This window comes from Leopardus geoffroyi, chromosome B2, assembly GCF_018350155.1.
Source record: "Leopardus geoffroyi isolate Oge1 chromosome B2, O.geoffroyi_Oge1_pat1.0, whole genome shotgun sequence".
Taxonomy (NCBI): domain Eukaryota; kingdom Metazoa; phylum Chordata; class Mammalia; order Carnivora; family Felidae; genus Leopardus; species Leopardus geoffroyi.
In genome coordinates, this window is record NC_059332.1 from 21,907,160 (window position 1) to 22,051,338 (window position 144,179).

Genomic DNA, 144,179 nt, shown 5'->3' on the forward strand with positions numbered 1-144,179 from the left:
CAATAAAAATGGCTGGATGCTGAGATTCAAGGGCAGAAAACCTCTTTACCTTGAGACCTTCATACTGGCTTCTTTTCATTGCTACTTCTAAATTCAGTTAGCCACCTTACTGCCCTGCTTAAGAACTTTGAAAGGCACCTGGTTTCCCTCGGGGTCAGATCTCAAGCCCTTAAGTGGCTTCCCAAATCCCCTGGAACCCATCATCGTCTGAGCAGGCATACTATGGTCTGTACCTTACAAGGTAGCAATAAGGCCATTTCAATTAAACATCTCTCAGGAAAACTATGAGATCCAGGTTTGCACAAGGAAGACACTTGGATATTGTTGGTGGGAAAACCCTCTGTGTGAGTGACTCAGAACTTGGGAATGGCACTCTTACCTCAACAGAATAGTTATTTAGCTTCTCGTTATTTCCTGCAGAATCTTTCAGCATGCTCAGCCTTCCTGGAGCTGGGATAAGTCTGGCTGCTTGGCTGGGTCCTCCTCTTTATACACCTTCTCACCACCCTGAGGGACCGATCTGGTAAGGGCTGGGGCTTCAGTGCTACCAGCCAGCCTCCCATCCTGCTTCCTAAAATGCACAGCTAACTTTTGCTGCTGGGAAAATATTTATTGAGGATCTGGCTGTAGCTGAGAGAGTTTGACAACTTATAAGGCACAAACATTCTTTATCTGCAGGATGAGGTTAGTTTCTTTTGGGCCTGGTGTTTTGTAAGAAGGAAATCGCTTTCAAAAGCATCAGATTAGATCCAGGAAGCATCCACAGGACAATGAAAAGCTGATAGAGGGCCAGCGTCAAGATTTTCTCATTGGCCACTACTGCCACCTTCTGGTTGATCTTGTAAACGACACAGTAGGCTCTTAGGGAAACAGTATTAGGAAAGCTTACTTAACTATCCCCATTTTTATAATCTCTTTGTGGTGCAAAAAGGAAATAGAAGAATTATTCTTTAAATAGAGTATTTATTGGTATATTTCACATTAGCAACAATGCTAAAGCAGAGAGATTAATTATATAAAAATAAAAATATAGTGGACAGTTTGCATTTGAGGCAATAGGGAAAAGATTCCCTAAGAGCAATTTATTATACCTTGTGATTCAGCATTCATTAGCTTTGCCCAAAATAGGTGTTTGTCCATTATCTGAGTTTCTAAGACCTCCTTCCCACTCTTTAAAGCTGATTTCTTAGCAAATTTAGGTTAATCTATCAATCACTTTGGAAAATCAGTACAAAATTAGAGACTTAAGTGAAAACTGTTACCTAAAAAAAATTATTGGGTGTAAGACACGTCTTTAAATTATGCAATAACAAACATAATTTTTTTTAAAAATTTATTTTTATTTATTATTTTTTTAATATTTATTTATTTTTTGAGAGAGAGACAGAGACAGAGAGAGCAGAGGAGGTGCAGAGAGAGAGGGAGACACAGAATCAGAAGCAGGCTCCAGGCTCTGAGCTGTCAGCACAGAGCCCAACGCGGGGCTTGAACTCACCGACCACGAGATCATGACCTGAGCCCAAGTCAGATGCTTAACTGACTGAGCCACCCCTAAAAATGTTTTATTTTAATTACCCAGTGCTCATCATGACAAGTGCACTCCTTAATCCCCATCACCTATTTAACCTATCCCCTACCCACCTTCTTTCTGTTAACTATCAGTTTGTTCTCTCTAGTTAAGAATCTGTTTCTTGGTTTGTCTCTCCGTGCACCTCCCTCCACCCCGCCCCCCCCCCCCCCCCGCCTTGGTTATTTGTTTTGTTTCTTGAATCCACATCGGAGTGAAATCATATGGCATTTGTCTTTCTCTGACTTACTTCATTTAGCGTTTACTCTCTAGCTCCATCCATGTTATTGCAAATGTCAAGATTTCATTCTTTTTTGTGGCTGAGTAATATTTTATTGAATATATATACCACCTCTTCTCTCTCCATTCATCAGGCGATGGGCACTTGGACTGCTTCCGCAATTTGGCGATTGTAAATAAAGCTTCTATAAACATAGCAGTGCATGTATCCCTTTGAATTAGTGTTTATGTATTCTTTGGGTAAATACTCAGCAATGCAATTGCTGGTTCACAGGGAGGCTCTATTTTTAGCTTTTGAAGCACCTCTGTACTGTTTTCCAGAGTGGCTGCATCAGTTTTCATTCCCACCAACAGTGCAAGAGGGGTCATTTTTCTCCACATCCTCTCCAGCACCTGTTGTTTCTTGTGTTTTTGATCTTAGCTATCCTGACAGGTGTGAGATAATATCTTATTGTAATTTTGAGTTGCATTTCCCTGATGATCAGTGATGTTGAACATCTTTTGCATGTGTCTGTTAGCCATTTGTATGTCTTTAGAGAAATGTTTGTTCATTTCTTCCACCCATTTTAAAATTGGATTATTTGTTTTATGGGTGTTGATTTGTATAGGTTCTTTGTATATTTTGGATACTAACCCTTTAACAGATGTATTATTTGCAAATACCTTTTCCCATTCAGTAGTTGTCTTTTAGTTTTGTTGTTTCCTTCACTGTGAAGAAGCTTTTGATGTAGTCCCAATAGTTTATTTTTGCTTTTGTTTCCCTTGCCTCAGGGGACCTATCTAGAAAGTTGCTATGGCCCATGTCAGAGAAATTACTGCTTGTGCTCTTTTTAAAAATTTTTCTGGTTTCAGGTCTCGTATTTAGGTCTTTAACCCATTTTGAATTTATTTTTGTGTATGGCATTAAAGTGATTCAGTTTCATTATTTTGCATGTTCCTGTCCAGTTTTCCCAACACTGTTTGTTGAAGAGACTGCCTTTTTTTCCCATTGGATATTCTTTCCTACCTTGTAAAAGATTAATTTACCATATAATTATGAGTGTATTTCTGGGTTTTCCATTCTGTTATATTGATATATGTGTCTTTTTTTTTTTTTTTTTTTTTTTGGTGCCAGTTCCATACTGTTTTGATTACTACAGCTTTGTAATATAACTTGAAGTCTGGAATTGTGATACCTTCAGCTTTACTTATCTTTTTCAGGATTTCTTTGGCTATTCGGGGTCTTTTTGGTTCCATACAAATTTTAGGATTGTTTGTTCTAGTTCTATGAAAAGTGCTGTTGGTATTTTGATAGTAATTGCATTAAATGTGTAGATTGCTTTGGGTAGTATAGATATTTTAACAGTATTTGTTCTTCCAATCCATGAGCATGGAACATCTTTCCACTTCTTTGTGTCATCTTCAATATCTTTCATCAGTGTTTTATAGTTTTGAGAACAGAGGTCTTTTACCTCTTTGAGTTCATTCCAAGGTATATTATTATTATTATTATTATTTAGTGCAATTGTAAATGAGATTGTTTTCTTAATTTCTCTTTCTACTGCTTCATTATTGGTGTATAGAAATGCAACATATTTCTGTACATTGATTTTATATCCTGTGACTTCACTGATTTATCAGTTCTAGCAGTTTTTGGTGGAGTCTTTTGGGTTTTCCCTATATAAAATCATGTCATCTTCAAATAATGAAAGTTTTACTTCTTTACCAGTTTGGATGCCTTTTATTTCTTTCTGTTGCCTGATTGCTGTGGCTAGGACTTCCAGTACTATGTTGAATAAAAGTGGTGAGAGTGGACATCCTTGTCTTGTTCTTGACATTGGGGGAAAGACTTTCAGGTTTTTTTTCCAATTGAAGATGATATTAGATATGAGTTTTTCATATATGGGTTTTATTATGTTGAAGTATGTTCCCTCTAAACCTACTTTGTTAAGGTTTTTTTTTTTTTTTAATCATGAATAGATGTTGTACTTTGTGAAATGCTTTTTTTGTGTCTATTGAAATGATCATATGGTTCTTATCCTATTTTTATTGATGTGATATATCACATTGATTGATTTATAAATATTGAACTACCTTTGAAACCCAGGAATAAATCCCACTTGATTGTGGTGAATGATTTTTAAAAAATGTATTGTTGTATTTGGTTTGCTAGTATTTTGTTAAAGATTTTTGCATTTAGTCCCCCCCCCCCCCCCTTTGTGGTGTCTTTATCTGGTTTTGATATCAGGGTAGTGCTGGCTTCATAGAATGAATCTGGAAGTTTTCCTTCCTCTTCTATTTTTTTGGAATAGTTTGAGAAGAATAGATATTAACTCTTCTTCAAATGTTTGGTAGAATTTGCCTATGAAACCATCTTGTCCTGGACTTTTGTTTGTTGGGAATTTTTTGATTGCTGATTCAATTTCTTTGCTGGTAATCAGCTGCCCAAATTTCATATTTCTTTCTATTTTACTTTTGTAGTTTAAATGTTTCTGGGGATTTATCCACTTCTTTCAGGTTGTCCAATTTGTTGTCATATAGTTTTCATAATATTCTCTTACAATTGTTTGTATTTCTATGGTGTTGGTTGTTAGTTTTACTCTCTAATTTTTTTATTTTATTTATTTGGGTCCTTTCTCTTTTCGTTTTGATAAATCTGGCTAGGAGTTTATCAATTTTGTTAATTTTTTCAAATACCCAGCTTCTGGTTTCATTGATGTGTTCTTTTTGTTGTTGTTGCTGTTTGTTTCTATGTCATTTATTTCTGCTCTAATCTTTATTATTCCTTCCTTCTTCTGGTTTTAGGATTTGTTTGTTTTCTTTTTCTAGTGTAAAGTTAAGTTGTTTATTTGAGATTTTTCTTGCTTCTTGAGGCAGGACTGTATTGCTATAAACTTCCCCATTAGAACTGCTTTTGCTGCATCCCAAAGGTTTTGAATCATTGTGTTTTAATTTGCATTTGTTTCCATGTACTTTTTAATTTCTTCTTCTATTTCTTGGTTGACCCATTTATTGTTTAGTAGCATGTTTTTTAACCTCCATTTATTTGTGGTCTTTCCATATTTTGTTCTTGTAGCTGATTTCTAGTTTCATAGCATTGTGATAAAAAAAGAAGCATGGTATGATTTTGATCTTTTTTTGATTTTCTGAGGCTTGTTTTGTGGCCTAAAATGTGATCTATTCTGGAGAATGTTCCATGTGCACTTGAAAAGAATGTGCATTCTGCTGTTTTAGGGTAGAATGTTCTTAATATATCTGTTCAGTCCATCTGGTCCAGTGTGTCATTCACAGCCATTGTTTCCTTGTTGATTTTATGTTTAGAAGATCTGTACATTGCTATAAGTGGGATGTTAAAGTCCCCTACTATTATTGTATTATTATCGATTTGTTCCTTTATGTTTGTTATTAACTGTTTTATGTATTTGGGTGCTTCATGTTGGATGAATAAATATTTACAACTGTTATATCTTCTTGTTGGATTGATGTCTTTATTATTCTATTGTGTCGTTCTTTGTCTTTTGTTATAGTCTTTGTTTTAAAATGTATTCTGTCCAATTTAAGTATTGCTACTCCAGTTTTCTTTTGACATTGATTTGTATGATACTTGTTTCTCCATGCCCTCATTTTCAATCTGTAGGTGATTTTAGGTCTAAAATGAGTCTCTTGTAGGCAGCATCTAGATGGGTCTTGTTTTTTTATCCAGCCTGTCACCCTATGTCTTTTGAATGGAGTATTTAGTCCATTTACATTCAAAGTAATTATCAATAGATATGTATTTACTGCCATTTCATGACCTGTTTTGTGGATGTTTCTGAAGGCTTTCTCTGAGCTTTTCTTGTCATCCTCTCTTTCATGGTTTGCTGTTTTTTTAGTGATCTATTTGGAATTATTTCTCTTTTTTCTTTGCATATTTATTAGTGGTTTTTTGATTTGTGGTTATCATTAGGTTTGTATATAACCTCTTGTGCATATAACAGCTATATTAAGTTGATGGTCATTTAAGTTTGAACCCATTCTTAACTCTTCTCCTCTCCACATTTATGTATATGGTGTCATATTTTATTTACATCCCTTTTTGTGTGTGTGATTTTTTTGACTGGTTTTTTTACAGAAATATTCATTTTTCCTGATTTTGTGTTTCCTACTTCATACTGTCATTTTTAGTCTTCTGTTCCACTTAAAGAGTCCCCTTTAATATTTCTTGTAGGGCTGATGAATGGTCATGAAGTCGTTTAGTTTTTGTTTGTCTGGGAAACTCTTTATCTCTTCTTCTATTCTGAATGATAGCCTTGCTGTGTACAGTATTCTTGGCTACAGATATTTCCCATTTAGCACTTTGAATATAACCTGCCCCTCTTTTCTGGAATGGAAAGTTTCTGCTGAAAAATTCCCTGATAGCCTTATGGTTTTTCCTTTGTATGTTACTGTCTTCTTTTATTGCTTTTAATATTTTTCTTTATTACTATATTTTGCCATTTTAATTACAATATATCTTGGTGTTGATCTCCTTTTGTTGATTTTATTGGGGGTCCTCTGTGCCTCCTGGATCTGGGTATCTGTTTCCTTCCCCTGATAAGGGAAATTTTCAGCTATTATTTCCTCAAAAAATTCTCTGCCCTTGTTTCTCTCTCTTCTCTTCTGGGCTCCTATGATCTAAATATTATTACATTTGATGGAGTCACTGAGTTCCCTAAATCTATTCTTATTTTACATAGTTCTTTTTTCTCTCTTTTGTTCAGCTTGATTACTTTCCATTACTCTGTTTTCTAGGTCATTAATTTGTTCCTCTGCTTCTTCCAGTCTGCTGTTCATTACATCAAGTGTCTTTCTCATTTTGTTTACTGAGTCTTTTATCTCTGCTATGTTATTCCTAATCTCTGTGTTAATGGTCTCATTGATGTCTTCCACTCTTTTTTCAAATCCAGTGAGTATCCTTATGATCATTGCTTTAAATTCTTCATCAGGCATGTTACTTAGATCTTTTTTGCTTAGGTTTCTGGCCATGGTCTTGCCCTGTTCATCCTTTTGGGACAAATCCTCTGTCTTCTTATTTTGTCTAATTATCTGCCTGTTTCTCTGTGTTAGAAAAGTCAGCTACATCTCCTGTTCTCAAGGGTAACGGCTTTATGAAGAAGAGGTCCTGTAGTATCTTACTGTGTAGTGTCCCCTGTTCCCCAGGGCCTGGTGACTCTGGGAGTGTATCCAATATCTGCTGTTGTGTCCTGGATACTTTGTCCTTTAGGCCAGTCTTCTGTAGAGGCTCTCTTTGCCTGTTGTGGGTAGTGTTTGGTCTCTGGCCCGAATGTGGCATGTTTTAACTAGATATGGTCTGATCTGCTTGTGAAATGAGACCTTGTGTCTGATCTGCTTGTGAAATGCTGCACACTGAAACTGAGGCTGGTTTGGGAGACACAGTGTTGGCAGGGGTTTGGGCAGGTCCTCTGGGGGAAGGGGCCCACCACAATGGGACTGAGGCAAACATGACTGAGAAGAGTGGTTCCACTGGAGTGTGGGAGTGCAAGGCTTCATGTTGTCAAGTTAGGTAGTGAGTGTTGGTGTTGTGCTGGTTCCCACAGGTGGCCCAGTACTTATACTGAAGGCTGGGGGAGGGAAATGGCACCTCCCACTTCTTTTTTTTGCCAGAGGGGTCTCTCTGTGAATGCTACCTCTTTGAGCCATGCTTTGAGATGAACAACTACCTTCTCCACTGTGTGCCCCACATGCTCTTCACGTTGCTGTTTCCACATTTTATATCTCAGGGGTGTCTCCCTGCTTTTTCTCCAAGAGCAGCCCCAATGTCCTCCAAGTTCTCCCAGAGCCAAGCATGCTGACCTTTTAAACTCTAGGCTTAAACTCTGCTAGTTGCAAGAACTCATGAAATTTAGGCATTCTCTTTTTCCAAGCCAATTGCCATGGAGATTCATTTTCTCTGTGTGCTCCCAGGTGTTAGTCTGTCTCTGACCCTTCTACACAACTGCAGCTCCCTCACTGCTACTGCAGCCATCATCCATTTCTCTCCAAGCCCTCTCTCTGCACTTCCTACCTTCTTCAGTGCGTCCTCTTCTCTATCTTTAGTTGTGGAGTTTGTTCTGCCAGTCTTCAGATTGATTTCTGGGGTCTTTAGGATAATTTGATAGTTATCTACTTATGTTCATGGGAAAGGCAAGCCTAGGGTTCTCCTACTCTGCTACCATCTTCCCCTCTCGCTATGCAATAACAAATACCAAATCTGATACCAGTCTTTATCATTATTTCATAGTGGTTTTATTATTAGGATCTTACTCTCTAGAAATTTAAGTTATGTGTTAGGTAAAGGCTTATCATAGCACACACAATACATATATACTGTCAAAGGTAGAAATAATTTTTTCCGGTTATTTAAATTTTATTTCGGGGAGGGAGGTTGTATTTTACCTTTAACATAGTATGTGCTGAGGTCCACAGGTCCATAAATACATTAAGTATGCTGGAAGAGACTTCTCATAATCTATTCTCCCCTTCTTCCTCAACAACAGGAACAGCAGAATCCTATCTGGCTCATGGTCACTCTGTTATTCTGGGTGTTTTGAGAAGCAGATGCCAAGAGGGGATTTATTAAGGGGAATATCTGTTAGAGAAGATGGGAAGGGAGCTAGAGGAAGTCTGGAAGGACCACCGGACTGCAATGCAGGTCTGACCCGAAGTGCAGGAGAGATGGAAAGGAGGAAGGGGAAGGAAGGAAGCAGGCTGGATGGAAGCATATTAGACTACAGTGCAATTCTAAGGAAAGTTCGGCAAAGCTGTAGGGGATCCTTGGGATAGGCAGATTCCAGAAATGATTCCAGAACCCCAATGACCTCTGTCTCCTGGTACATATGCCCTTGTGAAATCCTTTCCCTTTGAGGGTGGACTGAACCTAGTGACTAGTTTCTAATGAAGAAAATATGGCAAAGTGATGGGATGTCACTTCCATGATGCTGTTACAAAAGACTTTGATTTCTATCCTACTGGACTCTCTTGCTGATTTTGATGAAGCAAACTGCCATGTTGGAAAGTCTCATGTAACAAGTAACAGCTAGGAAAGAGCTGAGGCCCTCAGTCCAACAACCCATGAGATGCTGAATTCTGACCACAACTGCTAAGTGAGTTTGGGAGCAGATCTTCTTCAGCCAGGCCTTAGATGAGACCACAGCTCTGGCTGACACTTGGACTTAATTCTTGTGAGACTTCTTGAAGCAGAGTGTCTAGCTGAACTACATTTGAATTCCTGGCTCACAGAAGCTGTGAGACAAATATGTGTTGTTTGGATCCACTATGTTTTGGAGTAATTTGTTGTGCAGCAACAGATAATCAATACAGTTCTCAAGCCACTGTTGCCAATAGAGAATCTTAACGACTCCTACACATAAGCCTGCCTTGGTATCTCTGATGCACTCAGTCATTGGCTTGGAGCAACCTGTGGGAAGCACAGCCTCACTGCAGATGTGGTGATGGATTTCAGAGTGCAGGAGCTGGGGCCCTTGGAAAATTATGCTTCCTGCCATTACAGATCCAAGAGGCACATTCTCATTGCTGCTGTGGACACCCAGAGCAAAGATTACACTTCTTGTCCTCTCTTGAAATTTGGATGGTCTTGTGTTGAATTCCGGTTCATATGGTATATGTATAAGATGCATAAACAACTTTCAGAAATGGCTCTTAAATGAAGGGGACTGTGCACTCTTTCTCTGCCCTTTCTCCTCTCTTGCTGGCTGGATTATGATGAGATGACTGGCCCTAAACAGCCATTTTGGACCATGAGTCAGAAGCCCTTTGTGGAGGATATGAAGCCACACAATAAAACAAACCCAAGCACCACTGATTTTAGACAGCCTAGGTTCATGGGAGAGAAAAATAAACTTTCAACTTGTGTAACTCACTGCTTGATTTTCTGTTCCTCAAAACAGAACTTAATCCTGATTGAAAAAGATATACATTTTGTATATAAATCCTGAAGGTTAAAGGAGTAAATAATTCCCATGGAATGAATGATGGCAAAAAGAAAAGCTTAATCACCCAGGACTATTACTGGGAGATGATATTTATTCCATAGGCTGAGAATACTAGTAGATCTCACGTTCCTGTTTCTAGGACAGCGTCCCTCTTAGTTAGCAAGGACAAGAGAAGGAAACCACTGATGTTCATCATGGAGAGGTCTTTGAAAACAGCATGTGAGAAAGCAGCTTAAACCACCCCACTGTGTACCAGGCTAAAAACATTGGCCCCAGAGGCTAACAGTTTGTTGCATGAGGGGACCAAGAAGAAAACCAGCTTGATTTTAATTGTCTGTCAAATCTGTTGAAAATTAACTTTTTCTAAACTAATTCCTTTTGAAGCTTTCAAAGCTTTAGAACATAATAAACACTACCTTTCACTGGACTTGTCATTGATTCAACTATTCTTTGACCAGGCACATGAGCTATTTTCTGGAAGTATATGACTGTTGTCTCTGATGACTTTCAAAACATGAATTTACCCATCTAAACTTTCTGGCTATGCTATCCATAGAATTTTTAACCCTTATGTGTATTTTCAATGAATGGCATCTGAGGGTTAGCAAATTCCATGTTTATTAAGTGCCCCACAGGTTAGAAGGCAGTAGAAGAGGAGTAAGTACATGAGCCTGGAGATACTCCAGTCTGGTTCTAGCTTTGGCTCTGTCACTGAACTACTTGTGTCAAGAGCTTAATTTCTGAGATTGTTCCTCATTTATGACAGTCCCTAGCTTGTGGGATTGCTGTGGGAATTAAATTTGATAATGCATAAAAATATCTTAGAGGCTCAGTATGGAGTGCTGATCATGTTGTAAGTACACATTCTTGTGGGTAAGTAACATTAGCTATTACTAACAATTTAACATCCAGTCTCTAGTCACAGGTTGTTCAATATAGCATCCATTGGTCACATGTAGCCTTTGAGCACTTGAAATGAGGCTAGCCCAAATTGAGAAGTGTGTGAATATAAAATACAAACTGGATTTTGAAGTCTTGGTATGAACACAGGAATGTAAAATATTTCTTGGATAATTTTTAAAATATTGTTTTGTTGAAATGATACATTTTGGATATATTGTGTTAAATAAAATGTATTATTAAAGGTAATTTCACCTGTTTCTTTTTCTTGTTTTGAAAATGTGACTACTAGAAAATTTTAAATTATACTTATGGCTTGCACATCGGATTTCTTTTGTACTCTGCAGGTCTAGGCAGGCAGATGGGGTGGGATGGTAAAGTGAACCCCCAAATCATGTTCCATGTGATTACTATCTGGTGGTTACCAGGGGCTTGGACAACGGTCTGGGGGAGGAAATCTTCTTCCTAGGGCATGGTGAATACTTACTTATATTATTCAATTCTACAGATAGTGACTGAGGTCAAGGGGTGGACATCTGAGGGAGCAGCACTCAGTCACCTGAGTCTAAAGATGGGACCAAAAATCTGGGGGTTCTGACGATGGAAGTTTGGAGAGGTGCAGACCAGGATCTGGGGTGGAGTCTAAGATCCAGGGTAGGGCATATTGTTGACACAGAACCAAATGGCAAGGGAGGCAGCAGCTCAAGGGTGGAAAATCAATTTCTCAGGGGCACTGTTGATATGGATACAATTCAATTCCACAGGTATTGATTAGAACATACTATTCTCCAGAACCTTTATTAGAAACTCATGAAAGCACTGTGCCTGCCTTCAAGGTGCTCACACTCTAGCACAGAGTGATGAAGTGCTATGATAAACTACAATGGGAGCTCATTATAGGGAAAACTAATCCATTTTGTAGGTAAGGAACATTTTTCTAGAGAAAGCAATATCTCAACTAAGATCTCTGAGGAAGTAACCAAGAAAGAAAGGGTAAGCACATTCTAGGTAAGGGAGCAGCATGGGCAAAAGCTTAGGTGGTCAGGAGAGTACTGTGTACTCCAGGAGCTTCAAGTGCTCAGTGTTGCTTCAGTGTAGATTGAAAGGTGGGAGTCGCTGGAAGCTGGAGAGAGGAGGAAAACCCAGATTATAGAGGGGATGGTATCACAGATGGAGGGCTTTGAGGGAACTTTACAGAACATTCAGCACAGGAGTGACCTGGGCATATTTGTGCTTTAGAAAGATTTCTCTGACTACATTGTGATGGTTCCAGTTCTAGATAAGATGAATTAAACACAGCTCATCCAGTCTCTCCCACTTAACTCAGTATAAAACTTGAACAGCTATTTAAGGACTCTGGAGGTAAATAGTAGCAAGTGAATCAGGGAAGAAGACTAGCATTTGAATTGCCACTAAGCCAGTTGTGAGTTTGTTTTTTTCCCTTCCAATGTTTCCTGGACTCAGCAGCACAACCTGAAACCTGGAAAGTGGCATCAGCACAGAGAAAGATCTAGGAGAAGCTCTCTGGGTCTGACTTGAGGAGTGGATAAGGGATCTCCTAATGCTAATAGAAAGTGGGAAATTCCCCGTATTTTCCCCCATTTCTCCATTCTCTTGCATCTCAGCCCCCAAGCAATTCTTTGGTGGCAGCAGGAATAGTGGCAGCAATGGGGGCCCCAAAACTCTGAGGGAAGAAGAACTCCAGTCAGAAGAGCTGTGGTCCAAGAAGGTGCACTGAACACTTGTTAATGTTTTTTAAACTTTTTTTCATTGCTTGGTCCCAAGCATGGACTCAGTTGCACCAAGTGTGTGTCATAGTGAGTAAATAAGCTCCAACATTCTGGCTGGAGACTGAAAAGACCAGAAAGTATTGGGGAGATCACAGAGAAAAAGGAACTCAGAAAAGCAATCTTGTAAAATTGTTTATGAACTGCTGGGCTCACCACTGGGCTGCAAATGCACGGATCTGACCCTAAACAGAACTGACTTTGAGACTTTGAGACACAGACTTTGAGCACTGACCCATTAGATAGACCACAGCGCAGCACCCAGACTGCCCACTGGGTGACACACATGGGAGACACATCTGAATAACTCTGCAAAAGCTTTGAAAATGGTATTGATATTTAAACCACACAGACAGAAGGCTGTTCACAACTTGCAGCTGAACCCAACAGAGTCTGTTAAGCAAAGCAGTTTCCCTGCCTAAACAAAACCATCAGCATTCCCCATAGGTTTGAAATAAGACCTGGAGTATTATAACATAATATCCAAAATATCCTGGAAATAATCCAAAATTACTTAGCATTCTAAGAACCAGGAAAATTTTAATTTGCATGAAGAATAACCAACAGATGCCAAAGTCATGATGTCACAGATGTTGGAATTATCTGACAGACTTTAAAGCAGTAATTATAACAATGCTTCAAGAAGTAATGGCAAACCCTCTTGAAAACAGTGGGAGGATAGAAAGTCTCAGTAAACAAACAAAAGATACTAAATGGTGAAAAGAACCAAACAGGAACTTTAGAAATGAAAAATACAGTAACCAACATTTTAAAACCTGAGTGGGCTTCATGGAAATGATAGAGAAAAGAATCAGTGAACTTGATGATTGATAGAAACAATCTAATATGAATAACTGGATGTTCAGCTTCTGACATTCAAAATTGATTGTTCCAGCCTGACAATATGTTTTGGTAAAGGAAACCATTTTCTAATATTTTTATCTCTTATTTAGTATCTTGGGTGGAGGGGTTCTATTCATTCCATAGCATAGAGAAGATGCTTTAGTTGTGCAACTTGCTGCTCTGGGTAGGAAAAAGAGGGAAAATCTATCTCTTTCCATCCTAGGAGATGATGAGAGAAAAAAATAGTGAAAAAGAGGTAGGAGAGGTTGGTTGTAAGTGTGTTGTAATTTTCTGTTTTTATGCTGAGGAGGATTGAGAGTGTCTGAGTATCAGAAGTGTGTTGGAGCTGGCTTGTACAAACTCTTAAAATTTGACATGGTGGGGATATTTGCACCATGATAATTGGCAAACATTTCAAACTCTTGGAGAGTCTATTGCTAAATTATCAGCACAGTACTGGTGACAGATGGATCAAAGGGAACATGGGGAACAGAGGGTGGGTTATGCTTCCCCTCTTTACCATTTGGCACCCTGAAGGACAATGCTATGCAAGGACCACACTAGCATGGTGTGATCCAGCATGGTGGTATGACATAGTTGGACAGAGAGCAAATTTGGTTAACATTCTCAACCTTACCTATTTCTCACATAGTGTAAATGTTGGGCTGAAAGCTATGGTCTGCTGTGGTAAGGTGGGGAACCCCACGACAGAGCCTGGTCAGGGAACTCAGACTCAGCTGTCAACCAGTAAGAGCTGAAAGAAGGCTAAGTCAGTGGGAGGATCCACCGGAAAGGAACGGGCCTCAGGGTCATGAGGCACAAATGTCATCAGCAGACTGGCAAATCCAACAGACAAAATCAGGCCACCTTAGTGCCAGATTGACCAGGACAAAATGGGGCTGAGGATAGTTGGATCTCCTTATCCCTTTATTCCACCACCATGAGGTCATAGGAGGCCTCTACCCCCATATACCCAGTACATCTTGGAAGGGATGGACATGGAAGTGAGGGCACTGAGATATAATTTTCCCAAGAATGAGTATCAAAGGGATTAAGTTACTGCATCTAACTAAGGTCAGAAATCAGTCTATAATTAATTATCTTTCCTCTGCTACCTGATAGGTGGGAGATCAAGAGGAAAACAGAATCAGGTACAGGTCCAAACAAAACAGACCACATTCTTTCTTCCTATCTGGCTGGTAGTGTAAATTTGTCACCCAGCAACACTTGCAAAGTAAATGAAGAGCATAACTTGTGTTTATTTAAATGTACAATTCATAATTCATGAGTTTTTAATTTTTTTAATTTTTATGTTTAAATATAGGTTATTTTATTTTATTTTATTATTTATTTATTATTATTTTTTAATATCTTGAGACTTTATTTCAGAATACACTGTATTTCCAAAGTAATTTTCTAAGTAGTCTTTTCTTTGGTTACATTTTATTTATTTATTTATTTATTTATTTATTTATTTATTTTACATCCAAATTAGCATATAGTGCAACAATGATTTCAGGAGTAGATTCCTTAATGCCCCTTACACATTTAGCCCATCCTCCCTCCCACGAACCCTCCAGTAACCCTCAGTTGGTTCTCCATATTTAAGAGTCTCTTATGTTTTGTCCCCCTCTCTGTTTTTATATTATTTTTGTTTCCCTTCCCTTATGTTCATCTGTTTTGTCTCCCAAAGTCCTCATATGAGTGAAGTCACATGATATTTGTCTTTCTATGACTGACTAATTTTGCTTAGCATAATACCCTCCAGTTCCAGCCATGTAGTTGCAAATGGCAAAATTTCATTCTTTTTGATTGCTGAGTAATACTCCTTTGAATATATATACCACATCTTCTTTATCCATTCATCTATCGATGGACATTTGAGCTCTTTCCATACTTTGGCTATTGTTGATAGTGCTGCTATAAAAATTGGGGTGAATGTGCCCCTTTGAAACAGCACACCTGTATCCCTTGGATAAATACCTAGTAGTGCAATTGCTAGTACAATTCCTAACTAATCGTAGGGTAGTTATATTTTTAATTTTTTGAGGAACCTCCATACTGTTTTCCAGAGTGGCTGCACCAGCCTGCATTCCCTAGAGTTTTTTTTTTTTTTTTTTTTTTTTAAAGCTCAATCATACTTTGCAAATCAAGGTTTGACCTCAACTTTATTTTGCAGATGGAAAAGAAGCTGGGGCTATTGCAGTGGAAGACAGAAAGACTACATCTTGGGTGCCTCTCCATGATTAAGGCTTTGCTGTCAGACTGGTAATTCCAGAAACTAAATTTTTATCATTTATCCCTGGAATAACCAGGATCAGAGGAAATGGTTCATTTTGAACTCAGAAGAGGTGACTTGATAAAGAATACTGAGTTTATTTAGTTGCTATGAAAAATATAATTGCCAGTGGACTAGAATGCTCAAAGATGTAGGATGTTAAGGCCAAAAAGATAGCTGAGATAATTTAGCCCATTGACTGAGACCTGAGGAGGCAAAAACACGTACTCAAAGTTAGGCAACTCATTGTCCATGGCAGGACTGGAACTCAAACTCTGGCCCCACTCCCATTTTATGTGAGAACGCTAGGATTCTACCCCACTGCTACATTTGCAGAAGAGTCTATGTGAGGAACCATGTCACAGTTGGAAGGCAGCTTAACAATCATGCAGTTAGAAGAAGAACTTCATTCCACTTGCCAAACACATGGGAATCTCCCATGGGCCCATATTTCAGATACACAGTTGCTGATTCTCTGCTTCTTTTTTCTTTTTTTTCTAAATTCCATGAAGAAAGACCACTGGGTCTCTCCTGAGGCCATAAATGCTTAGAGCATATTATGTCTGAGTGACATGATAAGCCCAACACAGTTTTGATTGGATCAAAATGTGTCCCAAGTCATGTAGTAATAGCTAGTAGTGATAGGTCCCCATATTGGGCATTTGCTGTATATATGTCAGGTATCAGTGTTGAACACTTTACATGTATTACTTTTTTATTGACAGACTTACAAAATATCCCTAAGGGTCTACTAGTTTCTACCTCAGAACGTGTTTTTTTTTCTCCACACCTGTGGGCCTCCATGGCCTGTGTGGAACAGCGTGGCTTATGGGTCACATCAGCAGCCATGTTTCGTGTAGCTTTCTCAATATGCCAACTCTTCTCTCTCACCCCACAGGGATCCCACACGCCTGTGTCTTGGTGGGCTCTGAGAGCCCTGGGAATTCTTGGGGCCAACCCAGGCTCTGTCAGGCACACACTTTCTCTCTTACATGGGTTCGAATCTCCGTGTTGGCTTATGTGCAAGGCTGGTGAGCTTCTTGAGACAGACTTGTGTTATGTTTTCAACAAGAAAGGAAGAACAAAGGTACTGAATGAAAATTGGAAACATTTAAGAGAAAGGTAATCTCCCAGAGAAACAAACATAATACAGAGAAGTGCACATAAATAGTTGAGATTTATGGTCTACACCTCAAGATTTGGAGCTCTGTGGGTCCCTTTGCAAGGACAAATGGTAGGCAAATCCCCTCGTGTTCCCCTGGACTCTGAGGCAGGCAGGTGGATGGTGTGGAAAAGCTATTACTTCTCAGGTACTTGTGGAATAGCTGGCTGTCAAAGAGTTCCTGACAAACTGACTGAAATGGGGGATGTGGGGTGGGGGTGTGGCAAAATAAAAAAGAAGGACATCCTAGGTTGGACTCCAAGGCAGAGGACAGCATTCTGGGGACAGCCTGGCCCCTTTGCCGTCTCTACCTGATCTGACCCTTTAGATCAATGTAAACTTTGGGAGTAGAAGGTTTGATAAATACAAAGAATTGAGCAAAAGGCTGTATGTACACTTCATCAAAGCTTCTCTGTCTCATATTTCTTTCTTTATCTCTCTCTTTTCTTAAGTAGGCTTCACACCCAGTGTGGAGTTGAATGCAGGGCTTGAACTCACCACCCTGAGATCAAGACCTGGGCTGAGATAAAAAGTTGGATGCTTAACTGACTGAGCCACCCAGGTTCCCCTCTGTTTGGTATTTCTATTTCATTTTTTAATGATCAAAACTCTATTAAAAATCCACAAAGACCTTTGTTTTATATTGTGGTAAAATATACATAACATAAAATTTATCATCTTAACCACTTGTTCAATGGCCTTAAGTACCTTTATACTGTTGTGCAACCATCACCACAATCTGTCCCCAAAACTTTTTCATCTTCCCAAACTGAAACTGTCCCCATTAGACACTAACTCCCCATTTCACCCACTGCCAGCCCACGGCAACCCCCACTCCACTTTCTTTCTCTATGAATTTGATGACTCTAAGTACTGGATAGAAGTGGAATCATACAGTATTCATCCCTTTTATGACTGGCTTATTTCAATTAGCACAACTTCAAGTTTCATCAGTGTTGTAACTCGTGTCAGAATTTCCTTCTTTTTAAGGCTGAATAATATTCCACTGTATGTACAGACCACATTTTAAATCCATTCATCCATCAATGGACACTTAAGTTTTTTCCACCTTTTGGCTATTGTGAATACTGCTGCTATGAACATGACCATACAAGTATCTGTTCTAGTCCCTTCTTTCAATTTTTTTCCAGTTATTTAGGAAGGAAATTGCTTGATCATGTGGTAGTTCTGTTTTTAATTTTTTGAGAAACTGCTCTACCATGCACAAATAGTTTTACATTGATTCTGGCAGTTCAGACAAACCCATTATCTCTCCATAACTATGAATGATTCAAGATTATCAGGGTTTTGCTGTTACTTGGTAGCACTGGGTTTGAATACTTTAATTTAACAAGGGGTTTATTTAATTTGTTAAAAAAAAAATGGAAAGGGTCTTTCTGAAATCATCCTCTCCTTTGGGAGCCTAGGTATGTCCCTCAGTCTAGTTTGTTGAGGAAGACAGAATATGAGCCCCCAAAGGTGTCTCTGTCTTTTTTTTTTAAAGTTTATTTATTTATTTTTGAGTGAGAGACACAGAGAGAGAGCAGGGGAGGGGCAGAGAGGGAGAGAGAGAGTGAGAGAATCCCAAGCAGGCTTTGCACTGTAAGCACAGAGCCAGATGCAGGGGTCGAACTCACGAACTGTGAGATCATGACCTGAGCCAAAAGCAAGAATCGGATGCTCAACCGACTGAGCCACCCAGGCTCTCCAAGACGTCTCTGTCTCAATCCCTAGAACCTGTTATGTTATATGGAAAAAATAAAAACTTTGCAGGTGTGATTAGGGACCTTGGATTATCCAGGTGGATCCAATGTAATCACAAGGGTCTCTAAGGTGGTCAGGGGAAGACACTCCAGGAAGGTGTGACTCTGGAAGAAAGACACAGAGGCAACATTTTGAAGACAGGGAAAGAGATCATGAGTCAGGAAATGTGGGTGGCTGAAAAGCAAGGGAAAAGATTTTTCCCCAGGACCTGAAGAAGGAACACAGTCCTGTCTTCACCTTGGTATTAGACCTAGAGGCCTATTTCAGGCCTCAGACCTCCAGGCTGAAAGAGAATACACTTGTGCAAACTGCCAAGTTAGTGGTGATTTAACACAGCAATGGCAGGAGATTCACACAGGTGGGGACCATAGGGTCCCGTATTCACAGTTTGTACTTCCCCTGTTGCTATTGCCCATCAAATCAGAAGTGCCCTAAGAGCAAATTCTGTGTCCACCTCGTTCACACGGTGACCTGGCCTCTATCCCAGGGCCTGGTGGGATAGACACGATGAACACTCTGTGAAGAGACATGGGTGACTAGGTTGCAAGTATGTCAGCAAAATGATGAGGAAGGGCAAGCCAGGACCAGGCAGGGCTCCGTGCTGCCCCAAAGCAGGAGGCTCTACCCTCGCATAGCTTCAAGAGTTTGGACAACAGTCCTGGTTGGGGGCTGATACTCTGCACAACTCCATATGCTTGGTTTCCATACTTTATCAAAAATGTAGTTCTGCTAAGAATAGTTCTACTTTAATTACTGACCGTACTAGTTTCAGTCATGATAATTGGATAATTGATTTTAACCTCTTTGAACCTCATTAAAAAATCTTTTAAATGGGGATATTGGTTTACAGGATAGTGGTGACTTTTAAACTACCTTACTTGTGAGAAAGTATCTAGCACAGTGCTCTTCAAAGCAAGCCCATAATAAGGACTGAAAAAAACATTGCAGGTAAATCCAAGGTCAAAGTGCTCAAGGCAACTGATTCTCAATGAAGTTTTCTCCCTTTTTCACTCTTTCTGGGATATTTAAACAGAATTGTTTGCTTTGCATCAGAGACCTTCCTTTCTTTTCTTTCCTTTGGAAAAAGAGGGGGAGCATGGGGGTGGGAGAGAAGCTTCTTGGGAATATGGAACTCAATAGGGCCAAGATCTTCCCTCTCTGCACTTCCCTGATAAGAGATATTTTCCTGTTCCATTAAAAGAGTTTGAATCTGTTCCCAGCTTCAGTTGAAGGGATTACTACCCTTACAAAGAACAAAGCATTTTAAGAAAAATCTAAACAATGCCTTTGAACACGTTTTTATTATAGCGTTAATGTCTGCCAAAATTTCAGGATCAAAGAAATCTGAAAACATTTATACAATAGTCAACACTTTGTGAAAAATGTTAGATTAATGGGGAGGCCATGTCAAGTATTAAATACTTATGGTTCCATTTTCTTTTTCTGGCCCAGTAAGGAATAGACTCAGAATGAACTCATTTTAATTTTTTCCAAATTAAAAAAAAAATTTTTGGTAAACTATACATAATGTGCACTTTTAGCCATTTTTTAAGTTTGCAGTGGCATTAGGTACATTCACTTGGTTGTTTAACCATCACTGCTATCTTCAAATTTTTTCACCAAACTAACCTTTGTATTTTAAGATACAAGTTGCATCAGTAGATTTAGAGTCTATATTATCTTCCAGTCAGTATTTAGAATTGTTCTGATGTTCTATATAAATATCATGCGTTTGCATATGAGCAATTATAGATGGCTCAAAGGAGGAAGGAAAGAGAAGAGAAAATATGTATTGAGTGCCCACTAAGCCCTACATATTACATATTCCACACAAGGATCTGTGAAGCAGAAACTGTTATCCCATTTTACAGAAACCGAGGCATAGAAAAATTAAGTAGCTTGCCCAAGGTCACATAACCCGGAAGTGATGTAGCTCATGCTCACCCCTGATCTGTTTTCAATGGCACCACGCTCTCAAGTTTAGACCACGTTAAGCGCAAAGGAAAGAAGGAAAGGAATTTGGGTAAGATGAAGACTTTAGGACTGTTACGCTGCTGGTTAATGAAAAAACCTTCTAGAAAAGTATAGGTTTTGCTTTGTTGGAGATTTTTAAGGACTCAGGACTCAGGACTCAGGTCTTCTCCCGCCTCCTGTATCCTTTGACTGAAAGATTCTCTGGGGGATCCCCGTGGTTGCATTAAAGTACCCTATTGTTACAAGTCATTGTGAAATGGTGACAATAGGGACAAAGATAAGCAAGGAGCAGATTAGAAGGCTAGTGGCACAGCAAGCTGTGTCAGAGGGGAGGATGTCTGGGCTGGGCTGCTGTTCCTGGACATTCCTGTTTTGCTCAGAATACCATATCTGAGCTGGAGGAGGAGGTGCTGGAAAGGAAACAGATGGCTTCTCCGTGAATACAGGATGGGTGGACTTTGCTAGAAAAGTCTCACCCTTCACAGATGAACCGGAGACTCATGCTTCATTTCTAACTGAAATCTGGTGCTGTCTCTGAGGCTGCTTTTCCGGAAGATGCAGTTAGAGTGACATCATGATACAATATTAGCTAATTTTTTTGTCAATTTCTGTGCTAGACAATAAATGGTGATTGTTTTACTTGCCCCGCATCTCCAAATGACGTGAACACTTTGGTTCTATTAGTGCCTCTATTTAACAAGTGAGGACATGGAGGCCACATGGCCCAGAGGTCCAGGGGCAGAATTTCCGCTAAGGACCATCTGTACCCCAAGTCCATGCTCGTCTTCACCATGACATTCTGTCCAGTGTTAAGGCCACATACACATGGGCACAAAACCTGGCTGCACTAATTACTACCCTGTGCTCTCCCATGGAGTCTCAGTTTGCAATATTATGAATAGTGGGAATTATACTACCTACTACATGGGATTGCTATGAGTATTAAGTAAAATTACCCACGTGTTAAAGTTGGCCAAATAATAGGCCCATGTTACAGATTGAATTGTATCCTCCCAAACGGTATGTTGAAATCCTAACCACAGAAGCTTAGGATAACCTTATTTGGAAATAAGGTGTTTACATGGACAACCAAATTAAAATGAGATCATTAGAGGGGGCCCAAATCCAGTATGACTTGTGTCCTTATAAGAAGGGGAATTTGGACATAGAGACAGACATGTATGGAGGGAAGGTGATGGAAAGATACACAGGGAGAGGGCCATGTGAAGATAGGATTGAAGAGGTGTTAAGCCAAAGAATGCCTGGGGCTACCAGACTACCAGAAGCTAGGAGAAGCACAGAATGGTTCTTCCTTAGCACCTTCAGAGGGAGTATGGCCCTGCTGATACCTTGATTTGACTTCTGGCCTCCAGAACTGTGAGACAATAAATTTCTGTTGCTCTAAGTCACTCAATTTGTGGTACTTTTGTTACAGCAAGCCTGGCAAACTAATACAGTGTGCAATCCAGATTATTTTTCTTCCTTAGACCATACATTGATCAGACATTTTAAGCCAAGTGCAAGAGATTTGTTCAAAGGTGAACTACTTGTTTCTACTCTCAGGTTGCTTATGCCTCAGTATGGCAGACAGAAAGTAAACACGTAATTACAGGAGAATGTGGTTAGTGCAACCCCATGGTCAAGGCAAGGGGAGGGCACTACAGGAGACCCTGTAACCCAGCCTGGGTATCAGAGATGGAAAGCTTCTTGGAGGGAGTGATACTCTAAAAATGGTGAAGTAGCAGTATTTTCGATAAGGACAAGGCTGTCATGGAACAAGGATGTTAACAACATTTTTGTTGTTATAATAGAACAAGCTCAGTTCTGAGTTGGAATGAAAAATGACAGGAACAAGCAAGATTAGAGGGAAGCCTATGTATTTGTTTCATTTAGCAGTTTTACCTCCAGAATAACTTTTTAGCTAGGGTAGCTCATTATTAAGGTTGGTTATTGGTAGTGGTGAGTGGGGACTGGGGTAGGGTGGAGTAATTGATGATATCAGGGACCTTTAATCAATAGGCACAAAATGATGTCTCTTTGTGTCAGAATATTCCCTTTATTTGGCTCTTTTTCTTGAACATGTGCTATGTGGTGGGAGACAATTCCAAAGCTAGATTTGGACAACTGGGTTAGGTTGTATAGGTTGTGGACTGCACAGAGACAGAGGACTGAAATCCAGTGTGTGCCCACTTACAAAGCCATGTATCTGGGCATAGGCCCATGTCTGTCTACAAGACAAGTACTCTTCTTCTTGGCACAAAAGTGTCATCTTCTTGCCAAGTCATATGACACTGATTCTGGCTTCACCAGGGGTACCTTTTTATAATCACATATAATATTTTATAATCACATATAATTGATGTTATCTATCCCAGTGGTAGTCCCAAGCATGGAATTTGATCTTGCTGCATGACAAGGCAGCTGCTCCTTTGAAACAAAGCCTATTTTACATGGTGGAAGTCTGCCCAAGGAGTCCTTGTGACACAGTTAGAGACTGGATCCACGACAACTAACTGTATTCCCTTCTCATTAGCTAAATTAGCTGAAGTCTGAACCTTTATTATGTGGATTCTGGCTCATGTTCCTGACTTTGAGACTATATCTGGTTTTTGTGGAGTCTAGAGGGGAAGGGACATAATAAAGTCCTAAGCCGTTGGCTAATAAACGTTCATTATAAATATTATCTATGCAATTAGGACAATGTTCTCCACAAATTCCATTCTTGTCATGCACATATCTGTCTAGTACTTTGCAAATTTCCCTGACTTCAGAGTTTATTCTCCTGCAGACCCTACCACGTATTTTCTTTAGAAGTAAAGTAAATGAGTGCTGTGGGGGTTGAGGGGTGTGCTCCAGGCCAGAATATAAACAGACTATAGGTTCTGATGCTATTGTCAGGAGGATGCTGAAGAAGGAACTCTACTCACAATAGAAGCAATACACCTGTCTTTCTTCCAGCAGAGGGAAAAAAAATAGTATGGGGATGGTGAAAAGGTTATAAGTAGGTCCACATGCAGTTCCAGATGTAAGTGGGGAAACAGAAGGAGCTGGGGTGGGATCACACGATAAGGTAATGGGATTCCCTATTCCCATGTGGCTCTGGGGAAGGGAAATCCTGCCCACTAGTAAAATTGGAATTTCTGTGTTAGTCTGTGGATTCATATGAAGATGCTCTAACAATCACAACTTAAATAAATATCACTGACTTACCATTCCACATGCATGTTACAGAATCTTTCCAGACTCTCTTCTTATCTGAGGCTGGTTACTTCTGGGCACCTCGTGTCAGCTCAAGAGCAGCTCTTTCCTGTTTCATTCTTCACCACCCTCCCCTGGTGCTGTTGTCCAAGCTCTTAAAGCTACTGTTGTGTGTTTTGGAGAAGCATGGAGCCTATGCCAGGCCTGATTCTCTCCTCCCCCACTTTGTGCTGGGTTCTTCCAAGTTTGTGGAACAAGCCATGCTGTGTTCTACCCACTTGCCCAGGTGCCACATGGTTATTGGACCCTACAAAATGCCACGGGATCCCTGACATTATAAAGTCAGCTTCTGGCTCAGCTTCTCTCTCCTTGAGGCTTTGCCACAAATCCAAGGGGCTGGGTGGGGAGATGGGATGCCTTTTGACTCTACCTTTGCGCTCATGAGCTCAGCTACAACATGATGCCAACCCCATGGTTTCCACCCTGAAGATATCCAGCAGAGATGACATGGTGTCCTTTGCTAAGGTGAGAATTTATTTCTTTCCAAAGTTGTGTTGATTTTTAATTACTTTAAAAAATTTTAAATGTTTATTTTTGAGAGACGGGGGGTGAGGGGCAGAGAGAGAAAGAGAGAGAGAGACCCAGAATCTGAAGTAGGCTCCAGGCTCTGAGCTGTCAGCACAGAGCCCAATGAAGGGCCCAAGCATATGAACTGCGAGATCATGACCTGAGCCGAAGCTGGACCTTTAAACAACTGAGCCACCCAGGGGCCCCGCTATTATTTTATTTTATTTTATTTTATTTTATTTTATTTTATTTTATATTTTATTTTTTTTAGAGCTGCTTCCCCAGCCTTGAAAGTCCTCTGGGAGCAACTCCTCGAGGGCAAAAACAGGTGTGATGCAGCTCTCAGTAGATGACTTTAGTGGCTTGTTTCTGATTCTAAGATTCTGAGTGCACTGAACATGGCTATGAGATTATGATTATGGTGGAAGTTAAGAAGGAAGTCATCGAGAAGTATGAACAAGGTATGTGTGTGGTGGAAATTGCAAGATTTTATAAGAAGTCTACATCTGCATCTCATCTGCAGAGGAGGAGGAAAAAAGCAGAGGAATCCCTCACTTTAAATGAGATTAGGAAGATATGTCAAATACGGGAAACAGTGCAAAATTTTGTAGAAAAGCACCACCCGAATAAGGCTATAGCAGTGCGAGCGATGAATATGTTTAACGAGAATGCAGTGTTGCATTTCCATGAAATCCTCAGGAGGCAAAAGCAAGTGTCAATGGATAGGTTCCTTGGTAAAGTTGCTCAAAAAGAAAAAGATTCCATTAAGTCAATAGATAACAGTGATTCTGTTAGTGATGGTGAAAGTTGTCCTACACAATAACCCTTCCTTTCTTGACTCCTTCACACCAACCATGAAGTTTTTCAAAAGGTAAGTGCAATTTAATTTGTTTTTCTTTATTTTTTGTATTTTCTTTGTGACTTTGTATTATATTACAGTATTATAATTATTTATATATGTATATTTTTGGGTTGTGGAACAAATCATCTAAGTTTCCATTATTTCTTATGGGAAAATTCGCTTTGATAGACAAGTGCTTTGGATTATAAGCATGTTTCCGGAACGATATATGCTCGCAAACCAAGGTTTTACTGTACTTCCATTTTGTTACCAAAAATGAGATGAGGAAAGGAAAGAAGTGCTGTGGTCTGAGTGTCTGTGCCCCACCCCCCAAATTCATATGTTGAAATCTACCCCCCAGGATGATGGTATTTAGAGGTGGGCACTTGGGAGATAATTAGGTCATGAAGGTATAAGTCTCAGGAGTGGGATTAATGCCCTTAAAAAAGAGACCCCAGAGAATGCCCTCACCCGCCCCCACCACCACGTGAGGATACACTGAGAAGACAGCTACCAACGATCCAGGAAGCAGGTTCTCAGCAGACACTGAATATGCTGGCACCTTGATCTTGGAATTCCCAGCCTCCAGAACTATGAGCGATACATTTCTGTTGTTTATACGCTCCTTATTCTATGGTATTTTTGTTACAGCAGTCCAAAGGGATGGAACCCAGCATGATCTTGGCTCCAGTGAATATTGTGGTACATGAGTATGACTACGTGGGCTCTGGAAAACAAATGTGGGAAGAAGGTTGACGGGCACAGGGCCAGGCGCTATGGGTCTGCCCATCCAGGCCTCCTGGCTTCTATGGGTACTATGTCTGCCCTGAATTTCCTCACACCTGCTGCTTATTACCCTCAAAACAGCTGCTCTCTGCTCCCTGCCCCCCCTGCATCTCCAGTCTCTGGTCCCCTTTCACTGCATTTGTTCAGGTTACCATGCTGTTTTCCAGGCGCTTCTCAGGCTGGCATCCCCTCTCTCTCCTTCATCCATCCCATCCTCAGGGAACCTACACAGGACCCTCACTTACTGGGTCAGACCCACACCTCTCAACACTCAGGGATGAAGACAACATGAGTTAAACATGACAGGGGTGAGGGTGACACTTGGTGTCATGACACTTGGTGAAGAGAATACCTTCTCACCAGGGAGGGATGGAAAGGAGTTCCTTGAGAGGGAGGCAAGGGCACCCTTTGATGGGGAGATGGGCTCAGACTGAGATGTGGGTTCACAATAAGCTTCAAGAAACGCTTGCTGATTCTTTCAGTTCTGGGGATTGTAACTAAGCATTAACAGAAAAGCCTGTGCTTGGGTGAGAGTGTTTTATTATATACTTCATTTCATCTAAAATCAAATTCATTGCCTAATGATAGCAGAAATACAGTATGCACCAGTCACTGGGAATGAAACACCAGATTGATAGCCAGGAAGCCAGAGCTGGGACTGCTTCCATCATGGGCACCAGGGTCTCTAATGTCATCCATCCTTCAAGGGCCAGCTCATGGCTCCTTCCACCATGAAACCAACCCTGTACACCCTCCCCATGAAGCCAGAGTGTTCTGTTCCTCTTTCTTGCTACCTACCATGGACTACCCATCCTATAAGATTTTTGATACTTTGCTTCTTTCCTTTGCCTAAAATATAAGACAGGAATTATATATTATTCATTTCTATATTCTATGTACTATCTTTAATACAGTGGTCAGCAAGTAGGTGGTGCTGGATAAAAAAATTTACTGAAGAAAGAAGGGAAGAAAGAAAACAAGAAGGAAGGAAGGGAAGGGAGGCAGGAAGGGAGGGATGGAGGGAGGAAGGGAGAAAGTGAAAAAGCAAGGCTCTCCTGGACTATTCATCCAATTCATCCAGGCAGGTTTGACATGAATGACCAAGAGATTTTTGTTTTGTTTTGTGTTTTGGTTGTTGTTGAAGACTGTAGCTCTTTCAAATCATGAAACTCAGTAGTTCAGTATATTCCTTAAACATTCATGGTCTTTTTTTTTTTTTTCTTTTCTTTTTTTCTTTTCTGCTCTCATCAATGGGTTAATAGAACTCTTTATTAGCCCACCTTTGTTTATAGCCTGGTTGCTTCTTGACTTAAATTCTGCAAGCCCACAGCTAAACCCATAAAGTGCTCCCTACTATATGACCTCCAACCAAGCAACCAGGGGCAGCATCAGCCAGCAAGAGCCTGGGTTTGCAGTCAGACCGATTTAAATCCCAGCCTGCTGGGCTCATGGGAAGGGGGAGGGGGAAGGGGGAAGGGGAGCGGGTGGTTACCTCCCTTCTGTAACACCAGCTTTCTCTTCTACAACTTGAATTACCTTATCACCTGCGCACCGGCTGTTATTGAGATAGGAAAAATATGTGTATATGTATCAATGTCTGGTACATAGCAAATGCTCAAATAATGGTTAGCTTTCAAGCCATGGTATTATTATTTTTATTATTGTTGTTGTTCTGACTTCTCAGATGCTATCTTTCTAAGCCCGCTCATTTAAAATCCTTTTAATTTCTCTTTATGCTGAAGCCTGGTTGTATCCCTTTGATCATTTCTATAATATTCTCTGGCCCCTTCTCAAATTCTCTTCCATTTCTGAGTAGAAGAAGGGAAAGCCACAATAAAATGGTACAGCCTTCTGCCGCATGGATGTTTTCTTTTTTTCTAGACCTTGCTTGGGTTTCAGGGAATCCATAAAAATATCAGCTAAGGGAAGAAATCATTGTTTTCAGCTGAAATAACATCCATGCATAAATTCTTTTCCACAGGAGTGAGGAGACCAAGATACTGGGGGAAAGAATTTGGTTTTGTCACACATTTTAAAGGAAAGCTGGGTGAGAGGAGAGCGGGGCGGGGAGAAAGTTCAGTCTGGTGCATCTGAAGGTAGCTGAAGCCTTCAGTTCCAAATGGAGCCACTGAAGTTATTTACAAACTGGATGTAAACTAGCTCTTTCCTAATTCTCCTGGAGCCCCTGCCTGCCAGAGAAAATGATCAGGAAATTACAGGAACTTGTTTTGCTGACTGACAACAAATGCAGCTGATTCAAATCTGAACTTGAACTGCTGAGACCCGATGAACTGCCTCCCTCACAATTCGGGTTAAAATCAGGATGTGGCCCTTTCCCTTCTCTTGCTAGCTATTTTGGGTTATTTTCGCTGAAGGCAGATGTAATTGTTAAATGTGCAGATGTTACATTTAGTTCCTCCTTTTTGCATGTGTATCTTTTCTTTGCTTTTTTCCTTTTGCAAGAAACAAATTTAATTAAGAGTTATGCACATTTTCTTTCCTGGGCCTGTTTGGCCTGGTTAGAATGTTTCTGTTTAGGGAAGGGGCGCCTGGGTGGCTCAGTCCTTTAAACTTCCGATTTAGATTCAGGTCTCCATTTCACAATTTGTGGGTTCAAGCCCCACGTCAGGCTCTGTGCTGACAGCTTGGAGCCTGGAACCTGCTTCAGATTCTGGATTCTGTGTCTCCCTCTCTCTCTGCCCCTCCCCCACTTATGCTCTGTCTCTCTCTGTCTCTCAAAAGTAAATAAATGTAAAAAAAAAAAAAAAAAAAGAATGTTTTTGTTTGGGGGAAATTTGGACCTGGATATTTCTCTTCAATCCTCTTTGGAGTTCATGGTTCCAGGACGAGGCTCAGTGGACATGCCCCATCCCAGGTCTGATAAAACTAGCTGCACTTAGAAGAAAGAAATCTAGATGCCAAGGAATCATCTGAATACTTAAAAAGGAATGTGGGCTTATGGGCAAGGGCAGGGCTGGAAGACTGCCTCAATCACGTAGGAGGGACAGGGAAAGGGGCTTTAGCTCCTTCCTACCTCTTATTGACAAATGGTTTGTGTCCTTCCTAAGTCACATGTTGAAATCCTAACTCCCAAGGAGATGATATCTGGAGGTGGGGCCTTTGGGAGGAGATTAGGTGATGAGGGTCTAGCCCTCATGAATAGGCTTAGTGCCCTTAAGAAAAAAGTCCCAGAGAGCTGCCTTGCACTTCCTCCATGTTCAAGAACACAGCTCCTATAAACCGGGAAACAGCATCTCATCACACACTGAATCTGCCAGCACCTTGATCTTGGGCTTCCCAATCTCCAAAATTCTGTAAGAAATAAATGTCTATTGTTTACAAAACATTCGGGTTAAGGGACTCTTGTCACAGCAGCCCAAAGGGACTAGGCACCACCTCGGCATAATAACTCCCTTTTATTGAGTCACCTGCCAAGCTCTAAGTGTCTGCCATGCATTAAGTCTCAGTACTTCTATAAGGCAGATGTCACTGCTGACACTTGCAGGTGAGCAAGCCAAGGTTAGAGAATTAAGTCACTTACTCGGTTAGCAGCTAGGGGAGGGTTAGGACTGCAGTGCTGATCTAATTCCAGACATGCTAGGGCCTCCTGGCATCTTTCCCCCCTTTCTCCTTTTACCCCTCTCCAACTCCCCCAGTTTACACTTAGGGACAAGTGTGGTTCCAGCCGGGTTAAGGCTGATCCCGCGCAGTACCGGGTCACATGACCTAGGTTAAGCCAATCAGTGCAGGGCCAAAGCAAAGGGCCCGGAGAGGTCATGTGACCCAAGCCTTTGCACGTAGAAGGAATGCAGGGCTTTGGGAGAAGGGTGTCTCTCTCCTTTTGTACACTGGACAGGGTGTGAAACTATTTGCTGTTATAGGAAAGACTGAGAGTGAAAGCAGTATTCAGAGGGCCAGAGGTGCAAGAACCATGGAGAAATAGAGGTGAAGCACCATGAGAAGAGTTAGTGTCTGCGGCAAACCAAAGCTGGTGACAGAAACACGTGGGGGCTCAGCAATCAAGGGGCCAAGGAGGCCCCTGTATGTCTAAGACTGAGTTGAGTCTCTGTTCCTTATGCTCAAACATTCTAAGTGACCTGGTCACACTGCCCAAATGGATCTTCAGCTTTGTGCTTGAGTGCTGGCCTTGGGCCCTTCCCACCAAATATATAGATACACACCCTGGAACAATTACACCCTGCATATGTGTAATTGAAAATGGAACATGGGTTTGAACTGCCAGTGCCCATGTCTTTGCTGATTTTTTTTCAATAGAGTGCAGTATTGTAAGTGTATTTTCTTTTCCTTATGTTTTCTTAACATTTTCTTTTCTCTAGCTTACTCTGTTGTATGAATACAACATTTAATACATATAACATACAAAATATGTATTAACTTATTGTGTGATTGGTAAGGCTTCTGATCAACAGTAGGCTTTTCGTAGTTGAGTTTTTGGAGAGTCAAAAGTTATATGTGGGTTTTTACTTGCATGAGGGGTTGGTGCCTCTAATCCCCGTGTTGTTCAAGGGTTAACTGTATATGTAAACACAGAGATTTAAAATATAAGGAGAGGCCTGTGGGCACCAAAATGCCTGGAACTGTCTTGTTTCCACAAGAGTTCTTTGGAAACATAGCATCATCTTGAATCAAACTGATTTTTTTTTTTTTCAGGGAATTTTATTGAGAAGTTTATTTAGGATGTTTTATAGTGATTTTGAAACAGCAGCAAACTCTGTGAGAAGATGAGACACAACTTAAGTTCTTTGTCAGTGTACCCCCCCTCCCCACACGTGGGGGGGTTACCCCAAGAGATCTTGCCTTGGCATTGCCCAGCCCCCTCCCTGAATAACTCTTGCTTCCTGCAGGGGCAGTTCCAAACTTCATCTTAGTTATTAATTTTCTGCCAGAGTGTTTAATAGTGATAATTATTCTGGCATTGCTCTGACCAAGATGGTTTGTGTTTTATTTTACTATTTTTTTAAATGTTCATTTACTTATTTATTTATTTATTTTTTTTTTTTTTTTTCAACGTTTTTATTTATTTTTGGTACAGAGAGAGACAGAGCATGAACGGGGGAGGGGCAGAGAGAGAGGGAGACACAGAATCGGAAACAGGCTCCAGGCTCTGAGCCATCAGCCCAGAGCCCGACGCGGGGCTCGAACTCCCGGACCGCGAGATCGTGACCTGGCTGAAGTCGGCCGCTTAACCGACTGCGCCACCCAGGCGCCCCTACTTATTTATTTTTGAGACAGAGAGGGTGGGGAGGGGCAGAGAGAGAAGGAAAGACAGAGAATCCCAAGCAGGTTCCACTCTGTTAGCACAGAGCCCGACGTGGGGCTCAAATTCACAAACTGCGAGATCATGACCTGAGCCGAAGTTGGATGCTTAACTGATTTGAGCCACCCAGGCAGCCCCAGTTTGTGTTTTAATAGGAGACGAGGAACCAGTGAAACACTTTCTCAGCTTGCAGGAATGAAACTCATGGTGAAATTTAAGGCCCGTGACAGGACACAGAAACATTTTGGTTTCCTCTCAAGTCAATCCTTTAGTGCAGCCTCTGTGTATTCATGTGTACTCAGTCATGGCTAGGGCCAGCCCCGTACACGGAAACCCCTGTTTAACCCAAACCCAGAGATCTGAACCTCTCTCTCTTTCTCTCTCTCTTTGTCTCATGCTCACGTGCAGGTGCGCGCGTGCAAGTACACACGCATTGTCAATGAATTTTAAGAGGACAAAAGAATAGGAAGGGAAATTGCAGAAAAATAAGAAGTGAGATTGTTTCTACTTGTCCCTGCCTCTGGAAGGCTGTGACCACTGTCCTGAGCTGTTGGAACGTGTGAGTGCCCAGAATCTCCACACGACTTTTACTGCATGTTATGGGAAAGGAAACAGGGGCATGTCTCTCTCAAGGGAATGCCATCTGTGTACATAACAGGATCACCCCCGTGTGTGGATTCAGAGGTTTGCTCCCCAGCAGGGTATAACCACAGTATGTCTTTTCTCCTGAGCATTTATGGGTGTAGGTGAGGACACTGCTATAATTTTGTTTCTCCATAGCCAAAAAAACCTCAGATGCTGGTTTTCAAGTTTTAATTCCCTAGGCATTTACAGCCTGCTATTCTGGGTAGTTTAATTATGTGCGGATGGTAATTAATAGCAATGAACATTTTTAAACTCTGTAGTTTTCCTGTCTTAATCTCTAACATAGTGGCATTTGTGTGGATATCAAAGACCTACAAAGTCAACCCAGTCATCCTATGCCAGTTCCCCAGTAGGAGCAAGAGGGCCAGATGCTGAGCTGAGGGACACTGGAAGGATTGGGGTAGTGGAGGAGGGCACAGGATGGTGTCAGGGATGTGGAGCCCACCGTGCGATTCTGCACATCCTGGGACAGAAAAAGACAGGGCTGCCAAAACGGCTCTAACAGCAGACAGCAACCGGCTCCTTTGCAGAGGGCATCGAAGGAGGCGTTTCTGTACGTGAATGGATGTGTCCACACCGATCAACATGACTTTTTAATATTTCAAGGGACCGCACACTTGACAAGGCAGGGACAGTGTCTGTTTTGCTCTCTGGAGAATCCTAAGTGCTGAGCACAGGACCTGGTACTTAAGTGTTCAGTAGTTACACATGGTGAATGAATGAATGCATTACTGAGAGCCATGGTGTGCTGAGGCCAGGGTAGCCAAGGCTTTTGGGGTGAAGATGTAATGAGGTTTGGTAGGTGGGACTTTGATGTCACTCTGTAGGGTTTCATCGGCTCCTCGGCCCTCGCGGCCAAAGGGCCTGGGACTTGCCTGGGAGAAGGAGGGGGAGAAGGGGCATATTTTCCCAATATCCTCAGGACGTCAGCTTCCTGAATCTCAGAACTACTTACGCTGCGCCAGCACCTGGCACCCTGTCTGGAGGAAATTACATTGTAACTCAAGTATGGCACTAAGATCCTTTGAACAGACCATCAGGAGCGACTGTGGGCCAGATTTCTTTATTCTGGGTAACTGAAGAAGTGCTCCCGAGGAGCTGAGAAGCAGGAGAGCCTGGCCGTTTGGAGGAGGGTGGACCCACGGGCTGGCGACCATCAGGAGGCTCCTTTAGAAGCACGTACACCTGTGGAGTCTGGGGACGTCTGGCCCCCGGGGCTAAAATCTGCACCTGCACCTCTGATGAGCCTCTCTGTTGTCGACTGGTGTTTCTTCCAGAGCAGGTTCAGTGTGGGCAGCCTGCAGTTCCCACGAGACAGAGCGTGCTCCGCGTCTTAGCTTCTCAGGAGCAAATGACCGTAGCATTGGCGCAGGCCACGGTGGAGCGCTTCTCGTTATACAGTTCCAGCAAGACCTGGTATTCTCCCTGGAAGGGACACAGGGAAAGCACGACGTGTGTGACTCCCAGAGCAATCAGTCAATCATTTGACAGGTAGTCACTGAGCACCTTCTATGTGCAGGCAGTGTGTTAGACGCTGGGGATGAAGTAGAACCAAGGAAACCGAACTCACGTTGTGGAGCTTATGGGCCTCACCAGGACAGGCAGACAATGCATGAGATACTTTACTGTGCGTGCATTGTGTGTGCTGATGCCACAGAGAGAATGCAGGCGGGGAAGGGGATGGACAGCAGGGCGGGGCCGGGTGGGGCTGGGCTTGTGCCGTTGGCACAACTGCCGTTGGCAGTTTTAAGTAGGGTGGTCAAGGCCGGCCTTGCTGCAAAGGTGACCTTTGGGCAAAGACCTGAAGTAGATGGAGAGCTGCTTTGAGGGCTGGGCCCCACATTAGAGAAACTGCGAGGAAGCCCAAGGGGCTGTAGGGAGACAGAACCACAGGAAGTGGGGGAAGGACATGAATCGGGGATGGCTTCACAGGCCATGGTGGGGAGACACTGGCTTCCACTTGGAAAGGGTCGCAGGTCATGAGAGCCTCCTCCCCAGAGGAGTGGCCTGATCATGTGTACATGTTAAGAAGATCCTTCTGGCCGCCCTCTGAAAAAAGACTGTAGGGACAGAGAGTATAAGCAGTTAAGACCAGGTAGGAGACCACTCGGGCCTGTAGTGGATGGGGGAGGTGAGAAGAGAGATTGGATTCTGCATAGATTTTGAAAGAAGAGCTCATATGATTTACTGAGGAAACCCATGTGGGTGGCAGAGAAAGAGAGGAGCTGTGGGTGATTCTGAAGACTCTGGCCCAAGCAATTGGAAGATCCAGGGAAGACAGAGAAGACCTCCAGGCACAAGATTCACCCGCACGAAACCACAGCGCTCTATCAGAAAAAGTACTACCACCTTTTAGGGTTCCTTTCTGTCAACCACACTCCACAGAGGACTCCCTTCGTCTGTGGTTAGCAGCTGGGCTATATATGGAATCGCAGAAAAACCCATGTGTTTGCTCAGCGGCTAAGCCCCGCCCCAAGCCCCCAGAGGCCACACGGTGGTGGCAGGTCTGCAGACTCACCCGTCTGGAGAAGAGACACTCTGGGTGGCACGACTTAGTGGGAAGCAGGGCAAAGGGCCCAAGAGGGAAGGATCTCAAGAGATTCCTGGCACATCTTTGAAGTGCCTGTCATCCAGAGAAGGAAAGGGGTTTAATCTGTAGAAGTCAGAGGGAAGGAAGAAATCAGAACACTGGATGGAGTTTGCATGAGAGGTAGTTTTTGTTAGAAAAGAACAACTTTTGGGGCGCCTGGGTGGCTCATTCAGTTAAACGTCTGACTTCGGCTCAGTTCATGATATCAGGGTTCGTGAGTTCCAGCTCCAAGTTAGGCTGTCAGAGCACAGCCCGCTTCAGATGCTCTTGTCTCCTTCTCTCTCTGCCCCTCCCCCGCTCGTTCTCTCTCTCTCTCTCTCTCAAAAATAAATAAACATTAAAAAAATAAAAAGAAAAGAAAAGAAAAGAACAACTCTCTAGCAATGAGCAAAGGTCCAGGAGCGAGCGGGTTCCCCAACAATGAAAAGTGCGTTGGGCAGAGCCAGGCTGTGCACTGGATGGTGGCTGAAGGGGGGAAGGCTGCTTACAGCCGTCCCCCAGGGCACCATTCAGCTGGAGGATCCTGCGACAGCGACAGCGGGGCTCCCTGAGGCTGATCACCCAAACAGGAGCAGCTGTGATTTCAGAAGCAGTTTAGGAATTTCACCAAAGCAGTGTAAAAGTTAGAGAATTAATTCTGAGTAAAGAGCAATGGGAACCTGCATCTGTTTGTGCCACCATCATTGCCATCATTCCTGTCCACTTTTCTTTTAGAGTCCCTGTGCCTTCAGGTACACACCCTACATAATTATTGAAAACCAAATGAATTTTTCATTGTTGCTTTATAAGCCTAAGAAGAGATGTAGTATTTGCAGGAAGGTTCTAGATGATGAATTACTGCTTACATTGCATACGTGCATACCTACCTCCAGGATATGCATACTCTGGTTTAGGAGGTAAGGGTATTTAGGCAACTGTGCTCATCCTCAGGCAGGTGGAGGGACATGCTAGGAGGACAGGAGGGGCAGAGTAGGGAGGGACAAGGGACAGAGAGCAGCAGCCTCTGTGCTGTTGAGGAGAGCACTAAATTTGCGAGTCAGGAATTTATAGTTATATCCTTAGCACTTACGCAAATTAGACCATCCCTGTAAGCTGTCCACGTACTTTGGAACCCCAAAATGCCTCTAAATTCTAATTCAGAAAACAGCAGTCCTGGAGATGCAGGGTTCCAGGCAGGACCTCAGTCTGGGCCAAAGGACTGGCTGTGTTGAAAAGCAAATAATACCAAGACACTGCAGATTGCTGAGTGGAAAAGTTTTCAGCCGAACAGGGATAGAATTAGCACAGAGGCCCATCTCTGGGGGATTTGGTGGGAGGAGGGGATCTGGGGCAGGTCTTTTAAAACCAGAAGGCTTCACACTGTCTCTGTCCCATATTAGGAAGCAAAGTCTCTGAGCCTTGCTGGCTGGCTGGCTGCCAAGGAAGCCTAGGCTGGCTGCAGCTGGTCCCCCGCCAGCGTGGGAGCTCATGTTGAGATTAAGGCCTCCAGCTGCCTCTGCTGCATACGTGACAGGTTGCATGTGTCCCACTTGGGTGATGTCCCCTGTTGATTCTGGCCAGGTGTCAGCAGGCTGGGGCACAGTCAGGGCTGGCCAGGCTTCTGCTTCCTAGGCTCCAAAGACGAGGAAGTGGTGGGAGGACCAGCCAAAGGGGACCAGTAGATGCTTAACCAGCCATGCCCATGGCCAGGACACCCGAGCCTGGCTTTGTCCTCACACCGGGTGACATGCCTGAGCACCGCTTATTGGTTGAGGAATGTAGATCCTGAGCTCACCCAAGTGTCCTAGGGGAATGCAGTAAAGCTTTTTTACATCTCTGCCAGATTTTTCTTTCAAAAGGATTCTGTGTCTCTAGGAAGTTCTTTTCCCCTCCTCCAGGTCATAGCAACTCCCGAGGGGAGCTGCTTTTTTTTTTTTTTTAAAGTCAATAATGCAGGGCACCTGGGTGGCTCAGTGGATTACGTGTCCCAGTCTTGATTTCGGCTCACGTTTCGTGAGTTCAAGCCCCGCATCGGGTTTTGTGCTGACAATGCAGAGCCTGCTTGGGATTCTGTCTCTCCCTCTCTCTCTGCCCCTCCCCTGCTCACGCTCTTTCTCTCAAAATAAATAAATAAATTGAAATAATATAAAATTAAAAAGCCAGTAATGCCAGATGAAAACCTATTGTTTGCAAATTTTAAGCCAATTGCCAGGGGAAGGGGGAAGGGAGGGGTTCAGGAGGAAATCGGGGAAGAAAAAAGAATTCAAGTAGCAAAGACTTAAAGAAAAAACTAACTGGGAGAATTTTGGTTCCACATCCTAGAAGTGAAGAGAGTTTGCAAGACTCTAATATTTCAATGAAAGGCCAGCAGAGAAGACTCTGGAGAACCCCAGAGGGGAAGGTGAAGCCGCAAACTTCCCATCTGTGGGAGCAACAGCTAGAGAATGTTCTAGAGACAGTACGGCTTGCATCTTAGGAACCCAGAGCCTGGGACAGAAAGGAAACACACACAAGATAAATGAAAAGTTAAACAGATTCTTTACGCAGAAGGAAACCCTTTCCCAGAGCCATAGATGGGTTTTGGGATCTGGAAAGCAGAGAGGTTAAAGTTGAAACAAACAAAAAAAGAAAGTTATTACAACCTTGTGATTCCTTTTATGATGTCCCGTAAGATTCTCTCAGGAGTAGCATATTGAAAATGTATTGCTCATGTCAGAGCTGCTTGAGTTCAGCCATTTAAGAAGGTCACATTATTTTGCGGAAAGGAATTTGTGGAAAACTGGACCCTTAGCTGTGAGCCCTGCCGGTGAATGCTCAGGGCGGGGGTATTTTATTCACCTGGTGACAGCCCACTAATAATAGTGTAAGGCTGGTACCTGGGGGCCTTTACCCTTCACGCTTGTGTGTGTGTGTGTGTGTGTGTGTGTGTGTGTGTGTGTGTGTCTTCCTCTCTCTGAACAGCCAGCCTCACAGACAGCTCACACCCCAGCAGCTCTAGCCCATGCAGTACCCTCAGATACCAACCATCCTGCAGGACAAGATGAGGGCCTCCCTCTCCGTGGGAGCTGTCTGCCCAGGGGATCCCAGAGTGTCCAACAGACATAAAATGTTATAACGAAAAAGGTAAAACCAGTGTGTTAAGCGTTTGTGAGTACCCATCATGAGGTATCAGCTTTACTGAAGAACGGTTTTCTTGGTAGGGGTCAGTGGAAAATGTTTAAACTATTGAAGTTTAAACTCAAGAAACTGCTCGATACAATAATTAAGTAACAGAACAGAGCAGAAAACCAAAACCTTACCTCGAGAATTTCAAATCCAGGATTATTGATGGGGCCAGCATAATAAATCTGCTCTGAAACATATACAAAACAGACAAATGTTACTCAGTCATATTAAACAAAAATGATTTGCTCCTATTATCTGTGCTCGCTATTCAATAGGGATCTAAGATTGGGAAAGAAGGTTTCTGTTCACACAGTTGCTCATATTCTAGGGAGAACATCGACAACATATAAATAACTAAACAAGGCAGTGTCTGGATTGTTGAAAGTGCTAGAAGGAGACATGTAGGTGGTGTAAGAGAGGCAGATGGTGAGATGTTAGGAGGCCAGGCTGGAGTTGGGCTGCCTGAGGTTAAATCCTGAGACCACCTGTGATAACTGTTTCATCTTGGACAGTCATTATCTCTTTGGGCTCAGTTTCCTTGTTTTCAGAATGGGTATAATATTGATAATAACAGTGTCCACTTCCCTGAGCTCTGAGGAATCAAAGGATTAATCAATGTAAAGCTCTAATACCGGTGTCTGGAAAGCACTCAATAAGTAATTTGCTAAAATAACAAATTAGGAGACGCCAAGTTTGGTTGGATGGCTGGTTATCTCTAAGGAGATGATATTTGAGCTAAGCCCTGGGGGAAGGGAATGAGACAACATTCAGTAGCTCTGATGCAATAATGGAGAGGGTAGATGGTTGGGTAGTTTTACCGAGCCAGAATGGTAAGGAGAGAAAGTCAACACTGTTGGGAATAGACTGGGGAAAGCTTATAATAACAGACCATGGAATCTAAGGAAGGTAAGGAAGAAAATGGAGGTGGGGGTGGGGGTTGATAGTAGAAGCAGTGGTAGAGTTGGTTGAATGGAGTTTCCATCATGGCTGTCAAGGTCCTAGAATGGGTGAGCTGGAAACATGGTGAAGGCAGATGGCAGAAGGCTTCACAATGAGATTTCAGAAGTGGTGCATTTTCTGATGATGACAACACACAGCATTGACGTGGGAGTCAGGGGTTGAGGTGGAATGATGGAAACGGTAGTTGGAAAATGGTAGTGGAGGTGAATCAGCTGAGACATTATGGTGGTGATGGGCTGTGACTGCCTCCTCTGTGACTCCCCAGCCCCATGCACTTAACACATTATAAGCGGTGCCTAAGAGCACAGGCTCTGGGGTCAGATTGTCTGTGCTGGGTTTGAATTTTGTCTTTTCTTATTACTAATTGGCCAAGTCACCTAATCTTTCTGGGCCTCAGTGTCCTCATCAGGAAACATGGGCAGGTTATAATAATATTCACCTCAGAGTTGTTGTGAGAATCAAATGAGTTAATACAAGTAAAACTCTTTTAATAGCATCTGGAGCATGGGGAGCAGTCAGTAAGTATTTGCCATTAATATACTCACTCACCAATCCACTCTACAGGGCATCCGCCCAATACAGGCCAGGCACTGTGCCAGGTGCTAGATACAACAGGAGACAAGAATATTATGTGAAACATCTGAATCATTGGCCACCCAGAATTGTAATCATTTGTTTACAGGCTGTTTCCTGCAGTAGCCCGTGCCTTCTTGTTTGCATAGCTCCCAGTACATTGCAGAATCTAACACACAGCAGGGTGCAATATAGGGTTGTTGTGGAGGTTGTTGAATGAGCAGATACAGAGCCAGGACATGGGTTTGTCAAGCAACTTCATTCTTGCTCCTGCTATTGTAATCCTCTCCCTGCTGGAAGGCTCTGGACCTGGGCTGTTTACACGAGAGACCGGATTAGGGAATGAGCCAGCAGAGCAGCCAATATGGTGGTGAGGGTGTAGGGATGGTAGAGGGGAATGGAGGAGAAAAAAAATGCTTATTAGTTTATTGATGGCATTATGTGTTTTTTAAATATATTCTTTAAAAGTTTACTTATTTATTTTGAGAGAGAGAGAGAATGTGTGGGGGACGGGAGAGAGAAAGGGGGACAGAGGATCTGAAACTGGCTCAGTGCTGACAGCAGAGAGCCCCGTGCAGGGTTTGAACTCATGAACCATGAGATCATGATAGAAGTCAAAGTCAGACGCTTAACTGACTGAGCCACCCAGGTGACCCTTATTGATGGCATTAGGTATTCAGCTCTTTTAATGGCACAGTGACTTCTGTCTCATATATCCCCTGGTGCCTAACCACTGCTCAGTAAATACTTGGAGACAGAACAAAATCTCCATGAAATGAGGTTTTGGGTCAAGGGCAGCATGGTTGGTGTGTGAACAGCTGCCCACACAGAATACTATCAGGGGCATGAGGGTAATCCTTTTTGAAAAAGGCCTCTCCAGGCAATCTGAACCTCAACTTCTACCAGGAGACCCATTCTTTGCATAGACTTTGGCTTCTGTTAAATGCTCGTGCCCCCAACACATCCATCCTTCCTTCCCTTGGTCAATTTCTCGTACCTCACAAGGAGAACGCACAAACATGGTGGATGCCAGATGGACAGCCTTCCTATTTCATTGCATTAAATGAAGTGATCCATTTATTTTTGAAAGGAAACTGATATTTGGTTGTGGATATAAGCAAAACTTTAATTGGAAACTACTTTTCCATACAAGATGGTTTTGGAAATAGAGATATTGAACTTCTGGATCTTATCCTTGAGAATCTTCCGGTGCAACTGAGAAAGATACAATGACTAGCTACACTGAATGTTAACTGTGTGAGGAGTGAGTGGTATATGTGGGTGGTGTATCTCACAAGTGCAGAGAGCCCAGAGGGGGCTGCCTAGGATTGGATTGTAGTGCTGGCATACTGTACAACCTGAGGGCGTACCATTCACATTATAATTTATGTGAGTGGTGCCCCCTGGAGTTGTGCAATGCAGTGGCCCAACTACCAGTACACTGTTCCTTTTTAGGAAATTCTCTCTTCCCCAGGGGATGTTATTTTACCCAAGCCAGAATAATCTGAGCAAGAAGACAATGAGACCCAGGACCAATCTATTCTGTCAAAAGATGGTTGATTTCAACTCACTGGTATCTAGAGCTGTTCACTGTCTGCCTGGGGTTGCAGCCTTCTTACTGCGTCTGTGACTCCTAGATAGCCTTTCAGAAAATCCCTTTGCTTTTGTTGTCTGCTTTTGTTTCTGCTACCCACAATTCAAGGACTGTGAATTCTGTGGGCATGAACCAGTCAAAATCATTCATGCTGGCCATCAAGGTATGGGAATGCAGTGCAGCCCAGGAGCAGAGCCCAAGAATGGAGAGAGGGAGTGTGCCTGTCTGTGTCTGGCCTGGTTGGGTTCCCCTGGAAACATTTTACCCCTGCTTTGTGCTTCTACTGATTGTTCTAAGGTGGCATAGTGCAAACTACTTGACCTTGGAAGCAGACAGACCTGGGTTTAGGACCCAGCTCTCCCATTCCTCAGCTGAACATCCATTCTGGAACTCAATTTCTGCACTTGCAAGATAGAAATGGGACTGACTCTCCTGCAGGGCATTGAGAGGACCAGAGAACTTGTGTATAAACTTAATGAGAAGAGTGGGGTCCCCAGTAAGGGCAGAATCACTAGTTATTATTATTGTTACTGTTATTAGTTGTATTATTATTCACTGGATGTGAAGAAAGGTGACGTAATGAAAACTCACTTGGATGCTGAGGAACACACCAGGCCTAGGTTTTGGAACCTTTTGGCAGAGCTAACAACCAGTAAATTCTGTGGGTGCCTTTGTTTTAAAGAAATGCATGAGGACAACTCTTTGAAGGATAACATTAGAATGACATCTAACATCCTATTATGCTCATTTAATGCTCCAAGATTTGCGAATTTATGTTTCAAATAAAGGGGTTCTTTACTGGGCCAAGGGGGTTTTCATTAAATCTGTCTCTTACACTTTACGGTTTCAGTTGGAGCTTTTTGGGGGGTCCATGAAGTTCCGGAGCATGGCTGCAGGTAGCTCATGAAACTGTCTTCTTTTTTTAACCTAATGAAACAACACCTAAAATTAAATTCTCGCCCCTTCCATTCTCAGATCCTCCCTGATTCTGAGATTCCTTTAATTAACATTCTCACACTCCCGTTCTATAAAAAGAGCCCCAGTATATCTGTACCCACTCCTTCCTTTCCTCCATTTGAAATCTTTATCAGTTTTTAGTGTGCTGTGGATTAAAGAAATCCACCTCCCCGGTTCTGAGCCCATGAAGTCATTTCTGTGAATTGGCTTTGTTTTTGACCCAAATCTTTGTGTGGTTGGCACAGAGTGTCTTTTTCAGAAAGGAAATTGATTTTTAAATTGTGGAAATAAAAGGTCCCAAAGGGTTTTGGATCAGATGGACGAGGGGCTCAGGGCTGCCTCCCACTCTATCGCCTTTTGTCCTCAGCCACCAGTGCGGGTGCTGGCCTGGAAGTGCTCCCTGCAGGCGTGGGTTCTGTGGGAGGAGTCCTCCCCGTTTCCTGGCCCTTGCTAGTGCCTTCTTGCAATTGCCTCCAGTCTTCCAAATTTATTACAAAAATGTCATCAATATTTCAGCATTATTAGGGTGCTCGACAGTGTAAAACTGCTTAGAGTTATAATTTATGATAAGTCAGCCCATTTGTATATTCTGACAAAGACTTAAAAAATGATCATTTATTTATTTGCTCAGCTTTGAGCCTTTTCTCACCTGCCTGGCCCAGTCGGGGGAATCTTTGGGGGGTTGTGAACTAGGAGAGCACAGCCCTCACCGTGTCCTCCAGGAGTGGGAGTACCTCAGGACCTGGGAAGGCTCCATACAAGGGCTCCTGTGGGCAGTGGTCCCACAGTGAAGAGAACATTCCAAACAGACCAAAAGCCTCATCTCAGGAGCGAGAGGGAGCGAATATATTACTTCATTTTGGTGAGCTCTAAAGATATTGTTCTTTCCTCTCTCTGCCTCTGGGCATTTCTTTAAAGAGGCCCAAGTCTGTAGGTGGCACAGGCCCAGGCACCAGTCTTCATCTCTTCCCTGGTTTTAGCTCTGCTTTTTTCAGTCTCTGACCTTGCAGGGTGTGGAACGTGTTTCTTGGTCCCACAGGGCACTAGCTGCTGGTTAGGGCACTCATTTAAATCGATAATGAGCCTGCCTGCGTGGGGACCTGGAACAGGGTCCCCTGCCTCCAGGTTGAGTGTGGCTGCAGATAGACTCCCTGAGGGCCTGAAAGCCTGGAGGTTTCATCCAGGTTTCAAGGGATGGATTCCAGACAGTTTGGGCAGATAGCCCCAGGCTAGGCTCAGGCCCAGGCCCAATTTTTATTTACTATCATCATCATCATTATTATTATTATTAATTTATTTATTTATTGTGTGTGTGTGTGTGTGTGTGTGTGTGTGTGTGTGGTGTGGTACTTTGTCAGCTTCTCCATCTCCTGGGCCATTTCACCTATTAGTCTCTAGAGCCTCTGCAGTTCTTATGTCCTTCCCGAGGGCTTACCACCAGGTAAGCATGCCTGTATCACCTCACAAGTGATCTCAGTCTCTGAGTACAGTTGCACAGGCAGCCCTGGCCGAGGGGGTGGGTGATTGGAAGCAGAAACACAGCTCCTGCCCCACGGGGCCAGACTGTGCAGGCTGGGGCTGGGCTGGGCCCCACCTGCAGATACTTCTGGTGTCCCGGCCACATCCCCTAACCAGTTTTGAAATCATGGCAGCCTTGGTGGCCTCAGCCATGCCTCTGACATTATCCCAGGTCAAGAGCTCACACCTCTCTACACTTTCCCACTGCACAGCAGCCCGTGTAGGACAACCAGGAAGTGCAGGGACGTTATCCTCTGCAGGCCTTCAACCCACAAGGACTGGAATCTGGGGATGTATTCCACAGCCTCCTGACTTTCAGAGGGGGAATTCTGAGACGCACACCGCGGTTCCCGAAGGATCCCAGTGGGACTGAGCCCCAGTTCTCACACTGGAAATCAGCTTCCCGTTTATCCCTTCCTGGCTTTTCCTCCTCTCTGGCATAACTACTCACCCCCAAGTCCTTGTCTCTGACTTTGCGGGGGGACCCCAAACTAGGAACGCTTCCTGGCAGAAGGTGAACCTTTTATTGAGGCCCCATAAAAGCTAGTCCTAGAAAGCTGGCTGCTGATATATTTGGGTCTGAGTCCAATGTTGGAGCCACCCAGCCTAGGAACAATGTGAACACCCTGAAAGCTGCTTTCTGACTGGCTTCTACGCCAAAGAGCAGGAAGAAGAATGAATGCCTTGGTTGTCCCTGAGACGGCTCGGAGCTTCGTGCTTTGGAGAGGACGGGAGTTGGGAGAAAGGGACAAGGAGGTGAAGACCTCCCTGGGTGTGTGGAGGTGAGGGAGCCGACAAGCTCAGGGAAGAGGGAGCAGAGAAGGAGAGGGAGAGGTGCACAGCTAGCCTCTCGGTTTCTGGTTTCTTCATTCAGTCACATGGACACTTCCTGTCGCTGAGCAGTGGAGCATTGTAATAAACAAAGTGTCTTCCATTCACTGATTCGAACTTTTGGGATTCCCTGGCATATCACATGACCCTTTTATTGGGAGAATTTTTTCTGTTGCTACTAGGAGCTCAGTAGTTAGAACATGTTCAATTTTATTTCCAAACATATCTTGAGATGTCCAGCATGTCATTTGGCCCCTTTGGCCCATTATTGTCACTCTGTCTGAGACCCCATAAAGCTCTGGGCATCATAACTGTGTTTTTTTTTTTTTTTTTCAGAATTAACAGCTGTACGTTGGAGCTCATAAGTATCTGATTAGAGTTTGGATTACTACATCTTAGCTTTGCTTATGCTACTTTGATATCTTTACCTGTTCCTTCAAATGGGCTTATGAGAACTTCCTTTTGGCCTTTTCCACTAGAGAAACTTAATATTATTTACAACTTAAAAACATTCACTGTGTACTTGCAATGGATCACTTATAAAACTATGAAGTGAGAAGCCTTCCAAGGTTTACTTGTTCATGGTCCTGTGATTTACACTTCTCTGGTGATTCAGAGATGTGCCTGTTGTTATCCCTATTCTTTTTTTTTTTTTTTTTCCTAATAGCACACTGGCTTCCTCTTAATAATACATTTTTATAAATGTCTCATTGCCATCTTATCTTCTTCCTCTGCCAGAATGATTCCAGCAAATGGGTCATGGAATTGACTTCTAGCCAAATAGCTTCTGTTGTGAGTAGGGTCCAATGACAGGTGGGGGCTTTATGGGGTCTTGGATAGGGTGACAATAATGACCCAACAAGGCAAACCTTTTCTTAGCAATGATACGGTCCCCTAACAGAAAAACTCGTTATCTCTCCTCAGGTAAATCAGTGACTGTATCATCTGTGAAGTCTCCAAACTGTTTGACTTCTGTGAGGGTATTTTCATTGAAAACATATAGAGTTTGAGTTTCTTTGGATTATACACAATTATTTGGCTTTTTTTTAAATAATAAAAAGTAAGGTTTTTTTTTAAATATTTATTTATTTTTGAGAGAGGGAGAGAGAGAGAGAGAGAGAGAGAGAGAGAGAGAGAGAGAGAATGAGCAGGGGAGGGGCAGAGAGAGAGAGGGAGGCAGAGGATCCAGAGTAGGCTCTGTGCTGACAGCAGTGAGCCCAGTGCAGGGCTCCAACTCACAAACCGTGAGATCATAACTGAGCCAAGCCGGACACTCAACCACCTGAGCCTCCCAGGCACCCCAATTATTTGACCTTTTCACATGGTATGCAGAGGTCAGACAGGATGGATTGGTTTTCCACTTGGGAGTTGTGCAGGCCAGGAGTGCCTACTCTCAAGATGTCCCTATCCTAATCCCCAGAATATGTATGTTACCTTCCATGGCAAAAGGGACTTTCTAGATGCAATTACATTAAGGATTTTGAAATGGGGAGATTAACCTGGATTACCTGGATGAGTTTAGTGAGATCACAAGGATGGATAAATGCCAAGGAATGCCAGCATCCTCTAGAAACTGAAAAAGTCAAGGAAATGAATTCTCCCCTAAAGCCTCCAGAAGAAACATGGCCCTACTGACACTTTGAGTTTAGGCTTCTGACATCCAGTAGTGTAAGAGAATAAATTTGTGTTGTAAGTTACTAAATTTGTGGTCATTTGTTACAGTAGTAGGAAACTTACACAGTGGTCTTGGATAAAGAAAAGAGGCTCCAGGTGATCAACTTTAGAAGGGGTCAAGAGTGATGGCTTGTTTGGATTTGGGTCCCCGACAAAGGGCCCTTCAGAACCATGACACCAGCATAACCCCAGATTTCAGCAAAAGAGAAGGTACTTGGTTGGGCTTACGTCTTGGGCTAGAGAGTGAAATTTCCAACACAAATTCACACACTTGAATTCAGGATAGACTGTTAAAAAAAATTAAAGCAATGTAGAAACTACTAGATCAGTGATGTCTAATGATGTTCTGCAAAGATGGGAATGTTCTACATATGCATCATCAAATACGGTGGCCTCTAGCTAAATGTGGCTAGTGTGACTGATGACTTGAATTTTTAATTTAATTTAAATGTAAATGATTTAAATACAGACATGTGACAAGTGGTGATCATATTGGATAGCTTTAGGTCAGCACCGTCTAATAGAAATATAACGTGAGCCACATACATAATTCAAAATTTTTTAGTAGCCACATTTGACAAAAAGGAAAAAGAAGCTAATGAAACTAATTTAGTAATGTATATATATTTTAACCCACATCTTAAACATGTAATTTCAATATGTAACCAATATAAAAAGTATTAATGAGATATTTAGAATTCCTTTCTTCATACTTTTTTTTTTTTTTTTTTTCACAAAGTCTTCAAATTTAGTGTGTATTCCACACATAAAACACATCTCATTCCAGGGGTGCTTTGGTGGCTCAGTTGATTAAGTGTCCGACTTTGGCTCAGGTCATGACCTCATGGTTCGTGGGTTCAAGCCCCACATTGGGCTTTGTGCTGACAGCTCAGAGCCTGAAGCCTCCTTCAGATTCTGTGTCTCCCTCTCTGTCTGCCATTCCCCTGCTCATTCTCTGTCTCTTTGTCTCTCAAAATTAAACAAAAGTTAAAAACAAAGCCCACATCTCACTCTGGACTGGCCACATTTCTGGTGTTCAATAGCCACATGTGGCTAGTGGCTACTGCAGCAAACAATGCCAATACTAAGTCACTGATGAGGAATTGGGGCCCAAAAGGTGAAATGATTTGCTTCCAAGTTTATTTCTCCTGTAAGACCTTTTGGTCTTGGCTGCTCAGCTTCCCTCCAAGAGATACATAACTTCTGACAATCAGAAAGGAAAGAAAGTTTAAGTTTTTGTCCCTACCAACTTATTTCTGAATTCCTGCAGATAAATACTTAATGTAACTCTCAAAATATAGCCTGTGAATTGGCGGGCTGATTGGATTTCCAGAAATGGAAATGAAGAAGACGGTGCTGGGGAGAAAGAGAAGAAATTGAATTGATCTCCAGGAACCTGGGGCAGACTCAGGAAACAGCAGTGTGATGGGAAATAATGAAATAGACATTACAGAGGGTGGCCTCTCTCAGACTGGGGGTCTCCGGGGTCCACACAGATTGGAGCTCTCAGGATGTTTGCTAATATGCAAATACCAGCCACCCGTGGGATCAGAGTTTTGGAGCAGTCCGGGGAGCTGGGAGAAGGCCTTCTTAATTGGGTTCTTAAATGATTATTACATGAAAGTGTGGGAGTCATTGAGCCAGGTTTATGCAAAATCTACAACAGGCTGAGAATTTGTAAAGGAGCTTGTATTGCCTTAGAAAATTAAAAATGCTTTGGTCCTGGGTCATCATTAGTCTAAATATGCTGGGCTCAACTAAAGGGAAAATGTGATGTCATAGGAGAGTTTCAAAACATTCTTGGCTCTTACAAATGGGCTTGAATTTGTGGATAGAGGGAAATCTCCCAGGCCTATGGGATTCCTTAATAGGCCGTAGGTTTCCTTTCTTTTCTTTTTTCTTTTTTCTTTTCTTTTCTTTTTTATTTTCTTTTCTTTCTTTTATTTTCTTTTTTTCTTTTCTTTTCTTTTCTTCTTTTCTCTCTTCTTCTTCTTCTTCTTCTTCTTCTTCTTCTTCTCCTCCTTCATGAAAAAGTCCTCTTTTGCTTAGTTTTTGCTGGTGCCCTCTCCAGGGTGATCATTGTTTCCACTTTGGTTTTTGCGGTGTTAAGAGGGTTTTTTTTGCTATCACAGTAGCACACCCCAGCTTCTGCAGACTCCCCACCAGTCTGCAGCAGTGGTGGCTGCCCAGCAAATCCACAGCTGCTTGAAGGGTGCAGACGAGGAATACAACATGAAGAGAAGAAAGGCCAAAGGCTGAGGAGATGATGCTCCAAATGTCCAGTTCCATGAGAAATGCAAATGGGTCTGTCTCCCCAGGGGCACACAGGGGCCATGCAGACTCGGCTCTGTCAGCCACCAGAGAATACACAGCTCAGTCATGTTCTTGCCACCTCAGAGAGAAAGGGTCTTAAACTTCCAACCCTCGAAAGCTCTACTGCCTCTGCCTGCCTTGCTAAAACGCAGACTTCCATTCTGAGATGGATGACCTCAGGGGCCCAGAGCCCTGGCTTGAGAAACCCCTAATCAGCTGCATGAAGTAACTTCCATTTATTACTCCAAACTCCGTTCTAAGGGCTTTGTGTGGATCACCCCATCTTATCCTTGTAAGAATCCCATGAGGTGTCTCGTATTTTCCTTATTGTACACATGAGCAGAGTGAGGCTCTGAGAGGTTGTGTAATTTGCCTGAAGTTGTATACAGGCAAGTGGCAGTGGTGGTCCAACTCCGTGCAGGTTTAGCTTCAAACTCTGGGCTTATCCCTATCTAGGCTACTGGTTCTCAAAGTGTAGTCCCTGGACCAGCATCAGCAGCCTCCCCTGGGGACTTGTAAGAAATGCAAATGTTAAACCTCCTCTCTAGATGTACTGAATCGAAAATAGGGGTGGGCATGTCCAATAATCTGTGGTTGAAAAGTCTTCCAGGTGATGTGATATATATGTTAGCTTGAGGACCACTGTCCTGGGCTATGCCCCCCTGCCCCCCTCCAAGCTGGCTCTTCAGTGAGATAAGGTAGGCAGCAGTAAATACCTGGAGAATAATATCAGGTTTGGTAGTGTGCTCCTGCAGCGAAAGAATGACAGTAGGGACGGCAATGACAGGCTCCCCACCTGGTACTGTCCCTGGTGGCCAAGAAGTATCACCCCTCCATGGGTCTATTGATTTATCCAAGTGAAGTGGAACCAAGACACATGAGTTCCCATCTAAGCCACTTTGTCATCGAGGGAAAGAGGACAAAAATCTGGGATCGTGAGAGTTTGAGAAGGAGGTACAGGGACAGCAGAGCAGAAAGCCTGAAGCAGGTGGCCTAAAATGACCCACATATCAGGGGTAAGCAAATAGGTGGGACAGATGACCTAGAGAAGACATATCTTAAAAGTGAGGCCTCAGATAAAATTGCTTGTTCCCCTTCTCTTATAGCAGAAATCAATGACCGTGCTCCTGGGGCTCACATTCATTAATCCATGTGCAGTGAACCCCAAATGCTTGAGAAGTGAGGCTCACGGTAGGGGTGCCTGGTTGGGAGCATGCTTTATAGAGATTGTCAGGACCATTGGTGTAGATTAACCATGGAAGCACTTGCCTGGAAGGTGTTTTTGAGTCTTCTGCTACAGCAATGCAAGGCATAAGGCATTTTGCAGAAAGCATTTGTGGGACTTTTTCCAAATCTAGGCAATTTCCGAATTTCCTCCATTTCATAGACCTGTGAAAAGGCACACATAGAGGGCTAGGGCAATAGAAATCTGATGGATGGAATCAGAATTGCTGATCTAGACAGAACTGTTCAGACCGAGTTTTGCATTGTTACAGACAGTGAGATTGAGAAGATTCTGTAATTAATATTAATGATGCTCGGAGGATGGCCAAGTGCACTCATTTGGCATAAACCAGGACAGATGAAAGACACCCCAACTAACCAAAAGGAAGGAGGACAGGTAGCCAACTTAAGTATCCCCTATGCTTCTGGCTTTGTCTTATTCGTACAAGTAAAATCAGGGACTATTATAACAGAATCCCTTAGCTGCTGTCAGAGATAATATCTACCTTGTGGGAAATGTTATGTCAGACTTTATATACAGTACTCAGGGGACCTACTCTGTGTTTATTGAAATTCATCTAATTACAATGCATTCCTCACTTTGGACAAACACTTAAAGCAGGAACCTTCAGATTTACACAAAAGATAAACCAGGGAGCAATTATTTCCTTGACTAAAGGGTTCTTCAGCTTATAAAAGGTGTCCCTGTAATATTTATTTTAATTACAAGCTTTCCAAATGCATTTGAAATTAATCCCACAACTACTTTTTTTTTTATCTGTCTCTCACATATTGCATGAAGTATATCAATATCTGTTGTGTGTATTTCTTTTTTTTAAAATATAACTTATTGTCAAATTGGTTAACATACAGTGTGTTAAGTGTGCTCTTGGTTTTTGGGGTAGATTCCTTGTTGTATGTATTTATTTAATAGATTTGCTCTTCCTGGAAGGTGCTAGCCTCCACATAGAGAGACGAGTGCACTGTGCAGATCTTCTGAAGACTGTTGAGTTCTGCCCCTCTCTGGGATTCTGACATGCATGTGACCTCAAGTCCTCTCAGCTTTTCATTGTGTTTCAGCCATGTCAATCACAGCTGCCAAGGTCTACTTCCCCTTGACCTAAGGTGTCCTACTTTATAATCATATATACCCAGTATACACACATGAGTGTGTGCACACACACATGTTGTTATTTAACTTCTTCAAGCTTTTATTTATTTATTTATTTATTTATTTATCTATCTATCTACCTATCTATCTATCTTGAGAGAGAGGGAGAGAGCGAGCAAGGGAGGGGCAGAGTGAGAGAGGTAGAGAGAGAATCCCAAGCAGGCTCCTCGCTGTCAGAGCAGAGCCTGACATGGGGCCCAATCTCACGAACCGTGAGATCATGACCTGAGCCAAAACTGACTGGGCCACCCAGGTGCCCCAAACCTCTATCTTAATTTCAGTTGGTTTTGGCAAGAGCTTGGGTGCAACTGATATTCACAAGTTAATCCATGAAACAATAAACAAATTAATTTTGAAGGCCAATTAGTACTTAGCGCTGTGAAACCAATACCCTTTACCTGGGTTGACCCACCCTGACCAGAACTCATAGAAGTTTGGCCAGAGTCAAGTCTGACAACTGATGTGTCTTTGTCATCAAGAATGAAAATCCTGTGTTCATTCTATTTACTTTATGGTCTTAATATAAGTTTTTGCCAAAGCTCCAGGTTCATTATCAGTTGAGAATCTTGTTTCTACATAGCCCTGCACACTATATTCTGGACAGCCAAAACACAAGCCACTCTGTTCCTTTGAGTATCCCCACCTCACATTCTGTTCGTGTGGAGTGTGTCCTGCAGTGGATCCTTCCTACTTCCCAGATTGGTATCTCAGTTTCATGTTCAACAGTAAGTCCTACAATAAGTTTTATTCTCTCCTTTTCATTTTATGCTCATCTTCCTGAGACAGGATATTCCAGGAAAGTTGCTGAACAAAGTGAACCCCAGTTTGTTGAGAATGGATATCAAAGTATGTTGACCTCGTGATAAATCAGAAGGGGATGAAAGGGACTGAGATGAGCTCAACTCATTTCCAAGCTAGACAAAGCTGTGGGGTCTCGTTCATGGCGGAGATCAGTGCTGACAAATCCAAATTTTGGAAAAATTTTATATGTGAGACCATTGTGGGATAGTCTTGTTGGGGCCTTGGGGACAAACCATACCTCTGTGGGTAGATGTCATGTTTCCAGGAAGGAAGCAGACATTTCCACCACCACTCATTCTGGAAAGAAGTCAAGTCAGGGGCATAAAATGAGAACTTTAGAGACTGACTTTAGACCAACACAGGAAAAAACAAAACAAAACAAAACAAGACAATACAAAACAAAACAAAACAAAAGACACAAGAAGAGACTTCTTCATTTACTCCACAGGAAGTCCTGGGATCCTGAGCAGGTGACAGAGTGTTAGGTCAATTGCCCCCAGCTTCTGGTGAGCTGATTTGAGTCAGGATCCTTACTAGGTTCATTCCTGTGGGAAACCCTAGCCTGGGTAAACCAGCCATGGGTCCCTCAAGCTGCTCCACCCCTGCCTCGAGGTCCCTCAGGTAGAGGAGGAGGCAGAGAGACATGTCATTGCCATGTTTATTGCTTTCCAATGTGCCAGACATGTTCTTTTTTTTAATATGCACTATTACCTGAAAAAGAATTATGGTTACTCCCATTGCATAGATGAAGTAACTGAGAACCAGAGAGATCAAATGATTCTCCAGAAAGAAGTGGCTTCTATCCCCAGCCTATAAATGGTAGCTGTGGAGAGAGGAGGAGATTATCAGTCCTACTCTATGACTTTTCTTTCCTCCTTTCCTTCCTTCCATTCTTCTTTCCTTCTTTCCTCTCTTTGTTTGTTTTAAAGATTTTATTTTTAAGTAATCTTTATACCCAATGTGGGGCTTGAGGTCACAACCCCAAGATAAAGAGTTACATGCTCCATTGACTGAGCCAGCCAGGTGCTCCTTTGGCTTTTTAAACAGTTCTCTTTCTTCCCTGCCATTGGCCTCTCTCATTTGTCTTCCTGTTATACCCCTCTCTTTGCCCCAAATCTAATTTGTTGGCACTGGAAAAGCATAGTTTAAAGCAAAGTTGTTACATTTTCCAAAGTAACCTAATCTTAATTTATCCTGAACCTTAGGTGAGTGTTCACCACAGTGAAAGCCAGAGAATACCTGTGCTCGGCAATTCTGGCTAAGAGCCTTGAATCCTTATTTTCCTTACAGCTGTCATTCTCAAGACTTAGCATGCAACAGAACCATCTAGAGCAGGACTGGCAAGCTATAGTCTGTGGGCCAAATACCCCTAATGGCCTGTTTTTCAGCAGACATGAGCTAGGATTGTTTTTATATTTTTATTTTATTTTATTTTTTTAATATTTTTTTCAGCGTTTATTTATTTTTGGGACAGAGAGAGACAGAGCATGAATGGGGGAGGGGCAGAGAGAGAGGGAGTCACAGAATCGGAAACAGGCTCCAGGCTCTGAGCCATCAGCCCAGAGCCCGACGCGGGGCTCGAACTCACGGACCGCGAGATCGTGACCTGGCTGAAGTCGGACACTTAACCGACTGCGCCACCCAGGCGCCCCTATATTTTTAAATGATAGAAAAAAAAATCAAAAGAAGAATAATATGTAACAACACAGGAAAGTTACATGAAATTTACATTTCAGTGTCCATAAATAAAGTTTTATTGGCACACAGCCATGTCCATTCATTTCCATATTGTCTATACTTTTATCCTGCAGAGGCCAGACGAACATATAGCCTGCAAAACCTAAAATATTACCCTTTACAGAAAGGGTAATTACTACCTCACCCTTGACAGAAAAACTTTGCTGACCTGTGACCCAAAGGGATTTTTAAAATACAGAGTGCTAAGCCCCGACCCTGGAGTTTCTAATTCAATAAGTCTGGGTGGGGCCAAAAATGTGTGTTTCTGATAATTTCCTACATGATGCTGATGTTTCTGGTCTAGGGACCACACTTTGGGAACCACCACCGTATATAATGACTGGTTATGCCCAAAATGATTATTTGATTCCTATAATTTTGTTGTGCCTTTTAAATCTTGTTTCCAATTCTAGTGGAGGGCTGAAATGAGTCATACTTCTCTAGCAGAGTTTTCTTGATGTTCAAAGAGACTATGTAGCAGACAGGTTTAGAGCGAGTCCCTGGAGCCCAGCTTCTTAGAGAGAAGCCCAACTCTACCACTTTCTGGCTTTGTGACCTTGGGTAAGTTTCTTAACCTCTCTGGGACTCAGTTTCCTTTTCTCTTAACATGAGGATAATAACAATAATAGCTTCTATACCTCACAAGGTTGATACAAACAGTAAATTGGTTAATATACATAACACATCTGCAAAGGTCCCTGTCATGTATTAAATGCTGTGATAATGCCAGATGTTATGGAGTCATCCCTGTCTGGGGCTAAGGTAGTACTCCTCAACCTTGGCAGAGTGTTGAAACCACCTGCTTTGGGTTGTACCTCTAGAGATTCTGATTTAACTAGTCTGTGGTGTGGGGTGTTGGGATCTTCAAAATTGTAAAGGTAAATTAAAATGGAGCACTGCCCAATAAAAATATAATGGCAGTTGCATGTGTAATTTTACATTTTTTGGTAGTCATGTTTAAGAAGGTGAAATTAATTTTAATAATGTCAATAACAATGTTTTATTGTTGATAAATAATAAATAAAATAGTAATTATATATTTTACTTAACATAGTATGTCTCAAATATTATTATTTCAACACATAACCAATATCACAATGATTGAGGTATTTCACTTTCTTTGTTTTCGTATTATGTCTTTGAAATTAAGTGTGTACTTTACATTTATAGCACATCTCAATTAGCCTGGCTACATTTCCGTGGCTGGGTAGCCACGGCTTGTGGCTTGTGGCCACTGCATAGAACAGCGTGGGTGTAGCTAATGTACAACCAAGATTGAGATCCACTGGGGTAAGGGCCCTTGCGGACCAGCCCAAAGCCATGGAGCTTCTTCTGACATTACTGTTCTTAACTTGAGTATAAAGGAAGTTTACTGCAGCTTCTCTCTCTATGGTTAGTAATCAGGTGTGGCCATTAGGACATTCGATTTAATCCAAGTTTAGTCTTAAAAACTGATGTCAATTTGAAAGCAGCAAGATCAAGTAAAGCAAATGAATCTACATGACCTGATGCCACCAGAGGCGAGAAAGACACTATGGGAACATTAACAGAGGACAAAGTAAAACAGTGATCTGTTTTGGTTCCTTCTCAATGAACCCATAGCTGGGTAAAGGGGGAAGGGGTGTTGAGTATCCCAGAAAAAAAATACGAAGCAGATATTAAGCAATCCCTTGACATTCTATGCTACATTTTGACTCAGAACTTTCTGACTCTAAATATCACTGAATATTAAGTAGGTCAAGATGCTTTTCGAAAAGAGGAAGAGGAAGAAGAAGAGAATTCACCCTCTCCGTTCTTTCCTACAGTGCTCAACTAACCTTCAAAAAGAATAACCTTGTAAATTTATTGTAAAAGCAAAAGAGATTTCCAAAAAGATGAGAACAAAGATCTGTAGTTTTACCAGTTAGAGATAACCACTATTAGCACCCAAGTGTGTACTATTTCAGAGCTTTTTGGTGCATCCACTTACACGTATTTTAAAAAAAACAGTGTCCAAGAGTTAGCACTCTTTTATAGCAAGATTCTTTGTCACTTAACAACATTTTTATATTTTCAAGTAATTTAATAATCTCCTGCAACAGCATATTGAACCTGTGTTTGGCTGGACAATGATCTACTTAATCAATCCCTTATAACTGTATATATAGGCTGTTTCCCTCAAACTGCTAATCACACCACAAATGCTAATGCCAAAAGAAGAACATCCCTTGGTATTTATTTATTTATTTATTTATTTATTTATTGTAAATGTTTATTTATTTATATTTGAGAGAAAAAGCATGCACAAGCGGGGGAGGGACAGAGAAAGAGAGAGAGACAGAATCAGAAGCACACTCCAGGCTCCGAGCTATTTCCAGGTGCATAGCCTGTTGTGGGGCTCGAACCCATGAACTGTGAGATCATGACCTGACCTGAAGTCTGATACCACCCAAAGACTGAGCCACCCTGGCACCCATCCCTTGGTCTTTAAATCTGACAACATCTTGCCTTAGAGCTAGCTGGGCAAGATGCAGAAGAAAAGGACACACTGTTTTATCCACAGGGTCTCACTAAGCCTAATAACACATTAAGAAACATTTTTTTTCAGTGTATTTATTTTTTGCAAGAAAGGAAGGGTGTGGGGAGGGCAGAGAGAGAGGGAGAGAGGGAATCCTAAGCAGGCTCTAGCATTGTCAGTGCAGAGCCCGATGTGGGTCTCAAACTCACCAACTGAGCCAACATCAAGAGTTGTACATTTAACCGACTGAGCCACCCAAGTGCCCCAAAATCCCAAGCAGGCTCTGCACTATTAGCATGGAGCCTGATGCCAGGCTCGAACTCAGGAACTGCAAGATCATGACCTGAGCTAAAGTCAGACACTTAACCAACTGAGCCACCCAGGCGCCCCTCCCCCATTTTGTAGTTTTTCTGGCTCAGAGAACAGCCAGCAGGGTGCAGGGTGCAGAGGAATGCATAGTAATGCCGTGGAAATGATGACATCAAACAAATGATACTGAACACCATTGTGCCACCTTCAGCAAACACCAAGTTTTCTCACTGCTCTGCTCAGAAGGACCTGCAAACCCCAGAGGGACTCTGCTGCCTCTTAATATGTCAACAGCAGCTTGTGCTTGGATTTGAATTGGCTTCTCTCTGGTCTTAGAATTAATCACTTCTTTCAATAGAATCATTCCTGCAATAGGTTTGTGGGTGGGTTGCAAAAAAAAGCAATAACCCAAGAAGCCTCAAAATTTAAGGTGTTAGTTTTTCTGGCTTATATAATTTACATAATTATTTGTTCATGCCGCATTTGTATATCACTTCTCTGATTGCTTTATACGATGTGAAATTTCCTGGCAATTCCCCAAATGCCAGCTTCTCAGACTGAGTATGCAGGTTTCAGCCCATGGCAATAAAGCAAATAAATGACTGCAGGACTGCCCGGCATTCAGATAAGGTAAACACCAGCCTTTTGAGCTCTTACACTGAATTGGACACCTCAGTTTGGGAGAACAATATCTTTTCTATTTTATTAATTCTATTAAAACTATTCATAGGAGGAAAAACCAGGTTTTATTAAACTTGGAGGATCAAGATAATTCACCCTTTGCTAGGATATGGTGCACCTGTATCTTTGTGGCACATATAAGCATTATTAGAGAGTCACTTTTAAGGGGAGCTGGTAAACTTACATTCAATCTGTCATATAAAAATTCAATGAAACAAGTATTTATCGCATCTTTATTCTGTGCCAGGCTCTCTTTGCCAAATCTCCAGAGAGAGGAGCAAGAAATATTCCTGCCTTCAAGGAGTTCATGGTTTAAGGAGGGAGATACACACACACATGCTATGGGATACGATTCTAGCTGAGGTAAGTAGAGTGTGATGCTCCAGGAACATCCAGAGGGAGTAATTCATCCGGCTGGGTCTAGCCTGCCTCTCCAGCCCCATCAGACCTTCTATTTGAGAAAAGACTACCCTGGCTGCAGTAGGGACGAAGGAAACCAGGTAGGACACCATTTCCATCATTCAGGAGGGAGTGAGGGAGACTTGGTTCAGGGAATAGAAGGAAGTACGAGTGAAGGTTGGCACAGTATGTGCTCTTTCTTACTAAGCTCATAGTGCTTCCGAGTGTACTTGTTTCCACATGTGGGTTCAAGAACACTTATTTTGGGGAAAAATTGGGGAGATAAGCAAAAGACAGGCAATAAAATTGTAGATGCTGCCTATGGAAAAGGTTAAATAGGTATCAGCTAGTGAAGAAGAAGTACACGAATGCATCCGATCAATCAGAAATATTTCCAGCAAGTTCAGAGAGGAAAGCTGACTGGCCAGTCTATGGTAAGTTAGCCAGGAGGGGGAAAAAAATGTCCCCATTTAAAATAAAGTCAGATCACTGGCCAGAATGAGTTTTTAAATGATGATTTTAAATAAACTCCTGGCCAAAAGGCACAATTCCTTGTTTCTTCCTTTGTTTTTTCACTAAGATTATGGGTCTCAGAGCCAGCTCACCTGGATTTGAGCCATGGCTCTCACACCGGCTCTGTGACTTGGCACAAGTTGCTGAAACTCTCTGTGCATTGGCGTATTAATAGTACTAAAGTTGTGCTCAAAAGGTTGGGGTAGTAAGTACATGTCTTACTGGATGTGAAGCTCCTAGAACAGTGCCCAGCACAGAATGCTTAACTGATGTGGGCTCCTTCTATCTGCACACACGCTGTACTGAGCACTCTCATTGTAGCAGGTGCATTTGAAGTCCTGGCCTTAGAGACTAAGACGCTCCTACTCCAACCTCAAGAAGCCCATAGTCTATTGGGGATGATAAGTGGGAATAAATGATTGTATGGCAATATGGCAAGTGCTACAATAGGAGTAAGCACCCCATACTTTGGAGAACAGAGAGGAGGATGATGAGGGAAGGCTGAGCTGAGGCCTGTCACCTACTCGTCACAGCAAAGCCCACTGGGCTTCAGTGGGCCTACACTCCCTTTAATCCCGTTTCCTTTTCCTGCACAAACTTCCTCTGTCAGCACCCTTTACTATGGGAAGGGGACCCCAGTTTCTCCTAGATCCTTTGTTTAGGAAGCATAATTGGGTGATCTCACCCTGCCCTATCTGAATGAGGAAATAAATAAATAAGCGGATGCTTCTGGCATAAGGGGTTAGGTGTGCGCTCCCCCTTGGGACTGGGAAGGAGGAGGAGAGTGGTTCTGGACAGGACACTCACAGATCAGACCTAAGTTTCAGTTAAATAAACAGAGGCATCTCAAGGCCTTGGTGAAGATGCTGGGTGAGGACAAGGCGCAGAGCGAGGTGAGGACAGGCTGGAGTAGAGTTTTTGTGTTCCTTAGGTACATATGGCACGGGGGTAGGCGGCTAGTGAATTGAAAAAGGAAGGAGGGGATGATGTAATGGTTTTATGCTTTGTACATTAAGCCTAGCTACCGAATAGCCCTATCAGTCAATGACTCGAGTGGGCAAGACCACAATAAAATAGTGACATTTAGAAAGCTTCATTTTTTTTTCTTTTTCTCGGAGTCCATTGACCTATTGAGTAGACCCTGTTTACTGGGAGATCACTGAGCAGAAACCTGGAGATACTTTGAATCTCAGTGGATTTGGCAAAGCTATTGGCTCTTTCTGTTGCCAGCCCTTTTTTGATAAGGTGCCACCACTAACAGCAACGCTTTTCTGTTTGTAAAGTGCCTCAGAAGCATGTTGCATTTGATTTTCACATACACTGTATATGGTAGGTCCTGTGAAATGGGCTTTAGGGCTGTTTTCATATAACACATGCTGTTAAGCAAGGTTAAGCTGGTCCAAAGGTGAGGGGTGGAACCAAGGCCCCAACCTCAACTGGAAGCCATTGTTCATCCCTCTCTAGACCCCAAGCAAGCAGTCGGCAAGTCACACGGCTTACCCCCTTTCCTTCTCCCGCAGAAGGAAAACTTCGGTAGGTCCTCTTCACAGATGGGATAGGAGAAATTCAAAATGGACGATCCTTTAGTGAAGAGAGCTATGTCAAGAAACAGCTCTTTGATGTCCTCTCCTTAAAGGTAAGAGAAGACCAGCTTTATTGTTAGTGTGGGTTTCGCTGTGTATCAAAACATTCAACGTTTACAAAAGCATGAGCAGAAGGGCCTTTATTTCCAGAAGTCTGCTCTGTATGGGGAAAGTTTTCTTCCCTCCTTCCATTTTTCCTTCCTTCCTTCCTTCCTAACTTCCTTTTTCTTGCTTTCCTTGCCTTTCTTTCTTTCTTCTTTCTTTCTTCTTTCTTTCTTTCTTTCTTTCTTTCTTTCTTTCTTTCTTCTCTCCTTCCTTCTTTCCTTCCTTCCTTCCTTCCTTCCTTCCTTCCTTCCTTCCTTCTTTCCTTCCTTCTCTCCTTCCATTTATTTATTTATTTATTTATTTATTCATTTGTTTGTAAAACAACACTTAGGCAAAGCTACAGGGGATAATGGCAGAAGCCCTCGGTATGAACTGTGACCCTTTTATAAACGTTCTCTTTTTGGAGCAAAGTAGTCACTCTGTGCTCCCCAGCCCTGATGCTCTGGCTTCTACAACTTCTCAGCTGCATAGTATTGTGTGCCTCCCCTGAGGGCGGTGGGGTTTGGTCACCCCCCACAGTTGTTAGGTAAATACTATATCACAGTTATACAGGAAGCTTTAGGGTGCTTGTCAGTGCTGGCTTCTAATTCTCTGCGTCTTTTCCTCCATTTCTCCCTACTATGTTGCACCTACTTCTCATTCCATTTCTCTTTTACTCAGCTGCTGCTATAGAATCCAGATATTATGCAAGTTTCCAGAAATGCGAAGATGCATGAGAGTTCTTGGTCCCTAGCAATGTTCCCTCCATTTCTCTGGAATGGTTCCACACACGAAGTTTATTGAATCCTTCTGTTCTGGCTTTGATAAAACCACTTTAGAAAGGAGATACTCTAGTAGCTATAGCAATATAATGATTAACTGTTAAAGGCATAGCTAAATAAAAACAAACAATCAGACAGCTACCTAGCTCATTGATTGGGGTGGAGGGAGAAGGTATTTGCCTTTGTCACAAGTTTCAGGAATCACATTAACTCTTTGGGAAATGAAATAAAGCAAATTATAAGCTATGCTGCTGGAGATTGACTTGTTTGCTGCTGGGATAACAAAGCAAAAGCTCTTTCCTGCATAGACATCAATATTTAGGCTTGACGTTATCTTTTGTTGCTGTTGGATATACTGATTCCAGGTGCTTATATCATCCAAATGAATGCTTAGGGTCTTTTCAGTACAAAAGCACAGCATTCAGTGAGAGTTCTACTGTGTCTGGATATCACTCAGGAAGAGAAGTGAAAATAGAGATGGAAATAGAGTTAATCCCACAGAATGGTGGGCAACAGTGGCTTAGCTGGCCACTAGAGTTAATGCAAGAAATGGGGGTGTGTGGAGCAGGAAGAGATGGTGCAATGTTTCATTTCATGTCAATAATCTTCACTTACTCAGAACGATTCCAAGCCTAATGTTGAGGTTTGACTTCAAGTGTTTAGAACACTGGTCAACAGAAAAGCCAAAATCTTGTAGTGGATCTGCCAAGAAGAACACAACAGATTAGGTGTGAGTACATTGTATACTCTGCAAACTCACATTAAGAATTCACACGAATGATATTTTTTTTTCTCCTACATGAATCACTAAAATGGATTCAACACCATGTTGTCCAGCACTTTTTTTTTTTTGCATAAATTCACAGTGTCTTCAATAATCCCTCCAAGTCTCTCCAAAGCCAATATTGGTCAATGCGATGTTCACCAATGGAAGGCTGTCAATCTGAAATGAGCACAGTGTCTTGATGGGTGGGTGACAATCCGACTTGACATTTTTATCGTTACTTGAATTCTTTTAGTTCCTGAACCTTTGGCCTTAAAATTGCTTATTGGTTATTCTAAACATTTCACAAAGCATTATTATAATTAAAACAGAGGGAAATCTATACAAATTTTCAAAGTTAAGACCTGCCTTTGTAATTTCATGCCATCTCATCTCATTCAATGTAATATTTTTTTCCCAAATATTCCATTATATGTGAGGTATTGTGCTAGATATGATAGGGACTGCAAATATAATATCTTTTGCACTTCTGCTCATCAGAAATCTCCAGAAGTTCATTTATGCCTCAGAATAAAGTCAGGAAATGTCCTACTGGCCCCACCTTCCATACTCCACATTGTTAGTTCATCCTCCATGTTTTGAGATCAGGTAATCACCCAGCAAATTCCTGCCAAGTTACCTGCTAATGTGCTTTCTCTAACATGTAATGGTCTCATCCTTTTTGCTGTTGTCTAAATACTGAGGACTTGCTCATTCCCATCTTTTTTGTGAGCGTTTCCCTGACCATCCCCCAAATATTTTTTGGCTTCTCCAAATTCTTAAAACAGTTGTCTGAAATATTATTTCAAAATGTACCAACACATATTACTTTGTAATCTGCTCTTGGATTCATCCTACAACACTCAATCTAAACTTGGAAGCTCCTGAAAGAAAGGAGCTGGGTTTTTGTTTTGTTTTGGTTTCTATGTCCTTTCTTTTTGTTTCCCACTGGGCCTGAGAGAGAGAACTGATTTTAACTGAGAGTCTAAGTTGTAATGGTCAACAAGTTGTGCACTTTATAAGAGTTTTCTGTTTCATCCTCCCGACTTCCTAGTGTGTAGAGCAGAGCCCTGCAGTTGGCTGCATGGAAAACACCCTGTACCTATAGGGAACAAATGGATTGAATGGGCCATGAGTTAAGCTGTTCTTCCTCAGCTCCAGATCCAGTCTTCCAAACTGTGCTGCGTAAACCAGGGCTCTCTGTAATTATGCTTTTCCTTTGCCACCCACCAGCAGAAGTGCCAGAGGGAGACTGAGGCTGAGTGAGGGAAGGAATCTGCTCCTTCTTGCATACTTGTTAGTTCCTAAGAGTGTCACCTGGAAATGGCCTGTCACCCTGGCAGTGGCAATAGGTTCCAGTGTCCAGCTGTCTTCTACACCTTCCCAGAATGAGCTGAGGCTCATCTCTGTGGGCTCCTAAGCTTCTGCTACAATAGTTTCTGCTGCAGAAACTGTCTCCCTTTCCCCAGCAATCTGTGCCTCAACTTCACAGCATCCTTCTTTGAAGCTTCCAGGTTCTGGTAACTCCAACTTCTGCCCCCTGCTCTCCCAACCCTCCTGGTGGTTGCTGCTTCCTCGCTGTCCCAGTGAAAATTACTGACATGATCTGTATTTTCCTGATAGGACTTAGACCAATTGAATAAACAACAATCTTGAGAGAGAACTATGATTTTCCTCATTTCACAGATGGGAAAATATAGACTCAGAGAGGTTCTATGAACTTATCCAGGTCCCACTCTATCATGTGGGTAGAGTCAAGATTCAAGCCCAGACTTAACAACAAACAAAAAATTACAGCCCAGTATTGTGCAGAAGTATTCATGAAGTAGAGCCTCAAAGATGTATGTTAATGATTTAATTTGTAAGATGGCCTGGAATATTTTGTGCGCAGGCATATGGCATGTGATAATTCTGTTTCATAACTGGTTTTAATTTCAGCTTAGCTATGAGCTCACATTTGTCAATGATGGTGTTCCAGACAGTTTTATCATCCACACTGCTGACCTGGAAGATATGTGATTGTCTGTGGTATCTGCTGTGGAAATGATCACTAGGCTATTTTGCCTTGCAAATCTAATCTAAGGTGCACTTCTGTTTGATCAAACCCTCTTTGATCTGGCCACCCATTTTCCTGAGGAAAGACCATTCTGTCTTGCTCATTTTACTCCTTCATAAGCACCTTTGTGTGGTCCTGGGATTCTTTCAGCTTGGGGAATGGGAGAAGGAGGTATGGAGACAATCGTCCCTGCTCAGTATTTGGCACTCAGTATTGAAAAAAAGAGGCCAATGAACAGACAGTTAGGAAAGTGCACCTGCATGTTTACTGATGTTTTAAAAGTTTAGATACAAAAAATAAACAAAGGGCAGGAGAAGGAAATAAAACATCTTGATACTGGAAAAATATTGTTAGAAAAATAATCTTAAAAAAATTGTATTTCTTTGGGGGGTGAGGGGCAGAGAGAGAGAGAGAGAGAGAGGCCCAAGCAGGTTCAGCACTGTAACCACAGAGCCTGATGCCAGGCTCAAACCCACGAACTGTGAGATCATGACCTGAGTCAAAACCAAGATCATGATGCTTAACCAACTAAGGCACCCAGGCACCCTCGCTTTAAGGTTTACACTTCCTTCTGGTGCCAGTTTCTCAGATGCCCTAGGGGCCAGGGCCATGGGGATCCATCCCACGAACTGTGAGATCATGATCTAAGCTGAAATCAAGAGTTGAACAACTTCACTGACTTAGCTATCTAGACATGCCCAGGAGAATAGTCTTAATAGGGAACAAAGTCACAATGAAAGCAGTAGATTGCTTCTCTCTGAGGCTGGATACACAAAAACATTAAAATAGATTGCTTCAGGGGCACCTGGATGGCTCAGTTGGTTAAGCTTTTGATTCTTTCAGCTCAGGTCATGCTCTCCTGGTTTATGAGTTCAAGCCCTACATCCGGCTGTGTGCTGATGGTGCAGAGCCTGCTTGGGATTCTCTCTCCTTCACTCTCTGCCCCTTCAGCTCTCTCTCTCTCTTTCAAAATAAATAAACTTAAAAAAAAGACAGATTGCTTCAAAATCTCTTAGGGGTTTGGTGATCTTTCCTAGCGGTTATTTTTATTCTATATTTGTGATCGAATTTTATATTTGAGAGTGAACATGCAGTTTGTAGTTGTCTTGGGAAAAGTGACATCAATTCCTCCTGTCCCCCAGTCTCATCCTCAGAGGCTAGCCTTCCCTCTGCAGATTTGTGTTTTCACTCAGGCTCAATATTGCCTTGTATTTTCTTTATACCTTTGCCATCCCTCTACTAGATGCTGTAAGGCAGGCTCCCAGCCTCAGGGTCTAGCACAATGCTTTAAGATTATGCTAAATTCCAGGTGATTGTTTGATGAATTGAATGATAAATGTTGTATGTAGTAAACTTGTAGAGAACTCTAAGACAGGTTTTCTCAACCTTGGCACTACTGACTTTTTCGGTCAGATAACCCTTTTTTGTGGGAGTTGTCCCGTGCATTGTAGGATGTTAGCCACATCTTTGGCCTTGACACCCCCCAGATACCAGCAGCACCCCCTACCCCTAAATCCAATTGTGACATCCAAAGATGTCTCCAGACATTGCCAAAATGTGTCCTGGAGGACAAATCTGCCTGTGGTAGAGAACCTCTATTTTCAAGAACTTCTTTGTCACTTACCAGGCAAGTGGCTCGGAATCGCCTACCAAAATAAAAGATGGCGGATTGCATTTTTAAAGTAGTTCTTCTTACGTAATTTGAAAACTGCTGGGGGTGGGGTGGTGGTGGTGAGAGGAGAGAGTCCCTTGGACACTTGCCTCAAGTAATTTTTAATACATATAAATTGGATTATCTGAACTTGGATCTTCTGAAAGAATGAAATTGGAAAGTTAATGAGAGTTGGTGTTCCCGGGCTATGAGGGCAGAGATAAATGTTTCCTCTAGACACTTCATTGTAGAATGGCAAATGAGCTGAGGAAAAAGCCAAAGCTTCATCGTGAAAGATACAATCTTATCATTTTGAATATTTTTTTCCTTAGCCTCTGTGTTATAACCCCTTTCTGTCTGTTCTGTTGACATCTATGGGTTCTGCCCAAGGTGGAGGATGGTAGCTGCAGGGAGTGAGCCCGGGATGCCCCAAACTGCCTCTGCTGTCCCTGGCCTCTGGGACACGTGTGCATATGGAAGGCAGGCTCCTCTAAACAGCTGAAAGCAAATGGTGCTGGGGGTGAGGAAGAGGCTTCGGGAAAACAGCTGGCTGCATCTGCCTTGCATATTAAGGGCAGTGGTCCTGGAGCTGTTTTCTTGCTCATCCACAGAGTAGAATAGAATTAGATAAACAGGTGGGACTAAGTGTGAGTAGGGTCTTAACAAATCTCAGCTCCAGAACAATTTTTGTGCCTTAATCTCTGTTGGTGGCCTGCGTTCGCCTGTTCTGGGCCAGAATTGGATGGTCCAGGAGAGGACAAGCTCGTCTTGGTAGTTTCTCGTCAGTGCCAAGCCTCAGCTAGAATCAGGATAGAACACTAAACCCAACAGCACAGGCTCTGGAAATGTAGTTCCTTACTGGAGGGTGGTGGGGATGCAAGCTTGATGGGTCTGGGGGCCGGTAGTGCCCTCTGCTGGGTTCCTTGCTGCTTTGTTCTCAGGCATCGGTTGCTGAGTCCTAGAGTTCATGGGTGTCACCTGGCAGGCAGCAGCCCGAATTGCTGGGTGCTTTGAGGGTTACCAGAGGGGCCAAATCTCATGCTACTATTTTTTAAATATCTCATAGCTCTGCTTGAGGGTTACTTTTTACTTTATATTTTGAATAATTATATTCTCACAAGATGTTGCAAAAAGATACTGAGAAGTTTCACTCACCCTTTATTCTGCTTTCCCCCATCACAACATCTTACATATAATAGAGTACAACATCAGAACCAGGACTCTGACACTGGTACCATGAACAGAGTTTATTCAGACTGTACCAGTTTTATACACATTTATGTGTGTGTGTTTGTGTGTGTGTGTACGTGTGTGTACGTGTGTGTGTGTATGCACACGTGCACACGCATGCCTTTACATTTTGATTGCTTGGGTTTTACAAACTGTTGCAAAATGGGTGAAGCACTGGGGCATCTGGGTGGCTCAGTCGGCTGAGCATCAAACTTGGGCTCAGGTCGTGATCTTGTGGTTTGTGAGTTCAAACCCCATGTCAGGCTCTGGGCTGACAGCTCAGAGAGGCCGGAGCCTGCTTCAGATTCTGTGTCTGTCTCTCTATCCCTTCCCCACTACTGCTCTCTCTCTCTCAAAAAGAATGAATAAACATTTTTAAAAAACTGGGTGAAGCACTGGCTCTTCTGCTCTTATGGCAGTGCCAGCTCAAGCCTCACCTCCACTGGCTTTCCCATGTCTCTGCCAAGTCAATCTCTAGGCTTATCCATGTTCTTCCTGCTGCACGAAGGTAATCTCTCTCTCCCTCTCTCTGTCTCTCTCTGTCTCTCTCTTCCTTGTGTGACTATGAGTGGATGTGGGCTAACAAGTCTGAAATCTGCAGGGCAGGACAGCAGGCTAGAAACTCAGGTTGCATTTCTATGCAGCCTTGCAACTGAATTGCTGCTTCTTCTGGAAACTTCAGAATTTTCTCTTAAGGCCATCAAAGGATTGGATGAGTCTCACCCACATTAGCGAGGATAACCAGCGTTACTCAAAGCTTATTGATTATAAATGTTAATCACATCCACAAATACCTTCAAGGGAACATCTTTTATTTTTTAAGTTTATTTTTTTATTTAGAGAGAGAGCACTTGCACACACACATGAACAAACAGGGGAGGGGCAAAGGGAGAGGGAGAGAGAATCCCAAGCAGGCTCCATGCTCAGTGCAGAGCCTGATGTGGGGCTCGATCTCATAACTATGAGATCACGGCCTGAGCCGATATCAAGAGTCGGATGCTTAACCGACTGAGCCACCCAGGTGCCCCGATCTTCACTGCAACACCTTGACTAAACAAATGGGCACCAGAGCCTAGCCAAGTGGATGCATAGAATTCATCATCATGGGGGGCCTTTTGTGTTGTATTGCTGGAACCCTCAATAGCCCTTCAAATTGTGCCTTCACAATCCTTCTTGTTCTTATATGGTCCAAAGTAACTTGGGATTCAAATATCTCTGACTGGCTCCATATGTTTCTGGGGTGGATATATTGAACCCCCTACCAGTGGCAGGCACTGTGCTTAATGCTTGGGATATAGAGATTCAAAGAAGCCATCTTAGTTTTCAGGAGTATATGAGTAGGGATGTCCTGGCCCATGGAAGCCCAAAGAGTGAGCCAGTAACTATGTTTGGGGAGCCATTGATGATTGTAGAAGGAGAGGGTGACATGATATGATCCGTGCTTTCCTTACCTGCAATGGTTTCTCTCCCTTCTATCCAAACCCTGACCTCTTTGGGAAATATATTACCTCATTCCACCAGCTTCTTTCTTTTTATTCCTATGAATTTATGATCTATGCTGATTATTTAGCATGTAACATGGGCTACATTGCAGAGTTACTCAATGCTTTATATGATAATGTCTTGCTTCCTCAACCAATGTCAGATCTTCGAGGGCAGGACCTTCCTATTGTATATTATTGTATCATATTCACCTCCCTTGTATTTTGATTACTCCTCCCCTTCCCGTCATATCTGATATGCACCTCCAATGGCAGGTGCTAACTCAGTTTTTGCTGATAAATCACTCTTACTTTTATTCTCTGTTTTCCGAAAGCATGTTTCCCTCTATCTGCAGTGTAAAAATCAATTTGGCCAATTTCCAGTAAATGTCTTGTGAGAAGTTTAGACCCCACATAGGAAAACTTTGATTGCCTCCCCTACTTTTTGTTTTGTTTTATTTTCTACACCTTCACAGTCCGGCTCAACTACCCCCTCCCCAGGATTCCAACTGGGGTTTTCTCACCTGTCCTTCCCCTGGTCTCCCATGGTACCATGTGTATATTTTTATCATCGTGAGTGTGGGAATTATTACTAGTTTGCACTCTAGTAGATTACACTAGGGTATAAGCTGTGAGTGGTCAGGAGCTAGGCTTTGTTTACTCATCACCACATAATCAGAATCTAGTCTAGTAGGCATGTCTCAGAATATCAGATGGTTGGATAAATAGATGGGAAGGACAGAAAGTCAGTTGGTTTGATGATAACAGAAGGGAAGTTGAGCATTTATTTCCAGGCTTGGTGGGTGCCAGCAATTACCGGGGAAGACTGAGTTGTAAGGCCAGTGATATCAAACCTCTCCCCATACCTGGAAGTTTCTCTTGGAAGGTGTTAGTACATTAACTTTAACATCATCATAATAAGAATTTTGCTTTGGCACTTAGGATGGAGTTTCAGAGTGTGGTCAAAAATCTAATCCCAGGCCAAATAGTAGAAGATATTCATTCCTCTGCCATCTTTCAGAATTCTTTTCCCCCAAAAAACTCCAAACAACAAATAGGCCTTGCTTTTGACTTCTTCCTTTAAGTTACATGATTACCAATTCTGCAAATTTGTATTCTGTATCTTATACAGGCCTACTTGTGCATGGATCTGGAAGTCTGCCTTTTTTGATTGGGGTATTTTAATTTGTTTGTGTGATTCACAGGACAACTGTCAAGGGTCACTGTGGATCCCTAAAAAGAGGATGGTGTGTAAGGCTTCATGTGTAAGTGAGATGTCTTTGCTGGAAATTCATTACCATGGCAACATAAAATTAACTTTCCTCTTTTCGTCCTTGATGCCACTGTGGTACGTTCCTTCTACCCCTTCCCTCAGACTCCCTCTCTGCCTTTGAAGATAGAGAAGTGACTTATAATGTGGCAAATGTATTTTAGCTATGTTGCTCTGTTATTTCCTGATATCTTTTTATTTCTGCCTTTGAAATCTTGTTACTCTAGGACAGCACAGGGATGCCCCCCAATGGGCCATTAATTCAAATAATAGCAGTCCCACCATGTTCCAGTCTCTTTGGAGGTATTTCCTTGGGAATTGACTCATACAGTCAAAGTCAGATGTATGACCTGACTTCTCGTTTTATCTTGGATAGGCAGATGGTGTATTCAAACTGTGTTTGACTAGGCCAGTTTACCCAGAGCCCTACTGTTGATGTTGATTGAGTAGGCTCCCCCAAGTCTAGAAGCATCCAAGGAACTTGCCTATTCTGTTTAGTATTTAAAATTATTTAACTTTCTGTTGCTAATCTGTAGTCAATCCATACGGGATAGAAAAATGGAGAAAAGCTAAAATGTCTTTTTTTTCCTTTTAATGGAAAATTAGACTTCAGAGCATGAGTCTCCACTACACTTCGAGGATGAGGATTTACATTTCACCAGCAGGTAAACTTCTTTCCCAGGAAGGAGCACACATGTGGTTTCATACTCTTTGGCTTAGGTATGTCAGAAACCATGGCAGTGTTTGGTGACACTGAGACACAATCAGGATATACCTGTCATATTTCACTTCTACATTTCCTGCAAATCTCTCTATTTTCTGACAGGGCACAAGGACTGGGTTATGATGTACAGGTGGTTTACTTGATGGTGTGTGTGGCTTTGAAGATAAACTCTGGGACTATTCTTCAAATGCTGGGCACGCTGAAAAGGAATTCCCTCCTGCTTCTGGAAATCATGAACTGGGAAAAAGCTAAGGACTTTGTCCTTGGCGTCTGGTGCTGTGGAATATGAAGCATAAGTGAGTAGGGGCCAGTAAACTGGGTGAGAGGGAACATCTGACATCATCCCTGTCTGCTTATTTATAGAACTGGACTTGCACCCAAAGTACCAGGAGGTTCTAAGATATATATGAATCATTGACTCTGGTCCCTGTCTTGTGGGTGGCCAGGACATCAGGTATTAATATCTCCATTTTGTGATGAAGAGGCTGAGATCTAGGGCAGCAAAGTGATGGACTCCAGTCTCCAGACTCAGCCTGCTGTGGCTCTGCTCTCACACAGCTGTGTGATAGACAAACAGCAAGAGAGGTCAACTGACTCAGAGGAGGAAACAGAACTCTGGACAGAAGTGGAATGAACCCAGATACATGCACCAAGACTGCTCCTCTTGTGTCTCAGGTTGATCATGAGGAGGGACAAGGCAAGGCAGACCCGAGTCCTCAGTTTTGCTAGGCTTGCTGGCTAGACTTCCTTGCAAGGATTGTTTGCTAGGATTGCCTAGCTCACTGTTACTCTGCAAAGCTGGGTGGCTGTTTCCCAACCCAAAGGACTCTGGGAAAGCACAGATGAAAAAACAGAGGTGTTAGAAGGTTTTTGTAGGAATTAAGCAATCCAAGGGGTGCCTGGATGGCTCAGTTGGTTGAAGGTCCAACTTCACCTCAGGTCATAATCTCGTGGTTCATGGGTTCAAGCCCCAAGTCAGGCTCTGTGTTGACAGCATAGAGTCTTCTTGGGATTCTGTCTACCTCTCTCTCTGCCCTTCTCCTGATCTCTCTCTCTCTCTCTCTCTCTCAAAATAAATAAATAAACATTTAAAAAACTAAAAATAATTCATGTAAAGCATCTAGGCCAGTGGTAACTACATAGTAGATTTTCAATCATTGGGCAAAAAAGGATGGATTCTGTTAGGGCAACATTGACTATACTTCTTGTGACCATTCAAAATGAAACTAACTTCTTTTTAAAATTTTCTTTGTCACGTTAAGAGCACTCTAGGGTTTAAAATAATTTAGTAAAGTTCAATAGATATTTCTGAAACAAAACCTAGATGTCAGCTAGAGCCTCTCAGCCGTTGAGATATAAATAGGATCACACTGAACACGGTTAGAGGTTGGAGATGTTCTTTGTCCCTTGTTCTTAAACTTGGCTGCACATTGGAGTCACCTGGGGAGCTCTGTAAAATTACTGATGCCTGGGTCCTGCCTCAGATGTTCTGGATACTGTCTGGGCCTCAAGATTCATATATACTCCGCAGGTGATTCTATTGTTCAGCGACTTGTGAAAACCATGGTCATAAGCCACACTAAGTTGTGTGCTCATTCCCTGAGCTTGGGATGGCATGGGTGGGCTTCTAGATCTATTGTGCTATTATTCCAGGCTGAAAATTTAATCACTTCACAGATTTCCTAAGAAATCTCCTCACAAAACTTTTCACAAATTTATAGATTGTATGAAGAAGCAGCGGGGGTGGGGGGGTGGGGCAGAGGGTGTTTCACCATATTCCTGGCTCCCCCCTACCTGTCTTCCTCTCTCTAACTCCTTTCTCTAGACAAAATATTTCCCATTGTCTCCATGCTGAGGGTCTGGAAGCACACCAGGCGCTCCAGGGCTTCAGTAGCCACCCCAGTGGCTTGTAAAGGAATTCGTTCAAGAAAGGCTTAGTTAGAATTCTTGGAACAGCCCCTTAAGAGAATTTTTTTCTGTTTCATTTCAGGAACATGGACTCAATGTCAAACACTAACCCAGGCATGGAAAGGTTTGAGATGGGGTCCAGGGACCAAGAGGATAGAGGTAAAAAGGTGGACATTGAGGGCTGTTGGGAGAGAGTGGGCATAGGGTGGGGGGCATGTGAGGGGAAGAGAAAGTGTGGGCTCAGAGAAGCTGGCCATCCAGAACCAGTGGGCTGCCTACAGGGCTCACTCAGACCTCTGTGCTGAGGGGGGAGCAATCACTTGTGTGTAGGGATCCAAGCAATCCCTGAAATTAAAAAATACTAAAAACTTGGGGTGTCTGGATGGCTCAGTCGTTTAAGAGTCCAACTCTTCATTTCTGCTCAGGTCATGATCTCATGGTTTGTGGGTTTGAGCCCTACATCAAGCTCTGCACTGACAGCTCAGAACCTGCTTGGGATCCTCTCTTTGTCTCTCTCTCTGCTCTTCCCATAAGCACCCCACACCCTCTCAAAATAAATAAGTAAATAAACTTAAAAAATACTAAAACTTTGTGATTGAAAATAAAAGACATTCTGGCCTTAATTAAGTATATAATTAAACGATTAGTTGTGTCTTTTGTGGCCTAATTGGCTTTACTTTCCTATACCCTTTGTGTCCACAAAGGTGACCAAGGTCCACCATGGTGGGGCTCAGAAGCTTTGGGTGTCATTGTCGGCAGAATGTGTCGTGTTGTATTTGTTTGGTATCTCTCCATAAACCTCCATGACCTTTGGGGATGGAATGTCAACATGTCCATCTACTTATTTTTTTTAAGTTTATTTATCTATTTTGAGAGAGAAAGAGAGAGAGAGAGAGAGAGAGGGTATGAGTGGGGGAGGGGCAGAGTGAGAGAGAGAGAGAATCCCAAGCAGGCTCTGCTCTGCCAGTGCAGAGCCCAATGCAGGTTTCGAACCCACTAACCATGAGATCCACGACCTGAGCTGAAGTCAAAAGTCAGACACTTAACTGACTGAGCGACCAAAGTTCCTGGGTCCATCTACTTTTTATTGAATTTTTTTTCTTCTTAAGAGGCTGCCTCTGTTCCTGAACACAGGCACAAGTACAAGCTACCAAGAAATAAAAACTTTTTCATTTTCAGAAGAGAGGTAAGGTTTAAGCTATAAACTCTCCAGAAAATATTTCCATAAGAATTTGAGAATGAACAACAACAACAACAACAACATACAGTCCCTTTACTATTTCTGAATTCCACACTCCGACAATATCTTGTTTGTCTGATTTGCACTATGTAATAGGTATTGGATAATTGTTTGTTGAGTGAATAAAGGAACGTTGAAAAACAATCAGACAGGGGTAAGTAAGGGATTGGAGTGATTTTGGAAATGGTCTGTCTGCTCCTTTATCTCCTCAGATGTTTTGCTAAAACATTTCTGTTTTAAGAAGCCTCAATCTTAATTTGTCTTCTCCTAATACAAGTGGACATAAAGATCACTTTCCCCTATAGTTCTCAGTACTCAGACTGGGGAGCGAGGGGGGGCGGTCAACGTTCTTCTGGTGAGATTGTGTTTGGGACACATACTTGAAGTCAGACCAACCAATCAGAGCCTGCCAGCATTTGGACTCTTCCTATTTTTTGTGGGTCACCAGAAAATAGAGTAGGAGATGCTACATCAACAGGGGAGACAAGAAACCTAATACCAGTCTATTGATCCAATCCCGAACATGTTTGAAGCTCCTACCATGGGCTGAGCACTGTGCAAGATACAAAGATGAGTTAGTTTTAGGCATAACCCCTGAATTTCTGGAACACAGAGTGTAGAAGGAGAAAGAAAAGGTGAATAGACAATCTCCACACAGCAGAGCTACAAGGTCCAACAAAGAACAAGGGAGGTGTGCGTGATCCAGTGTGAGTGGTCAGGGATGGACACCAAATGGAGATGATGCCAGTGCTCAGACTTGCCAGCTGCAGGGGACCCAGGAGAATGAAATCAGTGGTCACTTTTGTAGCTCTGACCACAGACAGGTGCTATTCGAAGCACTATGTGTGTATTAGCTTGAATACTTTCAAAAGCCTTAAGAGAGAAATAGTATTATTATCTCCATTTTAGAGTCTAGGAAACTGAGGCAAGGAGGGTTTAAGGAAAGTGTCTAGGGTCACGCACCTGAAAGGGGCTGCAGTATGAACCCAGAGAGACTGTCTATACACAGGTACTCTTTTCCAAGAAACTTGGGCAGAGAGAACAACACATACAAAAACTCTGAGGGCCTCAAGAGCATGTAATTTCTGGGAGCTTCACATTTGCCAACAAAGCCCTTTGTGAAATCAGGGAAGTTCTTCATTTGTGGCTTTCACCTTGAATGTTATATATGCAGTCAGTTCAGATTCTTTGAAGACTTGAGGTCAGAGGTGGGTGGTGTTTGTAGGAACATACACAGATCTTAAAGTTCCTAGAGTCACCTCTGGAAGGATCCTGAAAAGGCCAGAATACTTAACTTTCTTTCTTCTCTTGTTTAGAAAGGCACTGGAAAGGTGGATTTCTGCTTTCTTCCTATGTATTTCCCAAGAAGGTGCCAACCTTAGTGAAGCACACGTTTCTGTTTTTTTTTTTTTTTAATTTTGGGAGAGAGAGAGCATGAGCCAGGGAGGGGCAGAGAGAGAAGGAGAGAGAGAATCCCAAGCAGGCTCTACACTGTCAGCACAAGACCATGAGATCATGACCTGAGACAAAATCAAGAGTTAGACACTTAACTAACTGAGCCACTCAAGTGCCCCAGTGAAGCACATGCTTCTGTGGTTGTTGGGGTTAAGAAGACTGCACCGTCATCACTGGCCTGCATCTTGCAGGTAAGCTCTGAGTTCTCACCCTTTCTCAGACTTTGCCAAACATCTTCCCATCATGTGGAATTGAATAACTGTACTGCTGATGTCCAGTTTGACCCAAAACCAGTTTGTCCTTTGCAGTCCTTAAATACTCTCCTCCCACCATCCCACACCCCACAAGAACAAAAACCACAACTGTGTGTCACTGTTGTCTTCTAGGCTAACCATTTTAGGGGACTCTTTCTAGAAGTAATAGGAATAGTTACTTCTACTGAACTCAGAATTTAAGTCAAGGCAACAGCCAGCCATCACCCTACCTTGCTGAGCCTCTCCTCATCTGTAGAAGGAAAAACTTGGCACCACTTGAAGTTTTCTTTTTAAAACATTTTTAAGTTTATTTATTTATTTTGAGAGGGAGAGAGAGAGAGAGAGAGAGAACACCAGTGGGGGAGGAGCAGAGAGAGAAGGAGAGACAGAGAGACAGAGAATCCCAAGCAGGCTCAGCGTTGTCAGCACTGAGCCTGATGCAGGGCTCAAACCCATTAGCTATGAGATCATGACTTGAGCTGAAACCAAGAATCGGACACTTAACAGACTGAGCCACCCAGGTGCCCATGCTTTAAGCTTTACACTTCCTTCTGGTGCCAGTTTCTCAGATGCCCTAGAGGCCAAGGCCGTGGAGCCTGCATGTGAGGCTCAGAGCCTGTGCTGTCGACAGAACTGCTGAAAGTGAGATGCAGGGACTTAGGCTCAAACCTAGAGCTGGGACTTTTTTTTTTTTTTTGACTTTTTATTTTGCAATAATGATAGATTTACAGGAAGTTACAAGAAGAGTACAGGGAGGTCCTGTGTATCCTTCACCTGCCTCCCTCCATGCTAACATTTTACATAATTGAATTTAACCAGTTTTTACATGCACTCGTGTATACACATGTGAACACATGTGCATGTGCAGTTTTATGTAATTTTATTGCGTGTAACCACCACCCCAATCAAGACACAGATACAAAGGATATTCCTCAGGCTCCCTTTGATAATTATCCCCTTCCTTACCCTTAGCAACCACCAATCTGCTCTCCATCAATATAATTTTGTCATCTTGAGAATGTCATACAAATGGATGCATATGGTGTGTAACCTTTTGAGATTGGTTGTTTTCACTTGGTATAGCATCCTTGAGATCCATCTAGGTTGTGGTGTGTACCAACAGCTAATTCGTGTTTATTGCTGAGCTCTCTTCTATAGTATGGATGCACTATGGTTTGTTAACCATTTACCTACTGAAGGACATTTGGCCAATTTGAGGCTATGACAGATAAAGCTCTTATGATCTGTCACATACAGGTTTATATGGACATAGTTTTCATTTCTCTGGGATATGTACCAGGAACTGAGATGGCTGAGTAATACGGTAAATGTATATTTAGTTTCCTAAGAAACAGCTTCGCTGTTTTCCGTAGTGGCTGTACATTTTACATTCTCTCCAGCAATGTAAGCAGGTCTTGTTAAAGGAAAATTCTTGCTAGAGAAGCTTGCTCCCCAGGGAGAAATCAGAGAAGGAGCTTGTAGTCCAATATGGGGTCGATAGCTTCTATACCTGCTCAGCCTTGGAGATTGTGACAACACTCCCTCTGTGACGTGAGAAGAATTTCTCAGAAATGATTCAAATACAGTAAAACCTTGGTTTGCAAGCATAATTCGTTCCAGAAACATGCTTGTAATCCAAAGCGCCTGTATATTGATATTTCCTCATAAGAAATAATGGAAACTCAGATGGTTCGTCCTACAACACCAAAATATTCATATAAAAATGATTACAATACTGTAATATAATGCAAAAAATACAAAATATAAAGAAAAATAAATTAACCTGCACTTAGCTTTGAAAACCTTCGTGGCTGGTGTGAGGGAGACAAGAGAGAGGAGGGTTATTGTGTAGGACAACTTTCACTATCACTAACAGAATCACTGCTATCTATTGGCTCAATGGAATCTTTTTCTGCATGGGGCCATTGTATACACTCGCACAGATGTTGACTACAGTACAGTATGAATAAACTCTTGTCATCTACTGTATTTAATGTAATTGGCAATAAGGCATCAGAGGAAAGCATCTCTATCTGCAGGCAGCCTGACCTAGAATGAAGCAAAGCATTCCTAAGCTTCCTCTTGTATGAAAAAGCAAAGGACTGTCCATAGGTGCTTTGAAGTGACAAAAAATACACTAGTGCCAGTTGTGGGCACCTTCCAACGTTCTGAAAAATCACTGATTTCTGCCAAACACCGCAGCCTGAGACTGAGCATCAGAGCATGGGAGACAATCACCCACAATCCCATAGCAAGAGGGGGGGTGGGGAAGAAGAGCCATTTTCTCTGTTGTGATCATGTGATGTTTGGCGTCTCATACTACTCGTATTGCAAGACATCACACGCACTTGTTTATCAAGTTACAATTTGTTAGAAAAATGTGCTAATGTTGCAGAACACTCACAGAACAAGTTACTCGCAATCCAAGGTTTTACTGTACTAGGAGCCATGAAGTGCAGGGCTAGCCGTGGTAATTGTTGGTAATAACGTGTGGGTTGGGAGGCTTAGATACTTGTGGCAGGGAGCTTCCTTACTTTGCCACCCGCCTTCCTTCCCGATGCTGCTCTCAGGGCCCCTGAGGCAATATTGGCCACACTCCGTCCTACAGAGGCCTGCAGGGCAAGTGTTCATTCTTGAGATCTGTTTCCCTAATGCTGTCTGGTATGAGATCAACTTGATATATTTTTTGTCCCCCTTGAGTACTGCTCTCCCTACATGTGGTAATGAATTGTCCATGCTGCCTCCAATCAGTCCCACAAGAGGAAAAAATCAATTTACACTTTTTCAAGGAAGCAATCCTATTGACAGAGCTGATGTGTTGTCTTAGTTTGCTGGGCTGCCATAACAAAATCCCACAGCTCGGGTGGCTTAAACAGCAGACATTTGTTTCTCACAGCTCTGGAGGCTGGAAGTCCAAGATCTGGGTGCTGGCTGATGTGGTTTGTGGTGAGGGCCCTCTTCCTGGATTACGGATGGCCACCTTCTCAATGTATGCTTGCATGGCAGAGAGGGAGACAGCAAGCTCTCTTTGGTCTCTTCCTCTTATAAGGACACTAGTCCTATCATGGAGCCCCCTTCACATAACCTCATCCAACCTTCCCACAGGCTCCACCTCCTACTACCTTCACATTGTGGTTTAGGGCTTCAACATAAGAATTTTGTGGTGGACACAAACATTCAGTCTATAATATGTGTAAAGACCCTCCTCTTCACTGTTAGCGGGTTGGTAAAGGGGTCACTCAGTGACACTGTCTCCAAATGTGACCACCTTGATTGAGAATGAAGAGAAGGGCTCACTCACAGAAAGGCATTTGAAGGAAGAAGACATGTTCAAGGAGGATCACTGGCTCCTTCTTCAGAGAATAAGAGGCACAGTATCTCTAGGGCATGGAATCAACCTTTCCTCAAGATGCCTTGGAGATTTCTTGAGAAGATGAAGTGGGTACCCAACCAGAGTTTCTTCCAGAGGGTCTTGTAGTGAAATCAAGGAAGTAAGATTCCTCATTCCCCAAAACAGTTCACCATTCCTTCCTGTGTCCCCCACATTGGGAGACAGAGCCAGAATAGGTCTGCTGGATGTCCCAGCTCTGCAATCGAGCTCTCCCTGATGGGAAGGATGGAGATGTTTCTGTGGGAAAACCCACACTTCTCCAGCACTCTGTCACTTGTGTTACACAGACAACCCTAGGGATAAGATCCCATGGCATGAATGATATAGGACTACGATCACTCACAGGTCGATGCTGGAGGAGAAAAGAACCAGCTGCCTTTGGCTTGACCCTTCTGCCAACAAAATTAACTCCTACGCAAACAAAGGGCTTATCTCTCTGCTTCCCAAATCAACACAATCCTATGACTTCCCTCCTGGTTAAAGGATTAAAAATACATTTGCTAAAAATAAAATAAAAGAATTATATTGGAAGATAGCAAACTAACAGGAAAAATAAGATGGGAACCCTCACTTCAGATTAATCAATGAGGATAGAGTACCTGCTGTATACCCACAGCCTTCCTGCCCCCCACCCACCCCACACTCAAGTTAAATGCAGCACGTTGATCACAGCGAAGTTTTTGTTGTTGTTGTTTTTAATGTTTATTTTTGAAAGAGAGAGAGAGAGAGAGAGAGAGAAAGAGAGCAGGGGAGAGGCAGAGACAGAGGGAGTCACAGAATCCAAAGCAGGCTCCACGCTCCAAGCTGTCAGCACAGAGCCCAATGCAGGGCTTGAACTCACAAACTGGTGAGATCATGATCTGAGCCAAAGTCAGGGGCTTAACTCACTGAGTCACCCAGGTGCCCCTGATGGTAGCAAAGTTTTAAGTAGACCCCTGACTCAACACTTCACCTTTCTCTTTCACATCATTGCTGTAACCACTTAGATATTATTCAGCCTTTTCTTGCCTCTGTTCATATGTTTTCAGAACATAACATTTGAAAGATGTTATTGTGGGGAAACATTCCTAGATAAGAACCGTAGAGCAATTCTAAATACCTTTGCCTGGCCTTAAACCTGAGAGGTAGGAAAAAAAAAAAGTCCCGGGCTGGGAAACCTTTTCTGATACAAGGAGACATAAATCATAGATGCTGCCAACAGTTTATAATTATAAAAAATTGGAAGCCACCAAAAGATTAATCAAAAGGAGAGTGGATACAATTGCAGTCTACACAAATAATTATATACTCTACAGCTGTGAAAATGAATTAACCAAAGCTATGCATGCTAGCTATCTCCCGGAATAAATGTCATGCATAGGTCCCCAAAGAAATTGTTCAAGCAATGCTCTTATTAATTCCAATGATTTTTAGATTAGGTTTTTCTGCTTGGACAGTCCTATTGTATGCATATAATAACATCTTTGTTTCTTCTTTTCAAATGCTTAAATGTTTTATTTTTCTTGTCTCACTGCTTTCAGTGCAATGTGGAATAGAAATAATGATGGTAGGCATGCTTGCCTCATTTTTATATTTAAAGGAAATGCTTCCAATGTTTCACCATTAAATGTGATGTTCACTGTAGGTCTGTGTTTTAGGTGTGCTTTAGGATTGTAGTGTAGGTGTAAAATTCAGAGAGCTGATTCTTAAAGTTCAAGCTAGTGTTCTTTTTTGTAAAACAAATCCGCTTACCTTAGTCAATTTATATATATATATATTAAGACCTCTGATATATTTGTAATTATTTCTCATTTACATGTGGATTTTCTTAATGCCCTGATCCTTCCATGCTACTTTGCCTCCTTCATTCTGACATTCTTTTGGATTGATTGGAGTGTTTTTTTTTTCTTTTACAAGTTTGAAAGTAATATACTATATGGCTAGTTTTTAAATAGTTGCCCTTGAACTTCTAACATGAATATTTCACTTAATAAAGCTTAAAATTAAATATTAGCTTTTTTTCCTTTTTACTTTTACTCTTGGCATTATTTATTTACTTATTTATTTATTTTATTGTGGTGAGAACCACATGATATTAGATTTATCATTTATCATTTAGATTTATTACATTTAATCATTTTCAAGCACACAGTTCAGTAGTGTTCAGTATATTCACATTGTTGTACTACCATAGGACAACAGAACTTTTTCATTTTGCAAAAGTAAACGTGGTCTTTACTCTCTCCCTGATAAATACAAGGATAAGGAAATCAGAATGCTTTATGCCATCACCAGCCCCCTCCTCCATGTGCTATTATTTGTGCTGAATTATGGCTTTGTTGTAGGCAGCCTCTAATACCACCCCCAGTGGACCCTGCTCCTAATTCAAGCCCTTGTGTGAAGCTCTCCCCTGAGAGACCCAGTGACTTGCTTCTAAGCAGTAGAGCATCACAAATGTGTTGGGAAGTTGCTTCTGAAATTAGGCTACAAAAAAATCTGCCTCTCTTGCCCTCTCTTACTCTCTTGCTTGGAGCCCTTGCTCCGTGGGAGCACAGCGCCATGTTGTGAGATGCCCGCGTGGCAAGCAACTGATGCCTCTGGCCAACAGCCACTGAGGACCTGAATCCAGCTAACAGCCATGTGAGTGAGCTTGGAGTGACCTTCTGGGGCCTGACTCTAGCCACACTCATATGAGTTTGGGAACAGATCTTCTCTCAGTCAAGCCTTGAGATGGCTGCAGTCCAGACCAACACCTTGATCAGCCTTTTAAGACACCCTGTGTCAGAGACACCCAATGAAACCATGCCTAAACTCCTGCAGAGAAAACCTGAGACAGTAATGTCTGTTGTTCAAAGCTGCTAAGTTTTAGACTAATTTGTGATGCAACAATGGAAAACAAATATATTCCCTTTTCAAACTAGACATTATTATCATCCTTATACTCATCACTTATTTGAATTTGCCAACTCTTTTCTTTCCAGTCCATCTTGCATATCTGAACTTCTTTTTTTTAAAGTATTTTTAGTATTTCTTTTTTTTTAAGTTTATTTATTTATTTTGAGAGAGACAGAGACAGTGTGAGCGGCAGAGGGGCAGAGAGAGAGAGGGAGAGAAAGAATCCCAAGCAGGCTCTGTGCCACCAGCAGAGATCCCAATGTGGGGCTCATACCCACGAACTGAGATGACCTGAGCTGAAACCAAATGTTAGACACTTAACTGACTGAGCCACCTAGGTGCCCCTCCAAACTTACTTCTGAGAGATCATTGCGTTTCTTTCTGAAGTATCCCTTGGAAAGTTCCTTTACTGAGTCTTTTGGGGGAAATTCTAGATTTTGTTTGTTCAAAAAACATCTGTAATTTAATTTCTAGACTTGGGGTTTCCTGGATCATGAAGGTAATATACATTTGGACCCAGGCCTATAGGCTCTCTGGTCTGTAGCTACTAATTCTAAGGGAACACTTATTATTCCAGAGGCCAGGTAAGCTAGATAAGTTTCCTTGTCTTCCATATTTGCCAAATCATTTTTTTTCTTATCCACTTTTAAAATTGTGGATGTAATTTTTTGAAGGACTGAGCTTCATGGAGGGGTCAATTTCCCATCTTGTACAGCATAGGACTGTGTTGCCAGACTCCCACACAGCTACTGAAGCCTGAGTTCTAGTTCCTGGAGACAAATTTTCTGAGGGCGGATATGGCTTCAGTGTTGGCTTTCCTCTGCTTTTAGGCTTTCTCTTTGTTTTAGTTCCTAAAGACTTCCTCTATTTTCTTGTAAGATCAGTTATGCATTAAAAATCAGGACACTTGATACTTGCTTGTAATCCTGTGCTTTGTTCAACCACTGGCTCAAATAAACCAAGAGCCACTGGCGATTTTTCTTCAGGTCTTTTTTTGTTTGTTTGTTTTTTAATGAATATATTCACATGAGAATTGCTCTTCAATTTAGCAAAAACCAAAGCCAAATGTGAGGCAGAAGGCTATTGTTCACTGTGGAAAAATTATATTCCTGCCCACTCTCCACACTACTTGTATCCCAAACAACTCAGTGTAGGTCAGGCTAGAAATTAGAGTGTCTGGGGAAACTGAGGCTCCTCGTACTTCCCTTTTGGAATAACCTCCACCTCAGATTCGGACCCAAGCCAGTCAACCCCAGTGGAGTGGGGGCAGAAGGATTTAGGCATTTGGGAATTTGCCTAATGGCTGAAGTCGGCTGCACTGAGGAAGTTTTTCTACATGTGGAGAAAAGAACAGAAGAAGCAGGCAGCTTGGCATGAAGCGTTAGGGCTTTAGGGTCCCAAGTGACCTGTCATATTTTCATCAGGTGTCCCCTGTCCTGGTTATTTGTTTACTAACTGTGATTAGATTACTTAACAAGGTTCACATCACAGTGCAAGGCATCTCTATTCTAAACATGTTCTTGCTTTTACTGCTTTATGAAACCATGTCATTTCTAGGTAAGGTCTGCAATCAGAGTACATTTGTGGAGACGTTGGTCTTCTCGATATTATAAATGAGCCCCCATAGGTTTTCTGTACATACAAAGGCTCTTGTTTTATAGGAGCTTGGACAAGAAAAGATATGGACAAATTGCATTAAGAGAAGGGCTGCATAGGAAGAGGATGTTTTGCACTTTGAGGTTGTTGGTATAAAAGAGAGGCTCTGATCTTGCTGCGTGTGGTATCTTTTTTTTTTAAGTTTATTTATTTATTTTGAGAGAGACAGAGACAGAGGGTTTGAGCAGGGGAGGGGCAGAGACAGAGGGAGAGAGACAGAATCCCAAGCTGTCTCTGCACTGGCAGCCTAGAGCCCAGTGCAGGGCTCAAACCCACGAACTGTGAGATCATGACCTGAGCTGAAATCCAGGGTGGGACGCTTAACTGACTGAGCCACCCAGGCACCCCTGTATGTGGTATCTTTGACCTGAAGTTGGATGAGCTCACCCATCATGGTTTTTAGGCTAAAAGAGGAAGCAGAGCTGACCTGGGAGGTCCCGTTGGGTTCAACTGCCATGCAGTTTTGTGGCTGTGGTTAGGACACATTGCCTCTCTGGCTCAAGTTGCTCTGAACAAGGAGGCACTTGGTATTGAAGCCCTGAGGTTCTTTCTGGACAGAATATTTACAATTCTGTGTGAGGTTCCAGTCTACCCTGAGCCTGTGGAAAGGGGTGGTAGAATTCTGACTCCTCTCTATGTGTCATTCTCTCCATTCTTGTGGAGAAATAGATGGTCATGTGACATCCATGACCATAACAGGTGCCATGAGGCAAAATGTCAGAAACTGATGCTTGGCCCCACAGAGCAGTAGAGCTGCACCAGGAACCTTATCCTATGCATCTTTCTCCTCAATTTGTTGCTATCCTACCACTGTGAACTACAATGGCTACATTGGCCACAGAACTATAAACAGATGGCAAGGAAGTGCTAGTGTGGCCTGTCATTCTCAACCCTGATTGAGAGGCATTAGGGTGGGAGGACACCACTGGGAACTTCCTCCCTGCTGGTTGGGGAACCACAATCAGCAATTCCAGACAGTAGCTGGAAAGAGGCAGCAAAGACAGTGACTATCGTTTTGAGCTCTTGAAGATCTCATCTCTCATGACTCTATCTTTGAGAATGACTTAACAAGCATGTCTGGGAGCTGCAGCCCTAACAATAGCAGGAAGGAAGTCGGGTCACATCCCAAGCACTAGATGTGCACGTAGCCTCATTCTTAGTTATTTGGAGGTTCAGAGTGTTTCTACCTCTACGGACAGACCACAGAGAACAAAACACTTTTCTCTCCCTTTGGAAGTAGGTAAGAGTAAGGACCAAGAGTTATGACTGAGCCAGAAAAAAAATGGGACAGTAGGATTGATGAACTTGAGGGGTCTCATATAAAATTTGGATAGAGAGCCAGACAACAACAGCAATCAAATTGGCACCAGCATTCACACAGAAGATAGAAGTAGAAAGACAATTCAGTGTATGTTCTGAGATGATGTGTCAGCTAACTGCTGTGCAGATTAGTCTCACCTGTACAGACAGAATCCATCATTTCTTCTGTACAACCCTTCTAATTGTACATTTGACATTACCACGAAGTTTCCTGCAATGCTGACAGCCCAGGTTAATGTATAATAATGCTAGGACAGTAACAACACAATGACCCTGCGAAACACGTACCATTTGAGAAAAAAGCACTAGGATACAGGGAACTTTGTGCAAAGAAAGGCCTTAGGGTCTTCAGGACACAATAGGTCAAGTTCAAGTAAAGAGAGCTTGCTGACCAGCCATCAAACCCAGAATCAATTGACTGGTAACTCAGAACCTATGTCCTTGGCTAGTCTGAGGTCATAGTCTTTATCTTTGGTCTGGGACATCCCAGACACCTAGGAAGATGCTGAACTAAGTATGGCTATAACCCCAGGAAGGTGTAAGAATACAGGTACGAATAAATATCAGTGTAACCATATTAGAGACATAAATGTAAACCCATGTTACCAATATTTGAAAAATACTGTAGTTTAAGAAAAAAGGGTAGGGGCGCCTGGGTGGCGCAGTCGGTTAAGCGTCCGACTTCAGCCAGGTCGCGATCTTGCGGTCCGTGAGTTCGAGCCCCGCGTCAGGCTCTGGGATGATGGCTCGGAGCCTGGAGCCTGTTTCCGATTCTGTGTCTCCCTCTCTCTCTGCCCCTCCCCCGTTCATGCTCTGTCTCTCTCTGTCCCAAAAATTAATAAACGTTGAAAAAAAAAATTAAAAAAAAAAAGAAAAAAGGGTAGTAAGTGGAAACATCATTGTGATAATTTGTATCTGCTTTGCCTGTTTTTAAAGATTTTAAAGCATTTAAGGAAATCTGTTGTATTAGGTTAAATGTTCAAGATAATTCTATTAATAAATGGGTGACCAATGTATGGATGTCTGCAATAAAATTAGTGTTTAACTTACAAAATTCTGACTTAATTGTCCAAGTAGTATTTAATTGCTTAAGGGATTTTATTATATGGTGTAGGAAGATTGAATTGAGCATGAAAACATACGGAGGACCCTTGAATAGGAAACATCCCAGCTATGGGAAAAGATTCTAATAGCTAACAGGCAGAGGGAACCCTGATCGTTCTGTTGTGGATTTCTACAGGGCAGGAGCTGGCACAGTTCCCACCTGGCCATAAGGGGATACACCAGGCTTCAAATAGCAGTGCCCATTGGCAGCTCTTCTTCGACTGTTAATTGTGCTTGGAAGCAGCATTTTCTAGGCTGAGGATATTTTCTTCCTCCTCCTAGCCATTGGGTTGGTCACCACTCACTTCTGTCCTGAAGGCGGAGAGGCATGGAGGGAACTGGTACAGAATTTCAAGAAGGGACATACAATGACGCCTTCTTAGATCCCACAAGGAGGCTGGCAGATGTGACTTGCACACTGCCTGATGTGCATGAATCATCCCTTGACTGCACCCAGATGGATGGTCAAATAATTGTTTCTGGTGGACCCCAGAGAACCCCTTCCAATGCTTGGTTGGCTCCTCTAGGGTCCCAGAACAGAGCTACTGTACAGGGGCCTGATATATCACTTTACAAGGTATTCCAGAAAGATACCAAACACCAACTCACATGACACAGAGTTCCTGGGTGGATCATCTTTCCCTTTCCATTAAAATACCAGCCCTGTTGTTTGGGTTTTAGAAGGGAGCATCTGCCCCCGCATATGTGTGACCAACATTGCTCCTGCATTGCGCCTTCCAGCTTGTTCTTATCAGCATTGCAGAGGACTCTGCCGGGCTCGGTACTCCTTCATCATTGGGAGCCTGGTGCCTGTCAGCCTCTGCCAGGTTCTCCAGCTGCATAATTTGGGGCTGGAAAGGGGCTCTTTCACCTTCACCTTCTTTGGCCTGGAGCAAGCAAGCTGCTTTGGCCCCTTATGCTCCCTCTTCCCGTAGTGCTGAGTTTGAAGCCTTGCCCGGGATCTCGCACTGGTGGTGGCTTGGGGGAATATATGGTTTATGTTGTTGTTTGCACAAAAATAGCCACAGAGCTCAACAACATCCTTCCCCCCATCTCTGCCCCTTCAAAGATTCTCCTCCAAAACATGAACAAGGCTCCTTATCACAATTTTGCTTGAGAATGGGAAGAGCAGTGAACAGCACCCTAGAAGACATTTCCTGCCTGTGCAGAAGAGCCTCTTAGACTCACAGGCTCTTGGCCTTTTCCCCTCTTTGAGTCCTCATTTACTAATGGACTCAGGATCTCTTTTGAAAAGTGCTTGGGAGAATTAACGCTGCCTGGGAAGTCTGGCTCTAACAACCTCACAGAAACGGGGAGGAGCTCAGTGGCTTGGTAGCCGGAACCCACCTACACAGTTTGCTCTAGTCCAGCTCCTGTTCACAGTCAACTTTTTCTTGTTCCCATTTTTAATAATATATATTAATATATATAACATAATATATAACATATATATTTTATTTTAACTTAATATGCATATTCTAGTACATATATTTATTTACATAATATATATTATATATATTTATAAATTTATATATTCATTTTAATTTATGATATATTATATATTATTTATATATATTACTTTAATATATATAATATATTACAAATATATACATTTTAAAAATAATTGCGTATTTAAAAAATTTTTTTAAGTTTATTTATTTTTGACAGAGAGTGCCAGCATGAGCTGGGGAGGGGTAGAGAGAGAGAGGGAGACACAGAATTTGAAGCAGGCTCCAGGCTCCAAGCTGTCAGCACAGAGCCTGACGCGTGGCTCAAACTCACAAACTGCAAGATCATGACCTGGGCTGAAGTCAGATGCTTAACCGACTGAGCCACCCAGGCGCCCCAAATAATTGTATATTTTAAAATCAGCTTTCTGCCTTTAAGTTTGAGCAGTAAGGCCTCACTATGCTCCCAGAAGCTAGCTGTTTAATCTTGCATGCCCACTTATCCCTTTAAAATGGCATCATTGTCTCCCTGGCTGTTTGTCTACTTTTCTCTAATTGTACAATATTTATATCCTATTAATCTAGGAACATAAACTAAGGGAGAAATGGCTTTCTGTGTGCAATATTTTAAAGTACTGTTAAGTGACTATGAGCCTGTGATATTTTCCATTATTATTATTCTTTTAATTGTGTTCCTTCTTTTGTGTTGTTTTATGCTTCATTTATTTCAGAATTATTAGGCTTTGAGGAAAGCAGATTTTTCCCCCCACTCCCTTTACTTCCAGGGCAGTTTTAAAATAATTTTTCTACAAACACTTTATCAACATGCCCTTCTCTGCAGCCAGGTCATTTGGAGTTTACACTTTATCTTGGAGAAGATGTCGCCAGCATTGCTTCGCATTTTAAAAATCTGATTAATTGTCCTCTTTGACTATCTTGATGGATTATTCAGATGCACGTGACCTGATTTTGACTTTGAAATTAAAGATTTTTTTGGAGGTCAGATAAAGTGCCTGCCCTACTGTAAACTCCAGCAGCATGCAAAACCTATTTAGGCAGAAATGGACAAAGCTGATTGCCTTCAAGGAGAGAAGAGTATGTGTTGATTAAGTGTGAAGCATAGTGACCAGTCACCCTAGAACCTTCCAGGTGACTGGCCCAGATCCCCTAGGGGCCACCCACACCCTCAACTTACTGCTGGAGATGGGGCTCCCCCTGCCCTGCTCTCCCCACTCACCAACTTCTCCACACTGAAAACTGCTGTCAGGTGCAGAGGAAATAGGGTTTCCCTATAAAATAAGCAAGCCAACTGCAAAGGAGGGCTATGATCAAAAAATTTGCTATTCTTACTGACAAGAGAATGGCCTTCCATTTGCTTGTCTTAAAAATTTGGTAGATGTCATTTCCAAACACCTTGCAAAAAAAGAGAACTTGATACACGTGGCTGAAAAATGTAGATGTGAGTGTTCCTTCTCTTCTACGACTCTTACGGGTCTCTGATGGATACTTGGGAAGAGCCAAACTAGTCCAGCTCTGAATGCATGCAGAGAGGGGGAGGCTGGTGTAGGTAGAGATGGAACAATCCTTGAATCAGAAGAAAAGTCTTTCTCCTCTTCCTCTTCCTCCTTCTTTTCTCATTCACTTCCTCCTCCCTTCCTCCTCATACTCTTCCTCCTTCTTTTGCTAGTGTAAGGTTTTAACCTCCTCACCCAAAGACTTGGTCTTTGAGCTGTCTCTTCTCCCTGTCCCTATCCTACATCTTTGGGATCAGATGGCATAGGTTGTGCTATATTGGAATTCCATGATAAGGCTTTGAATCACGGGGCATGGAGTCAGACACTTAGGGTTGTATCATGACTCAGTATGTTACTAGATAAGATAGTTAATATGTAGGTGCTTCAATTTCTCTACCTGGAAAATGGAGACAAACATCTTATATACCTCATAGGACTCTTCATAAGGATTGAATGAGACCTTATAAATGGAGGGACTTTATAGATTATAAAACACTACGGAAAATCAGATTATTATGGAAATGATGATTCTCTCAAAGGTATCATGACTTCCTGCATTCATGGTGGTTTTGTGTCAAGATTACTTGGCCACATAGCCTCTCTATGGCTAAAATTATCCAGAAGATGCAGAACTTGAGGCTCTGAACTGGTGAAGAGTTTGAAAGATTCTTTCCTAACCTTGACCAGGGAATAGGAACGTTTTTCTATAAAGAGCCAAACAGTTAATATTTCAGGATCTGTGCCCATACAGTCACTATCACACTACTTATGGGAGAAGCCATAGACAAGGCGTAAACACATGAGCATGATTGTGTTCTAATAAAACTTTATGGAGACAGAAATTTGAATTTCATATAATTTTCACATGTCACAAATATTATTATTCTTTTGAATCTTCTAGCCATCTGAAAATGTAAAAACAATTCTTCGTTCACAAGCCATATAAAACCAGGCAGCATGTAGGGGTGCCTGGGTGGCTTCAGTGGGTTGAGCATCCCGCTTCAGCTCAGGTCATGATCTTACAGTTTGTGAGTGTGAGCCCCACGTCAGGCTCTGTGCTGACAGCTCAGAGCCTGGAGCCTGCTTCGCATTCTGTGTGCATCTTTCTCTCTCTGCTCCTTCCCTGCTCACATGCTGTCTCTCTCTCTCAAAAATAAATAAAGATTAAAAAAATTAAAAAAACAAAAACAAAAAACCAGGCAGCATGTAGGATTTAGTGTGTAGACTTCACTTGCCAACTGCTGCCCTAGACTCATCCCAGGAGCCACTTGCATGGCCAGGTTGACTGTATCAAACATATCAAAAGGGAGACATGAAGTCATTTAGGCAATGTATCATAGGTCTCTTACTTTTTATGACCCTCTTCTCTGCCTGTTGGATGTCAAAGCATCTTACAGCATGTTAAAGTCTCCCCCCCCCCCCCCCCCCCCCCCGCCCCGAGGTTCACACTCAAGGCCCTTGCCAAAAGATACAACCTAGACCTCTGCTTGCCAACCCTTATCAAAAAACCCAAAATAGCAGCAACAACAATGGCAACACTATTTATGGGTGGCTGCCTGGAGCACATGTGGCTCATCCATTCCTCTAGGCAGTCTAACTTTCCCTTGAGCAATTCAGACCTGCAAGTGCTTACATTCATGGAAGTTTCTACTGCAGCCGTTTGCAAAATTAACCCTGATTTGCATTTTTGTGATGAGCATGAGCCCTTGTTTCCCACTGAGGGGCACCATGAGAAACAGTGGATGGGAGTCACATCTGTCCAGGGAGAGATTCCTCTCAGAGCTCAGGAAAACGTAGACAGCTCCTTAAAAACTAGTTTTATTTTGCAAACAATGTAATCTCATTTGATTTGGCTTCAAGGAAGCTCATAGTCAAATATACCTCTACTGACTGTAAAATATCTTACAAGCCATCAGCAGCAAAGATTTATTGAAGCACATAGTATGTACTAAGCACTTTGTATGCGGTGCTTTTTACTTAATCCTCACATAGCCTTTGAGAGGTAGGTAAAATTATTATCCCTATTGTCATGGGCTGAATGATGGCTCCCAAAGATACCCATTTCCTAATCCCCAGAACATGCAAATGCTGCCTGATGTGGCAAAAGGGAATTTACAGGTGTGATTAAATCTCCTTGAGACAGGAAGATAATGCTAATCCCAGTGTCCTAAAAAGGAGGCAGAGGGAAATCTTGCATAGATGAAAGCAATGTGACAACAAGATGTTGCAGCAAGATGCGACACTGTTGGCTTTGAAGATGGAGGAAGGGGCTATGATCCAAGGAATGCAGCTGTAGATGCTGGAAAAGACAAAGAAAGAGATCTCCCCTGGAGTTTCCAAAGGAGCGTGGCCCTTGACTAAGTGAAGTTGGCTTTGGACTTCTAACCTCTGGAACACTAAAAGAATATATGTATGTCATTTTGGGCCAGAAAGTGGTAACCATTAGTGCATCCATAGGAAACTCATACACCACTTTGCAATCAAGGACAGGAGGCAGAGAGTATTGCCCAAGGGGTGGAATGAGGTTTCCTGACCCCAGACCCCCATATTTTATCTTGGACATTGCCTCGTCTGTTGTATGTGTCCTGACCTCTCCTGGATTTATTATTCCCCTCCTGCCCTCCTCCTGATTCTCCCACTACCTCCATCCTCCAATCCTGTGGACTTTTGTAATCCACCTGATGCCATAGTGTGATAGAAGCAGCATATAAATAAACACATCAGTGGACATTTGTGGCATGTGAATGGAGTGAAGTCCCTGGGCTTTTGCTAGCTGTGGAGACTGTCTTATGATTTAAGAAAAGAAAGGTCCCCAGCTGCTTCTCTTCCTCCTTCTGCTTTTGTAAAGACTGCCACTCTTTTCTTTACTATAGCATGAACAGTTGGACAGAGCAGGACTTCTGCTTTTTCAGAAAATCGTGCTCACTTCCTAATCAGTATTCAGAGCCCAGTAACTGCTTGTGAGCTTCTTTCTTTCTCCCAAAGGATTTTTGTCTTATTTAGAACAGTGTCCAGCCTAAAAGCTCTCCCTCCCACTAAAATTATAAAACAAAACAAGAAGGAAAATAATGAAGCACTAAACTCAGAAAACAGTAGATCCTTTATTTTTGTAGGATGACATCCCCACATCTGTGTGAATGTAGGGATTCTAGAAGCCCTGATATGCACTGAGGATGTCTGGATACCAGGGTTGGATACAGGGTCACAACACGTGGCCTTTGCTCTATGTTAACAATGTGAACATCTTGGGGGTGAGGGAGCTGCCCTGTTATGAATCCAGCAGCTGAAGGGAGGAATATTTCCATCTGGGAGGGGTATGTGACCATTCAGTGCCTGATAGCTCAATGGCTCTCAAGAGATGAGGCAGGGCCCACCTTTGGGGAAGCCCCCAGGGCATTGTTTTCTTTTGTGCTGATCCTAAAGTATACCAAGAATCTTTCTGAAGTTGAGGCTGTTGATATGATACTAGTTTAGACTTTTATCATTTCTTTCTTGGGTTATTGATTCTATAGCCTACACATCCTGGCTGTGGCCTCAAACAGCTTTCAATCTAATATCCATGCTCCAACCCATTCCCCGAGGAAATCTTTCCAAAATGCAATCTCCTCATTGCCGAAGGGATGCAGCTCCACCATGTCTCTTGTATTAGGGTTCTCCTGTTTCTCTGGAGAAATATCTATATCTATCTATATCATCTATATCATCTATATCATCTATATCATCTATATCTATATCTATACCTATATCTATATCTATATCTATCTATCATCTATATCTATATCTATAAAATAGAAAAAGAATTATCATAAGGTGTTGACTCACATGATTATGGAGGCTGAGAAGCCCCATGATCTGCCATTTGCAAACAAGAGACCCAGGAAGACTGGTGGTGTCTGAAGTCCTGAGAGAGAGGCAGAAAGCCAGAAGAGCTACATGCAGGAGGTCCAAGTCCCAGCTTACAGTCAGGCTGAGAGAGTGAGTCCTTCCTTCCTCCACCTTTTGTTTCTGTTCAGGCCTTCAACAGACTGGACAGTGCCCACTCACGCTGGGGAGGGTGATCTGCTTTTCTCAGGCCACTGATTCTGGTGCTAATCTCCCCTAGACACACTTTCACAATCATACCCTGAAAGTGTTTAATCAGTTCCCTGGGTGTCCTATGGCCCAGGCAAGGTGACACATGAAATTCACCATCACTCTTGGGCTCTGCCCACATTCCCTACCTCATTTCTCATCCTCTCTTGTGTTCCAGTCCTTCTGCAGTCCCCTGAACTCTGCCTGCTGGCATCTCCCTGCTGTCACACACGTGCCAGAGTTATCCTTCCTACCCTTTACCTCTACCCCACCTGCCTTCAGATAGCAGGAGATTAAAACATACCAGAGTCAGCCAGGCCTGGGATCAACTCATTTTAATTCCACGGATATTGACTTCATGCCTTCTCTGTGCCCCCACGATGTAATTCTGCCACTATTACCTGTGTGTCCTTGGAAGAGTCACCTGGCATTTCTAACTCTCGCTTACACATCTGTAAAATATTAATGCGTAGGAAGAACTTAGCATGGTGCCTGGCACATGTAAACCTTCCAAGGACATAAGGTGTTATAATTGCCATTTTTATCATTCTTTGAGGCTGAGATCAAGCTTGATGACCCTTTCCCTGGTAGGTTAAGATCCCCAACCTCACCCTCTCCAACTACCATGACCCCCCGTGCATGATGCACGCCTCTATTCTGGCGCTTCCCATAGAGCATTTCCCCTATTGTTTAGTTGTCTGATCTTCCCACTACCCTTTGATGAGAACTGTGTCTCTTTCATTCTTTTTCCCTGAGTGACCAGAGCAAGACTTGTGCCGACATTTGTTGACTCCATTGAGTAGCTACCCAGAGGGAGGAGTTATCCCCAGAGGCGGGTGATATGCTTTTTTTTCTTTTCCTGGTGCATCCACTTCTCTTGCTTTTCTTGGCAATGACTTGAAAGGCTGTGCCAGGCTTGGCTGCAGGCTGCAGGCTGGTCTGGGGGAGGGATCAGCCATGGCAACCTTTTATGGGAGGATGAATTAGAAAAACAAATTCCGAGCAGCCCATTCATCTCAAGGCTCTCTTCTTATCCTGCACCTACAATGCATACATGCCAGCAGAAAGCATCTCATTCCCATGGGAAGAGCAAGAGTAATGAGATCAAGTCCTATAGCATTGAGCCATTCATTGTCTTTTACATTAGAAAAAAAAATGTTTTTGTGTGTTTCAATGTTCAATGTTCCTTCTTTTTAAAAGAGTGAAGTCAAGTTGGACAAATGGTTCTGGATGCCAGCCTGACCATCCCAGCCTCTCCAAGGAAACTCCTGAGGTGGCAATTGTAGGATCAGCTATCTGCTCCTACTACTCCCCAGCTTATCATGGGGCCAATTTAAATACTTAAAGTGTATGTTTTTTCTAACTCCTCCAATCAGAACTGCCTTTTGCTTCCTGTCTACCTCCAAAGTGTCATATTTCATACTGGCATACTTTTCCATGAACCTGTCCCTCTAATGTTCATTCAAGGTGTGATCCTGAGGCTGAGTTCATTTTTCCCACTCAGGCCCCCTTTGTGGACTGAATTGTTCCCTGCTCCCCACCTGCCAATTCATATGTTGAAATCCTAACCCTTGGTACCTTAGAATGTGATTTTATTTGAAGATGGGGTCTTTAAAGAGGTGATTAAGGTTAAATGAAGTCCTGTGGGTGGGCCCCAATCCAATAGGATTGGTGTCTTCATAAGACAAGAAGGCACAGAGGAAAGACCACGTAAGGACATTGGGAGAAGATGACCATCTGCCAGCCAAGGAGAGAAGCCTCAGGAGAAACTGACCATGTTGACACCTTGACCTGGGACTTCCAGCCAAAGAGCTGTGAGAAAATAAATATCTGTTGTTTAAGACCCAGTCTGTGGTACTCTGCTCCAAAGTGTTGGTTCTGACTCTGACTGCAGCAGCTCCCTGCATTCTATTGATTAGATTGTGTTTTTTGTTAGCAAAGACATATGTCCCATTGGGGTAATAACCATGGCTCATTCTCATTGGTTATGTCTGGCTCTGGACAAAACCCTGGCATTCAGAGATCAGGTAAGTGTTGAATTCATGAGCAACACTGCTCTGGAGTGTCATACAAAGGGCAGGAATCTACTCTTTGGGCATATGTGATCTTTTCACTCAATTTGCAAACTAAATAAACTGGAAAGATAGCCCAGGTATACAGTTTGGGGTGGTGGTGACTATTGGAAGCATTTTTTTATTTTTTTTATATTAAAAAAATCTTTAATGTGTATTTATTTTTGAGAGAGGGAGGGAGAGAGAGAGAGAGAGAGAGAGAGAGAGAGAGAGAAAGGGAGCACAAGTTGGGGAGGGGCAGAGAGAAAGACACACACACAGAATCCGAAGCAGGCTCCAGGCTCTGAGCTAACAGCACAAAGCCCAATGTGGGGCTTGAACCCACCAACTGTAAGATTATGACCTGAACCAAAGTGGCACACTTAACCAACTGAGCCACTCAGGTGCCCTGAAAACATCTTTTCTTAATTTTGAGCTGATGGGGTGTCAGGATTTGGTAGACTCCTTAGTCATTTTCGTGGTTTTCTGGCTCTGCAGTATTAATGAACTGCTCCATTTAGACTCAAGGCCTTTTTCATGTCCTTTTCGTGGCTCTCTTTGGGCTGTTTCCTACTCACACCTCCCACCCCTCCTTCCCCCAAGGGCTCTCGAATCACCTTGCAGACCCACTACAAGTGGAGAAAGTGTTTAGCCCCTGGGCCCCTCATCCTTTCCCCACCCCAACTAAGCACTTCAGTGGCCCCCTCCATGGGCCTTCATTTTCCCATAAACACAAACAATGATGTTTTGAAAGACCTTACCACAACTCTGGTAGAACACTTCCAAGTTTCCATCCCGGCAGACCGTGTGTGGGGGCCAGGCTTTGCCGTTGCTGCTGGGAGATATCAGAGTCCAGATAAGGAGGAGGAACACCGTGACACCCCCCATGAGAAACCTTGCGTGTGACCCACAGAAAACTAGCAGTCCCAATGCAAAGGGCCTTCCGGGTCCTCTCTGTCCTCTTACTACAAGGGTGAATGTTCAGTTTCACTTCTCATATTTTATTCTCCCAAGGAACCGCTGTGAGATGCATTTGAATACTGTTCCCCCAGGACCTTTGACACTTGAATGAGCATGGTGAGGATAGCTTGTGTCTAAGGTAGGCTGGATGTTGATGTTCCACTTTCATGGGGAGGAGCCAGCAAGTGATGCATGACCTTATGCCATGGTCCCCCTCCAAACAGCCCCCTTAGAGTCCTGCACCCCCAGGTGGAGTGGTGAACTCAGGAAAGCAACACCACAGTACCCCCATGTCTCCATAGGCTCCTATGTGGGCTGTGGACCAGAGACCTGGCGGGGTGCCAGCAGGCAGCATTTGGCATTTGGAGGGCTACAGAATAACATTTGGAATCTGGAATGAGGTTTTTGCCCTGTTGGCATTTTCTCCCATTTGGCTCCAGCCCACTCTCAGGGTTAGGGTTTCAGCAGTGAATTGTGCAGCTGTGAGAACAGAGTTTGTTCGGGGAGCAGCAGATGTGGCCTCTGGAGGTGTGGTGGAGGGAATGGCCCTGAGAGCTGAGCTGTGTTCTATTTCTAGGTTTGGCTTCGTGAAAGGGGTGGCAAAGGAGGGGGAAGTGAAGGCCTCCTTTTTAAGATGGTGTGGAGGAAGGTTAATTTCTTTGGTCATTGGAGGTATGATTAATGTCACATCCCACTTTCTCTTCAAAGCCAAGAGTCTGTCCCCCTCTTCCACTACCTCTGTTGTTCTGCATCACAACGGCAAAATTTATCAACCTTGGTTCCCCGCCTCCCACCTCAACTTAGTTTAAGAGAACCAGAGTCAGGGCCAAGGCAAGCAGATTGGAGAAGTAAACAGAGTACACTATTTCCCCTGGGAGGAAAAGCATTTCTCTGAGCTCACTAGATAAATTGACTGTTTCTGCTGATAGGTAACTTTAGTTACCTCAAAACTTCTTTTGAAGTAAGTGGAACTTAATTACCAGTGAAAACAAATACACTGACTTAATTGATGGGTATTTAGGATTTCATGGGAGACATCACAAAGTAGCCATTTGGGGAAGGGGGAGGTCTGGGTTGATTTTTTTGTTTTGTTTTGTTTTGTTAGGTACTCATCTGTAAATAAGTTTAGAGATGTTGGCTTTCAACAGTGATTACCAAAATGTGGTCCCCAGACAACAGTATCAACTTCAACTGGGAACTTGTTAGAAATGAAAATTCTTTGGGCTATATGCAAGACCAGATGAATCAGAAACTCTGCAATGGGGGTGGGCACTGTGTTCTAATAAACCCGTTGGTAGTTCTAGGATGGGAACATGGAAGCTGTCCCTGGGGACTTTTGAGTGCTCTAGAAGGTGTTGAGAGAACTCTGACCAGTGAATGAAGAGAACAATTGAGGCTAAGCCCTTCCACTCATGCATAGCACTGCATAGCCAACACACCAGTGGAAGGTTCCGGGATGGCAGAGCAGGGAGCAGGTATCCCGACAGAGAGCTATAAGTGGCTGCCAACATGCCATCTGAGGATCCAGCTATAGATTGTGAAGCAAAGGACCTAGTGATGAAAAGAAGCATAATTCAGGAATTGTTCTGACATTTGGAAATGGCAGTGGGGGTTGGACTTGAGTGGGCATCAGCTTCAGGTGTAGGGTTTGTTAATACATAGATTGCCAGGCCCTAAACCCAGAGTTTCTAGGTTGTAGATTCAGGAAACCCTGGGGTGGGCCCTGAACGCCTGCATTTCTAACAAGTTCCCAGGTAATTCCATTGCTGCTGGTCTGGGGCCACAGTCCAAGAACCTCTGCTACTCTATAAGATTTGGTCTGTGGCAGAGTATTCATTTTTGTTTTGTTTTTAAATCATCTTAGTTTTTCCCAAACATTCTTGTGCTAAATGATAGACATTTTGTAGAACACATAGTAGACCCACATAGGAATACAGAGTGAGCCACTTGTTCTACAGAGTTCTGCTTACTGAGAATGAGGATTTGCTTGAAATCATCAGCTATGGCTCAAGTTCAAGCAATCCGAAATGTCTTGAGGAGTTCTTTAACTAGAAGCTTTATAAAGACAACAAAAGAATTCATTAACAATGTCCTATTTCTGAACTATAAAATAGAATTAGAATCCATTTATGGATAGTTATGTAAAATACGCTTTTATAGATGTAAATGGTAACTAAATATACCGTCAGGCTCTCATATTGACTTCCAACACCTTACCAATCTTAGCCAAAGAAGTTGTACTTTTTATTTTGCTTTTTTTTTTGTAATCCCCTTCCTCTGCATTTCAAGCTGCTTTCTTTTCATAGGGGTTTGCTTATGGATGGTGCCTTTATTTTCTTGCAGGGTAAGATGTTATTATCAGGATGGCCATCACTGAAAGTGGTTTTTTTTAATGTTTATTTATTTATTTTTGAAACAGAGAGAGAGGAAGAGAGAGAGTCCCAAGCAGGCTCCACTCTGTCAGCGCAGAACCTGATGCCAACCATGAGATCATGACCTGAGCCAAAATCAACAGATGGATGCTTTCCTGACTGAACCACCCAGGTGGCCCTGGAAGTGTTCTTAAGAAGAAAACTCTTGATGTTTAAGCAGAGATTTTCAGAATAAAAGGTGAGACTCTGAGGACATGGGAATACAATTACCTTGGGAAAGTGATTCAATCTTGGTGTGGGCACTGCACTTCTGCATACATGGAAGGGTCTTCAGGCCAATTTTATCTACATCTCATGTGCCAGCAGGTAGCAGATAGCCCTAACTCTCCTTTATCACTGAGGGCTGATGATGTGGCACTGTTTCCAATGGCAAATGTGTCTTCATCAACCCTTGTCTTCAACTATGGCCACTCTTCCTTCAATGACCCTCAGATATTTATTCTATTAGCAACAATTTCCTGTTGTATTGCACTGCCACTTTGGTCTGTGTCTGTGTTTCTGCCACACTACAGCTGGATGAGTGAGGTTTGATCTCTTCATGCTTTTGGCTTCCAGATTGAGTGCAAACTAAAAATGACTCCCCAGTGTGTAGAAGTCAGGAAGTCATGCCACTTCCTGTGTTACATCATTTAGCAGCCCCCTGCGCTGCCTGCTGAGGTTTCACTATTTAACTATTTTCATGCCACTGTTATGTGGGCTACATGTGCCAACTACTGAGTTTTTCCATAGTATCTCCCAGACTTTTGGAAGATTCATCCCAGGGAAAATGTGAGATCCCAGAAACCCCTTGGATTTTTATTACCATTACATTATGTGTATGTACCTGATAGAAAAGTAGAGAAACAGCCTGCTTTCTACAGAAAACAAGGAAAAATCCAACTATTTGTCTACTTGCTTCAGATTCATTCACTTATTTATTCAGCGAGTATTTATTAAGCACTCTAGCACACCAGATATGGTCTCAAGCACTGGGAATGCAGCAAAGTCCCTATTATCAGTGAGCTTACTTTCTAGTGGAAGGAGATGACGATCAACAAATTTGTTTAGTACTATCGTTTAATAAAAGAGACTTTGCTTCTTGAAAAATTGCTTGGGTTTCACATAGAAAATGGGATTGAGTTTTCTGAAATATTTTCAACTGACTATTACATATGTGTACTAAACTTTGTTTTACTCGCCCCAGACAAATGAGGCAGTTCATCAGGGCTTTCCAATAACTGTTTGTTTCAACAGATAAACTGTAGCAGGACTATCTGAAAAAAACCCTAACACTCTTACCCCCCATTACCTTATTATTGCCTCATGTAGTATCATATTAATATTCATTATCATTATTCTGGGGAGCTTAATATGCAAAATACTTGGTTTCTAAATGGGTCTGTAAGTTCTATGACAAAGTACAAACAGAAATGATTTTTATTTGTCTGAAGAATCTGTACCTTGGCCTGGGAAGAGGTGGGTTCTCCAGGTCAATCTGATCAATTTCCAATAATGAAAGGGCAACAAATGGAATTTTCTAATTAAGGCAGAATATCGTGGTCCAAGATGCAGGTCTAGTCTGAAATCACTGATGCACATCGCCCCAAAATTCTCTATAGCATGGTATCAATGACCAACTTGTAGCTATAACTCTCCTCAAATTGAGAATGCTCTCAAGACTTCATTTGACTAAGATTGAAGTGATTTTTAAGGATTTTTTAAATGTTTATTTATTTTTGAGACAATGCGAGAGACAGAGTGCAGGCAGTGGAGGGGCAGACAGAGGGAGACAAAGAATCTGAAGCAGGCTCCAGGCTCTGAGCTGTCATCCCAGAGCCCAATGCGGGGCTCGCGCTCACAAACCATGACATCATGACCTGAGCCGAAGTCAGACGCTTAACCAACTGAGCCACTCAGGCTCCCCTAAGATTGAAGTGATTTTAATAGACTGAAGGAAAAGCATTAGAGAGGAAACCAGAAGTGGGGTGAAGAATGAAGAGAGTTCTTTTACCTGATTTGCTCCTATCATGAGCAAAGCCCTAGGCTCAGGCTTCAATAGGTACATCCAACTGTGGTTGGTTCCTGAACTTTCTGCTGGCCATTATGGGATTTGCACTCATCACATTCAAGCCAAATTCTTTGAGAGCCCATTTTGATGGACTGGCAGGTGGCAGCTGGAATAAAATAATGTGTCTGTCTTTGCATCAGATCCCTGGAGATTTTCTTGACTTCTTTCCCCTGGCAATGGTTGCTGAATACACCTAGAATTCTTCTGGACAGGTTGTCATGGAGAGCTTTCTAGTCCCTGATGTAGTAAGCTTCCTCAGCAGTAACCTCAACATATAAATAAATAATCACAAATAATGATCTTTGAGATCTTTTTTCTCCTCTGTAATAAAAAAATAGCCAAGTGGACACCTACTATGTGCCAGATACTCTTCTAAGCACCTCGATATATATTCCCTCACTTATTTCATCCTTATAACAGCTTTGTGGGGTAGCTGTATCTCCATGATCCCCCATCCACAATGTGGAAATCCCAAAGTCTTGAAAAAGGAAGATTTTTTTTGAAACTCTTTTAGTAAAAAAAAGTCTGATCTAAACTGAGAGTTCATAGTCTACTCAGTTTAATAGTCTGTTTAGTCTATTATATAGTCTTAATTTAACCCACCTAGGTTTCATTGCAGAAATATTAATGCGATTGATTAGTGGGTAATGGGTCTTGCACCAGACCCCACTGAAAGTGGTTATAAAATACAAAACTTATTATTTTTCTAAAGTCAAGAAATTTGAACTATTTATTTTATTATTAATTTTTGTTGTTGTTTGAGAGACAGAGAGAGAACCAGTGGGGGAGAGGGGTAGACAGAGAGAGAGGGAGAATCTTCAACAGGTTCCATGCTCAGTGCAGAGCCTGACACAGGGCTTGATCCCATGACCCTGGGATCATGACTTGCCCTGAAATCAAGAGTTGGACACTCAACCAACTGAGCCACCCAGACACCCCAAGAAATTCTGAATTTTAAAATACATCTACTGGGGCGCCTGGGTGGCTCAGTTGGTTGAGCATCTAACTCTTGGTTTTGGCTCAGGTCATGATCTCATGATTCATGAGTTCGAGCCCTACATCAGGCTCTGAGGTGACAGTATGGAGACTGCTTGGGATTCTCTCTCTCCCTCTCTTTCTGCCCTTCCCCTGCTCACTCTGTCTCTTTCTCTCTCTCTCAAAATAAATAAACTTAAAAAAACTTAAATACATCTGTACTCAAAGATTTTAGTTTAGAGATTCTGGGCTTGTTCTATGATGGTCCTTGTTCTCTAAAGAAGAAACTGAGGCATAGTTAGTAACAAGTTCAAAATCACAGGTGGTAGAGCCAAGTTGAAAAGCAGACAGTTAGGCTTCAGACCCAAGTTCTTGACTCCTGAGAAAAAGGTGTCTTTATTACGGTGCCTTTATGCTTCCTTATCTTCCCCTCCAGTGATGTCAAAGCAAATGACCCCACTACTTGGAAATTGCTTGTAGACTTTGCTCTTCAGCCAAAGCCAGGCCTATACCACATGGCCAGTGACAAAATGGATGAACCTATGTGGGACATAAATATCTTATTAGAAGAATATCTTCCCATTAGAAATGTGAAGTGACAATAGAAGAACAAGACCTTCAAAGTCCAGAAGAGAGAGGCCATGGAAGGCAGCCAGTAAAATGGCGAGCCCCTAAAGGAGTCTAATGAATGGCATGTCTCCTATCTCCACTGGACACTGTTGAAACAAAGGGTCAGACGATTTCATGGCAAGCTGCTTAATATTCAGAAATTGAGGTCTTTTCTATTTCTTTGAAGCCTAGATATGTCAGCTCCAATTGTAAGGTTATTGATGAATAAAGCAAGGGAAAAGGCACTTTGTACTTTTCAGGCAAAACAGTGCTTTCCATGGCTGTGGCCTCTGCTCACCTGGAATTTAATTGTGTTAAAAAGTCATGGCCCTGAGTTGTCAGTTTTTGTTCAAAAAGCTGGTCTTTCCTTTGCTCAAGCTTTTGAACTATAAGATTGGAGACTCCCCATCAGGGAGTCAAAGATGAAGTCACTTAAAAATAGTCTGTCCGTCACCAAGGGCTTTCCATTTGATTGCATGAGAGTCTTTCATCCCATCTGTGTCTGTCTGTCCCTACTGCTGCCACCCTAGACAGGTTCCTCATGGTCTCCCAGGATCCACCCCAGGCCTCTCTGAAATCCACGCTCCAATTGGCACCCAGTCTTCCTGCTGAGATGCAAATCTGTGAAGGACCCCTCCCCACCCCGACCAAGGCCTTTCAGTGGTGCCCCTTGCGTGTGTCCACAAGACCTTGTCTGATTTGGTTTTCCCTACTCCAATCTCTGCCAGCCCTCAGTTCCTATAGCAACCCGGCTCTTTCCTGCCCAGCATCTCCAGCACACGCTATTACTTTGCCCTGGAATTCTGTTATCCCCTTCCTCGTCTTGATGCTTATGTTTCCTTCAGAGCTTAGCTTAATGCTGGCTTCCTGGAGAAAGCTGCTCTGACCCTGGCAAGTCCCCTAAGTAGGCTTATGCAGCCGGTGGACCTCACCTCTTCACAGCACTGCTCATAAGCCATCATTCGATTTAGGTCAGATTCCTTCATAATGTATCAGGAAAGCTTTCTTCCTTCCTCCCTCCTTCCCATCCTTCCTTCTATTTTTTTTCTCTGTTTCCCCCTGACTCTAATATGACCAGTGCCTAGCACATAATTGGTACTCAGTAAAATATTTTAGACTTAATGGATGACACAGAGAATGAAGATGACCCAGAAAGCTTGTCTTTTTGGCCTTGGTGACTGGGCTTCTGTATTTCATGGGCCCTTACAAGTAAAGCAAAGGAGCTTTGTCCCTCCTCTGAGAGTCTATGATGCTCAAAGAAGTTAGCAAAGCATGATGTCATCTTTTTCCAAAAGTATATCACAATTTCCTTTTCTCTCTTTTTGCTTCTCATTCTTAAAGGAATATATTCTAATTGAAGGATTTGGAGATATTTAGAATAACCCTCTGTTGTAGGGAAGTAGGGCAGGGAAGCTAGGGAGAAAGGAAAAATAATCGTCCATAATCTCAATACCCAGAGATAACCCCTACTGAAATTTTGTGAAATCTTCTTTGAGTCCACATGCACACACACACACACGCACACACACACGGTCATATCATACAAACCATACATACTGTAACATACTACAGTATTTACACTGGTCATTTAGAATTCTTCTAAGACATAATCCTTAATAACTGTATCATATTCTAATCCATGGTCATATGGATTGACCATGATTTATTTAATCAATTCAAGCTTTAGACATTTAGACTATTAATCACTAAATAATAGGAGATAATGCTATAGTGAATTTCCTTATTGTTATATTTTTGTGCATCCATAATTATTTCCCTAACATAAATTCCTAAAAGTGAAATGCTTGGTGAAAAGAATTACCAAATTTTTAAGGCTTTTGGTACATGCTACCATATTGTTTTCCAGATACTTTGAACAATATAACAGCAGCCAGGCATTATTATTTCAAAATTGTTTCTGTCAACTGAGTAGATAAATATTGGTTTCTCCTTGTCTTTATTTATATTTCTTTCTTATAGTTCATACAGTTGAGCTATTTTTTTGGTCATTTATATTTCACATTATTATTATTGGTCATTTGTATTTTATTATTTATTTTATTTTATTATGTATTTGTATTTCATTATGTATTATTTTATTATGTATTTCACTTATTATGTATTTTATTATTATTGGTAATTTGTATTTCTTCTTCTGTGAATGCCTGCAAATGACTATTGCCTATTTTTCTATCATGATTTCAAATTTAAATAGAAGAAATTGAAAGTGAGAGATGGCCAAATTTAGACCTTCATGAAAATCCAATCAACAAACATTTATCGTCACCTTTTTGCATGGTGCTCTTTATTCTTGGATAAACTGTGTCAGGAGATGGTACCAGTAAAGAAGATCCTGCCATGAGATCTGTTTGAGACTTAAATTTACTCAGAGGATGAGGCAGATTATTAATAAAATATACAGTGCTTATAATACAGAAATACAAATAAAAAGGAGTTTTGATATAAGACATTATATTAGCTCAGATAATTTCTTTATATTTGTACATGATTAACTTAGAAGTCATGTGGGAAAAGGGGAATTCTCAGCTACCTTGCTTGGCTGCCACTCTTGACAGTGAACATGTGACTCCAGGTCGGCACTCCTGCTTGAAGTATATGGTCTCTCTGGAGAGCCTCTGAATGTTGTGTAAAAATGGAAGAGGTGTGACCAATTCCTTACACTTTGAACAGATTGGAAATACCGTTGCTTAGCAATTGCTCTCTCCTAAGTACCCACCGGAAGAGGAAACTAATAAGGGAGGGTTTGCATGATGTGGGTGGAGTCAGATTGACCTTCTGCATTCTGGCCCCAGCACTGACCACTATATGACCCTGGCAGATCATAGACTCTCACCTGTCAAAAGAAGCTTTCTGATGCCATGTTTCAGGCTTGGACACAAAACTAGATTAAATATGTATGGAAAGTGCTTGTTATACATTTGGCATTAAAAAACCTGGTAGTCCTCATTAGAGAATAACTGTGAATTAGGGGTTGGGTTGGGTTATATATGCCAACAAACACAATACTTTTGCAAAAAGAAGCTAATGGAGAAGACTATCAATAAAATACTAATTGGTTCCTAACAGTACTAAGATTAAAAAGATTCAAACTTTTTGGTGAACAAATAGAAATTCTTCTTTTAACTTAAACGTGAATAATTTATTTTCCATTCACTAGTAGAATAAATCTTGCTAATTTTTGGAAAGAATGATTGGAACAGAGCTATACTCATGATACTCATGGTTTTTCCAGGCTCCTTGGTTACTGAGTTTTGTCAAGGAAAACAGATTACACATCTTCCTGTGAACACTGACATAGCAACGTTTATATATTTACTGCTTCTCTCTACCTCTTACTTCCACCTCATGATGGCCATGTAAGTAGACAGTCAGATATTATGTGTCACACTTCTGTATCAAATAAAAGAATTTTGCCATTCACCCTTGAGTCTTTGCTGCCTTGAATGGTGTGTAGCCCATCGTTCATGGTCCTTAGAGTTAGATGGCTGGATAGTGATAATAATAAACAAGTAATATTTTTGAGGGTTTCCAAGATGGCAGGCACTTTTGACACGGATTTAAGGTAGTTATAATATCAGTTATGCAGATAAAGAAACTGAAGCTTGGAGCAATGAGGGAATTTGTCCAAGGTTCACGTAATGGCAGAGACAAAACTCAAATCTAGGGCTAATATCCAAATCCATCTTCTTAACTACAGCACTCTACTGCTCCAGCAAACAGATAAACAAGCTCTATAATAAAGGAATAAATTCACAAAGCTTTTTATGGGTGGCTTTGGGACTAAATATGTTGGACTACTTGAGCTTTCTTGCCTACCTTTCCTGTGCTGTATTCTGTCTGGTGCTGATGACAGACTGAACTGCCATACCTAGAAATCACTTTTGTTCTGCCTATTCTTTGACTTTTTTTATTTTATGCCTTTTTCTGGCTTAAAACAGTATTTCTTTGGTATTCCATTTTATCTCCTCTGTTGGCTTTTCAGCTATCCCTTCTTTTTTATGCTGTTAGTGGTTGCTCTAGAGGTGTGTCATCCAACAGGCTAGCCATTAGCTCCATTAGCACCTGAAATGTGGCTACAATAACTGAGATGTGCTCATTGTTTAAAATATACACTATGGGGTGCCTGCATGGTTCAGTCAGTTGAGTGTCCAATTCTTGATTTTGGCTCAGGTCATGATCTTGTGGTATGTGGGCTCGAGTTCCACATAAGGCTCTGAGCTGACAGCCATGGAGCCTGCTTGTGATTCTCTTTCCTTTTCTCTCTGCCCCTTCTTCTCTGTCTCTCTGTCTCTCTGTCTCTCTCAAAAATAAATAAACATTAAAAAATAAAATACACACTAACTTCTCAAAAATTAGTATAAGCAAAGGATGTAAAATATGACACTAATAATTTTTATGTGACTACATGTTGAAATGATAGTATTTTGAAGATATTGACTTAAATAAAATATCAAAATAAACATTCTATTTATCATATGGTTTTATAAATTTTTTTCAACGTTTATTTATTTTTGGGACAGAGAGAGACAGAGCATGAACGGGGGAGGGGCAGAGAGAGAGGGAGACACAGAATCGGAAACAGGCTCCAGGTATCATATGGTTTTAATGTGGCTTATTGAAAATTTAAAATGACATAGGTGTCTTGTGCTTGTTTGTATTCTGTTTCTATTAGACAGTATGCTGCTCTAGGGATTATAGCATGCATCTGTAAGAAGCTTGCACTAGTACATGTCCATTTAATCCCTTCCATTCTTTATTCTACAATACACATTTAAAATCTACATATGTTATAAACCTCATAATACATTATCATAATTTTTTGCTTAAACATATATTAAGACCTGTGAAGTTTCAGAGATATCACCCTCCTTGCAAGCTAATAAATTAACCTGTTATTATTTCATGAAAGCTGGCAGAAGACATGAAACTTCTGGGTCAGAGATACAGGGCTTTATTACTCACAGTATAATGAGCAGTATGAAAATCAGCATATTTACATTGATTTCTCCCACTCCCAAGTCTCACATGGGCAGTGTGGTGGGCCAAAATGGATGCAATATATATAAAGGGTTTGTGATGCAGCCAGGGAACCCATGGTCAAGGGCCTGGAACTTTTGGGACAAGAGGTAAACATTATAAAAAACATAAAAAACAGAAAACAAAAGCCAGTCTTCCTACTGCTGGTAAATGAGCAGTTCTCCAGTATCCATGGCTATAGTCGTGACCTACTTACTGGCTGTTTTGCTTAGCAACATTAGTTATTCCTTATTAGATATTAGATATTAGGTATTATTAGATATTATTAGACAGATAAGCCTTGAAATCTGGTATATGCAGCAGGAACTTTCACAGACTCTCACAGCCTACCACAGATTGCCTCTTCCAATAACAGTCAATTGTCTTTGAAAGAAATGAAGAAATGAGAAAAAAAATCTTTCCTATTTATCCACATATTTGACATTTTAGTTCTTTCTTTTGTGAAAATCCTACATTCCATCTATTATTATTTCCTTTCAAACTGAAGAACTTTTAGTATTTCCTGAAATGCAGATCTTTTCTGGTAATGAATTCTCTCAGCTTTTATTTATCTGTAAATGTCTTTATTTCATCCATTTTCTTTGAAGATTTTATTTTTAAGTAATCTCTGCATACAACATGGGGCTCAAACCCACAACCCCGAGACCAAGAGTTGTATTCTCTACCAACTGAGCCATCCAGATGCCCCTGTAATGTTTCTTTTACTCTGAATGCACTTAAGGTTTCCTATCTTTGATTCTCAATAATTTGACGTTATGGTTTTATCTATGTTTATCCTGGTTGGAATTCTTTGAGCCTCTTGGAGCTTCAAGTTAGATTACTTAAAATTTGGAAAAAGTTAGGGCATTAGTTCTTTAAATTTGTTTTTTTCTCTCCTGTTTTTTTGGGACTTTGATCACTTACATGTTAGACCGTTTGGTATTATCACACAGATCAGTGAGGCTCTATTCATTTTTTCCATCTTATTTATCTCTGTTTCAGTTAAGAAAGTTTCTACTTGAAGTTCAAAATATACTATTTTTTATTTTCAATAATATATTTTTCAGTTCTAAAATTTCCATGTGGCTTCTCAGTTCCATTTCTCAGCTGAGACTACCTTGTTACTCTCATTATGTTAATCTTCTCCTTAAAGTCCTTAATTATATTTATAATAGCTGTTTTTAAGTCCTTCTGAGCTACTTTTAGTATAGGAGTCATTTCTAAGTGTTTCTGTTAACTGATAATGAGTTACATTTTCCTGCTTCTTTACAGTGTTTAGTTACTTTCCAATCTATGCTGGGCATTGTAGATACTATATGTTGAGAGTTTGAATTATATTGCCTTCCTTAAAATAATATTGAAGCTGCTAACAAAAAATTATTGAGCAAGTAACCCACTGAAGCTCAGCTTGATCATGTCAAAATCTGATTTTAGGCTTTTTTAAGGTGGGCTTGGGTGGTTAGAGAGGTTCTATCTCTGGTACGTGTCTTCTTTTAGGATTTCAGTTGGATTCCAATAGTAACTCCATGCTGGCAGGTGAAACTCTATTATTTCCCAACACACTGAGACCTCCAGAATCTCTATCAGTTCTCAAACTCTTCTTAGTTTTTCTTTGTCAGGCTTTGTAAAATTTTGCCCTGTATGTGTACAATAGCATTTGGGCAAAAAGTTAAGAGAACCCCATGAAAATCTAGTTACCTCAGCATCCCTTGATTTCTGCTGTTCTGAGTATCGCTGTCTTGTGCCACAGTTTAGAAAGTACTCCACTTCCTCCCCAACAGAAAACTAAGGCAATGGGATCATATCTGTGTTTCCCTTGTTTCAAGTACCATAGCCTCATGGTACCTACTGTCCCATTCCTGAAGATAATTGTTTCATATATTTTATCTAGCTTTACAACTGTTTAGGGAAGTGGGTAAATTTTATGCTTATTATTCCCTCCATGCAAAAAGTCCCTAGAAACTTTGGAAGGTTGGTTTATTTATATCTGAGTCTACCTGACATCCAAGCTGTTGCACTTTCCCCTATATAGTAGTTCCAGGATGGTAGGTTCCATATCTTAGTAAAATTTTAAAAACCAGGGGCCAATATTTGAAAATTCCACAGGTAACATCATACTCAGAGGTGGAAGACAGCTTTTTACTGAAGATGAGGAACAAGACATGGATTCCCACTTTTAAACACTTCTATTCAACCAACTACCAGAACTTCTAGCTATAGTAATTAGGCTAAATGATAAAAGTCATTTAAATTCAAAAGGTTGGAGTAAAATTATCTCTGTTCACAGGTGATATTCTTATATCTATAAAACTCTAAAAATTCCATACAAAAATATCCCCTTCAAATTGATACAGCTAATAAATGAATTCAGCAAAGTTACAGGATACAAATCAACACACAAATATCAGTTGCAATTCTAGACACTAACAGTAAATGATCTGAAAAGTAAATTAAAAATTAATTGCATTTACAGCAGTATAAAAAGAATGAAATACTTAGGAATAAATTTGACCAAGGAAATGAAAGACTTGTATGCTGAAAACTTCATAACATTTTCAAAAGAAATTAAAGACAATGGAAAGAAATTAAATAAATGGAAAGACATCTTATGTTCATGTATTAAAAGACTTAATATTGCTAAAATGCCAATACAACCCAAAGGGAGTTACAGATTTCATGCAATCCCTATAAAAATCCCAATGACACATTTGGCAGAAATAGAAGGCCCATCCTAAAATTCATATGGAATCTCAAGAGATCTAAATAGCCCAAACAATCTTGAAAAGGAAGAACAAAGCTAAAGGAGTCATATTTTCTGGTTTTAAAATTTACTTTGAAGCTACAGTAATCAAAACAATGTGATACTAGCATAAAGACAGACATATAGACCAATGGAATAGGATAGAGAGCACAGAAATAATACCTCATACATAGTGAATTTTGACAGGAGTGCCCAGATTGGTCATAGGGAAATGGCAGGGTTTTCAACCTGTGGTGCTGGAAAAAAACAGATATCTACATGCAAAAGAATGAAGGTGGACCCTTACCTTACAACCTATAGAAAAATCAAGTCAAAGTGGATCAAAGACTTAAATGTAAGAACAGAAACTATAAAGCTCTTAGAAGAAAACATGAGGAGAATCTTCATGACATAGGATTTGGCAATGGTTTATTGGATATGCCACCAAAAACATGGGTAAGAAAATTAACGTTAGAAAAATAGAATTCATCAAAATTAAAAACATTGTGTATCAAAGTACAATAACAATAGAATGAAAAGACAACACAGAATGGGAGAAAATATTTTCAAATCATGTATCTGGTAAGGGATTAATATCTAAAATATATAAAGAACTCCTAAAACTCAACACAAAACAAACACACCAATTTAAACAAGGACAAAGGACTTGAATTGGTGTTTCTCCAAAGAAGATCTATGTTACATGAGAAGATGCTCGTCATTGTTAGTCATTAGGAAAATTTAGGTCAAAACTACAGTGAGATACCACTTCACACATGTTAGGATGACTATTACATATACAAAAAAAAAGTGATACAATGGAAAATAACAAGTGTTGGTGAAGATATTCAGAAATTTGGACGCTTATGCATGCTGGTGGGAATGTAACACAATGCAGCTGCTGTGGAAAACAGTTTGGTAATTCTTCAAAAAGTTAAACATAGAGTTACCATATGATCCAGTGAAGCCACTCATAGGTATACAGCCAAGTGAATTGAAGGCAGGGATTGAAACAAATACTTGTACATCAATGTTTATAGCCGCATTATTCACAATAGTGGAAAGGTGGAAGCAACCCACATGTCTATTAACAAAAGAATAGCTAGACAAACAGGCATATACATGGAATAGAATGTGATTCAGCCTTAAAAATGAAGGAAATTCTGACACAAGCTACAACATGGATGAACCTTGAAAACATGCTGAGTGAAATAAGCCAGACACAAAAGGACAAATATATGATTTAACTTATATGGATCTCCTGGATAGGTAAATTCATAGAGACTGAACATAGAACAGAGGTTCCCAGTGGTCTGGGGAGGGAGAAATGGGAACCTACTGTTTAATGGGTACAGAATGTCTGTTTGGAGGGCTGAAAAAATCTGGAATAGTGGTTATGGTTGCATAACATTGTAAATGTACTTGATGCCACTTAATTGTACACTTAAAGATGTAAATGGTTTTAAAAAACTAGTGTTGATAGCTTTTTATTTTGCGATAAATGACATTAGAAGAAAACCCCAGGTACCTGGGTGGCTCAGTCTGTTAAGCATCCGACTTTGGCTCAGGTCATGACCTCACAGTTTGTGGGTTCAAGCCCTGCGTTGGGTTTTGTGCTGATAGCTCAGAGCCTAGAGCCTGCTTCAGATTCTGTGTCTCCTTCTCTCTCTGCCCCTCCCCCATTTGTGCACTCTCTCTCTCAAAAATAAACATTAAAAAAAAATTTTTTTTAATGTTTATTTATTTTTGAGACAGAGAGAGACAGAGCATGAACAGGGGAGGGGCAGAGAGAGAGGGAGACACAGAATCTGAAACAGGCTCCAGGCTCTGAGCTGTCAGCACAGAGCCCGACGCAGGGCTCGAACTCACGGACCGTGAGATCATGACCTGAGCCGAAGTCGGACACTTAACCGACCGAGCCACCCAGGCGCCCCTAAAAAATTTTTTTAAAAAGAAAAAAACCTCAAATTATCTATTCTTGCTATAAATTATATTTACAGAAAGGACATTTTAATACCAAAAAAGAAAGAAGAAAGAAAGAAAGAAGAAAGAAAGAAAGAAAGAGCACATTCTCAGATTAAAACAAGAGTTCTTTACAATCAAGACAGTTGGTGACCTCACACTGACTTGATATTATTCTTATTCTGCTTGGGCCTAGAAAAAAAATGTTTCTTGTACCTCCTCATGCCTGTGGGTAGGTATATCAGCATCATTGCCCATCACCTTCAAAAGGGTTTTTGAGCTGAGTTGACAACACCAGGGTGATTTTATAGTGGCATAGAGCCAGAGTGATCCTGTACAACACCTGAATTCTTTACATTATTCCTGGAATATGTACTATACACGTTTTATGCTTAAATGTTTATATGTGATTTTCACAATACTGTAATCAGCTGTGATAGGCAGTGAAGGAAGGATATTCAAGAGGTATATTTCTATACCATTTGTGTGTTTTACGGTGAGCCCCATAGCACTGGTGCAATTTAAAAAGAACATTTGAAAACAGTGTTCAACTAGTCAGTGCAAGTTGAGATTGTTAACTTTCACTTTTAATAACATTTCCTCAACCTGTAAGAATATCTACAGGGGCTTCAAAGTCTGCTTCCTGTTGTAGGAGCGCCAGTTTTGGGTTTCTCTGATTTTGACACTTTCAGTAGCGAGAGGAACTTCTAAAGTGATCATCTCTTTTGATTTTTGTTAAGAGGGGGATGTTTTGCCTCTATAGTGAGTTGTCTTTGGAAGATGAACATAAGATGTTAAAACTGACCTGTCAGGAAATGAATAAGTCAACATGTCTTTGTTAAAATGTAAATTGTGGAAATACATAAATATCTACTCCTCTGTTGAACAGAAGAAATACAACTCTCATGAGCATACCTTAGGATTTTGAATTTTCCTCAAGGACAGAGCTTCAGACAGAGAAAAGGAAGAACTCATACATGGAAGCAACATTCATACTTCATTAGCTTAACCTCAAGTGTGACCGTGGCGTGGCCCTTTAGGAAGAAAGGCACAATTAGATACGGAACTACTGAACTTTGGTTGGCTCTGGATCTTACCTCCTAGACTTTCCCTCCCTGGAGACAGAGAGGCCTGTTTGTATTGTGTATTTTTATTTAGAGGGTCAGTTGGAACAAGGAAGAGAAGCTTAAACAAACTGCTCTCTACTGCCTTTTTTTGCACTAGTTTTTATATCTCAGACTAAAGACTCCATTTAATTCAAAGTGGGAACAGATTTTCAAATGTCAGGGACAGCTGTGGAGTGATTCTCTCAAAGTCCCAGGGCTCAAAATACTTGTCAGGCCTGGAGAACAAGGAGAAAGAAACTGTCCTCCAGCTGTTCAAATAGAAATCATAAAAATTGTTGCCTACAAAAGATTCCCTTTAAAGCCAGCCATTCCTCTCCTCCCCACCAACCCTACCAACTCTCCAGTGTAGAGCTTCTTTATGCCTCTTTATTTCCACCCATCCCAGTTTTCATGCTGCACCCTTAGAACCTGTGCTTGACTCTTATCTCTCTCTTTCCTCCTTTGGCTGTGTGGTATGGGGAAAGAGCATGAACTTGGAAAGGACATGTCGCGGCATACACAGCCTGATCTGCCTGCCTTGTGGTGAGTATCTTCACCTCACTGAGCCTCAGTGTCCTCACATGTGTCATGGGGATGATGGCTTTTATTTCCTGTAGTGTTGGTGATTAAATGAAGTAGTCCATGAAAAAGCTTCTGCTGTAAATTGGACATTAAGTGTGAACAACAAAAAAAAACCCAAATCAGAAACCCAAGCCTCCCCTCACCCTTTTCACATCATTTCTCAGCCTCATCCCTCCTTTACTATGCTCACTCCTTAGCCAGGAGCCTGTGTCCCCTCCCACCTGAGATAATGGGATAGCTTCCCACCTGGTGTCCCTGCCTACAGTCTCTTTTTCCAAGCCCTCCTCTGTGTCATGGAGACAAGGAGTTCTGAACCCCACTAGACATTTGTCTTCTTATGCACAGAACCTTTTGTGTGTCTTTTTCTACCCTCAGGATGGTATCAAGTTTATTGGTCTAATATTATTGGCTCTTATGGTTAATTTTCCCAAAGTAGCTCCAACCTTTCCTTTCTCCACTTTCCTGTCTAACCTCCCTATTCATGCCAACCATTTGTCTTCTGTCCCCTTCCATGTAGACCACGTAGGTTCCCACCACCACCCCTTGTCCTTCCCAGTCTTTGACTTCATCTCCTTTTCTCTATTCAAAGATACTTCTCCATGAACTTGTCTCAACTACCTGGGCTTTGGGTGATGTCTCTCCTCTGATGTCCGTTGCACTATCTCACCATCCCAATGACATTTACTGAAGAGTGTGCTCTATTTTACATAGGGTCTGTCTCCTCATCTGGACTTAGAGCTCCTTGAGGAACTGTCAAATATAACATTAGACCTTTGAAATCTAGAAGAGTGCTCTTCACAAGACCAATAAATCTGAATTTCTGAAGAACATCAAAATAGGATGTACAGAAAGAAGGTTCCCCTGATCCCCCTGCCCTTAGCCCCCTTTCCATTCATGTATTTCTGTCTTGAATAATTGCTCACATTATATGAGCATGAGCTTTAATATTCATTTATTCTTTAAAATTTTTATTTTATTAAGCATCTACTAAGTGTTAGGCACCATGATAAGCACTGGAGGTACAATTGTGAAGAAAGCTTTTCCTAAGTCCGTTTGCTTATAGAAGCTTGATTTCAACTCACTTCTTAAGCATTTGGGGAAGGGCAGGGGTAAATTCAAGTTTTGTAGAGCCAAAAGCCTTTACCATCTTTGGATCCTCTTGAAGTAGAAGTAATAAAAAATTGCAAATACAAATGCATGTTTAAATTAAAGATTTAAAATTATAAAAGAAATAATATATTATTAAATTTAAAATCATTAAATTAAAATGTTGACAAGTATCACAAACATAGCAAAAATAAAAATAACATTTTAACTAATTAGCTCTCTGACTCTCCTTTAAGTACTTGTTTCTCCTAGAGTTGTTTGGTTTCAGTCTCCTCAGATGGCACTTTTATAATATTTTCCTATAAAGAGATGAGGAGGATGATTCAGTCTTTCCTTTAGCGTTGTTGGTTGTTTTTTTTTTTTTTTTTAATTATTGATAGTTTACCAAAGAAAAGATTAGTTTCCAAGTTTGTTTTTTGGCTGATTTTTAGAATTAGTGTCATATTTGGAAAAGCATCTACTGAGTTTTTTCATATAATACTGTAAGATTCAAGGACTTTTCAATGTTTTTAATATACTGATTAATCTCTAAAAATATCTGTGACTTAGCAACACTCATAAACTATTTTGTCACCACGGTTCTCATTCAGTGGCTTCTTATAAGTTTTAGGTTATAGTTGGTCATCTCCATGATTTGTGCCAAATCAGTAAGAGTTCATTCTTTTTCCATTTTGCTATGGGACTTATTCCTCTTCCTTAACTGGAATATCAAACAGCCCAAAGAGCCCATTCCTTACTTTCACTCACAGTGTATTTCTTTCTCTTAATGAATTCCTACTTTGGGTTTAATATAAAGATTTTTTTTTTTTTTTGCTACAGCTTGCTTCTCAATATTATAAGAATCCTTACTAAATACATTGCTCATTTTTATAACTTTTATATTTCATTAATTTTTGGTTGCATTTTTCTCTTAACATTTTAATATATAAATTTAATAATGACCAAAATAAATACCCCTTTTCTATACCCAAATTTGGACTTTGGTTTTTCACTTGTTTCATTGATATATTCTAAAACCTCTTGCCACTTTGCAAGTAAAACAGTGTCTTCAAGCTTTATCAAAACATTGTTTTCTTTTCAAAAAGAAAACAAAAGAGACTGATTTGTTTATAATTGTATTTGTCTAATCCTCCAGTATATATCTGTCCAAGAGAGCTTCCATTTTGACTAGGTGCCTGTAAGAATTGAACCCTTCACTCACAGTTTTAAATGTCTGATGATTGGAAACATTTTCCACAGATTCCATTTCAAACCTTGTTTCTCTCCCATGACTCACATACTTCTATTTGGTGCTGGGGAGACTGCATAAGGCACCATCCTGTAGGCCTGAACCTTCTACTCAGTGCCAGCAGGTCAATAGAGTGGGTGGTGAGAGCATTCTTGATGCAGTTCCTACTCCAGGGCCATCCATAGTAACTCCATACATGCACATGACTGGAAACCACAAAAATATCCTCCTCATGGCCAAAACAACAACAACAACAAAAAATAGATGCTCAATTTAATCTCCCCTTAGCACCATTCCCCAAATGCCTTTAACCCCTTCACATGACCCATCAAGAAAGTAAGTGTAATGGAGAGTTGGTCAGAGTGGTTTTAACCAATCCCAGGCTGATAAATTTTACAAATTATTACCTGCAACACACACTGTGGAAGCCCCTTTTAGGTGTTGGAAGGGACCATGAAAGTGAGGGTCCTAGAGCCCATTTCATTGACTTCATGATAAGTCTATTTGGCAAAGGATAGGTGTTGCCCTCTGCTGACTTCCAGGAACTTGAGTCCTTTACAACAGTGCTTCTCAGATTGAGATCCATGGACCAGAAATATCAGAGTCACCTGGGCCTCTAGGAATGCAAATTCTTGCACTCCATCCTAGGCCTACTGAATTAGAATTGACGTCTTTGGGTGGTTCTGCTGCAGGCTAAAAGCTTGAGAACCATTGCTTTAGAATTATGCTATCTAATATGGTAGCCATATTACCATGGTAGATATGGTAGCCATATCTAATATGGTAGGTATGTGGCTATTAAAATTGGTAAAAATTAAATAAAACTAAAAATTTATAGCACTATTGGACAGTGTTGAAATCAAACATTTCTATCATCACAGAAGCTTCTATTGAACAGTGCTGTTTTAAATTTTACGTCATGTAGGTTTGCTCATATCCTGACTCCCACCCACATAGAGCACAATTGTATATCTCAACTGTAGCATTTACACACTGTATCAACATTATTTATTTATGTGTGTACTTCTCCGTCTGTAAAGTGAGTGAGTTCCAGATGAACTCTGCATTATTCATCTTTATGTCCACAGAGCCTGGCCTGGAGTCTAGTACATAATGATTGTGAAACAAATGTTTGTATAATAAACAAATAAGTGAAATATACCAAGATAAACTATTCTTCTCGAAGGATGGAGACATTTTTCTATGTTTCTTCTGTAATTCTAATTTGTGTGTCTATCTTATTTTACATGAGAAAGCTCTAAATTTATTATGAATGCTTTGATTTGGAGAGGACTAAATCTACTTTCATTTGAGAAAGGGCACTGGCCTTAAGTTTACACTTTTACTTGAAGGGTAAATGGGAATTTCCTTTATTTGCTGAGTCTGACTAATTTGGAGACACACTCTTCAGTGAAATAATCTTCTTTTTTTTCCCCCAGAAATCCCAGGCTGTTCTTGAAATAAATAACACAGGATGGGAAAAACATTGATAATACTGCCATTCAGTCAATAACACTAAGATAAGAGCCAAATTATTCCACCTACTTAAATCATTTTTATCTAGCTCACAAAAGGAAGATAATTTAATTTCAGGAGATTGGAAACATTGATTGAGCTGTGAGTCCCTAAGGCATTTATTAGACAAATGAGACCAGTGAAAAAGAAATGTGTTTTTCATCTTTAATTTCCATAAGAGATTTATAGTCAAACTCGGGAGAGTTGATTTTTAAAACATAACATTTCCCCCCACAATTGACATCCACAGGACATTGTAGATGAAGATGTAGCAGAGGAGCTGATGGAAGGTGGCTCTTGGGTTTTATGCTGTATCATCTCCTCTCAAACCTGCAGTCTTTGTTCTGAAGCCAAAGGCTACAAAACCAAGGAGCAGCTATCACTCCTATCTATTGCTTTTTAAATTGCACAGACCTTCAACAGATTAATTATAACTATTATTACAGGGCACACCAGCTACACATGATTATTTCTATCTAGGATGAAACAGATGCAAAATTTTTAAAAATTCAGTTCTAATACCCATCTCAATTTGGGCTTAGTGGAGATGAGAACAGAGAAGAATTTGTCTCAGTGCACTCAGCCTTTTTCAGATCCTAACTGTAATAAATAAAACAAATGATCCTATAGAATCAGTCACCTCCTTCCTCCCCACGAGGTTGTATTCATGCCAATCTAGCCATTTCTTCACGGAATCCCCAGCCCATCCAGCGTTTTTCCAATTCTAGCTGTGGTTATTTGTCTATATTTGCTTGCACCAAAGGTGAGGCATCCTTATAAGGGTAAGGAAGATTGGCAGTGGGGGAGGGAAGAGAATCCCATGCAATTCCAGACTGGACCCAGCATGTGCTCTAAAGAGAGGAGGATGCATTGGCTGCGGGGGCGGGGGGGAACCCCTGGCCATTACTGCTCAGGTGGGTCACTTCAGCCCTGCTCTTTAAAAGAAAGTTTAGGATTTTCTTCTTTTTTCATATGAATATTTTTCTTATTTTAATACATTTTTACTTACAGTATCATATAAGAAAATTAAGAAAATTGGAAAATATCTAAGGTATTTAGAATTGGTTTTCTTGTGCTTGGAGTTCTTTGTCAACACCTTCCCTGGTTTTCACTCAGATGTTTCACTGCTGCCAAGTGTGAACAGGGACAGAATAATGAAGTAAGAACCAAGTGTCATGTAGCTCCATTTCTAGGAAGTGAATTCTGACCCCAAAGACAGAGGTCTAGACCCATTCATAGGAGGTGGGAAGGTGTATTGGAAGAATACACATTTTAAGGACAGGTGGACCTGGCTTCAAAGCCCAGCTCTGCCTCTTTAGAAGGTATTAACTGACCTCTCTGAGCCTTAGTTTCACTAGTTACAAATGTTGAAGTAGTGTAATAATAGCTTTTAAAGTTTCTAACTCAAAATATCATGCCCCTACTATCACAGTTTCCCCCACTGTTCTCTTTATGCACAAATATATCCCAGTAACCCATAGGTCGTGCTATGCTATTTGGCTATTGGTTCACATCTAATTTGTCTTTCTACCCAATCAGATTTTTTCCAAGTGTGGACATGATTTTGTACACAAACACAATTATAGTGACTCTTCTGACCAACAGGCCCTCAATCTGGTCTCTGGGCATTCCTGCTTAGCCCTTCTTAGGTTTCTAAGGGGGGTGTCAAAGATGGTTGAATCCCTTTTATCTGCTCCTCCTCATTGAAGCACAGTTACAAGCTCTGGAAATAATGCAAGAGATATCCAAAGAAAAACTTTGAATGAGAGAAAAAGATGAATTTGTTAGGGATCCCAGGACTGGAGGAACAACATAGAGGCAGGGCATCTTAAGTTCCCCAGCCAAGAAAAGAAAGCCATCCAGACTTGGCATTTTCCATCTCCCATCCTACCAATGGAAAGCAGCCCCAGGAAGCTGATTCCTCCCCCACATTAAAGAGGAGTCCCTCTGTCTACATTCAGTGTGCTCAATACCACTAGCCATTGGGTATCCCACAAACAATAAGCAGACAGGCAAAATATTCTTCCTTGACAGAGAGTAGAATCTATGAACTTGAGGACAGAACAATAGAATTCACTCAATATGAACAACAGAGAGAAAAATAGCCTGGCATAAATGAACGGAGCACCAGGGAGTATGAGACTCTAAAAAAGATTCAACACTTGTACCATCAGAATCTGAGAAGTCTGAGACAGTGGGCTGGAAGAGGATTTGAAGAAAAAATGGCTGAAAACTTCCCAAACTTGGCAAAGGGCACAAAGGAACAGATCCATGAAGATGAGAAAACCCCAAACAGGATAAGCCAAAAGAAATCCATGTCAACATGCCATAATTAAACCTTTGAAAACTAAAGACAAAGAAAATATCTTGAAAGCACATCAAGCAACACATTATCTGTATGTGAACACCAATTCAAATGAGAGTGGACTTCTCTTTAGAGACCTTGGAGGCCAGAAGGAATTGGCATAATATTTTTAAAGTGCTGAAATGAAAAGATGTCAATCACAAATTCTTTATCTGGTAAAAGTATCCTTCAGGAATAAAGAAGAAATAAAGACATTCTGAGACAAAAGAGGACTAAAGGAATGTGTTGTTACTGGACCCACCCCTAAAGACTGGTTGAAGGAAATTCATCATGTAGAAATGATTTAAAAAAAATTATGGATCACCAGGAAGGAAGAGGAAACAAAGGAAAAAGTAGAAATATAGGTACATGAAATAGATTATTCTTTTCTTCAGGAGTTTTGCAAATTGTGTAGTAAAGATTTTACCTTACCTAAAGAGAAGTCTGGCCTTTGTACTTGGCCCCTGGAGGTAATCTCTAAGTCTTTGGAATGTCCTACCTGACAAGAGTGCTTTTGTTTACCTGGGACCTTGGGTCACATCAGACAGTCTATGCTAAAGGTGATTTATGGCAGGGGGCCTTGGGAACTTGGTATTAGCTCAACTTCTGCAGGAGCTGGAGACTAAGGTCAGCCATCCAGCTTACATAACCAAGTCTCAATAAAATCTCTGGGCCCTAAAACTCAGATGAGCCTTCCTGATTGACAATACTCTGTGAATATTGACATACATCATTACTAGGACAAGTTAGAGTTCTCCATGACTTCACTGGGAGATAACAACTGGATCCCACACTCAGCTGGACACACCTGTACTCCACCCCAAGTACCTCTTTTCTTGGTTGAATTTAATTTGTATCATTTTGCTTCAATAAACACTAACTGTGAGTATAATAGTCTTTAGTATGTTCTGTGAGTCTTTCTAGCAAAATAGCAGGTCTCCCACAGTCTTGGAAGTGCCCAAACTAGCAGTTAGTGTAATAAGGAAATGTGGTCTCAGGAACCGGCAAATCTGGAGTCAGTGTCAGAAGTTGGGGACTCCTAGCTGCACAAATCATAGTAGAGGATTGACACAAAAATTATAACACCATCTTATACTCAAGATAATAATATTTAAAAATGAGGAAGGCAGAGAGGCATAAATAGTGCTCAGGTTTCTACATCTCACTCAAAGTGTTTATACTGCTAGCAATCGACTGCTATAAGCCACATATGTATGACACTCAGAGAAACCACTATAAAAACAAGATAAAGAGATACACTCAAAGACATCAGAAATAAAGATGTAACCCTAACAAGTGTCCATGTAGCCCACAGGAAGAAGGTAAAAGGGAAATAGGAAAACAAGCAAAACAAAAAAAAGAAACAAAGAAAATAAGCAAATAATTAAATGGCAAACTTAAACACTAACATATAAGCATTTACTTTAAGTATATTTTTTGATAGAGACAGAGCATGAGCAGGGGAGGGGCAGAGAGAGAGGGAGACACAGCATCTAAAGCAGGCTCCAGGCTCTGAGCCATCAGCACAGAGCTCGACACAGGGCTCAAATTCACAAACCATAAGATCATGACCTGAGCTGAAGTCAGACGCCCAACCGACTGAGCCACCCAGGTGTCCCTGCATTTACTTTAAGTACAAACGGTCTAAATATATCAGTTAAAAGACAGAGATTGGCAGAGTAGATTAAAGAAAAAAAAATAATGACCAATTTATATGTTGATTCCAAGAAACTCACTTCAAATTCAATGACATAAGTTGAAAATAAAAGGATCAGAAAAACATATTTCATTAAAACATTAATATAGAAATCAGGAGTGGCTACATTACTGTTTGATAAAGTGGACTTCAGAGCAAAAAAAATTACCAGAGAAGAAGACATTACAAAATAATCTACCAAGAAGACATAATGATAGTAAATATATATGCACCAAAATCAAAGTCTCAAAATACATGAATCAAAACTGATAAAGCTGACAAGAGACATAGAAAATTCATAGTTGCAGACCTCAACATCACCTTCTCAGCAACTGACAGAACTAGTGGACAGAAAATCAGTATGGATATAAAATATCTGGACCACACTAATCTACAGAATCTAGTTGCCATATATAGAACATTCCATCCAACAAATAGAAAATACACATTTTTTTTTAACTCTCATAGAATATTTACCAAGATATATCATAAAACTGGGCCGTGAAATAAAACTCAGCAAATTTAAAAGAAACTATACAGTTCTCTGACCATAATGGAATCAAACTAGAAATCAATAACATAAAGACAGCAGGAAAATCCTTAAAATTGGAAAATGGAAATTAAACAAAATGCTTTTAAATAATACATAGATCAAAGAAGATGTCTCAAAGGAAAAATTTAAGAAAACAGAACTGAATGGAAATGAAAATACAAAATACAAAATACAAAAAAAAATGTGAAATGCAGTTAAAGAAGTACTGTGAGGGAAATTATAGCACTAAATGTTTTCATTAGAAATGAGGAGAGGGGTGCCTGGGTGGCTCAGTCAGTTAAGCAACTGGCTTTGGCTCAGGTCATGATCTCATGGTTTGTGAGTTAGATCCCCATGTTCAGCTCTGTGCTGACAGCTCAGAGTCTGGAGCCTGCTTCAGATTCTGTGTCTTCCTCTATCTCTGTCCCTTCCCCACTCATGCTCTGTCTCTCTCTGTCTCTCAAAAAATAACTAAATATTTAAAAAAGTTAAAAACAAAGAAAAAAGAGAAAGAAATGAGAAGAGGTCTTGAAACAATAATCTACATCCCTACTATAAAAAAAACTAGAAGAAGAATAGCAAGATAAAGCCAAAACAAACAAAGTGTAGGAAATAATAAAAAACAGGTATCAGTGAAATGAAAAATAGGAAAATAATAGAGAAAATCTATGAAATAAAAAATTGACTCTTTGGAAAAAATCAATAATATTTAAAAAATCTCTAGCAAGATTGATGAAAATAAAAAGTGTGAAGATATCAATTACCAATATCAAGAATGAAATGGGAGACATCACTACCAATCCTGCAGCCATGGTAAGGATAACAAGGGAATGCTATGAACACTTTGTGCTCGTAAATTGAAAACCTTCCATAAATGTCCTTTCCTTGAAAATAACAAACTACCAAAATTCAACTAAGGTAAAACAGCTAATTTGAATATATCTCTCACTTTTAAAGAAATAGAATTTGCTATTAAAAGCATCCTGAAAAAGAAATCCTTAGGCTCAGATGTATTTAGGGTCCTCAAGACCACACAGAGGATAACGAGTGGGACTCATGGGACCCAGCATATTGTACTCATGGTTAAGATTTATTACAGCAAAAGGATACAGAGTAAAATCAACAAAGGGACAAGTACTTGGGGTGAATTCTAAGGAAACCAAGTATAGGCTTCCAAGAGTCACTTCCCAGTAGAGTCAAACAGTTCTTAATTCCTCCAGCAAAGAGTTATGATACCACATGTGAAGTTCACCTGAGCCTAGATGGCCAGGATTTTTTTTATCAGCGTTGCTCATCTAGGTACATAGTGCCTGTGTGACTGACCATAGTCACTAAAATTCCAGATGCCCGGAAGGAAAGTAGTAGTTTAACACAAACCACACCACACTGTTTAGGGAGTGCTCTTAGCAGTTAGGGAAAGGGGTACATAACTTTGGGAAACTATTTACCACCCAGATTTCCAGACACCAGCCAAGGGTCAACCTTGCAAGCAGGTCTTACAAGGATCATAGCCTTAGGTCTGCAATGTTAACTATTTTCTGCACACTGGAGAATTCCAAAAAACAACTAAAGGAAAATTAAAACCAACTTTACACCATCTCTTCCAGAAAATACAAGAGAAGGGAACACTTCCTGGTTCATTTTTTGAGGCCAGTATTATCTTGATACCAAAACCAGGGAGATAGTACAAAAGAAAGAAAACTATATAGAACAGTATTTCTCATGAACTTAGATACAAAATCCTCAACAAAATATTAGCAAACTAAATCCAATAATGTATAAAAGTAATTGTATATCAGGACCAAGTGGGATTTATTACAGCTATGCAAAGGCTGGTTCAACATTTGAAAATCAATGAACTAGTCTATCATACCATAATCAAAAATCATATGATCATATCAATTGATGTAGGAAAAAATAACCCCCTTTTATGATAAAACCTTTTAGCAAGATAAAAAATGAAGGTGAATTATAGCAACTTAATAAGAGCATCTACAAAAAACGTATGGCCTGAAACATACTTAATGTTTAAACATTAACATACTTAATGTTTAAACATTAACATTACTAATAACATACTTAATGTTTAAAACACTGGATGCTCTCCCTCCAAGATCAGAAATAAGGCAAAGATATCTGCTCTTATTATGCTTATTCAGCACAGTACTGGGAGTTCTAGCTTCTGGAATTAGGCAAGAAAAAAAGGGAGAGGAGTAAAGATTGAAAAAAAGAAGCTATTTGCAGATGACCTAATTGTCTCTGTAAGAAATCTCAGAGAGTCATGTATAAACTGAACTTAGAAACACAGTATCATTTACAATCGTTTGGAAGAAGATGAAATGCTTAACGATAAGTGTAAAAATGACATATACAGTCTGTAGGCTGAAAAAAATTTTTAAATGTTTTATTTATTTTTGAGAGAGAGAGAGAGACTGCAAGTGGAGGAGAGGTAGAGAGAGAGGGAGACACAGAATCCGAAGAGGTTCCAGGCTCTGAGCTGTCAGCACAGAGCCTGACACGGGGCTTGAACTCACAAACCATGAGATCATGACCTGAAGTCTGACACTTAACTGCTGAGCCACCCAGGTGCCCCTGTAGACTGAAAAATTTTTAAATGCTGATAAAAGGAAGTGAAGCAGTTCATAAACTGGAAGACTCAACATAGCAAAGATGTTAATTCTACCTAAACTGACCTATGGTTTTAAGAGAATATCTATCAAAATCAGCAAGGCAACTCTAAAAAAAATTATTTATTTATTTTGGGAGAGAGAGAGAGAGAGAGAGAGAGGTGGAGGGAATGTGTGCATACAGGGAGGGGCAGAGAGAGTGAGGGAGAAAGGAGAATCACAAGCAGGCTCTGCACAGACAGCCCAAATCGAGTTAGATGCTTAACCAACTGAGACACCCAGAGGTCCTGACAATGTAATTTTTTATAGAAATAAAGAAGTTTACTCTAAAATTTATATGGAAAGGCACAGACCTTAGAAAACTAGGTAAAACAATTCTGACAAAGAATAGAGAGGGGGGGCAGGAATCAATCTTTCTGATAGTAAGTCCTACTCTCTAGCTATGCTAATCAAGACTTGTGAGGAATGGGTGGGAGTTAAACATATAGATCAGAGGAAAAGAGTACAGAGCCTGGAAACAGATCCACAGAAATACTCCCAAGTGGTCTTAGAAAAGGTACAATGGCCATTCGATGGAGGAAGGATAGCTTTCCAACAAGTGGTATTGAACAAACGGACATCAATAGTCAGGAATACACACACAGACTGACCTAAATCTGGTATCATAAAAACTAACCAAAATGGATCATGGATTTAAAGGTAAAAATAACCACGGGGCACCAGGTGGCTCAGTTAGTTAAGTGTCAGACTTTGGCTCAGACCAAAGTTCAAGCCCTGAGTCAGGCTCTCCACTGTAAGTGCAGAGCCTGCTTCCAGTCCTCTGCCTTCCTCTCCCTCTGCCCCTCCCATGTGCGTTTGTTCACTCTCTCTCAAAAATAAATAAACATTAAAAAAATAAAGGTAAAAAAAGATAAAACCTGTAGAGAAAATTGGATAAAATGTTCAGGATCTAGGGCTAGGCAAATAATTTTTAGGCTTGAGGTCAAAAGCCCAAATCATGAGCATATTGATAAATCATGGACATATTGATAAATTGGGCCTTATGGAGCTTAATAACCTTTTGTTATGGAAAATTTTCTATAAAGAGGATGAAAAGACAAACTACAGATGGAGAGAAAATATTTGCAAACAACATATCTGACAAATGATTAGAATCTAGAATATACAAAGAACTCTCAAAACCTGACAGTAAGAAAAAGAACAATCCAATTAGAAAACAGTCCTAGGACATGAAGAGATATTTCACTGAAAAGGATATGCAGAAGATATGCAGTTAAAAAGTAAGAATGTTCAACACCATTAGCTAGCATGCTCTGCTAAAAACACTAATGTTCATAGCAGTTTTACTTAACAGCCAAATCTTGGATCAGCCCAGATGTACTTCAACAGGTGAATGGTTAAGCTTCCTGGAGTACTTACAAACTCTGGCTTGGATGAATCTCCAAGGGAATTATTCTGGGTAAAAAAGAAAATCCATCCTGAAAAATCACAAACTGTATTATTCCATTCATATAATATTTTTGAAATGACAAATTTTTAGAAATAGAGGCAGATTAGTGGTTGTCAGGGGCTTGGAGAGATGTGGGTGTGGTCATAAAAGGGCAACAATAGGGAACCTTGAGGTGGTGGAAATGCTCAGTGTCTTGACTGGGGTGGAGGATGGATGAACCTACAGGTGATAAATTGCATGGAATTAAACACATGCTATCCCACTGACATGCACATTCACACACACTCACAGGAGTGCAAGTAAAATTGGAGAAATCTAAATAAGATCAGCAGGTTCTATCAATGTCACTATACTGGTTGTTGTATTATACTGCAGTTTTGAAAAATGTTGTCATGGGGGGGGAAACTGAGTAAAACGTGCATTAAGTCTCTTAACACACATGAAGTCACAACTGCATGTGAATCTACAATCATCTCAATAAAAATTTCAATTAAAAAAAAAAGAATACATAGCCTTCCCTACTAAAATATTGTGTTTGGGTAGCTCTAACAAGATCCCTGTGTCTTCAAAGACAGAATTTCCTGTACCCTACACTTCTACAATTAGAGGGCCATTCTGGTGGCTTTCTTGCTTGATACTGCTGGCCAACGTTAAATTCAGGCTTTTTTTTCCAAAAGCAAATGAAAGTAAAACAATTGAAGTTCCTCTCCACTTGGCATCTGCACATTATTATTGCTTTCTAAATCTTAATGGAAGAAGAGAATAGCAGTTTGATAAATCATGCCTAATATACCAGAAAACTCCAGGGACCAAGCCCTCTGGCTCTGGCAGATGCTAGTTGGGAACCCCCTAGTGGCTATCTGGCTGGTCTGCAGTGTCTCACAAGGCTCCTGGAAGTGCAGCAACTCCAATACCTGGAGGACCACATAATGAATAATTTAGAGACTTTTTTTAATGCAGGCCCTACTTGAGTCCAAATTTAATGTAGTAGTGTGGGGAAACCAGGGTGAACCAAGAGGCATGTTTGGCTGGCTTGGCTTGGCTGATGTTGTGAGGCAGGAGCTTGCTCTGTTCTGCATCTGGGTCAGTGGGAGCTGCTGTGACATGTCAGGGCTGGCACTTTCAGACCCTGGGCTCTAGTATAATTTTCCTCAATCAGGCAACATGTGGAAATTAGAATTGATGAAATTGTGTTGTAGCCTAGGCAAGCGAAGGTATCTAATACCTTCACCAAGCTGCACTGTGGCAATCCATTCAACCTCAGAGAGGAACATCTGAAGAGACAAATTGAAGTTCTTGACCAATACATTTAGTGGACATTGGATAGAGTTTACTGTTACTGGAAAATAATGAAGTGGAAAGGACATGGTGGGGGCAGTAGGGAAACTTTAGGACATGGTGTCAAACAAAAGATTCTGTTCCAGGAAATCACCCAAGTGCCTCTGAAGAGCCTTCACCATTCTGTCTATCCATCCATTTTGGTGCATTCATCCCAGGATGCTATTTTGACCATAGGAAGCCAGATGGATCTGGCACAGGATGGAGAGGTGGAGGTGTTGGAAGGCAGCGGATGAGTCACTTAACACTTCCTCAGAAATAGTTAGAAGTGCTCAAATAAAGGAACCCCCCCCCCCCACCGAGATGGTGTTTTGAGCAGCTTTGGTAGTAGTGCTGTCTAGTGCTGTGTGTGTGGGCCAGTGTCTGGCATTATTATGCTGAATGAATCATAATTAGTGTACTATAAATTTAAAGTTGAGACCAAATAGCCCATGAACTATAATGCAAAAGTCCTCTGGAATTACATTTTTACAAGATTTTAAACAAGCTTCCCACTCCTGCCCTCACCCTCCACACTGCTTAAACAAGGATAAAGTTGCCTTTCTAACCCAGAATTTCATAAAAAGGGAAACACTCAGTAGGAACCAAGTTCTACTAAGTGCAAAGTTCAAAAAAAAAAAGTCTAAAAAAAAATCCAAAAAGTGGAAGTCCAAAAATATCCCGAAGAAACAATGGGTAAGACATAATCTCTGTCATCAAAATGTTATAATGTAGTTGGGAAGATGCATCACATACACAAGAAAAGTTAACTAGAAATACAGGGGAGTGGAAATGCTCCACATATGCCATAACCAGCAAACAGGTACACAGGGAGATGAGGTAGGGATCATTCCTTCACAGAAGGCCACGGAGGGAGGTGGGTTTGTGGAGGGATATAAAGGAGTCATCAGTTAAGAAGAAGAAATAGAGCAGTACAGAGAGTAACCGCTTGAGCAAAGAGGCAAAGGCAATGATCAGTTAGGAACTGTGGTGTTGGCTGTGTGTGGCAGAAACCCAGCACGTGGCTTAATCTGATTGGAGTATTAATTTCCTTATATAATTAGTCTCAAGGTGGGCAACTCCAGCTCAGCTTGGGTACCTACATTCAGTGCAAGAAAGGGTGTAGTGCAGAGGCGTGTCCCAGTGGAGTCTGCCCCCTTTCATGAAGCTGCTAAGGAAACATCACCCAGAGACCTCTGCATCCTCCCAGAAATGTGTTAATGTGGCCTTACCCACCCACACATGCTGGAAGCACTAGCTGTGCACACTATCACCCTGAACAAAACAGAGGCTCTATTGGTAAAGAAGATGCAGAGACTGGATGGTGGGCAGACACAGGTAGAAAAGGGCAAGGCATGTTGCGATGTTAACACTGGAGTGGAGTAAAAGTCTGTACAATGGTTTCTGTGTGGTGCAGTCCATTGTTTTCCAATTCTTCATACATTTCCTTTCATTATGGCAAGAGATTGGCGTGTAACATACGGGGTACATTTTATCAATCAGAAGCTTTGCGTGGTTATTGATTGTCCCTTCTCCTTTTCCAGGTCAGAAGGGGCCCCTCTTGGCTGGAATGTACCTTCAAGTGTTTCCAGTGCACACCTTTACAGTCTCAAGAACTTTGGCCAAAGGCTCTGATTATGTCCTGACTTTGTCAATATGGCCTCAGTTTACTGATGCTTGCACCTCTGTTCCCTGCAATATCTCCCACTTCTTCAAGTACTTCTGGGAGGTGTCAGGAGAATTTTAAGATGAACTTATGAATCCTCCACGGTTTCCATGTTGCTCTCCCAAGTGGCCAGCATGTTTTCACTCATCACTGCCCTTCTAGGTACTGTAGTTTCTCATGCTTTCATGATAGCCAACCAAGGACTCGCAGCTGTACTTATGCTCCATTGTGGTTGGGGGGAAGCAGCCCTTTCATTCTTACAGCCCCTTTCAGTCTATATGTCTGGTGATGGATTTATGATGGTAGATTAATAAGTGATTTTTTTAATGTTTATTTATATTGGAAGAGAGAGAGTGTGCATGCCCTCATGAGTAGGGGAGGGGCAGAGAGAGAAAATCTCAAGCAGGCTTTGCACTGTCATTGCAGGGCCTGATGCAGGGCTCGATCTCACAAACTATCAGATCATAACTTGAACAAAAATCAGGAGTCAGACACTTAACCGAGGCACCCAGGCCCCTATTAAGTGATTTTTTATAAATAGCACATATCAAAATTATATAGTAAGTGAAACAATACAAGAGAACATCGTGTCAGGATGAGTTGGGTTATGTTTCAATAACACATTTGCCAAAAATCTCATGGGTTTGAAACAGTAAGAGTTTATTTATCAACTACTCAAACTACTCAACTCAAAGTTGAGGAGGATTCAGAGTTGTGCTCAATTGTACAGAAACAATTTAACCATCTACCCTGAATCATAACTTCCCTTTAATGACTCAGGTTTTGTTATGAGCTCAATCTTGGTAAACCTGGCTTATTTCCCACTGAGAGTTAGTTTCTCATAAGAAATCCTTTGGTAACTCCTGAATAGAGACCTCAACACTGCAGTGTGTAGTGAAAGGTTAGAGATCATGCTGACATGTCTGGTATACAGATAAGCTAAATCATTTTAAACCAATCTATTCTTTCACTCAATAACTAGTCTTTATTTGGTTCCAGGTGCTGGCCTTTGTAATAAATACACAAAGAAGATCCTAAGATAAGAAAACACGATCATTGACCCCAAAAAGCTAACAGATTGGGGTCCATTTCCTCCCCACCTGCTCTTCTCCATCTATCCCTTGGGTCTTATTTTTCTCCCTGAGATTATACAAAAATACTAGTGTAGAATTTGGAGGCTCCTTATTTGCCCCAAAGCAGACACCCTTCCATTTCCCCAAACCTGAAACCTTGGATTAGTCATATTGCCCCTGTTTCTCTAACTTTCACATCTAATCTTCAAATCCTTCTGAGTGTTTTTTTTTTTTTTTTTGGATTTTTTCTATTCTTTCCAAACCCCAAACCATTAATTCATAATTTCATAGTTGACTCATTGCATTAAATTCTAACAGGTCTTCTCTCCTCAGTCTATAGTGTTTCTCTTTTCCAGATCATTTAATATAAAGCCCCTAAACAATTCTTTTTAATGCTTTACACCACTGGCTTTCAAAGTCCCTCACTAATGTCTCCTTACCCCGTATCATTTTCTTATCCCCTTAGGGGAACGCTCCCTCTGTCCACACTGATCTTCTTGTCTTCTGCACATTCCTTGCTCTTTCCTACACTTCCTCATGTGCCAATATTTTCATCTGGTGTATATTCTTTTCACTTTTCTACTAATCCTTGTCTTTGTTTTCTATGAAGCCCAGCTGGAAACACCATCCTCCATTGATTGATTTCTCCCATCTCCTTATTCCTTGGCCACAGCACGAGCATGCAATTTGAAGTATATTATTGTGCATTTGTTGAGATGCCATTTTATATAAATGTTTAACATTGCTTTCCCATGGTGTTTTTTCTTTCCTGTGTTGGGGAAATAAATATGTCTCTCATTAATTTTTGGTCTCATGTTATACTTGGTTCAACACACTTAACTCAGCAGGCTTTGAATTAATGTTATTGACTGATTGATTGAAACATTTGACTCAGTCTACAGTCTAACCCCTTTTGTTCTGTTTTCTTAGTGAGTCCTCAGTTAGCTAGAACATGATGGCCCTTCAGTTGTGACTTCAGTTCCCTCAAAGGTAAGTTAACTTCACACAGAGAAAAGGTCTGTTATGTGCCCACCTGGTGTGCTTCCCTTTTCCAACAATCGCTGTAAAGAAAGTCATCTTAGGAACTTTGTGTAAGGGAGTGTATGAGAGTCAGCATAAGTCCATTGCTCCTATTAGATGTATGGTTTAAATACATCTTGTGATGGATTTATGATGATGGATTAGTAAGTGATGTCTATAAATAGCACATTTTAAAATTATATAGTGAGTAAGACAATACAAGAGAACATGGTGTCAGGATAGGTTGGGTTATGTCTCATTAACACATATGCCAAAAATCTCAGAGGTTTAAAATGGTAAGGGTTTACTTTTCAACCACACAACTTCCACTGAATGATGGGTGACTCTTAGAGCAACCATCCTCTATGTCGTGACTCAGTAACTCAAGATGCTGCCACCATCTTGTAATGCTTTTCCCAACAATCACCAAAGCTAAGGAAGAGAGGGCTGGAATGTTAGGCACTGGCTTCTAAGTGCTTTGACTCAGAAGGGACACAAATCAATTCCATTCATAGCCTATTGGCTAACATGTCACATGGCTCTACCTAATAATAAGAATGTGGATATTTGGTGCAAGTAAATATCTCTATCCAGATACAATTTTGCTTCAAAGAACTGACACAGATTTCAAAGTTATCTAATAATCTTGGCTTGGCTGAAGACTAGAACAATATGCTCCATATATCCTTCCAAAATAGTACAGCTGGCCCTTGAGCAATGTGGGGGTAAGGCGTGCTGACCCCTTGCATAGTTGAAAACCTGTGTATAACATTTTACTTTTCCCAAATTTAACTACTAATACACTGGTGTTGACCAGAAGCCTTGCCAATAACATAAACAGTCAATAAACACATATGTTGTATGTAATATGTATTACATACTGTAGTCTTTCAATGAAGTAAGCTAAAGAAACTGTTATTAAGAAAATCATGAGGAGAAAATACATGTACCGTATTGTATTTATTGAAAAATATGCATGTTTATAAGTGGATCAACACAATTCAAACCCATGTTGCTCAAGGATCTACTGTACTTGTAACCACAATTGCTCCTCCAAAGAATAACAAAACCTATGTGGAGTTATGGTAAAGAATACTGGCTAAAGATAATAATTAATTCTTGCTTGATCAACTTTTTGTTCCCTAAATAAATCATGACACTCAGTGCTGTCAAGCATGGCCTTACTCTGACAGTAATGACATTTTCTTTTCATCATTCTTTGTGTCCACAATAAATGCTCTATGAGAAGTGGGAGCGGTTTTTTTTTATGGTGCAGAGGGTTTTCTTATTTATGAAATTAAAAACTTCTTATTGAATTTTATCTCTTTCAAAGGAATATATATACATATATATCTCTATCTCTATCTATCTATCTATCTATCTATCTATCATCTATCTAGCTATCTATATATCTGGAAGGCTTATCGCCCCATATCCCCCATTCAGATTCCTACTCCCTATTTTAACTGTTCAGTTGTGGTTTTTTTTGAGGATATATTTTCAAACATATAAACAGCCAACTTATACTTCTATTTCTTGATTGTCTCCCCTAGGTTTGAATGTATGCATTAAATTACTATCATTGGAGATGAAGACTGGGAGCTCAAAGTCACCTACTTTTTTCACATGTACTGTCTTGCTTGCCCCTACATCCCAATAAAATCATAAATAGTGCTTAGTAAATTATCAGAATTTGTATTATTATGACCACAGAAACACTGTTTATAACTGAACCAAGTAGTATGGTCTAATATTTCTTTTAATGTCCAACTTTATTTTTTCCCGGAGTTTGTAATTGACTTACTTTTAATTATTTTTGCCCCTCTGGTTTTCTGTTTCACTATCAATAATTCATTCCCATTCAACCAAAGACTTCCCTTTCATCCCTTCGACAACCTTTACCGGATTCATTTTCTAGAAGAGAACCTACAGAAGATCTCTGTGCCTCATCCTACTATCCTCTCTTTCTTACCTCCAGGGCTGGGAGCTTACAAACTACATTTTTCCAACTCCTTTGCTAGCTGAATTCTACTGAAGTCCGCCAACTGGAGCCATTCACAGAAATTAGAAGGTGTGAAAAGCTAGAAGTCATTATGTTTATGGCAGGCCCTCTCTCAGCAACAGTGTCAGAGATTCCAACTCAGTGACAGCAGAGGATGACTGTTGGCTCCTCCGATACTGCCAACAGTTCCAATACTACTACCAGCAGCTATAGATGAGTAGGTTCCTGTTGGGAGTAGACAGCAGCTTGTGGAACTGCCCACAACAACATAGGGTGAGGGGTGTGGGCTACATGCACACTGGCTCCTACAAAGGGTGGTAGCAGCCTTCTGCAGTCCTGGATTTCTGGAAAAACCACTTTCCTCTTTTGCCCTTCCAGTCTTTATAACAATTTGGTAACCTAATTCCCCATATTAAATCTCCTTCATTTTGAAATACCTACAGTTGTTTCTGTTTTCTTCTTTAAATTTAAAAAAAAAATTTTTTTAACGTTTTATTTATTTTTGAGACAGAGAGAGACAGAGCATGAACGGGGGAGGGTCAGAGAGAGAGGGAGACACAGAATCTGAAACAGGCTCCAAGCTCTGAGCTGTCAGCACAGAGCCCGACGCGGGGCTTGAACTCACGGACCGCGACATCATGACCTGAGCTGAAGTCGGACTCTTAACCGACTGAGCCACCCAGGTGCCCCTAAATTTTTTTTTTAATATTTACTTATTTTTGAGCAAGAGAGAGAGCACAAGTGGGGGAGAGGCACAGTGAGCCAAAGAAACAGAATCTGAAGGAGACTCCAGGCTCTGAACTGTCAGCACAGAGCCTGATGTGGGGCTTGAACCCATGAGCTGTGAGATCATGATCTGAAGTGAAGTCGTTCACTTAACCAACTGAGCCACCCAAGTACCTCTCTGTTTTCTTTAGAAGCTGATGGATATAGCCATGACTGTAAGAGCATAAGAGAGCAGGAAATAAAACACACAAGTAAACTAGGTTTGTGAGTGTGCTTTGTAATAAGCCTCTTTAGACCAGTACTATCCAACAGAAATACAGCATAAGACATATTAAAATTTTTTTCTAGCAGACACATTTTTTAAAAATAAAAAGAATCAAATGAAATTAATGATATATTTTATTTAACCCAACATACCCAAAACATTACCACTTCCACATGTAATATTAACGAGATATTTGACATTCCTTTTTTTCTTTCCTATAAATCTTTGAAATCCAGTGGGGTTTTTTTGCACTTAGAGCACATCTCCAGCAGACTAGCCACACCTGAATCTCAATATCTATGTGTGGGTAAGGCTCCTGTACTAGACTGTGCAATTTCACATCCATAGAGCTGATATGGCACCCTCACCTCCCATCAACCCAAAAACAGTCTGAAATGCAGTGATCTTGTGCCTCAAAACTCTGACCAGGAGGATTCCTCACACTGTGGGTTGCTGAGATCCCTGAACTGTGAGGAATGAGCAAGGACCAGACAGCAGTGCCCAGTGCCCCAGCCCTTTGCTTGGGTTGACACTTTACTATCACCATCTTGAAATTCTTAACGATTTGTAAACAAGAGACCTCATGTTATCCTTTAGCACCAAGCCCCTCAAATTACATTGCTGCTCTGTCTTTTGGACTGATCTTGCAGTTTTCTTTCTATTTTAAAACAATTTTAATCTTTTGGTCTTTGTGTTTGACTTTCTGGGGGCTTCCCTATTCTAAACTTTCTATTCTAACTCTGCCTTTGAACCTTTCATCATTGCTATCATATACATATTTTTTAATCTCCAAGAAGTCCTTTCAAACCTCTGAATATTCCTTTCTTCGTGGTATCTTCTCTTCAGGTATGTAGTATACACTTATTTCTTATTCTCCTGAGAGTATTATTGGTATTTTCTTGAAGTTTCCTTTTGTTTATTATATTTTCTCTAAGCTCCTCCTTCTTTCTGTTTTGTTTGGGCTCAATATTTTATAGTAGCAGTAAAAGTAGATGCATTTGGTTTGGAAAAGACTAAGGACTTTTATCCCCTGAGGTAAGTGAGAATGATAAGGTAGGAGATGATGCAAACATTTTAAGTGAGAAAGAGGCAACATTGGGGACACTCACGTGAGGCAAACTTCATCTCCGGAAAGAAGAATTTGTCTTGCAAACTGTGAGGTATTGTAAGGGCAAGAGCTGAAGACAGGAAGGAAACATTTGGAATATCTGCAATGCAGGAGTCAACAAACGTTGAAAGCACTGAGTGGTAGTGAGGGCTCCTCTAAAGTCCAATAGGCGCAATTTGCTGCTGGCCCGGTCCCCAGCGTGGTGACCTCCCGTTAGTCTTGGCTCGATGAGGTGCTGGAAAAGAACACGCAGCTCGGGATGTCAGCCAAGATTAGGGTGAGGGGTAAAGAGGGGAGAAACGGGGGAGGGGTCAGAGTGTGAGACAGAAAGGGAGCCGAGGAGGATGAGGCACTGTGGGAGACCCTAGATGGAATCGTGTACCCCAGTTTTTTCAGGGAGTGAGGGGTCTGTTCTTCAAGCCCGAGGGATGATGAGCTGGTTGTGGTCAAGAGCATAGGAAAGTGAAACATTTCCCCGGTATGGAATCAGGAGGCATGGCTTCATATCCTGGCTTGGCTGGACATGGGAGAGGTCACGAGCACCCAGCTTCATGGCTGTGAATCCTGGAAGTTGGATTTTAATCTCCATGTCCCCGTCAGTTTCAAATCTTATAGTTCTAGAAGAGATTACAGCCAAGGAGGGAAATTTCAGTTACAACATATAACACTGGCCCTGTGGAGAGACCCCTTGGCTCATTTACAAGAAAAACTGAAGTATAAAACGCCTGGCGGCGCAGGGCCTGCTGCAGAGGCCTCTCCAACGGACAAATGTGGACCATTACATCACTCTCCCCGTCTCCCCACACAAGGCCCGCACCTGTTGACCATAACCACCAGATGGCGCTGTTGCTCTAAAATCTAGCGCATTCCCGGGCCTGGAGGTCCAGGGAAAACCTGACCTGAATCTAAAACTTCCTAATCACCACATTTGATTCAAAAGCAAAACAGCAGAAAAATGCTGTGCATCACAGCGAGGTCGGAGTATAGCCCCTCTTGGTATTCCGTGGCCCGTAGGCAAGTCATCGTGGTTATTTAAAGTTTGATTTTAGGAAAATGACTTCAAAATGCAAAGACTTTGGGGAGCAGGCGAGCCTGGGCCGGCGTTCCTCCCCGCAGTCCCCGACGTGGAGCTTTCCTGAAGCTGCAGCGGCGTGGCTGGCAGCGCTACGCGGAGGTGGCGAGCTCCGGGGACCCACGCAGCGTCTGTCTGCGCAGTGCCCAGATGGCAGGAGCTGCAGAGGCCTCCAGAAACCTGCGGCACTGTTGCATTTCTCCAACTCTGGACCGCCACCCTCCGTCACCGCCCCAGCTCCTGGTCTGAAGCACATCTGGGGTCCGGCCACCCTGCACCCCGAGGGGCAATGCGCGGTGGCCTCGGGAGCTTGTGGCAAGGGAGGAGGTCCCTGTTGGGAGGCTCAGTCACCCGGGCGGGCCAAATCATACACTCGAGGGGTCCGGGGAGCCGAGGGCGTGCTTCCCGTTGGTATTTTGGAGAATTACCAAGGCTCTTGGCCCCGCGGGCCAAGTCGCCTGCTCGTCCCAGGAGGCATGTGCGCTTCTGGGCAGGTGGGCGCGGCGGCCCTGGAGGCTGCGGCCTGAGCTGGGCCCTCCGGCTCTCAGGAGGCCTGAGCCGGCTCCCGCGGCCCTTGAGCGTCCATCTGCGGGCTCAGGGTTCCCTCCCGGAGTGCGCCCCTCTCTAACTGCGAGCGCAGTGCTCGGCCTCCCCTCTGCGGCGGCGACTGTTTTAATGGCCCTTGCTCCTGCCGGGATCGTGTGCTCCGCCCGGATCTGGGCCGCGGACCTGCAAAGGCTGATGAATTTTTCATGGCGATTCACTCCGCTGTCGATCTGAAGGCAGTCTCCGGGGCAGGAGCCATTAAGGACCGACTGTGCGCGGGCAGCCCCTCCCCCGACCTCACTAATTATTGACCTGGGGGAGGGCCAGTGTTGGTCACACCCCTGCGCTTCTCTGTCCCTTTTGGCCTTGTTTGATTTTCCAAAGAAAGCTGGGGCTGGGGATTCCATGGAATGGGGCGTGGTGCAAGCGGTAAAAGGCTGAGTAGAGGCACCTGTTCAATTTAATCGCTTCAGTGGAGAGCCCCACCTGAGCTCGGCCCAGAAAAGGCACCTGTGGCTGCCCTCCGGGGATAGATTGCCGAACGGGGGAAATAGGACTTACAAAATAAGGGTGAAACCGTTGAATGAAACGTTGGAGGATATGTACCAAGGGCCTGTTAAGTAGGACTGACCATGAGCAGCACAGGGTCCAGAGGAGGGAGGAGGAGGGAGTAGGAGAGGTTGTGAAGGGAAGGGAAAAGAGCCCAGCACGCGGCCAAGAGACAGGACTAGGACTGACTGGGTCCAACTTTGAGTGTGGGGTGGGAGAGAACACCAGTCAGACTACCCGAGGCACAGATGGGCCTTTCATGCCTCTGAAACTGGTATTTTCTTAAAGCCACGCCTCGCCTGATTATATAACAGTTTGAAAATGCAGCTAGAGGAAAATCACTACCCAGAGAAAAGCACTGCTTTTTGTTTTGTTTTGTGATGGTGGTGGTGGGGAGGTTTATTCAAGTTTTTTGCCTAGTTGTATGTTTAACAATGCATATGTATATAACATACATAGTGTATATTAAAATTTTTACACTTAAGTACTAATAAACCACTTTCTGATTATATAAAGTAGTACATATCTTTGTAAATTTTTGGAAAATAAGGGACCATATAAAGACAAAATTAAAAATCACCCAGATCCCAAGTACATTATAATTCTTTTGTTGTGATTCCTTAAAATATTTTTTCTGTGCATGTTTAGTTTGGTTGAGACCATATGATATTTATTAATTTTTAGACATGGTGAATATATGAGCATTACTAGAAGGCTCTGTGAAAAGGGTCTCCTTGAGGTTAGGAGCATCTCAAGGTTTCTGAGTGGTCCACTGAGCACCGCCCCCCCCCCCCTCCCAGCAAACACTTGAGGTGAGACAACCAGTGAGAGTTTGAGACTCACAACATTCCAAAGTGTCAGGGAAGGTCTTCCTTCGTCACAAATCATCCCAACTTCCCATCCCCCTGTGCTCTGGTTGTGGAGAGGGTTCAAATTGTGAAATCCCTTCTCAACCACCTACTCAGAAAAACTATGTAGACGTTGCTTTGTAGCTATCATTCTTTTTGGTGTCTTGCCCAAAATATTAATTTAATTAATTTTAACACCTGTTACAACGAAACAAAAATCCATCTCACATAAGAGTTTTCCTCTGAAACATTAAATGCAAAAGGAGGATGGACCAGCATCCACAGAGTTTTGAGGAAAAGGTGTTTGTGAACCAAGAATTTTGCTCTGTGTCAAATTTCTTCCACATTTAAAGTCAACTGAAAGACATTTTTATTAAATAAGAAAATACACCCCCAGGTCCATTTCCTGGGGAAAAAAATCTTGAAGGGGATTTCCATTTCTATCTATGAAGGAGTAGTTTGTATCAGAATAACCCTCATGCTGAAGACTGTGAAAGCAGAATAAGATAAATGTAAAATAGTCTGAAAGCATCAAAGAGCAATCAAGGTTGCCAGGATTCAAAGGATCAAGATGCTAGACAAGAGACAAATGCATTGAAGTGAGTGAATCCTTTCTTTACAGTTGTTTTGTCCCCTTGGAGCATTTGCTGATTCAGGTCCTGTCGTGGGTACAGAACCCAGACAGAAAGTGGCAGCTCATAGCTTGCCACAGACAAAAAAAAAAAAAAAAAAAAAAAAAATGGAGTTTAAAGTATAAGATTGCCAGGACTTGATGGGCCATGAACACAGAGTAAAGGGAACCAAAGAGAGTTGAGTCTGCAGGCAATTTCTCTTCAAGGCATTTCCTGATTTCCAAGCTGTGCATGTGAAAAAATGAAAGGCCAAGAAACCAAACAAAAGCAGCTGCTAAGAGGCTTAAAAACTGAGCAAAGATGCTGGTATGCTCCTGGGGTTGGGTGGACATAACTTTCAGTTCAGACCACCAAAGAGGAGGAGTCTTGTAAACACTTTGGACTGTCAGTTGAGACCCCAAAGATTAAGCCATGGGAGTAAGGGCAAACAGCCAGCGGGCAGCCTTCACAGAACATCCAACATGGGTTCAAAAGGGCCCAGTTCTTGCCAGGATGCAGGCAGATTGCTTTCATGTATTTTATCTTCTGCCACACGCCAAGCAAAGCCTTTCTGGAGAAAGATAGCCTATTGCAGTGCAACAGTGTTTTGGTTCAACCCATATTTACAGCAAGAACTGGGAGACATAGAGACACTGGCTGGAAGGGTGGAGCAAAGGGGAGCTGCTGCAAGGGAAAGTCACCCTGATTCCCTGGAGGGTCATAAGATGCTCCTTCATGGCTGAGATGTGGTCTGTGTGGGAGGAAGAGCTGGCTGGCAGCCATTTTAAGGTCTGCTTCAGAGGGCTGGGTGGAGGAAATAAAGGACTCCAACTGTGAGAGTCTGTGCAAGGCAAACTTGCCAGAGGACCCAGGGCTGAGGGACAGCAGCCAGTTGAGTTGGGAAGAAAGATCCATGTGCTGGGAGTTGTTATTGGAAAAATCCAATGGGAGAATCTTTCAAGCGCCCACGAAAGTGCCTATGAGAGAAAGAAGCAGCCAGCCACACATCCAGCACAAAAATGGCTCTAATGCTGCATGATTCCTTTTCTCTAATCTCTCCCCCTTGGTCCTAATCCAGGGAGATCAAAGACTGAAGTTAGCAAACTGCGCAAGAGGAGGATGCCTTGGGTGGGGGTGGAGGAGAAGAGGGACAATACTCAGATCCAGCTTTCCTTCTCAGGTAGCTAGAGGAGACCAGATCTGACATTAAATGAAAGGGTTTTGATAATTGTCAGCAATGGAGTATTTTGCAACTGTGAATTGCAACTGTGTTTTCAACTTAAAGTGACAGTGGGATCTAAGAGTGAGTGGAGATGTCATGGACACTGGCATGTGTTCATCTGAGGGCCTCCCAGCACCTTGGAAAAGTACCCATAAGTCATTCCTGGAGAACAACTTTCCCCTGCAAGCCCCTCTGAATTCCCATGGTGTAAATATAAGCTCAAAATTAAAATTACAAGCACTCCAGACAGCAAGCCATAGCTAATAAGAATTAGTGGAAGTAAACAACAGATTTAGACCCCAATTGCTTTAGCTATTAGATTGCTCAAAGACAGAAAATAAAATATGAAATTTTTGAGGAAATAAAAAAAATGGAATCCCAAAAATGAGTTAAGAAAAAAAAAGGCAATCAACAACGACTAGAAAGATTTGAAAAGTAACAAATAGAACCTAGAAATAAAGAAGAGAATAATTGAAATTAGAGCTCAGTGTGTATTTCTAACATGTTATATACAAACTAAAGGAATTCATTAACTGGAGGAGTGTTTCTGATATACTACCCACACAGAGCAAAGAAAGGAAAAAATATAGAAAAGAGGTATGTAATCATGGAGGATAAAATGAAAAGTTCTAACATATGTCTAATCAAAGTTCAAATGATAATAGAGAGGATGGGAGGCAATACTTGAAAATATAGTGTCTAAAAGTTTTCCAGAATGATAAAAGCTATTCTTCCATGAATATAGGAGTAACAAACAGGGTAAATAAAATATGTTTTATTATAGTACTTCATTGACAGATTATAATATAAAACACAAAAGGAAGATCTTAGAAGATCATAAAGGATTTCAGAAAGAAAAGATAAGTCATCTACAAAATACAGAAAATTATTAACATTAGAATTCTCATCAGCAGCAATGGAAGTCAGAGGACAGTAAACTTACAATCAAAATCTCCAAAATGACAGGAATAAATAACTACCTAAAATTCTAATCCCAGTAAAACTATGTCTGGTGGTGGCTCAGTCAGTTAAGCATCCTACTCTTGGTCTCAACTCAGGTCATGATCTCATGGTTCATGAGTTTGAGTCCTGAGTTGGGTTACACACTGACAATGCAGAGCCTGCTTGGGATTCTCTCTCTGTCCATGTCTCTCTGTCCCTCCCCTGCTTGCACTCTCTCTCTCAAAATAAATACATAAACTTAAAAAAAACTACATCTGAAAATGGGCAAAATAATGTCATTTTATTATACGAACAAGAATAGAGAAAGTTTAGCTTTAAGAAACTCACACTAAATGTCTGAAGGATGCTTTAGAAAGAAAGAAAATGATACCAGAAGAATACCAATAATTAACTGTTTAAAGTAATAATGTTAGTAATGTCTTATTTGTGAGGTTTTAAAAACTGGATAAATTAAAATAATGGAAAACAATAGCATATAACTGGTGAGGGAGGAGATTGAAGTTAAGGTTTTTATATTTCTCAGGAGGAGGTAGAGTTTTTTTCCTCCAACTTTACTGAGATATAAAGACATACAACATTGTGTAAGTTTGAAGTATAAGTGTGATTATTTGATATATGTATATTTTTCAAAATGATAATCACAGTGAAGTTGGTTAACACTTCCATTTCCTCACATAATTATAATTTTTGTGTGTGGGCTGTGAATATTTAGAATTTACTCTCTTAGCAACTTTCAAGTTTATAATACAGTATTATTAGCTATAATCCATACTGTGTATTAGATCCCCAGAACTCATGGATCTTATATAACTGGAAGTTTGTACCCTTCACCAACACTTCCTTTTTTTTTTTTGCTAGCTCCAGGTGACTACTATTTACTCTGTTTTTATGAGTTTGGATCTTTTTATTTTATTTATTTATTTATTTATTTATTTATTTATTTATTTATTTTTAATGTTTATTTATTTTTGAGACATAGGGAGACAGAACTTGACCAGGGGAGGGGCAGAGAGAGAGGGAGACACAGAATCTGAAGCAGGTGCCAGGCTCTGAGCTGTCAGCACAGAGCCTGACATGGGCCATGAAGGATCAGGACCTGAGCTGAAGTCAGAGGCTTAACCAACTGAGCCACCCAGGCACCCTGAGTTTGGCTCCTTTTAGAGTCCAAATATAAGTGAAATGATACAGTTTTTTTCTTTTTTCTGACTTATTTCTCTTAGCATAATGCTTTTAAGGTCCATCCCATTCAAATGGCAGAATTCTTTTTTTTGTGTGTGTGTGGATAAAAATAGTCCAATGAATTTATATGTATACATACCAATATCACATTTTCTTTAATCATTTACTCATCCACAACTTAGGTTGTTTCTGTGTCTTGGATGTTATCAATAATCCTGCAATGAAGATGGGTATACAGGTATTTCTTTTTGATAGTCATTTCAATTCTTTTGAATATATACCTAGAAGTGGGATTATTGGATCATATAGTAGTTCTATTTTTAATTTTTAAAGGAATCTCCATACTCTTTTCCATAGTGGCTGTACCAATTTACTTCCTACCAACACTGTGCAAAATTGGTTCCCTTCTTTCCACATCTTTACCAATACTTGTCTCTTATATTTTTGATGGGAGCCATGTGAATAGTTGTGAAGTGATATCTCATTGTACTTTTAATGTGCATTTCCTCTATGATTAGTGATGTTGAGTGCCTTTCCATGTACCTGTTGTTCCTTTATATGTCTTCGGAAAATTGTCCATTCAGGTAGGAGGTAGAGATTTGATTAACTTTTGACACTGTAAAGTTTACATGATAAAGTTTAAGGAGTGAGCACTGAAAAATTGAAGATAAAGTTTATAATTTTAAAATTAGCAGAGGGAGAAGATTGACTAAGGAAAAAAACAAAGCTCAATCAATCTAAATGTATAAAAGGAGAGAAAAAAAAGCATGAGGAATTCAGAATAACCAAAAAGCACAAGGTAGTATGCTTGAAATGGTTGGAATAAGTCCAAATATTTCCATAATTACAATGAATATAAAGGACTAAACTTATCAATTACAAGGCAGAGCTTAATCAGATTGGGTAGAATCAAAATCCACTTATATGACTTTTGGAAATAATACATCTACAAATTAAGGACATTTAAAGGTTAAAAAGAAAAGAATAAAGCAGACCAAAAAACAAAACAAACAGAAGTCCAAAACTTCATTAATAAGAACAAAACAAAACATCTCAGCGTCCTTTTGTTTATGTCAAACAAAAGACAAATTATTAAGGCTATAGAGGTTAATTACGAAATGTTAAAAGAGTCAATTTGCTAGTAATACATAACAATTCTAAGTATATGGACTAATAAAGTGGATATAAAATACACAAAGCAGGGGCGCCTGGGTGGCTCAGTCAGTTAAGCGTCCGACTTCGATTCAGGTCATGATCTCACGGTCCGTGGGTTCGAGCCCCGCATCGGGCTCTGTGCTGACAGCTCAGAGCCCCGAGCCTGTTTCAGATTCTGTGTCTCCCTCTCTCTGTGACCCTCCCCCGTTCATTCTCTGTCTCTCTCTGTCTCAAAAATAATAAACATTAAAACAAATTTTTTTTAAATACACGAAGCAAAAATCCACACAAGTTCAAGAAGAAATACAAAAATCTTCCGCCAGAGTGAGAGATTTCAAACTACCTCTCTGTATTTGGTTGGTTAAGAATACATAAAAAAGGATAGAGAAGATTAGAAAACACAGTTAAGAACTTGATTTAATGAATACATATTGAGTCCTGTATCCAATAACTGGAGAATACATCTTCTCAAGTGTACATGTAGCATTTGCAAAAATTGACATTTAATAGTCCTTAAAGCAAGTCTAGAAAAACTTCAAAGAAGAACTATCAGAGAGACATAAAACAGATTTATAATAAAAATATTAAATACCAAAACCTGAGGATGAAGCTAAAAGAATAATTTGAGGACATTCCAAGTGATTATACAAGAATTATTGATAAGTGTTTGCTTATTGCCATTTTGTTCATTGTTTTCTGTCTTTTTTGGGTGTGTGTGTGTGTGTGTGTGTGTGTGTGTGTGTGTAGTTTCTCTCCATTCCTTTCTTCTCTTTCTCTCTTCTCTGTGGTTTGATGACTTTCACTAGTTTATGTTTAGATTCCTTTCTCATTTTCTTTTGTGTATTTACTATAATTCTTTGCTTTGTGGTTCCTGTGAGGTTTACATGTATCATCCTATGTTTATAGCAGACTATTTTAAGCTTATAGCAACTTATATTTGAATGAATTCTAAAACTTAACATTTTAACACCCTGCCAAATTTTATGTTTTTATGTCACTTTTTATATCATTTTATTTTATGTATCCCTTAACTAATTATTATAGTTATAGTTAATTTTAGTACTTTTTTCTTTTAACCTTCTTAGTAGCCTCATAAGTGATTAATCACTATCTTTACTATATATTTACCTTTTCCAGTAAGACTTTTACCTTCATATGTTTTCATGTTATTAATTAGTGCCATTTCTTTTCAGCTTAAACAAGTCTTTAATATTCCCTTTAATATTTCCTGTGTGGCTGACTTATTTTCTTGATCTCTCCTGCAAATCTGAATGATGGTCTTTCTGGGTATTCTTGGTTGGAAATTTTTTTTCCTTGCAGCACTTTAAATATGTCATGGCACTCCTTTCTGGCCTGTAAAATTTCTGTTGAGAAATATGCTGATATCCTATAGGATTTCCCTTGTATATAACCAATTTTTTTTCCTGTGGGTGATTTTAGGATTATCTTTTAATCTTTAATTTTTGACATTTTAATTATAATGTGTCTTGGTGCGGCTTTCTTTTGGTTCATCTTCTTTTAGGAATTCATTCTTGGCGAGGATGTCTGTTTCCTTCTCTAGGTTAGAGAAGTTTTCAGCCATTACTTTTTTTTTCAAATAAGTTTTCTTTCCCTTTCTCTCTCTCTTCTTCTGGGACACCTTTAACACAAATGTTATTCCACTTGATATTATCCTGGAGGTCTCTTAATTTATTGTAATTTTTTAAAAATTCTTTTTTCTTTTTGTTGTTCTGCCTTGGGGTGAGTTCTATTGTTTTATCTGTCAGCTCACTGCTCCATTCTTCTGCTTCACCCACTCTGCTGCTGAACACCTCTAGTGTATTTTTCAGTTAAGGTATTGTACTCCTTAGTTCTGTGTCTTCTGGTTGGTATTTTATTATAATTTCTCTCATTGTTGAAGTTCCCACTGTGTTCATGCATTTTTCCTCTGAGTTTGGGGAGCACCTTTATGACTGTTACTTAGAGTTATTTATCAGGTAGATTACTTATCTTCATATTATTAAGGCCATTTTCTGAGTTTTGTCGTCTTATTTCATCTGGAACATATTTCTCCATTTTCTCATTTTGCTTGATTCTCTCTGTTTGTATGTATTAGGCAAAAACAGTTACTTCTCTCAGTCTTGAAGGAGTAGCCTTAGGTGGGTGATGATTCTTCTCATTTAACCTTGCCCTAGCTCTTGCTTGTCTCTCAATCTTTGTGGTTGTCTAAACTGTTTGATTTATTCTTGATATGCTGCCATTGTTGAGAGTGTGCAAAGACCTGTCAGTGAAGTGACCTGGGGGTGGTGGCCTACCAAGAACTGCCTATCTGATGTGGAATGCCAGCCCCTCTTGGCCACCAGGGCCTGCTTATCAAGCATTGTGTCCTGTGTGGATTGCTCATGCTAGCTTGCTTTAGCAAGGCAGTGGGAGGTTGTAGAGGACAGAGCATGCTAGCTAGTTTCAGAAAGGCAATGGGAAAATGTCTTGATTTGTGTGTGCTGCTTGATGGCTTCAGTAATGCCACGAGAGAGTAGCAAGTCTGTGTGCCTCTCCTGGCTTCAGGCTGGGAGTGGGAGAAAGCACTACTATAGTGCTTTCCATCTCCAGCCAGGAGGTAGGGGAGCACTACAACTTCCTGCATTCTCTGACATCAACAAGTGCTGGGATCACTACCCCTTACTTTGGAAGGGTTCTGTGACCGAGCTCATCCTCCTGTGCTAGCCTGCTATGTGTAGAGTGCAACAATGGTCT

At 41.4% G+C, this 144,179-nt stretch overlaps 1 protein-coding gene across 3 annotated transcripts; it reads right to left on the reverse strand.

The window, feature by feature from the left end:
• Window positions 1-32,826: 32,826 nt before the first annotated feature.
• Window positions 32,827-94,146, reverse strand: LY86 (lymphocyte antigen 86). Of its 3 annotated transcripts, none has more exons than XM_045497492.1 (6): window positions 93,937-94,146; window positions 60,330-60,416; window positions 58,766-58,894; window positions 45,455-45,519; window positions 37,648-37,700; window positions 32,827-33,204 (listed from the first exon to the last, which is right to left on the reverse strand). In XM_045497492.1, the coding sequence occupies exons 1-6, from the start codon at window positions 94,061-94,063 to the stop codon at window positions 32,997-32,999; spliced, it is 669 nt and encodes a 222-aa protein (XP_045353448.1). In that variant the 5' UTR covers window positions 94,064-94,146; the 3' UTR covers window positions 32,827-32,996. The 3 variants fall into 3 exon arrangements, 2 of the variants coding, with proteins under 2 accessions (XP_045353448.1, XP_045353449.1); XR_006717074.1 differs by lacking the exon at window positions 45,455-45,519 and adding an exon at window positions 39,023-39,075 and having other exon boundaries at window positions 33,166-33,204; window positions 93,937-94,145; XM_045497493.1 differs by lacking the exon at window positions 45,455-45,519 and having other exon boundaries at window positions 33,008-33,204; window positions 93,937-94,144.
• Between the last annotated feature and the right edge of the window lie 50,033 nt (window positions 94,147-144,179).

What these genes read in the sequence shown, in the direction of transcription:
- LY86 (XM_045497492.1), bottom strand. Translation starts at nt 94,063, where the DNA reads ATGGGGGGTGTCACGGTGTTCCTCCTCCTTATCTGGACTCTGATATCT. An exon ending in AGTGTTCTACCAGAGTTGTG is followed by an intron (nt 60,417 to 93,936) that starts GTAAGGTCTTTC and finishes TCTTCTTGGCAG; the next exon opens with ATCCACTACAAGATTTTGGC. An exon ending in TAGGCTTGGAATCGTTCTGA is followed by an intron (nt 58,895 to 60,329) that starts GTAAGTGAAGAT and finishes CTTACCTTTAAG; the next exon opens with GAGAGGACATCAAAGAGCTG.